Source organism: Melospiza melodia, chromosome 3 (genome assembly GCF_035770615.1).
Source record: "Melospiza melodia melodia isolate bMelMel2 chromosome 3, bMelMel2.pri, whole genome shotgun sequence".
Classification (NCBI taxonomy): Eukaryota; Metazoa; Chordata; class Aves; order Passeriformes; family Passerellidae; genus Melospiza; species Melospiza melodia.
The window spans coordinates 13,682,133-13,826,311 of record NC_086196.1 but is presented as its reverse complement, the minus strand read 5'-3'; the positions used below and the strand labels follow the sequence as shown (position 1 = coordinate 13,826,311).

Sequence of the window (144,179 nt, the reverse complement as noted above, 5' to 3'; positions counted from 1 at the left end):
CTGACAAATAAAAAAGTGCCTGTCTCAATTTATCTACTGGAATAGATGCAGCTTACATAACCAGCTTGTATGATGTACTTATAATTGCAGCATGGCTCTAGACTAGGTGAGATGAATCCCATCCAGTGTGACTGAAATGTTCATAGCTGGCCAGTGACTGCAAACATCTACTTGGGACAAGAAAATTTCTCCTGCATTTCCAAATAGAGTCAAGGGTAACTACTTCAAAATCTTGTCTGACACTAAAACGACTATTAATAATGTTTTTCAATCTTATTTAGAATTTGCCCCATTGCACCAACTGCTGTACAAACAAGACCTAATAGAAAACATCTCAAATACTCTAAATGAGACAAAGAACTTGAAAAGGTAAGAGGAATAATAGAATGTAAACTGATATAATTTGATCAGCAGCAGTATGGTCATTTCAGTTAAGCAGTGTACATTTTATAGAATGGTGTGGGTTTGAAGGGACCTTTAATATTATCTAGTCAATTTTCCTGGGCAGGGACATCTTCCATTAGATCAAGTTGCTCAAATCCCCACCCAACTTGACCTCAAACACTTCCAGGGATGGAGCATCCACAGTTTCTCTGGGCAACCTGTTCCAGCGTCTCACCGCAGTAAAAAATGTCTTCCTTATCTTCAATTTAAATTTTCTCTCTTTCAATTTAAAACTATTCCCTTTTGTCCTAGTCTCAATATAAAGTCTTTCTTCATCTTTCTTTTAAGCTTTCTTTAATATTAAAAGGTCACAATAATGTCTCCACAGAGTCCTCTTTTCTCCAGACTGAACAATCCCAGCTCTCTCAGCCTTTCCTCACAGGAGAGGTACTCCAACCCTCTCACCATTTTCCTTGCCCTCCTCTGTACTCACTCTAAGAGGTTTGTGTCTTTCTTGTACTGGGGGTCACATTTTGAAATCTTTGTCTATTCATTTGTTCATGAAGTCCAGTACTGATATGCAATTTTACCCTAAAACAGATACGCCATGATACATACCAGACACAATACCATGATGCATAAACAGGCATGCTGTGATTAAGACATTTTCTTGAGGACTTCAGAGAGTCACTGGAATTTAGGCATGAAGAATGAAGGCTGCTGTGACTAAAGGAAGACTTTCATATTCATTCTTGCATTAAAGATTGTCATGCAGTGTGACAGACAGCATATAAAAGCAATGTAAGCAATATGTTTTTCTTTACAGTCTCTCACACTAGCCTAAAATACACAATTTCCTCCATGGTGCCTTCTCAAAGGCATTAGGCAATCTGGATGTAATTCATTTGACTTGTATTTTGCAGGGCTATACTCCCCCCTGTTACTGCTTTGCCATAAAGGGACTGCATAAAGAGCATCCCAGAACACAGGCAGACTTCAGAAGGAAATTTTTTCAAAGCAGTAAGCTGGCTGGTTATTATGGCCTATTTTGTGGATCATAGTCCAAAGGTACAAACATCCTGAGCGTCTAGTCTCAGTTAAGTGGGGAGTCGGACTAGTTTCATGGTCAAATACTTAGACTCCCTGGAACAATTTCTTTGATTCCTGGAAGAGCTGACTTGGATGCTGAGATTTCCAAGGTTCCACTGGATGTTGTGGAACTCACTGTGGGAGTGTGCTAGCCAAAGAAATTAAAACCTGAAGTCCTCTTACTTGTAGTAAACTTTGCACACTGTGGCAGGTTTCACATGACTCCAATGAGTGGCCAAAATAGTGCTTGTAGTCAGTGGTACAAAATATGTCATTGTGGTTATTTGGCTGCTTCTGTCACTCCAGCTGTAGCTATAGGTAAAGGGTCTTGGTGATTAGTTTAAAAATATGCCTTAAGATGGCCTGAGATTAAAAAAAAGTGATGCAGCATTCAAAAGTATCAGTACAGAGTGTCCCATAAACTTCACTTAGGTTTTAACTCAGGCCCTGCAGGAACATACTTTACTAAGTGGATAGGAAAAGTCAGCAGTCAGGAGGTGATTATCATCTTTACATAAGCCTCACATCTGACTGCTGGGAGTAGGAATTCCAGCTGGGAATGTTCAAGCCACTGTCTGTGTTGAAGTTATGTCATCAATAATGTAACTCTTGGCTGGAGTAATTTCAAATAATAAAAGTTTCTGTAGTTTGTAAAACTGGGTTTTGAATATATAGAAGGCAGTCCAATGTCTCGGCATTGCTCTCTAAACATCATCTTTCACTCTGAAACAGTGTTAAGGGCCAAATTTTCTGTGTGGCTTCAACCCAGACTCTAACATTGCAGTTGTAAGTTCAGCACAGGGTGAGTAGCTGTCTAAATACACTGGTCTTGAGTAGTGTACAGTTTAATTCACACACAACCCTGCAAGGAATGGCAATGGACCAGCACAGAGTGAATGATCATAAATAAGCCAGAACGTTTCATTTGTTTCTTTTTTTATAAATGTCAGGAGGGTTATTGGGGGATTTTATTTGAAAGGCAGCTGGAAGAAGAAATGCATCAGGTGAAACTAAAAAGAGCACAATGAGACTTCATAATGCCTCATAATTCATAGTAAAGTTTAAACCAAGCAGAGAAGCAACATGTGATAATTCTCAGAGTCACTTGTGGGAAAAATCAAGAGCCAAAGAAAGCATAAAAGTGTGGTCTTCCTGCCCTGTAGGAGCAGCAGCATCCTAAAACTGCCCCTTCCTTTGGGTTACTGTGCTCACCTACCAGTGCAGCTGCAGTATATACAATTTTCTGAAGCTTTAAGTTTCTGAAGTTACAAGCAATTGTAGCACATTGTAACTCATAATCTATTGCATGGTGACTCTGGAGAGGTGAGACTCATTGTATTAATCAGGTGGGATGTAGTCCTCCTAACTCAAGTTATGGTTATGAAGGAAACAGTGCTAGGGCATGGGTACAGACAAGGGAACACAGAAATACCTCCTTATTGTTTTTTGGCATGACTCTGGCACATTTTCAGACAGTTAGTGGTCTTTCAGCCTTGTTTATGGCACTGTGGCATGCACCTTAAACCTTTCCAGTAGCTGAGTTAGTATTTCAGTTGGGAGAGGAAAAGGAGAGTCTTTAATGGTGTGGGCATGGTTACCTTGTGCTCTGGCCTTGGAGCCAGAGAACAAGGTCTTGCTCAGCTCAGTTTATTATCTTGGGTCTTGTCTTAGATGCTTAGAGAGCACAGAGATTCTAGCTCCCTCTAGAAGCACTCGAAGTATCCACAACTGTAAATGTGGGAAGGTGCAGTGTTATGCTTGAAATTCAGCATTTGACTGGGCACCCATTGGGATAAGTCCACACCTTGGTGTGCTTGAGCTGAGGGGCACCACAGGGTGCCTGCAATTCCTTCCACCCTCTAGAAACACACAGTGTTTCCAGCAGAAACCCACGCATGGTGATCAGATAACATCAATGTGCTCTTAATAGCAGTGATAACATTTAATTACTTATTAAGTATTCCCAGCATAGAAGAAAATGTTCAACAAAATAATGTCTCTTCTTTGAATTAATTATTACAATAAAGCTGAAGATTTTCTTAACTCAGCACAAATTACTTGAACAAACTGTATCATGCAGACTAACATTTTAATTGATTAAGTAATTCAAGGCAGAGAAAAACAGCACTGCTTACATTTGGAGAACCATGGTGCCATTGTTTCTGAAGCCTTCAAACTCACTTTTAACATATTTTGTACTCTGCTTTTGACTGTTCAAAAAAATCTATCATAAGATTGAAGAATTTCTGTTTCTAATATAGGAGGCACATATGCAGACAACAGTCCTTTAAAAAAAAAATAATCCCTATGTTCTACCACCCACCATAAACTTGTCTTGGCAAAAAACACACCTCTGAGCTTGCTCAGCTTTAATCTCACTTATAACCATTACCATCACTTTCCATGGGTTTGCAGCCTTCATTTATTAGCAGCAGCAACTGAAATCATCTGGCTTAGACAGCTTTCCTAGGAACAACAGCCCTCAATCAAACCATTAGATGGTGAGGTGTTCCTCCCCACATGGAAACCATATAGCACCCACCTGTACAGGAGGCTTTCAATGATTTTACTGGAATCTGAGGAATGGTGTTGATCCTTATTTCTAAGGCAGTAAATAAAATATTTCAAATCTTACAGGAAAATATTTCCACTGAGCCATTCTGTGATCCAGTTCTTCCAGTGATATGCTCAAATTCACTCGTGGGAATCACTCACACCTTGTGGAACACTAAAGCCAAGGAAAGGTCTTATGCCACTTCTTAGGTATAAAGCAGCCATGGGAGCTTGAAAGAGGCAGAGACAGTGTTGAAGATCTCTGTTAGCACCTTGATGTTTCATTGTCACACTCCTTAACTGCTGTCCCTACACCTGCTGGAAAAGAGCAGTGTTTATCATTCCAAGACACAGCAGTGGCAGCCGTGGCAGGTAGGTATGCAGGATCCAGCATGCCAACAGCTCTCTGAAAAAAGAAAGCAGAACTTCTGAGGCTGTTTAGTTAATACAGTTTAGGCACTGATGAGTACAAAACAAATCAGACGGAGGAAATGAAATCTGTGCAACAGATATTTACTACTTAATATAGTGCTGGATGTTTCAGTGAAAAAGAGAAATTGATTTTAACTCACATATCCAAAGAAGTGTTCTTCATTCATGCTGTTTGGGGAGTGCTGCCAACCTTGCCCAGACTCCCAGGCTGACCTTGAGACTGCTTTGTGCAGTCTTTTCTGGCTCCTGCTTGAGCCCACAGGAAAAGCCATTGATTTACTTCTGTATCATCATTAGATCCTAAGATCATAATCAGGAGAGGACATTTCCTGTATTCAGACAAAAAATGGAAGGTAGCTGTAAGCAGGACAGTAACCAGAAATCTCTAACCTATTCTACATTTGGGTGAGATTAAAAGAGAATGTGCTGAGATGTCTTTTCATTGCCTCCTCAGGAAAAATACCCCCTCACATACTTAAAGCTATTAATTATATACAGATTGGCTAAAAGTTATGTCAATTACAATAATAGGACCTTTCATGTTCAAGCAGTTGTAACCAGGTTCCTAAATTAATAGGCTGTTGTACATGAAGAGAGTTCTCACTTTTCTGGGTCTTCTTATTTGAATCTAACTAGAGAGAGGGTAAAGCTATGAAATAACAGTCTGAGCTGTTGAGCTGGCATGAAAAATGTCTTTATAGGTCATTTTAGGAGAAAACCCCAGAATTCCAGCTCTGCCTTGCAGTCCTCTGTTGTGAGTCACAAACCCTACAATGGTTCAACTGCACAAGCTGGATCACAGGGGAGAGCAAGAAGAAACCTTGTCAGCTATTATCGATTATTAATTTATTATCATATTTTATTGTAGCCTTCCTGTTCTGTGACACATAAGCTGTGTCAAGGAATTTATAGGTCTTTTGAACTTCCAGGCTAAAGTGACAGTGGCTATTAAATAGTGAGCTGTTATAAGAGAAGCTGAGGCCCCATAAAAGAAGTAAAATGGGATGAAAGGTGTCTCCAGAGATCTTCATCTCATCTCCCACTGACTTATACTAGTGCACTGATTTCTGATTAATAGCTCATTAGTGGGTGGGGCAATTTCTGAGAGGAGAGAAAAATGTGTATTAAAGTGGCATGACTTGCCAAGAACAGCAGACAGAATCTTCTTCTAAGGATGGTAAACAAACATGTGGTGATGAATCTGTATGGTCATTAAACTTTGACCTTAACTATCTTTACACTGACAATCCACAATTATGAGAGGCAAAATCTGAGCAATCTTGAGCTTTCTGTTAAAAATTATCTGTCTTCCAAGAGACATTCTGTTCCAGGTTAAATAAATCACCTTTTTTTCCTTTGCACATGCAAGTCTCAGGGAAAAATATTAAAGTTGCTTTTCATGTTGCAGGTGCCTTTTATGTAACTCTAGATATTTAAGTTAACACTATTTAAGGATATTCAGCACCTGACATACCATCAGCTGTGTGGGTCCAAAGGAGATATTGGCAGAATGAGATTTTAGAGAAAAAAAATGTGGTGTTTTATTTCATTTTTTAAAGAGAGGGACATAAGGGATCTGGTAGAGTTGGGGTTTTTTTGATTGTTTTTTTTTTTCATGTTAAAATAAAAAGCTGGATATTTGTAGCATTTCTCTATTTTGTGCATATTCAAAAAAAAAAAAAAAAAAAAACAGTAAGATGTAACTGCTTTATCTCAATTAAAATTCAATAACAGTTTCAGTTCAAATGAACCTGCATCTTTGAAAAATCAATCACTTGTCCCTAAATCTTTCCACTTGTAATCAAATCTATCAGATCAAAAATACAGTGTTCAGCTCTCCTGTGTATTCACTTCTTAAAGACAGGGGATGTGTAATTAAGTTTATACAATTATAGCCTAAGAAAGGGAGGGAAAATCAGAGTCCTACTCTAAATCAGGCATCATGATACTTACCTATCATATGAATTCTACAGCAGATATGTAATCTAATTCTTCTTTATATGATCCACTAGTAAATTTAGGAGAATTCCCAAAGAAGTGTTAGTCAAAACCATACATACTCAAGGAGAAGCATGTGGGAGATGTGGAGAATGATTTTATGCACTCGCCAACTCCTGAGGCCATGTTTTAGACCTCTTTGCAACCACCATTTCCATAAACAATGCAGGTGTCCACAAGGACTATTGTGCTCACCTGAACAGAGGTCTTTGGATTCCCAGGCCCTCCCAGGGACCCATTTCATCCCCTCTCTCACTCATCAGATACACCTGACAACATCCTTCTGTTGCTCATGCAAATGCAAAACCAGTCACATTTTCTGCTTTCAATAAACATTTCCACGAGGGGCATTTATAAGTATTTTGAAGCAATTTCTCTTCTGTTAATTTTCTCAGCCCTTCCTTACACCTGTGCATATTTAAAATAACCAGTGCTTTCTCAAATACCTTAATAAACCATCTCCTTTTGCTTCTTCTGAACCTTTCTTTGTGTGGCTTCATTTGATGGCCCTGTTCTTGCATAGATAAGAGAACAGAGGTAGATGAAGTGCCACCCTACACTACTTCCCTAAGCTTGTTCAACAGATCAGCAGCAGTTCTGGAGAATAGAGCTCTCCTTCCACAAAACACTTTCCAGTTTCTGCAGAAAAGTATCTTACCTCTTTCTGACTCATTTCTTTCTAAGTTAGAAGAATTTTCCTTCCTGTTTCCCATTCAGAAAGATTTATTCACCCAAAGATGCTCTCCCATCAGTTAATGGCCATCAAGCTCTCTTGCTTGAACATGGTACTGCAGGAGAACAAATTGCCAACGTCATCTTTGCCAGAGTCACAGGCCTGAATTCAGCAACTTGCTAAAGCAGTAATTGCAGCAATTCCCAGGGCAGGTCTTGCTTTGCATCCTCCTTTAGGTTTTTTCCTCCAGTCACTCATGAGCAGGATCTGCCCTGGTCAGCACCAACACAAGGCCCATCAGAGCTCTTGCCCTTCATCTTGTACTTAATACAATGAGGGTCAGCAAAGGCATTGCCTTCCCACAGCAGTTTCTATCCAAACATCTGATATTTTAGCCCTGCTCTTCACATCTCTATGTGCTCATGTTTAAATGAAACCACTCTACATCTTCCTTGATGGTGTCCTAGCTCCATGCTGCTCACATCATTGTGACATATGTGCAGTATGGATGTGTTGTTCCTAGAGTAGCAGCTAAACCCCATATGTTTCAGCCTGTGGGAAAGAAAATATTATATACAGTCAACAGGCTATCTTTCATGGAAGCTTTTCTTCAATGCATTAAAATGGATTTCCCAGTAATAGTCAATATTCACCATTCTTGACTTATTCAAGTAAATTCTGCAACCATGTTTGAAATTTATTTATTTATTTATTTATTTATTCCCTAAAAGTCAGAGGCAGAATGTGCCACCATGATATGATATCCACATAAATAGCAACCAGTGCACAAGAGGAAATTAGGAGAATATAGTGTCTACAGTCAGCATATGTCATGTTTTTTTAAAGTGTTACCTATGCACACCCTCCTTCTGAAGGAGGTGGATACTCTGATATTGTATATTGTGGCATTTAGTGCATTCAAATAGTAGATTATATAAATTAATTCTGCAGTTCTTTACAGCTGAAATAGAGTTATTCTGGAATAATAGTGTTTATTACTCCAGAATCAAGCACTACATAGTGGAGACCTTGACTAGCACTTTCTTTTTATGAAAATAATATTGATAATGAGAGAACACTACATTAGGAAACTGGTTGACATACACAATAAGTTGACTGTGCTCTGCTCAGGTCACTTCATAATGAATTACCTTTTAGAGAGGTGATATGCTTAAATAACAGTTTAGGAATTGCAGAAATCCAGTTTTATTCCAGGGTGAGACCTTGACTGCTGAGAGATTTTACAATAAAGTTGTCATTCCACTGTGTCTAGAACAACTAGTATTTCTTGTATACCCTGGGAGGACCCACACTAATATAAATTATTTAAATTATACAGAAAAGAATATTTGAGAATTTAAACTGTGACATGATGGTTCTGAGTAGAACCATGACATGTTTGTTTTGCAAAAGTACTATTGATTTACAGAATTTTAGAGGCTACCATAGAATATTATTATTAAAATTTCTACAGTCAGGTGCTTTTTGAAGGTGCCTGCTAGCTGCTCAAAGATACCAATGTCTATTGTAGTCTTTGGAACAACCAAGTTTCTCTCATCTCCTTTGATGTGGTCCTCTTTGCTATTTTCCTAGCATATATCAAATATTTAAACTCAGTCCAAGTCATAAAAAACATTCAGACAAAGCCAAAAAGAGATACAATTATCTCAAGCCTGTATCTTGTAAACACTGGTATAACACAGTCTTAATGGAAACCACCACTTCTTTTAGCACATCACTTTTGATCATTAATAACTCATGGATGATGGAACAATAAAATCCATACCAAGTCCAATTTAATAGCCAAGGTATTTAACAGCCCGAGATGATGAACATCTATTCAGACTCCAAACTGGTCAAATTCACAAGACAAGCCTATTGGCTTTTTAGCTAGAAAACAGGTCCTGGCACAGTTTAGTTTGCATGTCTGAAATGCTCTTTAATTCACCTCTGAGCCACTTGGAAATTCTGATACACAGTGATAAGAAGAGAATACAGTGAACAGACATGATGTGCAGGTGTCTGTGTAAATTCACCCATCATTCCCAGGAAGAGGAGGAAAGGTAAGGGAACAAGATAAGAGCACAGTCTTGGGCAGAGTGACACTGAAGGGACAGCATAAGGACAACTTGCACAGAATGACATTAGAGCCACCTCCATCACTTATTCATTTTCCTACAGCTCAAAAGACCTGTGTGACTCTCAGCATCTCTTTAGGCACATGAGGCAACATTTGCTCCAAGCACTTTGTGGTAAGGAGAGGAAGAATGGCTGTTGAAAATAGCTGAATAGAAAGTAAGGTAACCCCTCCTTGACTCCTAAGTTTTCCACCAGAAATTATAGCAAGAGAAAGGCTGAACTTCAAAATGTACTTTTGTTTGGGTCAGTCAGTCTGATGAACTGCTGCATAGCTGAGGACGTGGTTTTACTTTTCCAATCACTGAAAACACAGTACAGATATATTTGTCATGTTTTGTTTTTACTATTGGTGATCAAAAAACTCAGCTAACGATGCAGCACATTCTGGAGTTCTTTGGTACTTAGCAAGTGCAGAACTAGTGAATTGTCACAGCAAAAACATTACACTGTCAAAGCAGTTCTGGTTGGGCTGGTCATTCTGAGATCATTGCTCTGCAGTTAATGAAGGGCCTGGATCTCTTTGGAGGACAAGGCCAAATGGAGACCATGTGATCCTGTCTTGGCAGGGTCTCTGGCCCAGATTCTGAAATTTACTTGTATATTAGATAATTCTCCAATGCCAAAGAACAGATTTAAACCTTCAGCTTGAAATATGCAGATTTATCTGTTACTTTCACCAAACTTCTTGATTCCCAAATTCTTTTCAATCTGGTCCCTCAGGTAGAAGACCTTATGCTAACAGGAACAGTGAGGGAGCAAGTGAGAGCATACTCAGATGCATGCACAAAGCCTTCAAAAGGCACATTAACAGAAGACAGCATTTCAAGCTGTATGATAATACAGTGCATTAAAATGCACTCCTAATACATTATTTGATGTGTGACTGAGTAGAAACAGCATATGCAAATTGATTCTAAGCATGCAGTGTAATTCCCATGTATATGAGCTGTGCAAATGGGAATTCGAGTTTGTTATGAGCACTGACTGAGACATGATCTTTGGTTGTTTCATTTTCTCTAACTATGAGTCATCAGTCTCACTGTCTGATAATGAATTTGAATGTGTGTTTGTATAATACCTTCTCATTCTCCATCACATACCCTCCTGTCATCATGTCATTTCCAGGGAAATACAGTTGGAATCACATCCCACAGTGATGAGGTGAAAGATTGCTTTTTCTGGAGGAGGAGGAAATATTTGTCACCTCAATAATTAAAAATTTATGCTTTTGAGACCTGTCCACATTACTGTCTTGTTGAGTTTGGGAGCACTGTGTCATTTGGCTAGATTTTGTCTTCATGGCAACTGAGAACGTGTCCATAAGGCTCTGAGAAGGCAGCACTACATGAGCAAGTGGGGACATTTGGTGGTATGCAGCCATAAAAAGCAAATGCAAGATGAGTCATCCATTTGCAGGACAATGGTGTTCATTGATGCAATTTTCAGCATGATCTTAAAAAATTATGGTGGCTTAGAGGCATGTCTTTCCCCACCCCTCTCATTTCTCTTTTTCTTTTTCCCCTCATACATTCTTTCAAGTGGCTTTACAAAGTTATGAGGATGGAGACAGTATCTAGCCTGGAGTCACCTGTGGGGGATTTGTGGCATGTCTGTTTCTAGAGAAAGAGTGTTGCATGCTGGCTGACAGCTCTATAGACAGACTGCCTCTTCCCTGGAATAATCCTGAATCTTCTGTAAAGAGAAAAGGGTTCTCAAGTAACAAATCCAGGATGTTTTTCCAAGTCATTAGAGTGCTAGGTTAGAGAAGCCATGGGAGGATAATAAAAACTGTATGGACTGAAGCAGATGACTGAGTGACAGCTCTCTTTTTGCCTATATGCATCACAAGAAATTTTCCTTGAGAGCAGCCTAACCCACAACTAATCCCGCATGCCCTAATCAGCACAGTTTACAGCATTTCTCATGGGATGTGTTGCTTTCAAAACCAGGAAAGCTGGCAGCCTCAAAAGGAGAGAGCTGCTAGCACCAGAGCTCTGCACGCAGAGCCAGGGGCACAGCTTCCCATTGCCAGTCACAGGCACAAACCACTCCTGCCTGCCAAGCACCAGAGCACCTCTGGCAGCTGCCTGCAGACAGCAGAGAAAACAATTTCCTCCATCCCATCTGCCCTTGACACATGACAGTGAACACTGTGGGAACACAGAGCAGCCCTGAGCTGATAGAGGGGGAAAGTCCATGCAGGGTATTCTGACATCTTCCCTAGAGTTCAGGACCCTCAGTTCCCTGCTGGTTCAGGAGCTGCCAGGCTTATCCTATGACCCCATCCAATTTCATACCACAACCTCAGCAGCTAGGCAGTGAACAGTCCAGCCTTCAGCCTCCCTCAGACAGAGGCCAAGCTGTTTTTACCTGCTCCTCAGATCATCACTGGACCAGTTAAGGACACTCCATTCCTCCTGAAGGAGCTTTGCTACATGACACTGGAGTTTAGTATTGCAACACTTACCCAGGTTAGAGGAAAGCCTGACTATGGTACCTATTCATGAATTATTTGTGTACTGCGCCATGGATGGATACCTTACGCACAAAGATCGGGATCCAGCCTCTTCTTTCCTCTGTCTTAATCAATAGCAGATATGATGACATACCTCCTACTGTTATTTGCTCATCCTTATGGCTTTTGCATTTTTTTAGTGCGGGCTGGGGCAGGATGTACAATGGGAATGATTCCTTTAGAGACAGGATGGACGAGACAGAAAATGGATGAAGAATTAATAAGATCAGGGAAAGTCCAAAGCAAAAGAACAGACCGGAAAAGAGAAGGAAGGCTCCTGAGAAGAGTAGTGTTGTTTAGGAGTTGGACACACATGTTTCAGATCACTTGAAGGCTGAAGGGCAAAACGTGATAATCACAAAAGGGGGGAATATGGAGAACTACCGCAGGACCTAGGGTACAAAAATTAAACAAGCAGAATCCAGAGAGAAGGTATAAGAACAGAAGGCAAGGGATAACAGAGCAGTAGCAAACCCGTCTTTCAAGAACTTTCTAATTAATCTGCTACTCCTCTCGGTTTGCTTTCTAACAAATGGAGAGACAAATGCTGACCAAAGTGTGTGTCTGCATCGCCCTCTAGTGCCACGTCCCCTCTGGAGACCTGCGGCGGCTCCGAGCCCTGTGGCCTCGCCAGAAAGCAGGGCTGAAGAGCTCAAGCATCTTGAAAATCTGCATAAAGACATCAAGAGCAGGGAGAGTTTTCTCATCTGTTATTAAAAATAAACACAGTAAATTGCATCTAAAAGTCTAAACTAAAAGATAATTGAGCTCAAAGAGCCACGCACGTGACCACTTAACTAAGAAATGTCAACAAGTAATTGTCCTTCAGTGTTGGCCTTGCCTGACTTTGTACTTGCTAATATTCATATTCATTTAGCATTAGCTGTTTAGACATTTAACAAGATGTATATGAGTGCTGAACTCAAATAACAAGAAAAAAACTTTCCCACTTTGTTTATTCATTTATTTATATTAGATTTGCAAGTTTATTCTTCTGGGCTTAAAGGCCAAATGAAGAAATAGGAGCATGGGTACTGGTCAGTGAATGGAAGAAATTTATAGACTGTTTAAAATCCTTTTGATCTTCATTTGTCCATGCTTTATTGATTTATTTTTTATTATTTATTTTTTCTTGTATGAACTTGGTGCTGACTGGCAGAACACAGTGCATTCATGTAAACTAATGTTTATGCATTTTAGGTAGTGATGTGTAAACTTTAAGGAAGGTTCTCTCTATATGGGATTTATTTCAATGGGTGGAAATTCCTGCTATGAAACCTTTGCTGAGGTGTGAGTTCAGTCTAATTTTGCCAAACCTTAGCTAAATCACATTAATTCTCAAAATTCCTTTAAAACTTGCAGCACAACATATTCCATGAAGCTGCCTCCTCTCACCCAGCTGTCTCACTCTGATTTCTTAATCCATTGCAGAGTTTCTCCACTTTTGCCCTGAACCAGCTTAAAGTCAGACCTGAAAGTCCTTGCCTCTGAAGGAAGTGGTACAATAATTTCTGCTCTTTGCAATCAAGAAGTGATTCAAAAATGTGTATCAGCTTGCAGTTTTGACCTACTACATTGGAGGGACTCATCTGAAAACAGGAATTTTATGTGACCACTCTGCAGGACCAGAGCTGGGACCCACTGGAGGCAGAGACCCAATTCTAGAGCACAGACAGTGGTAGAAATGGGCCTTTGTTCAGCCCCTTGACTCCTGCACTCGAAACAGGAATGAAAAGACATTAGTTTCTCATGGCCCAAATACCCTTCAAACCTCCCTGGCTGGCCACACACTTTGGTGTTTGTTAATCATCATTAGTGCAGAGGAAAGCATGGAATTGACAGCTGAATGCATGACATCTCTGGGACATTTCTAGTGCCCAGGACTCTCAGTTCCTGCTGATAAGTTGTAGATTAACTAGATACTATTAATTTCTGATCCCTCCTGGCTCCCCTGAGATACTGACATTCTTTGTAGTTCTGAAGCCATAATCCAAGCTGAAATAAAACCATTCCTAAAGCCAATATTCTTTCCTCCTTTTAACATCACAAAACAGATTAGTTGAGGTGGAAAGACACCTATGATAATAATAACAACTTAGTGCTCCTTTTGCATAAGAGTAGCGATGTTTTTTACAAATATTAAGGTGTCATCCAAGCCTGTTACACTATGAAAAAAAAAGAAAAAAACTCAAGAAAAATATTTACAGAGATCTGCCTCTTAAATCAAAAGATAGACAGGACTTAACAGTCAGAATGGCTGATGCACTCTCTGAAAAATGTGCATGGTCCCAGTATGTGTTTTATAAAACTATGTTTTACACTTTATAGAGCTTGAACTGGCCGTGCACACTTTATTAAGTGTGTGGAAACAGCTGTTCACAATTAAGTTCTTTATTCTTCAAATACCTACTACTGGGCACTGAATTGACTGCCATATGTTAATCCAAGTCACTGATCTATATCTCCATATAGACATACTCCACAGTGTCCTTAAACTGTTTCTCTTTACAATAATGTTAGTTTTCCTGCATAGTAAAATGGAACTCAGAGCCTAATTCTTTTCTCATTCACGCCAGCACGAATCAAGGTCATGGAGCTACGCTGATGAAAGCAGATGTAAAATAGAATGATGGTCAAATCCCTACAGCCCATTTTAATTTTTGTAAGTCACATGTCTAAAAATTAAAACAAACACCTGCCAAGCTAGCTGTAAAAGAGGTCAATCTTTCAGAGAGCCACAGAACTTCTTTTTGTGACAGAGATCCTTTCCCTGGGAAGGAAGAATTGTGTGTCACTACTGTTACACATAAACCACGGGAACAGGAAGAAACAGGCTGGGCAGAAAGCTGCTTTCCTTAACTCCACATACACCTTTTCCCTTGGCATTATTAAAATATGCAGGAATGGAATATTCTGTTACTTCTGCAGAACAAGATACGCAAAGGAAATGGTCTGGCAAACTTGTTTCCAAGTGTAAAGGGCTTTTTTAGTTCCCAGTAGCCTTGCCAACAAAATTAAAGCACTTCAAATAACACTCAAGTTGGTCTTTCCTTAGGATGCATTTAAATGTTCCTAAGTCTACTAAGGTACTTCCTTTCCTTAGAATTCTTTGTGTCCAAATGTCAAGTAATTATCAAGGATGAATGTGTTCCAACAGATGCTTTAAAAAAACTCAGGAAAGTTACTTCTCATGTGTTGGGAGCCTCAGACATTTGAGGCTGTCTGACAGAGCAAGATATTTGAATAGGTGTTCAGTTTGAACAAACACCCGGTTCTACAGGAGGCAAAACCAGAGAGAAAAGCTGAACCCACTATTTAGAGAGGACAGGTGAGCTAACACCCACATTAGTAAGGGAAGGTTCAGTCCCATGTCTGCTTGTTAACTGTGTCCAGCCCAAGACAGCAGTCACACAGAACACCAGAAAAGCAGGTTTTGTGACATACCTTTCTTCCTGGGACATGAAATCAGCCCTGCACGCAGCTCCTTTGGGACTTAATCTCAGCAGGACAGGATAAACACAGCAAACAGTGTTCAAAGGAGAGCCAGTTTCACTATGAGATATGTGAGTTCTAATGGCATGTGACACATCACAAAAAGTCATCAGCCAAGATCATTTGGGAGTTCCCATTGCAGCCTGAATGTTACACTGTAAGAATGAAGGTACTTGACATAATACTGAGCCTGGTTAGTAGAAATCTAACTTAGGCAAGATGTGCAATGGCCATATGGTTACTATAATATTTCACAGTAACCTAGACTTGAATATGTGATAATAGTTTCATAGGCAGTGGTTTAATACTAGCCATGTGTTAGCTGTATAGATATAGCTGCTAGGAGAAAAGTCTGGGCACAATCAAAGGGATTGAGTCAGTCAGTGTTTGCCAAACTCAGAGGATTTAGCCACAGAAATAACTAGACTTTACCTTGTGTTTTTCATATTAATTTCCCTGATGAAACTATGGTTTATAATGGTCAGAGTAATATTTCTTTGTTTGCTCCAGCAGGCTGAAGTCATGTGAAAACTGGTGTTTCTTTGAAAGCTGGGAGGAAATCAAAGATTAGCTTCAAGGTTCTTGGGAAAGCAACACAAATCTTCATTAGGGCAGTAATAGGCATTAATGCACTGTAACTAAAATGGTCTGTTACCTCTTCTTGTTAGAAACTGGATGATAGATGGAGACCATTTCCTCTTTCTGATTACCATTGCAGTTCTAATGGCTTTGGTGAATACATACATGATTGAACCGATCACAGAAAAAAACAAGAGCATAAGGCAGTGATTTGGTCACGCAGCTATCTTCCTTCCTCTGGAGACAAAGCTATTTAATGTTAATCATTAAGGACATCTATGGTACAAAATAACAAATAAGTTCTTGTCTTCCTTTGAATTTTGGAGGGAAGGTTTCTGTTGTTTTCTCTCTAACATTACAGTACCTGTTCTAAACTATGGACCTTAAAGAAATAACTTTCCATGGTTTTCCTCTTACTATTTCTCATTTTCTACCATCCTCATGATTCTACCACAAAACAGATTTCTAGTTGCCTCTAAAGAGGATATCAGTTTATGTCCCAGACCTGATACCATGCTCCACCAGTGTGCACTGCTTTTTAGTGCTTGAGAAAATGATGGTGTTTGGACACAGGACAGCAGTCTTCAAATAATTGTTCCTTTACCATAAATTTTAATAATAATCAGAAGAGTTATAAATTTGTATATAATAGCATACACATATTATCAAGCCAAAAATCTACATTTGGACTACATAAAATCACTTAAGATTGAAAAGTGTTCCCCATATGTTGCAATTATCCCATTGCTGAGTCATCAAAAAATAAGGAAGTCAGAAATTCTCCTGGAAAACAATCCAGATTTGAAGACATAAATTGTATTTTAAAGACACAAAACAATACACCCACTACCCACACCCTATAATAATACTACAAAGTAATAACCAAATATCATTATTATACAGGATTTTTAATGTTTATGATGCTTCTTTAAACCATTTCAAAGATTCAATTTTTTGAAAATATTTTTGTTCTTCGGTACAATAGTAATATCTTAATACCGTAAATATTTTAATACTTTAAATTTTTAATATTTAAAATATTTGTAATATTTTAATACTTTAAATTTTTTTTGCTTTTAGATTTTAGAGGCAGAAAACAAAAACAGAAACATGTCTTGATTCATTTGTGGACTTTTTTCTAAATTGTTTTCTAAATTATCTTCCAAAATATGTCATGAAAATAATGTACTTAAGGTTTCATCAGAACATTTTATCGAGATTCTTACATGAACAGCAGGAAAGCCCATGCATCCTATGCACATAAGCAAAAGAACATAACCCAAATATGTAACAAGATTAGATGTACTAGATTCTTTCTGGTAGAATCCCTTCAGTCACTTTCAACCAAAACACATCACAAATGGCCATGATTTCTGGTTCAGAGGCAAAGAAGATGAGAGGGAAAGTACAAATTAAGTTCTAATGTACAAATTAGGAAACTCCCATCTCCTGTCTTGCTTCATGCTCTATCATCCTTACTAAACTCGAGCCGGAGTGTGCCCAGGTGGTCAAGAAGGCCCTGTGGTTTCCCATCCTATATCAAAAATAGCAGGGCCAGCAGGAGCAGGGCAGTGCTTGTGTCCCTGTACTTGGCTCTGGTGAAGCCACACCTCAGATCCTGTGTCCAGGTCTGTGTTCCTCACAACGAGACACTGAGGGGCTGGAGAGCGTCCAGGGAAGGCTGTGAAGGCTCTGGAGCACAAGTCAAAGGAGGGGTGGCTCAGGGAGCAGGGAGTGTTTAGCCTGGAGAAAGCAAGGCTCAGGGGAGACCTTATCACGCTCTACAACTGCCTGGAAGGAGGCTGTAGGCAGGTGGGGATCAGGTATTTCTCCCAGGTAATAGAGAGGACAAGAGGAGAGAGAGGATAGGACAAGAGGAGATTATCTCCAATTGCACCAGGGGTGGTTAATATTAGATATTAGCAAACATTTCTTCACTGAAAGGGCTGTCAAGCATTGGAGCAGGTTGCCCAGGGAAGCAGTGGAACCACCACCATCCCTGAAGACGTGAAGATGTGGCACTTGGGATGTGGTTTAGTGGTGGGCTTGGCAGGGTTAGTTTGACTGTTGGAGTTGATCGTAGAGGCCTTTTCCGGGCCTGAATGATTATACTGTGCTCTTTTTCTGTTTTCTTATATATAGTAACATTCCCATGCACTTATAGACCTAGCTAACTACCCAGTATATTCTCTTACTTTCCAATTCTCAGTCCCATAGCAGAGTTGCCAGGGGTAGGAATAACAAGAGTGGAAAAAATCCCTCACCCAAGAAGACATCAGGATTTGCCACATGCCCAGTAATCTCTATATGCCTAACTGCATTTAGTTATTATGTCCTGGCAATGTCCTTTTAGGCCAGGTAGCAGAATTCTGGCATTGCCCTTGAGGAACCCTGCTGAAGCCACAATGAAGAAAGCTGGTAACTTCCCATATCTGTATGCAAATACAGTTTAGAGTACTTTTTTACAAAAAAAAAAAAAAAAAATAAAATAAAAAAAGCCCTGGCCAAAGAAGGAAAATAGGAGCGGCCTTTACACCTTGATTTTTTTGTCTCAGAAAGGATATTAAATATTGATAGATTTTTTACTAATAAATGTATCTTGGTGTATTTCATGTCCCAACATCTCAGGCAGAATGTTTAATGGAAAAATCCTTCTGTAGGTAAGTACCAGTTCAGTCATGGAAAATTACATCTCTACAAACACCCACTGTTGTGGAGTTAGTTCTTGCAGTGATCAAGGAAAGTGTGATCCAAGTGGGACTAATTTGGCCCCTCACATATGGTATATAAAGCTATGCATAGGAGACCACTAATCTGGGGAAGAGGCCAGCCTAGCATTAATTGTGTCTCTAGGCTACACATTCTTCACCTGATGCTAGTGAAAAAGTACAGATGTCATTTTGGCCCATGGACAGATACCACATTTTTTTTACTGATGCCACAGAAAAACTGATCATGAACAAAGTGGCTAATAAAAGAGCATATGTTAAAAAAGGTCTCAAGTTTAAATAATTCACTGTTTCACACCAAAATATCCATGCAAATAAAAAAAATGAAATCATCAAATTTAACTTTCTTACAGCAAAGAAGTTGCCATATTTTGGCTATAAATTTCTTCATAAAAATGGCACCTATTAATATGAATTTTATACCATATTAAAGTACAAAAAGCTCATAAAGAATTATTCCACGCAATACAATTTTTCTTTGTGTTCTGTCTTTCCTTTAAACTATGTCTCCAAATCGTTTGCAGAATGAAATCATAGTATTTAATTTTATGATTCATATTATTAGTTCGTATAACTCTTAGGCCATGTACCTGAGGTTCTCTGTAGACCTTGTTGGAATGGGCCATGCAGTCACTTTGTCTAGTTTCAGCAGGATAAGCAGACAGAAGCCAGGCCAGAGAGAGTGCTCAAGAAAACCCTTTTTGCCCTTTATGCCTTCCTTCTCTCTTCCTTCCAGCTGCAGCCAAGAATTAGTCACAGCTGCATTTCTTCAGGTTTTATAAGCTTGTCTTAAGCTCTGCTTCCAAAAAGGAGGAGAAGCCAAGCTTGGGCCCTGCAACCCATTTAAATTCCACCAGCACTTAATAGTAAGTGCAGAGTTTAATCATTTATTAAGGCCAGAGCTGTGGAAAGAGGCAGAACCTTGAAATCCTTCTGCTGCTATTGCTGCTAGGTAGGGCACTAACAGGGACACATGCTCAGTCTTTAGGACATTTTGCAAATCGCTCTGTTGCTCTGCTGTGGCTGATTAAAATCCTGCTGTGACTCGTGCACTGGCAGAGCCTCCTGGTGGCACCTGTACATCGAGCTCTGGGACAGTCCATGCTCTGGAAATACATTCCCTTGCCGTGACTCCTGCCCTGCAAACATCACAGGAGACAGGAAAAGAGATGCCACTACAATTTCATTTTCTCTTGTTTGTCTGAGAAAGCCATTGTCTGTCTGCAGCCCACAGTAAATGTGTCTCTGTATGGGCAGTGCAGGACATGTAATGCATAAAACATCCTTCACCATGAGACAGAGTCAAGCAAACTGCAAACTGAGACACTAATTTGGAGAATCCCATGTCTGTTCAGCCTCTCAGCTTACTGGCACAGAAGACAAAAGCAAAATTCCCACTCTATTCAATGCCATAAGGCATCATGAACAACCCTGAAGGATGTTCCTCTGGCCAGCTGACCTGGTGATATTTGGGAAGAGAAGATCTTTTATTTCCTAGCTCTGTGCTGCAGAGACAGCTGATGAATTATTTACTTCCTCTCCTCAGCCACCCTCGAGCTCTGCTGTGCACAGATGCAGCTTTGGCCCCAAAGGCAGGGCAGAGGAGAGCTGGCCCTTGGCCAGCAGCAGGGCTCACACCAGGGTCAGGGGCAGTGCAGCAGCACACACAGGCACACAGCTCTCCTGATCTGACCCACACCACGGGAGAACAAGGGATTTGCAGTGGAAGAATGGCAAAGTGGAGCTGGGGGAAATGTTCTAGGGGCTGAAATTTTGAGTTATCGTCAAAGTTGTGACTAGAATAAAATCCATTGAGTTGCGCTGATTCCTTCCTTTTTACAGCATCTCTGCTTCAGTGGAGTGGCGTCTGAAAACTGTCTCTGCCAAGCAGAGAGAATATAGACATGAGATGGTAATGCCACTGCTGAAAAGTTGCTGCCTTATGTAAAAGAGAATTATTTTTTAAATCCTCTGGAATCCTGAGCTGTTACAATCACATGTTATATAAATGTGAACATTGTGATTTAGCCAACTGTGCCTCTTTCCCTTTTGCTCCTCATTTGCCTGTCACATGGAAGATTTCAGTACAAAATTTTGCAGACATGTTTGTGATTCGCAAGCTATAACTTAATTTTTTTTTCCTTTTTTTTTTAAACTCACAGCTCTGGGTCACACAATGATCTGAGTAAGGCTTGGCCTCCGTGGTGATGTGCAGATCTGCCTGAAGCCTTTGCCACTGGAATTAACAAATATTCCAGTGGTGGTACAGAGATCATCTCTCAGAAACCACAGCTTGATTTAAATTCACTCACTGCAGCTCCTCATCTCAGCTGGTGCCCTGCTGTGTTTAATTGGCCTCTAAAAGTACATCTTCCTTGGATCTTGATTATTTTGAGTAGGAGGTGAGAGCAGAGGAGGGAAGTCAGGGGAGACCTGCAAGGGGTGGAAGAGGACAGAGGAGAGGCAAATGTTGCTGCAGTGGAGTGAGCTATCATAACATGGTCCTCAGAAATGCCTTAGGGCATATCTTCACACAGGGTGAAGAAATGTAGCCAGGAATCTGGATAATTGCAGTTCTTCCTATGAGAAATGGATTTTAAAATTCGAGGATAATTTATTTAGTAAAGTTCATCAGAACTAATAAATGAAAAGGTGCCAAGGTGTGTCCTGAGAATACAAACTTCATTGTAAATGCTGACAAATTTTTAAAATGCCTTGGCATAATTTTATCCTGAGCTGGGCAGAATTCATCCAAACAATTCCCAGTTGTGCACTGGCACAGTTCTGGAGGTAGCAAAGGCCAAGGCCCATGGCTGGCTGGCAGTGTGGATGCAGCCATCTGTTTTAGCCTGTGTCTGAGTTCAGGGGGATGAACTCAGCTAAACCAGACCAGCACCTTACTCTCAGAAAAGAGGCATTTTATAAATTAAAGTGTGCAAATAGTAAATCCTATCTTGAATGGTTGAAAAAGGGGGGGAGAATGTATACTGTGCTATCTAGGACTAAAGATGACTTTATAGCTCATCAAGTTCACAGACAATTTTCAAAACCACCAAATTTACAGTCATAAGCAGTTTAAATCTTCTCCAGATTGACAAATAGCACAAATGTCACAGCACCATTTCCTGGGTAAGTGCTGCTGCCAGGAGATTATTATGAGGATGATGGGCAGAAATTCCTGCCCCAGAGACAGCTGAGGAGAGGTGACCCCCCCCTGTAAGTCAGTGCCTGCATTCACAGCCCTCGGGGTGCTGTGCTGCTTGGACAGCTCTGCACGGGGTCACCTCTCTGCTCTGCTTGGACTCTTCACCAAAACTCTCCCTGAAATCAAGGACTTGATCCACAAAAGGTACAAATAATATGTCTTCCATGGGCTTCAGTGGGTTGACTCACATGCTTCTTCATAGGTGTTTAGGTGATCTGCAGAGATTTGTTGGACTCTTCATCAAAATATAGAAAAAAACCCCCACATATTTCTATCTACAAAGCTGTGTACTGGCACTGTATCCTCATGCTGCAGGGAAAATCACTAGTGTAATTAATTTAAGAATGTGTCCTTTTTAAGCCACACTTCAATCGGGTTGTATTTTTGAATAATTAAGATTAAAAAGGAAGTCTAATGAGACTAATGGCTATCAAATTACTAGATTTTGAAAATCATTGATTTTCTCATTTACACTCATACATGGCTGCTAAAATTAATTGATTTCATTTGCATATAGAGATTGCATTTGCTTTGACTTCCAGAATGTTTCTCTCCCAAGTTTCTCATCAAACTTTCAATATTCATTTTCATAAAAAGGCAAGTGATCCTTTAACTATGCTCATTTGCATTGGAACTGAGACATTATCCCTCCTCTAAATAAGCACTATTTTAATTATCCTTTTTGTTTGAATATATTCTATCCCAGAGTGCTTAGATATTTCAGCTGTACTCATCACCATGGCATCTGAATACCTCACTGAAATTACAATAGAAAACTGTGACATTAAATTATTTCAAACCTTATGTTTTGTCTCTTTTCTTTGAGAAACCCTTTTCTTTCTCTTTTTTACCACATCCGTTAAGCTAAGTCATTTTTTCCACCCCTTACCAACTTTCCACTTTCTGCCTCAAAACTTTCCCTTCTCTTGCCCCTTCTCACTCCCTGGTTGAATGGGAAGGCTGAGCTGTTCGTGTAATTGGAAAAGGTTAAGGTGCCAAATGACTCGTCTTTCCCCTACTGTAATAAGTAGCACTAAGAAAAATAGAAATTCTTTCCAAGAGGACCCACCCCTAACAGCAAGGGAATATAAAAAGAAGCCTAGATAATGATATGTCAATTAAGTACTAGTGAAATATGTTGATGCTAACCATTTATCCAGACATATGTCTACTTGGTATCACTAGCCAGCTTCTATCAACAAGAAAGATGCTTCATGAGCAGTACATTTCTCTCTATCATCTCTCCCTCATACCATGCTCTTGTTCTGCTAAACTGCCCACATGGTTTACTCTCTATTTTTAAAGTATGAAACTATGCCCATCGCTTCACAAGTATTTTGGCACTTTATAAAATAATTTAAAAGCTAATATCTTTCTTATGGCTGCTGGGCTCTTGTTCTTGAAAGAATTGTTTTGTCAAATTATGGACCGGAAGCTAGGTTAAATAAGTAGAGCTAAAATTATGTACTGATTTTGATGCATTTGGGGTCATTTGGTCTCCACTCAATGAAGAAGCCTCCAAAGAAAAGCCCGGGGAGAGGAGTTGTGTGACCAAACTGGCTGTGCCCCAAGGCTGCAGGCTGCAGGTGCCACGGGAGGCTGTGGCACCCTGGCTGTAAGGGCTCTCTCTCCCAGAGGGGCTTTTGAAAATGATTCCTGCACTCAGACATCAGATCAAGCTACTCTGCACAAGAGGAACATTTCTTGAATGTTGGTTCTGTGACATCTTGAATTAGCTGGTCTTCTTCACCACACAGTTTTAGTCAAAAATGTAATTTATCAGAGGAAGAGACAGGGATGCCCTGACAATCTTATTCTCTTCTGACTTCTGTAACTCTACTGAAAGGAGGCCTTATTGAATGGCAAGCCAGTATCAACAAGGAGCAATTCAAGCCAACATCCCTCCAGCCCTTTGCCTGTCTGCTAGGAAGGGTGGCACTTTCACTGGAATAATAATTGTGATGTGAATACGTTTTCCTGAGATCTCAGTGAGCCATGACATTTTATGAGGTTTGATAACAAGTAATTTGGACTTCAGTCAGGTCATAAGCATATTTTGGTTTTCCTGTGTGCTGGATGGCACTACTGAGGTTGGTGCAAGTCATATGGATAGCTTCAAAGGAGCAGCAGCACTGCAAAGAGCCCAGGTCCCAGCTTCTGGAACCCTAACACACCTCTGATGTTTAGGGTTTGTATTGTTACTGCTAGAAGTTACTCCTCCCAAGCAATGGGTTAATAGCATGTATATTCTAGCCAGGAAATTAGAAGAATCTATATATTAAAATGGAAATTAGAAGGATCTATATACTAAAAATGGAAATTAGAAGGATCTTTCAAACAATTACAAAATTTCAGTTCTTAAAAATTCTATCTACCTGGAGAAACAGAGGTGGGAAACTGAAGCTGAAGTTGGTGATTTTCTGCAGTTTGAATCTTCCAGAGATTCAAAAATCCAAATGATTGAACCACTAAGAATTATTTAATCCCATAGATTATGTGCTGCAGGCTCTGGTCAGAAAAGTAAATCAGTAGTATGAAAGCTTGAGCATGATTTAAAATGTGCTGAATCATGGAATCCTGGCAATTTTGACTGTCCAAGAGTTCATGTGACTTTTCTTTTTCTAAACCTTTGTTTGGAATATTCTCTTGACTTTCATATTATTTTACCTCTAGCTATGTCAGATTGAATGCACCCAGTCTGATCACACCACAACAACTGAATAATTTTGTGCTTCCCTGAGAGTCTGGCTGGGAATCCCTCTCTGCAGGAGTTAGCCAGGGAGTCATGGCCAAATATTAGACCACAGAAATCAAATGAGTAGGAATATTTGTTTTGCTGAATCATCTCTACTGAGATGACAGATGTGTACAGAATAAAAAAATAAAACAAAAATGTTTCTGCCTTTCCAAAGGAGAACAATTTGAAAATGCCTCTCTGTCACTATCTGCAGTGGTTTTTTATCATCTGTACTTAAAGCAATGGAATTGGAGTGAGATCACCTCAGCTAAACTGAACTAAAATTAATATTAGATGGTCCTCTCATTTTGATTCAAAGAGCCTAGTTCTTATAAAATCATCCATGTAAATGATATGTCACAAAGGCAGACTGCATGGACCATAACAACACAATCTGTTAGGTGTCTGACCACTGGTAGTTTCACTGGTATTTGGTTTGTGCATCATTTAGGAGTTGGGTGACTTCTTAATATTCATAATTTTTCTGTAATCTGCAAGAAAAATGTTGTGACATTTACATGGAGACTGGAGAGAATATCAGTTTGAGTGGCTATTTAAAAGATGGGAAAAAATAACTGAAATTCAGTCCTATAAATATAAACCCAAAGTCCTGATTCAACCAGACACATGAACATATGTGTAACCTTAGGCTTAGAATTTTTACTACTGACATTTAGCTTAAGAATTTTCCTTAATTCAGGCTTTTAACTATTGGAATTTTCTTTGCCATGACTCTCATATATACTTACTGTGGTCTGATATGCCCTAACCCAGATTTCCACTAAATAATTTTGAATAAAGTCACTGAAGACCTATTTGCATTTCTTTATCAGAAGTTTTGGCTATACTCTTACTCAAAATTCATATGACAACCTAGCCATAGAAATTTTTAGATGTACATTTGAAGAAGAAAAGGGAGGAAGGCCATGTTTAGCCATTTTTTTGCCATTTCATTTCAAATATTCTTCCCTGAAAGCACACTCAATTAGGCTTCTCCATGAAAAGTCCATGATGATAGTTACAGTAAAGAAGCATTTCTTATTGTTGATTATGAACCTAAACACTTCCTTTATGTGACTGCTATTAGAGGGAGAGGATTGATTTTTATTTGGTTCGTGAGGACATTCTGAATGAATGAGAACTCCCAACACTCACTGTTCATTTTTTGAGCATTACTGTTATAGGTAATAAAAAATATTCTAGATTTTGTGTATGCACAGTGTGCTACAGGACAATGTATACAACTTTACCATTTCTAAGCAATAATGCCTCAGATGGGTTTAATGGAATAAATCACTGGTCAGTACAGTCTCTACAGGCAAAGAAAGGAATGCAGAACAATGCAAACCCCCTGCTTTTTCAGACAAGCATCCTCATCATGATTTCATAATTACAGCTTTCAGTTGTGATAATATGCTGCTATCTTAGAACAGATATGGGAAACAAAGACATTTTTATCCAACTTACAGTCAAAATTTAAATATTTTAAATTGATCACTTAAATCAAGATTAGCAGTATTGTCATGAAAGCTACATGAGGCTTACTTAAAGAGGCCAGCCTGGACATTGTTTTTTTGTGAGTATTAACATTTTCTTATTTTGACATCACTCCTTCCTGGAAAGGAAACTGTTAAATCCTGATTATGTTCATTAGAAATCTTGGAGAGCAAAATGCAGAGCTAAATGAAGCATGAATACCATCCCAAAATTGCTCTGAGGATGCACTGTGAGCCATAGATTTTAAACAGGCTTTGCTGGTTTGGGTGCAACCCTGGTTTAGGATTTGTCTGGGGTTTTTTGGAGTGGAATTACATGAAGGTATGTAGTGGAGTAATGAAGCAAGGCATTTTAATGAATAGCTCACTGTACAGCTATTGGTCATCATTTTTTTACAGACAATGATTCTGGGATGCAGAAATCACCCAAAAAGCATGATCTGTCACTGTAGAATGAAGAGGGTGTTTTCTGAGTTTATTCATGTGGTCGTGCTCTACAGTAATAATAATAATATTTAATGTGTCTGGGTCATTCCATTACCAAAGTGCAGGCATTATGGGCTGTAAATTGTGTCTCCAGGGCAGTGGGTGAGCTAAGAGAAGAGGTAATGATCCAGTGTTCCTGCAGGAACTCACAGGGGCCGTGTACCTACAGGCATCACCAGGACAAAGGCACAAACCATAGCTGAAGCATTCTGCCAACTGCAGCTTGTGCTCCCCGTGGCTGCTCTGTGCTCTGACATTACCCAGCGCACAAAGGAAGGAGATTTCTACCAAGGGCAGCATCCTTAACAACCCTGGCCCAGGCTCAGTGCTGCTCAGAGGCTCAAAGTCTTTCACTGCAACCAAAGGGAAAAGGAAGTGCTGACATCTTGAAAACACTAAGAGAGAGCCAGGGAAAATCTGGATTTTTATTTTCCTTAGGACCTGGAGGAAGAGTGTAAATTATTTCAAGATTTTTCTATATCTGCCAGATTTTTTTTCTTTTATTTGATTTTAATTTTTAATGTGAAAACTGAAATCTGTTTTGGATCATTTATAATGTTTGAATTTTCCTAAATAAAAATATTTTGCTGCAATTGCAACCAAAATCCAATTGCATTGTTTCAAATATTTTTAGGTGAGGAAAAATTGGTTTTAGCTGCAAGACAAAACTCATATTCTGAAGGTGTTGAACCAGATCTAAAAAATATGGGACGATGGGACAAGTACATCTCTGCCATCTTAGTTGAGAAAAATATTTATGAACCTTCCTGTACCCTGTAGTCACTGTTACTCCGGTCTTGACTAATGAACTAATTGCTAATTAATATTTTGTATCAATTAAAAAATACCCAGGATTCTGGGAACAGGTCTTTCTAATAACAAAATATTAACCAAAGTCATATATTTAATTTACTGTAAATTAAATCAGCACCATCTCTGGTATGGACTCAAAAATTGGGTTTGATCTCCTGATCCTAGAAGTGTGCTCTGTTCCATGTACAAGCTCATTGTGGCTCATGTACCATGGTTTCCCCTATTCATAATAATTAACTGTGGCTGTGTTCAGTAATTCTGTGCCTGTGGTTGGGACACCAGAAAGATGAAGATACATCCTAAGCAGTACATAAATAAGCAAATGAACAAAAAAGCCTCACTTTTCTTGAATCTCAGAGTAAAAAGAGCACCAAGTTTGGAGGCCTCTGTGTGCTCCACAGAGCAGATGATGACAAATCATGCTTAAGGAAAGGCTCCACAGGGAGCTGGCCCTCGATGGGAGCCTTTGCAAACAGTTCTGTAGGATGTGCTGAGAGGGATGTGTGTTAAACCCTTCTTCCTAGGACTGAAGAACTACATTCTGGGTGGGGACCTTGGAAACCTGGCTATAGTTCTCCCTTCTCCAGATGGGAATTAGACTGGGATTAACCTACCTAAATCAGCTCTCAGACTAGGACTTGATTCCCTGGACATCAGCACCTAGTAACATTTCATGAGTTCTACCCATATCTCCAGAAGGATGTATGCCTCCCACAAGTGTTTCATCTCATCTGTGATCCCTGCAATGGCAAAAGATGTCTCAAAAAGTGGTGGGTAGTTACACCTCAGTGATGAAATCCCATCCTTCTTGCTCAGCTCATGTGCCCAAACATGGACATATAGTGCTACCTACCTAGCCTGCTGCCACTGCTGCTGTTCCTCCTAAAAGATGGAGTTCTCTCCTATGGCCTGCATCATGTCTTCTAAGTCCATATGGATGTTGTGCATACATATTCTAGAGGATTTCCAGTTGTAGTGAGTGTCTTGTCCAAAATACAGACTGGAGCCTTCCAGGTAGTGTTCTACTCAAGCATAGGACACCTAAATGAAAGTAGATGTCTGCTAGAGGTGCCCAAGTTCCCTTTGTAGTCACTGGAGGGCTAGTTAGTACACCCAGCAGAGTTACTCAGTGCACCCTATAGCAGGCAGGTACTAGCTGGGCATCTAAATTTCTCTGTAGGCCTCTCTTACAGCCCTGTCCTTCCACAGACTATCATTGAAGTTAGACTCTTCCAGCACAAGTAGACACATTGGTGTAGACACTTAAGATATCTTAAGATGAAGGCAAAATCTTCTGCTGACAGCTAAAATCTCTAAAAATTAGGCCATCAACTGCTCTGGTTATTGGGGTAAACCAGGACTGGGACAAGAGGTTTTAATCCCCCCTTTAGAAGTAAACTTATTTTACAGGGGATCAATTATAAATATATCATTGTACAATGGAGAGATAAATAGAGATTTGTACTCAAGCTCAAAAAGTGGTTCAGGAGGCTCTTGAGGTAAAAAAAAATTATCATATATTTCTGCCTAAAAGGAAAAAACATTGCCAAGGTCCTTAGCTTCAGGAACTGTAGATCATTCTGGCACAGTTAAACAGAATTGTCAAGCAAGAATAATAGAATAGAGGGAACAGAAATATTAAAATTAATCAAGCAATTCAAAATATCTAAGGACTCACTTCTTCAAATTATCAGGACAAGTTAATTGCCCCTGCTGAGTTTTTAAATTATATTTTTATACAAAGAAAGAAGTAAGTCAGTTTTAATTGGACCACTTTAGTGGTGGTGGTTTTGTTTGTTTATTTGTTTTAAGTTAGGCTACAGATTCTTGTCAGCTGCTCCTAGGAGCAAAAGAGAAATGTTGCCTGCTTAACATCTGCTGTCAGATTATGTTGCCTCTGCTATCAGAAATGAATGCAGAAGACCAATTCAAGTTCCTGTCAGCTGTGATGTCTTTTGGACATGTTTCAATCAAGCAGCAGGCTTTTCTTTACACTTAAAGAATCATTAGAACAGCTAAAGTCTTAGGGAAAACACATTTTGATTGCAATTATAAACTAATGTCTAATTCATTTAAATTATCATGTATTAAGTAAATATTTGAGCTACTTTGAGATCTATCACACATAATTGTAGCTCTGTCTTGAGTATTTCTCCCTCCTCTAAACTCTAATCAATAGCAAGCAAAACATCTTTTTAAGTTAGTGCAGCAGCAATCTGATATGCCAGTGCACATGCCCACAAATACTCACTAATGGTTATCTGATATTTCTCATGTTAACTATTGATGGTTCTGGCATCTCACAGTGAACTTGGTGGAAGTTAATGATAGGCTGGAACATCCCTCAGAGGATTCATTTCCATCTGATGTTTCAGCTCAGCTTAGATTCTGCTGATTCTATGCCTAGACAAATCTTCAGATGCCCCTGGGCCTGCTGTGTATGGCACAGTGTTGCAATGTGAATTGGCTTCGTGTCAGACAATTGTTTCAACAACCTGAAATACATCAAAGCAATGAGTAGGGATGATTCAGCCTTGATGTTTGAGAAAAGACTGTTCAGGCTTCTGGGTGAATCACCTTTTTCCTATCCAAGAACTCATCAACAACTGCAAATTTCTCAATTTCCGCCCAGAAAGACACAAAATGTTATGACACCTATGCTAGTAATGTAATTACAACATTTGGTGTTCTCCCAAGGACTCTATTTCTAGAGCCAAGTGATTAGACAAGTATCTCAGTTTTCTGTCTCTTTCACAGAGGCTTCCAGGAGATATCTTAGAAATGTTATTCCTGCAGGCTCACTAACCAAAGGCAAGGAAGAGTAGTTAATAATGCTTCCTCATTTCTAAAGCTCACTACTTTAAGACATGCCTTGAATTGGTCTATCTTTTGATATTGTTCAGCTACACTACTTTCAACTCTAATATTGATGTTAGTGTCCATTTTTCACTTCTGCAAAGGGAATCTTCCTACTGTAGGATAACACTTTCTGGGCTAAAAATCTGTAGTGCTGCCTCATTTGATATCAATTAATCTATTACATCTGAAGTACTCCACTGAAGTTGTTTTCTGCTTGAGCAGTGTCCAGCTGACCCCATCACAATGGTGGTGCCATGTTATTTTCTTTTTAACCAATGTCCAAGATTTTTGATCTACTTCAAGCAGAAGATGTGTGTCAGACCTTCCCTACCAGGCTTACCAGGACAGAATGAAAAAAAGTAGGTGCATAGACTGGAAAGGAGGGTGAATGGTCTCAGAACAACTGTGTTCAAACAAAGAAAAGCAGCTGCAAAGAGGAAGGAGTATTCTTTTCTCTATGTCCAGGGGCAAGAAAGAAAACAGCATCATGAGCTTAAATGACAGAGCAAAGGAGAAGCAAGACAAAAATTATGAGCCTGGTGTGATGGACTGCCTGGGAATGCTGTGAGGCATCTTTAGAAACAGGTCACCTTAATAACTCACAAGAGTCAAACGTGTGGGTGATCTAGGGCCGGGAGGCTGGAAGATACAGTTTCCTGAAATACTTTCTGCCCTAATTCCCTATGACTTTATGCAAAAGCTGCCTATGAACTGCACCTGTTAAGTGGGGCACGTCCCAGGTATGTCAGTAGAAGTGTTAGGGGTGCATGTGAAGGTTGTGCTGATTGAGCAACCCTCAGACATGAAAACTCTACTCTTTGCAAGCCTAGACTGAGATCTCTGCAGCTTGTGATAATAACATACTAAACTAAACTGAAATATTTAAACATTAAACTGAATTTGGATGCTCTCCATGATGTTCAGGGAAACCAATCCAGTAAAAAGCTACTTATGTGTCATCTACCACAATGGCCTATTTTATGTACATGACAAATAGGATGTATGTGTATTAAGCTCCCACAATTTCTACCAGGTTTTTGTATAAATACTGGTACATCAGAAAATAATTGCCCTCTCAAATTGCCTGTTACAGGCAGTGCTATGTGAAAGGAAATACAACAACAACAAAAGAGAGAGATTTAAAGTTTTTTTTTTATTTCAGACCTGTCTCAGCACTGAGGAGGCACTTCAGTCTTAGACATGAGAAGTTTCTGATTCCATGTGGGAAGGATGAGTAGAGGAAGGCCATGTGCTATCCTCACACTTGACAGTCTGTTTCAGTAGAGGAAGCAGAAGGATGCTGCTATGGGTGTGTGTCAGGAGCAGGCAGGTGCTCTCAGGGTGTTAGGGGTCCCTGACTGGCACACATGGACCCTGCAGGACCTGGCTGCTGCTCTGGCCTGCTCCTCCTCCAGCTCCCAGCTGCTCCCAGCAGGAACCAGAGCTGCACAACACATACAGAGCCACACTGCCTCAACAGAGGAGTCTGCAACTTCAGTGGCCTCGGGTTAAAGCTTTTGTTTAGTTAGTCCCATTTTTTTTATTAGGCTTATCATCTTCTTCACACAAATCTTAAAAATTGTGGATCTATATCTACATCACTGCCCTGCAGGCTTTAAGAGCTCAAATCCAGAGTCTGTTCAGTTCATCCATTACAAAGAGCTAACACTGACACTTTTTTTTATTAGTTTGCTTTTGGTTTTTCTTTTCTTATTCTAGCCAATGTCTGTCTTTAAATTGTGATGAGTAAAACAGGAGATCTCTTTTTCAGGATGATGGGGAGACCTCCAGAATTTCCCGCAGAGAAATAAAGCAAGTCTCTGCTAATTCCTTGAAGATGGACAAAGCAGCAAAACAAAGAGGACTTCTCTTTCTGGTGTGGGAGAACTTTCATTTTCTGAGAAATGGAATCCAGCAAGCCTTCCATTTGCTTCACATTTTTAAAAGATGGATTATCTTGTTCTCAGTTGGGATTATGGTCTCCAAGGTCCTGTCGCATTGGAGTGGCAGGGTAGGTTGTAGGAAGAAGCCAAAACAAACTTTTAAGACAAACTCATTTGTAACCTTAGCTATGAAGAATCACTCCTTAATAATGTTAAAAACAAAATCAGCGCCAGTGAGTGGAAAAGGAGAGGATAAATACTGTACATGCTGGAGATCTATGTCTTTCTGCTCTACTGACTCATAGCTTAAACATCGAACTGGTCAGGTGACGTTACCGCAGTGATAAATCTGATCTGTATCTCCAGGAGAAGGCTCCTGAGCCAACCCTTTGTTGAATTCTGAGGAAATCATTGCCATATGTGAATATTTTTAGTGGTGCCTTCTGACAAAATACATATTTTCCATTCTTTATTGAGCTGTTTATCTAGACTAGAATTATTATAAACTTCTTGAATGGTTCATTTTCCCAAGATTCGTATGGAACAAATTAAAAATAGGTTTCCATAACAAAAATTACTTAGTGGTAGAGCTATGAGATCTCCCTCTCCTCTTCCTCTCAGATGAGCTTCACAGCCAGATAGATGTGAACAGCCCCATTTGTGGCTTCCCAGAACTCAGCTGCACATGCCAAAGAGGTGGTGCCACCCCTCCAGAGGCTGCACATAGCCAGGCTCTGCCATTGAGAGGCTCTAAACCACCACTGCAGTTTGGTGAATGCAGCAGGATACCATATATTTGCTTTTTCCATTCCTGTTAAGGTGTTTTACTTCTCAGTGAACAAGGGAATAAGGATCTGACTCCTAAAAGAGACACTGAAGAATGGGGATGGCATTTGGTTTGTATCTGCATGCCTATAGAGTCTTAGTCAGATTGCTGACCACAAGCATTAGAGAGAGTCTAATTGACTTTTAAGACAATTTTTTGGCTCAATAATGGACACGAACCTACATAACAGGTCCATTTGTGCTTCAGCAATATATCTATCCTTTCATCCCAGCTAAGATTGCCTAACATTTTATTCTGTATAACCAGGTTTTTATATGAAGTTTGGAGAAACCTTTTGAGATTTCACACTTGTCATCTCTCATGCTACCTTATTTTTTTAAAAATTGCTAAGACTTAAAAAAAAAAAAAAAAAAAAAAAAAAACAACAAAAAAAAAAAAACCAAAACAAAACCCCAAAAAACTGCTAAACATTTTAAAAAATGTTGCTGAAAATCTTTGGAATTCTGTGTTTTGCAGAAATCCTGTGTGATGGAAGACTGTGGCTTTTGTTAAGGATAAACCTCATTTACTCATTTTTATTCTCTGTGAAATACATGCACACCCTAAAAATGTACAGGTCTTTGACAAGTAGCAGTTTGCACATACTTCATAAAGACTTGCCAGAATTTAACAGCCAGAATCCCCAGGCAGTCTGTCTTCACTGAGCATGTCCCAGCTCCTTACAGTTTCTGTATATGCTGAATCATATGTGCTTCACAGTCATTGGAAAAAGAATTTTTTTATTTAAATAATATTGCGCAGAATTGGTTATAGGAATGAAATCAGTTTTCCTCTGTAATGGCTGCCCCCATATGTCTGGAGCTGGAGCAGTCCTGGGCACTGGATGTGGCCCCAGGGAGCTGATATCTCTTGTACTCTCAGTCCCCCACTGCTGAAACAGAGCATTGCAGAGAAGGGAGATATCTACCTCCTGTTGGACAAGAGGAGAACAAAAGCTGTCAGGAAAAGAAAGTATGTGGAAAAATGTGACTTCTGAAGGACCACTCTAGGTCTAGGTGTTGTCAAGGAATAGAGACTGGGGATAATCCATGGAAATACAGAATCATAGAATAGTTTGGGTTGGACAGGACCTTTATAGGCCATCCAGTCCATACCCCCTGCAATAAGCAGGGACATCTTCAACTAGGTTGGGTTGCTCAGAGCCCTGTCCAGCCTGACCTTGAATGTTTCCAAGGATGAGCCATCTACAGAGAAGTTTCTCTGGGTATCTCTCTCAAAAAATCACTCCCATCTGAATCTATCTGAATCTGCCTTCATTTAGTTTAAAATCATTACCCCTTGTCCTATTGCTGCATGCCCCACTAAAAATTCTGTCCTCAACTCTGTTTTGGGAAGAATCCAGCACACTGGCAAGCCTGGAAGAGGAATAGGGGCTAGAGCCTAGGAACTATAAGGTGAGCCATAGGTCCAAGCAGTGGCCACAGTCATGCTGAGGAAAGAGATGGGATTGTTTGTGCGCAAAGAAACTGCTCAGGGGTCCACAGGGTGGGAGGAACAGCCCATTTCATCCAAAACTGGATACCAATGCAGAGGAGTGAAGGTCAGGGAAAGAAGTCTGAGGGCTGACCAACACTGACTGAATATTTGGTGAGGAAAATCTTTTGGGAAAGGGAAAGATACGAATCCCCACATGGGGCACACCTGAATTTTCGGAGATTTTCTTGTTGTTAAGTGAGGAGCTGGGCATGGGACTGTAACAGGACTGGAGTAGGACTAAAACAAGTCACAACAAGAGTTCTGTTTAAAGAACAGAAATATAAACACAACCATCCTCAGATCTGCAAACTAAGCTCAAAATCTTTCCGTTCAGCCCCTTCCCTGACTATGTCCCATCCCCTGCTAGTACACATGTGTGACATCTGCAGCATCCACATTACATCTAGCAGCCAAGTTCATTCTCATGCAGGTAAGCATTGAGCTACCCCCATGGAATAGAACAAATGCACTGCTGGGTAGAGGACATCAGCTCCAGCCTCTTGAATATTAACAGAATCTGATCTTCTTTACTTCCCAAAACTGGAGGAAAAAATCATGAGACTGGTCCTCCATTGGTTGCGGTGTACAGTCTGTATGCTCACCTCTCCAGGAAACATCTGCCCTGTCCTGAGCTTTGGAAGTGCCAAAGTCCCTGTAAGGTAAATTCCATGCCACACTTTTACAAGGTGCTGGCATGGAATTCAGGGGACTCAACTCCCTAATATGCCCTCTAGAGCAAGGAAAAAGCAGGACAGCCAGAAAAAGCTTGGTTGGTTGTAACAGGGAAGTCTACGAAGGAACTGAAATCCATATCTTTGCAATGGGAAGATCAATCTTCTTCTTTGTGGCTGAAAATAACAATTAAAAGATTTTGCAGTTTAAAGGATTTGCAGTTCCTCATATGATCTTTGTGTCAGAGGCAGGGATGAAATCCAGTTCCCCTGAGTGACATCCACCTACCTCAGCCACCAGACAATCCTCTTTCTCCCTGCTCTCCCTCGCCTCATTCATCTCACATCTTCCAACTTGTGCAACAAATGAGTCAGGGGATTTAACAGACAACAGATGCCTTCACAGCACAAGTCTGATTCACCCCCTGGCAAAGTGGGAAAAATCATATGTAACTATTTAATTCAATATTGTAACCTAAGAAAGTGAATGGAAAACCACAGATGACATTAATTCTGGTATGTTGTTATTTTTTAAATCTCTGCATCTGCAACCCTAGAAATGTTCTTTTAAGGGTTGTTAGATATTGGGTGGGATATTTGGTTTCATTTTGTTTTCTGGTACAATCTATCTTAGGCTGCACCACATGAAATCAGTTTTATATTCCCAGGGTAACAAGAGCACTAAGATTCACTTGGATTTATCTTTTCTGATTCACTGCAGTAAAAATATGAAAGTAATAATTTATTGTAGCTCTATCCAAAAAGATAGTCATATCCAAATGAAAATATATCAAAAATACCTAGATTCATTTGTACTTCTACATGAGCTTGGTGTGCTTGTACTCTTTCTGTATAAAAATTTTATCTTTTTCTGATACATGGTTTTACAGGAGTCCTAATCCTCGAGGCCTTTGGAAAGCTGTAGTCTGATCTGATGGCAAATGCAATGCACAACACATGGAACAGTTCTGAAAGTACACAGACACACACACAGACACACAGACATACAGAAACACACACACAAGGAGGATGAAATGCTCCAAATGAGTCACTGATTTTCACTATTCATTCCATGGGCTGCAAACCATTTGCCATGGAATATAATAATGCATTAGATTCCCAGCAGAAATTTGTCAGCAAAGGAAGAAAAACAAAGTCCTCTGCAGAGTACATCGCACCAAAGCTGTCAGCCGTACAAGGGTTCATAGAACTGGCACATTCAGATCAGATGAGTGTTCATTTTCATACACCCCTAATCCTCTTTTGTTCTAGTGTGCTATTATTTGACAGGGAATCTTCATTCTCATTATCTTCTCTTTCACACTCCTGACACAATCCAGAGAAATGAAGAGGGTCTGCATAGCACTAGAAAATCTCAGCTGACATTTCCTTCCTGACTACAGATATACTTGCTCGATTTGATGATGAGCTATGAAGATTTTTTCAAGTATGAGTGACAAGACTATGATTTCTAAGCAAACTCTTAAAACATCTCTAATTTACAGATATCTCCCAATACTCCCCATACTTCAATTGTTTGGCAATACAGAATTTTCCATAAAATAAACATGAAGAAAATTTAAATATTGTGCCCTACATTATATGCTTAGTCTTCTTAAAGCTTCTTCAACTGCTAGTTGTTGAAGAAAGGAGACAGAGAAAGGTCTATATTGACAAAATTAGCCTCAGCTTTAGCTAGTGGCTCCCACACTGTGCTGACCCACTGAAACAAGAGCTGATTTGGATCCGAAGTGCCATCAACCAGTTTCCAAAGACATCCAAGATCACAGCACAATAAGCACGTCTTCTCACCGTCTAAGATCTTGTCCGCTCTTCGATTATGAGGGGCACAGAGGAGTCAATTCTATCAATTCCATTTTTAAACCCGATCTTCCAGTTTTATGTGTCCCTGTTAGTAATCTAGGAGACCACTCAAAGCCAAAAGCTGACTCACTCAGTTCACTCCCCCATAGCAATGCTTGAGTCCTAAGCGCCTGATCCAATAGTACGGCCAGAAGGCTCTGAGCTTGGAGAGGGCTCGTGAACACTCCTGCCTGACTTTCCCTGCCTGGAGGACCTGCCAGCTCTCCCAGACAAGCCAGCTCAGAGGCATGTGCAGGCTGGACTGAGGAGTCCTCTCACACCCCGAGCTCACCCAACAATACTAAACATTGAGTGTGAGCACCTGAGATAGGCTTCACCTCTGAATTACCTTCTGGAGAGCTTTTCTTACCGGAGAACAAAGAGAGATTGAGACATTTCCCAAGTAATTCACACTTGACTTTGTGAATACCACATCCTTTCCACTCACTGTTATTTACAAGTCAGGAAAGCTTTTAGCACAGAAACCAAGGCAGATTCAGACGCAGTCAAGGACTCTAAACAAAGGTTGGAAATTCAACGTCTCCTTAAGTATCACTTTGTGGTTCTTCAGACTCAAACAGATCTTTTGGTCTATTGTGGAGCATTTTATTAGGTCCAACAAAAACTGTTGTTTAGTTCTGATGGAAATATGAATAAACTCCCATAAATACAGTGCTGCTAAAAATGGCCCACTTTTTCATACATATTCCCCTCATTACAGAAAATGAAATATCAAGAAAACATTGAGTCAAGAGCAGAAAAGGAATAAGATACAATTTCTAGCAAATTTCTACAATTTCTAGTATGTCTTTCACTGACTTATAATTTTACTTTTAGGCACACAGGGTGTAGTACACCAAGTGCAAATGTCATCAGTCTACTGTTTACACTCTTTCTAAACTGAATGGTTAATAAGTTTAACACATTCATTTTTCAGTACAAATTAGGTCTGTCAGAATGACTCACACTTCTATATAAAGGAAGTTCTAAACATATTTAAAGGGAAATTTAGCTGTCAAAGTCAGTTAGTTTGTTGGGGTAAGAGGAATCCCATGTTCCTTTGTAACCTTTCAGAGAACATGGTATTTGGCAGATTGCAGACCTGTTCAAGATAAGTGGTTTTAAAACTTGTTTGTGTATGTTTGTGTGTGTGAAAGAGAGCAATTAGAGACTCTGGAGAGCAATTCTGGAGAAGTTGAAGGCATACTTCTTTGCACTTTATTGCCAGCTAGGACCTTTCTGTAAGTTAGTGAGGTCTGAGGAGGGGTTTATATCCCCATATTTTCCCCCCAATTATATAAGATGGTATACTGAAAAACTTTATTTTCCCTACAAATCTTCTCTTGCTTGTGCTTCCAGTTATAACACTACTGCTTCTTGCATTTCAAGATCATTTTTCATTGCTAGTTTCTGAAATGTCTTATATAAATATTGGTGCTCAGAATGATCTTTTCCTGAAAAAAGATCTAGCAAAGCAAAAATCTTGTAAGCTAAACATGGCTGAAAGCCAAACAATTCTGCTTTAGAATTTTTCCATCCGAAAGGGGAAAATTTACAGCAATGCAGAAGTTCTTCATCAAAGTCTTTCAGCTAAGGACCTAATTTTCCATTCAGGCATTGTTTCAGTGGACATATTCTGAGCAGTAGTTAATAAGACCCCTTTTGGCCTTTTGGTGTTTCTGGAAGAGACTTTGGAAAGGTGAAATGATGTGCCAAGAACACAGAGCAAGTTACTTGCTTCCCAACATTGGCATACACCATATCCCAAAAAGAGACCTGGGGACACTTCCTGTGTTTCTTTGAGCTCACTGTGCTGCATTCAGACCCTCATGTCCTTGTTCAGACCTGGAGGCCCACACACTGGATTAATTGATTCCTAAAAGGCACGCCAGTAAATGCCAGTAAGTCTGTCTCCAAAGCACAGGGTAAAATTCACAGTTTGAAATCCTGTCAGAAAGTAAGAACATCATTTCCACCAGACCTGCAAAAGCCCTGACCCAAAAAGGAAAAGTAAGACAAAATCTAAGTCTGGAACATGATGGTAAAAGCACTAAGTCAGAAGTAGGAGGATGCTAGTGTGGGAAGGATGACCTATGAGAGGTGACTGGAGAGGTGAGGAAAAAGACGCCCAATATCCTTTTACAGTGGGCAGTGCTGCTTCATTCTGAAGCAGCTGGCAAGAAAGGTCCCAAGATCCTTTTCCCAAACTCCACTCCCAGACTGCAGCTGATATCCCTGAATAGAAGTTACTAAATATTTAATAATATTTAATAACTGAGGTTATTAAAAATATAAATTCAGAAATACAGGAAGTCTGAGGTACCTGTCTGGTCGACATTCTAAAGACACACTGCCCTCACCTCCAGGTTATTTACATAAACTTCCTCAAGCTACTGCCCTTAGCAACCCCAGGTACGTCCCTTAGGCAAGCTGGAAAACACTAAACAATTGGAGCCTTTCCCTAGGTACCTAGAAAACTTAACCAGAGAAGTCATAGCTGGTGCTGATTATGGGCCCTGTGATTTTCATTCTTGGCCTTTAAAAATTGTTAAGACATTCTTTCTCAGTGTGGCCTTTTGTGGATTTCAGCCCTTGTTTTGCCATTAATGCAGCATGTCCCAGCTGCTACTGGAGCAGCAGAAGGATGCCACTCCTGGCTTTTCTGCCTTCTTGGCATCCCTTTCAAAGAAAAGAAAATTTTCAGAAAAAAATTTCTTAACTTGAGGGTCATGCAAAGGTCAATTTTTAGTCCAGTAGAGGATTAAAGTAAGATGCATGCTGATGATGGGGCAAATTAACTAAGTTACTAAGGATCAAAGGTAACATTTAGTATGCCACTGTCCACTTTATCTGTGGGCAGGTAATGCTGAATTCGCCCAGAACTGGAATTTTTGGATTATAATGTCACATTTTAACTTTCCATTTTCATTCAGAAGAAGCTAAATTAGATGGTGACCTGAGATGGGTGGGTACAGCATCCTTTTACAAGGATAATTTCCAGTTAAAACTGTAGCCTGCTTTCAAGCTCGCTTTTCTTTAAATTCTCTATTTGCTCTAACCGAGAGTGTTAATAAGCCAATGTGGCACAAACAACAGGTCGAGAGATATTGCCATTAACTAATCAAAAGAAAAATTGCCTTTCCAAAAGATTATATTTAGCTCCTTTTTTTGGGGAAGGGAAAGGAAGCTCAGCATCAACTGAACTGTTTCAGGTCAGACCAGTCACCATGGCAACAAATTTTTCTGATATTAGAAAGTATCACTCGGGAAGTGTGGTTGGGATAATAGCATCATGGATCATTTTCATATACCCACTTTAGAATCAGGCCTTAAAGGAACTACCTCCTTTTCTTTGGAAAAGAACTGCAACATAATGTGCAAGATACAGATATGCAAATAAGTGTGTCAGAGAAAACAGGTGATCTCAGTCAAATATAGGTCCCAAAAGTTTGGGCTGGCAGAAACCCAGATTTATCTACCCAGTAACCTGATTGACATTAGCTGTCCTAGCCCCTCTTTTCCCAGCTGACTACAGTATAACAGCATTTTTCTGTTATTTAGTTATAATTAGATGCACTGATGCAGTTTTTCTAAGCATCAGAATACTACCTAGAATTGTGACTACACTTGAATTTTTATTAAGTTTTATTTCTTGTCACATTAGATTTAGCTGTATTTAAAATATGCTAGTTTTGCTTTTAGGAGGAAGGATAAATATGTAATCTAACTACAATTAAGGATTTTCAGTGTGTAATGTCATTCTTTTCCTCTGGAGGTAGGCACAGAGCTTCTGAAAGTGCTTGAAAATAGCTGCTTTGTGATATGGTAGATTCTTAAATTAAGTCTTTTGCAGGTTTTTCTCTGATTACATGAGAAGTGATGGATTCAGTATTCAATATTAGTGATGAATTGTACAAGGCAGAAGGTCAGACACATCTATAAACTGCAATAAAAATATAGAAGATTCTTCCTTGTCATCTAAACAGCACCAAAATCTGTGACTGGACCAAGGGGGCACTTACCTCAAAATCCATGATTCCATCAAAACGTTGCACTTCAGAATAAGGCAATGTACACAATATCTAAATATGTATCTTACACTTTTTGTTCAGAAGAATAAAGAACAGTTTTCACTGGGTACCATATTGTGAGGAAGGGTGAACCAAATTCTGATTTCTCTTTCATTCATGTAATCCCTGGGCTGCCAAGTGAAACTTCTCAGGACTTACCAGGAGGTAAATTGAACTGAGGATACAGCCCCATATATTGCATGAGGTAATGCTCACCCATATAGCTGGTTGGAGGGTTTCCCTATGGCCCAGGGAAGAACTGTGCAGGAACCACCTGGTAAAGCCTCTGTTCCACATGAGGTCAGACTAGACAATCAGAGTGCCTTGGAATCTCTGAAGCTATTAAATGAAAAAAAAAAGTTACAATTAGCTAAGCTGCTTTTCCTCAGCTCTGGCCCACCAGATTATGAACAACTAGTATCTCCAGGCATAGCTGTTCCAGCTTTTGTTTGCTGCAACACTGCCACGAGTTAAAGGCACAGGAAGTGCCAACTTTTCAGCTTCATTTTTTCATAAGTTACCTGCTGCAGCTGAAATTCTATGTCAATTCTGGCTTAGCTACAGTCCAAATTGAGTTAGATGTTTGGAAGATTAAGTAATTTCAAGGACTGGATGCAGTAGGTGCTGTTAGACCAGTAACCTGCAGCTGTAGTGGAGACATGTAAATGTCAGCTGCAGCCAGCAACAAAGTTAGGTCACCCATGTGCACAGAGTGTAACCTCCTAAAATGAAAACTTAATGCATCAATGTTTTGTAGAGGATTGAACTATTATAATTATATAAGTGTAAAAAGGATACATGTAATATATTTTTACATGGATTCTGATTTCCTTATAAATTTGCTCTTTGTGGTCATAAGCCATGTCCAATGTGTGCTGCAAAACCTGAGACCTATCTGTGGGATCACAAAGTATCCCAAAATAAAGATGCTCTACACACAAAAAAAAGATGCTCTACAGAGTAAAAATACATATTAATGATCCTACACAATGATTAAGCTATCCTGAAAATAAGTATTCTCAGTCATATTGTTTGATGTAATTTTTCAACTTCCTTCTGTGAATGCAAAATTAGAAATTGTTAAATCTGTCTATCTTAAATGTATTGTTGTATTATGCTGAAACCAAACAAAATGTATATTATACAAGATATACACATTTTGGTTATAGAATTTGATCTTTGTTATCACAAAAAGTGTTGGAAAATGGGATTTATGGAACTGAAGTTTTGCTGCATGTAATCTAAGTTTTTTATTGTGCTTGATACAATGATTGGAGTAAAGATATTTCCAGTGAAGATAATCTTCTCAAAGATATTTCAGTGCTTATTTTCCAGACAAGATATAAAGTAAGAATGCTTTCTTCCACTTTTTACCCTCTCATATATCTACCAGCCTGTACTATTTTGAATCAGTAGGAGAAATGAAGAGGAAGAAACTTTCAGTTATTCTGAAAAAAAAAAATAGAAAGCAGCAGTCATAAAACTATGAAAAGTCTGAGAATGTGAAAAAATATGCACTATTTCATGTTTAAATGTATTACAGTTAACCTCTACTGTCATTTTTGAGGCCTAGGTATGTGAGTAAGATTTGCTGAGTAAGATTGAAATGGCAACATCTCTTACGATTTATCAAAATCGGGGATGGCTGATACAAGGTTTTCGACCAGGTCAAATAAAACCTTCCAATATGACTGTCATATAAATGAATGTATTATTATACAGATGACTCAGAGAGTTTTAACATTTGTATTGAAATTACTTTGACACTGCATCCTGCACTGTGTGACAAAAGGCAGCACTTTGGTGCCCATATACAGCCATTTTGCAATTTTTTAGGTGCCATAGAATGTCTGAGATGTCCTCGCTGGGCTGGCAGAGACAGCATGCCTGTATCTGAAGAAAGAGCTGGAGGCCAGCCAGGACAGTGTAGGGCATCTACCATGGCACGAGGCATCTAATTTCAGTCAGCAGAACTGAGCCTGAGGCACCCAGATCCACAGTGTTAGAGAGATGTGCTCCATGCAGTCACCAGAGTCTGGAGGGTGACTCAACGGGTCTGACTGCTCAGAGAGAGTGGCTGAGCAGCCAAGTGATGAGCTGGGTGCCAGTGACTGCCTTGACTAGATCTCCAGCGACTGTGACAGTCTAGATACCTGGTTAATGTATAAATGGAGTCCTAATCTCAGATGGATTCACAGCTGTAGAGCTCAATGAAGCAGCCCAAAAGATTTAGTGTTGTTTCAGGTCACTCATGGCGTCTAACTGCTTGTCAGGGAAGGCAAAGGTCTATTCTACATCCTATCCTACACCTGCCATCAGATGGGTGCTCCAGGTATTTGGGTGCACCAGCTGGCACTAAAATATAAATTCAGGCAGGTCCTAAGTGCATAACTCTTTGCCTTCCTTCCATAATACCTTCAGAACTGCCGATGTGTGGGAGACTGCACAGGCTACAGCCCCTAGTAAAGACTAAGCTCACTTAAAGAAACACTGGGTGGAATTGGGCAATTAATTAGCCAATTGCTCATCCAGTCTGGGTGTTGGGAAAAAACTCAGCTCATCGCAACCTTTAGTCAATGGCAATCAACACCCTTCCTGTCTCATCATCCATCATCACATTAATTACGTACTATTTTAAATCTTTCTTGTCCATGACTGCATTGACAAAATAGATTATCCGGGGCAACCAACCTCAGAGTGCCCAGAAGAGTGTCAAATTATAACTGGGAGAAGGTGCTTCAAAATTGTCAAGGGCAATCAGAATTAATGCTTGAGAGGAAATAAAACCAAGCAGATGAAATCCAGGATACTGAGACTTCCCTGAGGGATGACGAAAACACTTTAGAATAATGGCCCAATTATTTAATTCTGAATTTCAGTGAAAATCCTATAAAAGTACTTAAAACACCCCTATTAGCACTAAATGAGCTCATCTTGATTAATGTTATTAAAACAATTGCCAAAGGGTTTAGTAATGATTAAGTCTTTTATCTCAGGTGATAAATTTTTAACATTCTAGCTACATTAGAATAAAGCATAAAAATAAAACTGTATTTCCATTTTAATTTTTCTAATTTATTATATTCCTTCTTTGTCCCTCAGTCAGACCCAACAACACATGCACATTTCTACCCTCATCTTTGTAAATTTGGCGTGGGAAAATTATGTAATAATTTTCCCATTGCTTCAGTTGGGTACTGAGATACCTGTTCTTCCCACTTAGTTTGGGCACTGTTCAAGGCACCAAATTAGAAGATTAAGCTCTTTTATTGACTCTTCACAGTTAACAGCATGGGATGGGTTCAATCAAAGAGTCTGACCCGCTGCATGACTACATCTGTCTCTTTGTACCCTTCTACCTCAGACATCTTCTTCAAATACCTACATTTAGGTGAATGAATCCTAGTCTTCAAACCCTGCATAGGCACACCATTAGAGGAAGAACCCAAGCCCAGCTGAAGCCATTAAAAAGACTCCTGTTGACTTCAATGGTGGATTTGCTTGGACTTACTCTACTGGTAATTGAAAATCTTGTTTGATATCTTTCACATCCATCCTGCACTGTCCTGGCCTTTCCATCATTGGGCCTCAGAAGAACAAAACTGAAACCAAGTGTGGGTTTTACCTATGACAAACACATGAAGAAGTCAGGACATAGGAGTCCCACACCACCCAAGAGCAAGACATAGCACATGTGGAGAATGTTTGTGCTTGCCCACCTGCATTCTCTCAGCAAGAGAAGCTGAGGAAACAACTTCCCAGCTGCCTTCCTCTGCCAGTGCTGGTTATGACCATAGCAGAGAAAGCCTTGTTGTCTTCCTTGCTGCCTTCCTGTGCCAGTGCTGGTTATGGACCATAGCAGAGAAAGTCTTGTTGTCTTTCCAACAAGCCACTTTGTATGGAAGTGGCTTTTGCAAAAGCCAAAATAGACAGGAAGTTTTTATTTGCATGGGTCAAACACCAGCATGCAGAACAAGCCACCTACTTTGAAGAACTCCAGAAGTTCTAACCCTTTCTCCTCATACATGTGTGGGCATGTAATAAATCCTTCCTTCCCTCATCCCAGTGATGAGTGCATTTGGGTGTCACCCTGTAGATGTTGATAACAATTTTGCTGTCATTCAAATGATGTGGTGTGCACGTCAAAATACCTTGAGAAGACCCTTAGAGCCCTTACTTTTCTCAAGTTCCTAAATATCAGGAGGCATTTCCCTTCAGTCAGGGGTGAGAGCAAACAGTGACTCATGAGTACTCAAGCCCTGTTGCACTGAGAATGACAGCAGACTACTTTTCCTTATCTTCTCTGCTACAGGCTCCTCTGGCTGCATCAGGGCACACTGAGGTTTGCTCTTGGACAGATGGAAAAGGCAGATTTGGCAGGCTTTCTTCTCATGTGCAGTCGGATGAGCTGTAGTCCTTATCACTGAGTAATTATACTCATATCTCTGTGAGAGCTCTGGAAGACAGGTGCAGACAGCACCACTGCCCTTCTCACAGCTTTTTGTATACTTGGCATCGTACACATATACATTTGCCCAGGAAGTTTCACCTGAATACAAGGAAGAACAACTTTACTGTGCAAGTGATTGAGATTGCCCAGAGAGACTGTGGAGTCTCCCTCACTGCAGATATTTAGGACTCTTTTGGATACATTTCTGTGCCATGTGCTCTGGGATAACCCTGCTAGACCAAGCAGGCTGGATTAGATGACCCACTGTGGTCCCTTCCAACCTTATCCATTCTGTCACTCTGTGATCTCCCCCTCAGAGGATCTGGGTGTACAGTTCCTGTGTGGCAAGGAGCCCTGAGGATCTCCCACCCTCAGGAAGACACAATGGAGAGAGCTATATCCAACCCATGAAAAGCAGACACAGCGGACTTACAGCCACCAGCTGCAAACCCAGCACTCTGCATGAGCATGTACAGCCTCTGGTGGAGCTGGGCCGTTCCAGCTGGTTATGTCATGTCTGCATGGACCTCTGCCACACCTCTGGAACACACTGCAGATGTGGTTTCACACCATTAGGTGCTTCCAGCCCTTTATCCAAAGCCCTGCAGACATCAGTACTTCCTTGTGCTTTTCACAAGTGGCACACAGGGCAGCTCCCCATGGCTTGATAGAGCAATGCAGGGATAAGGATCTGGCTAGCAATGCCCTTTAGTGACACCAAGAAATGCTGAAGAGGAAACAAAAAGGTGGTTGCAATCCTGTTTTGTTTCTTGGCCAACCTGCTTCCACTTGTTATTGTCAGGTTGCTAGAGATGCTGACAGAGCTCACTGGATCTGAAGGGACCCTTGCCCAGAGGATTTGATGATATTTGTGTGCCTGTATATGGAACAATTCTTGGTCTGCACAAAGGGAAGTGATGTAGAAACCTGATCCTATAAATGCAGACCTGGGAAATAATAACCAAGGGATTTCATGAAACAAAAATCAACCCAGACAAGTTCTGATTTCGTTTTCAGACTGAAGTACTATTTTGGTTTTTTAAATTACTCATAGGTTTTGCAAAACCTCTGCTTCACTATTTCCTGATATTTCTTCAACAACTTGAAAGTTCTGATGAATTCTCTGGAAATATATAAAGTATGAAACATCCTCAGGATTCTTTTCCTTTCATCCCACATTTTGCACTATGCAGCCATTACATTTTGCAATTTGATTGTCTTCACCAAAGCTTTTGCAAAATGTCCTTATTTGTTGCTGCTGAAAAAGCCCCTTGATGTTTTGATTAGTTTGTCCCTACATGCCAATGAAATTGCAGCAACATGTGGGGTTTTTTGAAGTTTTCTGGGAAAAAAAACTGCCCTAATTCAAAAACTTTGACTCCCAAAAGCTCATTTGGTCCCTGTTTGGTTTTTTGGTTTTTGTTTTTTGGAGTGTTTTGTTTTGGTTTTTTGTCTTGTTTTTAATCTCTGGCTTGATTTAGTTTTTTACTGAAGTCCAGACACTTTTCCTCACCCAGAACTGACTTTCCATTTTGGCCCTATCTAGTTTCTCCTGCTCCAGGATGTTTTTCTTATTTCCAAAATGAAGGTTTCCAGTTCTACAGGTGAACTCTGTACAGCCCAGAGGAACCTGTCCAACCTGCCAGTTCAGTAGAGCAAGGACACAAGGACAGATCTCCATCATCTGCACCAGAGAATGGGCACAGCAGTGCCAGGACCACTTCTGAACGTGGCCTGCCTGCATCCTCCAACCCCTTCCTAGGCACAGCCAAGGCATGAGACCAGGGACTGTTTACTGGCCAGGCTGGATGCAGGCACCCTGTTTTGAAGGCCAGGGAGAGAGTTTAAGAGTACAGACATTGCCAGATGGCTTCAGACAATGAGTCCTCAACAGATATACTCTTGGAGAACCAGTGGTGCCTTCTCAGAACCTGCTGCATTCATTAAAACAAGAGCAGGGGTACCTGAGGCTGTTAAAAATCTACACCACTGAATGCATCTTCATCCATCAGAAGAATGTGTGCCCACATGAGCCTGTGAACAGGCCTGTGAGCACCGTTTGCAGGTGTTCCTCATTCAATTTCCCTTTGGCATTTCAGACCCCTCCTCCCCATCCAGACACTCCCCATGCCAACAAAATCCCCCTCCGTGGGGTTGGCATGGGCCAAGTGAGCACTGCTACTCAGGTGCTGGTCAATTCCCATTGAGAAGTAATGCTGAATTTAGCTGTAGGTGTTTTTCCCCAATTAAAACTAGCAGGTCTGTGTGCTTTCTGCATGGGGGAAGGGGGTGTGAAAAAATAGAGGAGCCCCATTCAATTGCACAAGCTTCATGAGCAATTAGCAACTCAGAGTGGAAAGAAATCATGAACCAAATCATAGGAAATGGCAACAGAGCTACAAAGATGACATCATAGTTTATTGGAATTATTTAAACATCTTAGACATATGTGCAAAGCTCAATGGAGAACTCCAATACTACACGCCAGTTAAAATTAGCTTTTCATTCAGGATCAAGTCAAATATCCTTCTGACTTCACACTGGAGTACTATACACATCCTTTTATACATGGCATCTAAATAAAGCCTCTGTCACAATTAGCTGTGCTGAAACAACCTTGGATATCACATGATGATGCATATGCCTTAGCTGATGTGCATCCGGAGAGAAAGCTAACCAGAACCACAGGATATTTCAGCCCTCGGGGGGAGGGAAGTGAGCAACTCTGCTGTGGAAAGTGGCTGGAAGTCATCCAGCTTCTCCAGGGCAGTCAGTCATGAATATCCTGCTTTGGCCACAGAGGGGTTGTGGAGGAAGCAGGCTCACAACAATTGGGAAAGGTTTGTAACCACAGGAGTCAAATGAATGAAGCCAAGAGACTGCCAAGTGATGCAATTCATGGGGAAAAGGGAAAACAAAAAAAAAGAAAAAAAAAAAGAAAAAAAAAAAAAAAGAGAGGGAAAAAAAAAAAATACCCAAACCCTCCTCAGCTCCTACACAGGAGCATTCATCATTCACTGTGACCTTCCAGGAATGTGCTGACAGACACAAAGCGTTCTGTGTGACATTGTGCCAGTGAACTGGAATGACTGAGCTCGCAGCATTGTTCCTAACAGCAGGGCACCATCTTCTGGAGGCTGCACAGGCTGTCCCGCCGCTCCCGCGGCACTGCGGGCCGGGCTCGGGGGGAATGATGCACCATCCCATTGAAAGCAATTCAGGACCTAAAAAAAACCCCAAAACAGAGTCCCGAGCTCATATTAAAACCAGCCGCTGCCTCAATTAGGCACAGGCGCCTGCGTGCCTGAGAGGGATGTTGGAAGCGGGGGTGGTGCTGTCTAGGATGGGATGGAGCTGGGGGGGACGTCCCAAAAACGTTGTGTTGTCAGAGCTGGCAGGCAGACACCTTTGTGCTGTTTGTCAGCACAGCACAGCCACGGATGGACAGACAGAAAAGACAGTGTTATCATGGAACCATAGAAAGGTTTGTTTTGGAAGGGACCTACAAAACCATCCAGCTAGCTACCAAAATCACTCTGGCAGCAGAAGTGGAACAAGGTGGGATGTGGTTGGGGTGTCAGAGGTTTTTCCTGCAGCTGTGACTCTACTGGGACCTCACTGCCCTGGGTACTGCCAGTGGGGCTGCAGCAACACGGGGCTCACCATTGCACTTCTGCTTCCTCAGCAGCTGCACACGTGGCCTGGGAGGTTTAGAGGTCATATCCAGCCATGCTTGGTGCAGACCACAGGGTCACATTCCTCTGGAATAGCTCCAGGGTCCTGTTCCCTTCCTTGTAAGTGAGGCAAACCTTATTCCCCAATGATGAGCCAGGCAATAGGTTGCTGGTTTGGTTACACCTCCAGCGTTATCTCTCAGACCCTCCTTGCAGAGTCCACTTTCTACCCAGTCTGGATGCTAACTCTGTGCAATGTAGCTTTGCTTGAGTACAAGTAGAGTCTGTTTTACTCTCCCCTGTGCAATGCTGTTGTCCAAACTGTTAGACTAATTTAATTTTAAAAATAAAAATATCGGCTTCATTTTACACCTGTAAATCTCTCAGGTCCCAAAATTCATGATGTCTGACATACATACCTTGCTAGTCTGCTCTTATTAAAACAGACATCACATATTTTAGCTGAAGGACAAGTACCATGAACAGAAGGTTCTGGACATCTGGGTATCTCTAGGAGCACAAGCTGCTCACCCTCAGCTGAAGGGTAGCTGGGAAGCCCGAAGGTTTCACAAACCCTCCTTCTCTCTTATGTTTCCTGCAACCATTCCAGCACATCCCATCATGAGAAGGGAGGGAGAGAAAGGGGAATAATGCAGGGACATGTGGCATTAGGCTGCCCTTGGCGTTGTTGTGTCTGCCTCATTGAGGACTGGTAATTCAGAGGATGCAGAACAGGAGGAAAGGAAAAAAAAAATCACTCATGATCCTTGGGACAGAAGAAAAAAGCCAAAAACATAATGGTATGACTCTTGGGACTGTCCTGTGCAGGGTCAGGGGCTGAACTTTGATGTGGGTCCCTTCCAGCTCAGGATATTCTGTGATTCTATAACTGTGTGCTGCCACTATAGATGGTGTAGCCTCAGCTGCACAACAGGCCTGGCTGCTCAGACCTTGTAGCTGAGAGGATCTGGCACAGTCAGGAAGAGTGGAGCCCACCCAACAAGAGGAACTGATGAGGGCAGCAAGGTCCTGAAGGTCCTGGCCGCAGCTGGGGTTGCACGCTGGGAGATTCCCATGTGACTTGCTGCATTTCAATATAACAGACTGGAGTAGGGTCATCTGAATGAGGAGAAATAAAACAAACTGTTACAAAAAAAGCCACAAGAAGCTCTCTCCAGTGTGTCCTCCACAAAGGCAGAGGGTCACCTGGCTGAAAGTGGAGAGAGAACTCGCTCAAATTATAAGAAAACAGAGACTGGAAAGGGAATGAGCCAGTGCAGGAATAAGTGTAGGATTACAGGCCAGGGGCAGAGAAGTAGGATGTGGAAAAGCATTTGGAGGAAATTATAGTTGCTACAACCTATAAAAATAAAGTAGAAGATGCCAAGAACTTACTCTTCTGTCCTTGCCTGGAGCTAAATTCTCAGGACCAGGTAATGAAAAGTCAGTCAGAGATAAAGGATTTGCAGCACCTCTGTGCAGCACTGTCACTGTAAGTCTGGGTGCTCAGGGATGTCCAGTATGCTTTAGACATGCATTTGGGCTTCTCACTTCATGGCCAAACATGCTGCTTCATTTCTCGCTGTCGAGCTGTAGCTCTCAGTCTCCCACTGCTGCCATGGGCTGCAGTCACAAGGTTATTCCCATGTCCCTCACTAGTTTGCTTCTTGGCATCCACTTCTGGGAACAGCCATCCATGTGCCCTGTGTGTCTGGGAGCATGTGATCCTGGGCAAGTCCTGTAGACTGTGCATGCCACGGATCAGACGTGCTGGGAAAAGTTCCCAGGGACTCCCTCAGTAATTGCCCAGTGGTCTCTGAGAGTGTTTATTGGAAAATGGGGGGACAATCAGAGCAAACCTGTAGGGAAGCCTAAAAAGATAAGATCTAATCTAAGCAGTGGGTAACAGCCTGGCTAAACAGAGTAAAAGCTTACAGTTCCAATTCCTTTAAGAGATTCACTTCCTTCTATTCTATGCCTGATGCAATAGCTGGTTTTTATGAGATGATCAGCCAGAGTTCTCCAGTTACCTGAGGGAAGGCTTCACCTCCCAGTGAGCAATGAAATGCTAAGACCACCTGGTGTCAGATGCCATAGTTTAACTGGTGGTAATTTGCACCAGTGGATATCAAAGACACATCTGACTTGGTATCTGCAAAGGTGATGTTAATAAAGGTAATTTGTGCCCACTATAGAACTGTGGGTTATGTGGGTTTCTGGCAGCACAGCACCAGAAAGTCTGTGAAATAATGAGTGTTGTCATCCTGTCTGTGATGTTCATTCCTGGGTATCCCAAGCCTGTTGTGCTCACTATGTTCCATGACTAATTCCTCCCAGTAAAAAGACAACAAAGTTGTGTCCAGCTTTGCAAAAAAAGGCTGAATTCCCTCAACCACTTCACTGATTTATGCTGAAGATCTAGAGAACTGACACAACGCTCTTTAAGAACAAGGTTATGGTTATCACAATTTATCAGAAAAGCAGGGCTACCACACTGTGGTAAGGAAATGAACACAATGTTTTCTCTATCATAAACTCAAGGCATATTGCATTCAATAATTGCCAATTTCTTTCTTCTAATTCCACACATATTGGGACATGGAAAATTTGGTGTGGGAAGGCTTTTAAGGAGGAAATTGCATCTTAAATTTTTTAATATATTTCCATAACTTCTAAGCTTTTCAAGAGCTCCTGATGAATTAGAGGATCTCAGTCCTGAGAGCTGCATTTAAACGACCATAAAAGGACTTAAATTTCAGATGATGGGTGCTCAGCCATTCTGAAATTCAGGCTTTATTACAATGTTTCCAGTTAAGCACCCAAAGTCATTAGTCACTTCTGAAAACCTTGGCATAGAGTAAAAGAAAAAATCTCCAACTGAGCTAACATCCTTCATGTACAGACCCATAAAACAAAAACTAGAAAAAATGTCCTAAAGCCCATGAGTGAGTCAATCTCATTCATTTTGACTGTGGTAAGCTGTAAATTATTTTTATTTAATAACAGCTAATACCTGGCTTTTATACAGCTGCTTGCTTCTATTTTTTTTTATTTTTTTATCAGTGGGCTATAAATGTATTATAATCTTGAAATGCAGCATCATGGAGCCATTAGCACAAGAACTTAGTCAGTGTAGACAGACCATCATAGCAAAAGAATCCAGCTAAACAAAATATACACCAAAGTATTTGCTCCTTAGAAGACAATAGGAGATTTTAAACAGGCAAAAATTCCGATGCGTTTCTCACATGTTATTCTTGAGAACACATTTTTCAGTCAGATCAAAAGACAGTTGTGTTAATATTTCTTTCTCTGGTTTCTTTTGGCTACTCCTACGAATGAGGCTTTATCACAGATCCTAGCTTCAAGTTTTCTGTCCTGACCAGACAAACAGGAGGTGCACCAGAAGTGTTTGCAGAGCAGTTGTTTAGGCATTAGCCCAAAGCTGTACCTGAAACAGTCCCCTGGCCCCTAAGCCCCAGCAACTGATTCAAAAGCCGAGGAGCCAAAATCATCCTCAGCACTGCCTGGAGCATTTAAATATCCCAAAGTATTTCCTGGGGCACCAGCAGTTTGACTGCAGGAGCCCATTCAGGATGCGACAGCTTCACATCCCTGCTGGCCGGACTTTTCCTACCATGGAGCAACCACTGCCAGCCCAGTTATCACCTGCCCACAGGACCTGACCAAGCAGAGGAGCTGCTTGGCAGGTGAGCCTTGCTCTGTCAAATGTGCAAGGTTCAGCCTTGCACCATCAGAACGGTGCTGGGCAGTGACAAGAGAAGCCAAAGAGGTGGTGGTTGCCCAAGCATCCACATTTCATCCAGCACAACAGGTCTGTGCCAGACCCATCACCCTGCAGCTTAGATAAGACTGAAGCCAAGCCTAAGCTGGATTGGGCTCCACTTCTCTTACCAGGACATTTTTGCTGTCTGCGGCCAAATTTTCTGAATGCTCTTGCACAGGGTTGAAAGTACGTGTGAAGCCAGGCTGGAGCTGCAAATGGAGCCAGTCCCCTGGCTCCTGTGTGAGGGCCTAACAAAGGTCACTTTATGTGTGCTGTTGCAAAGTGATGCTATGCCATGTTTCTGCACAAACACAGTGCATCATTGCTCAGCCAAGACTGGTTGTTGGACAGGCTGAGGGTTGATTTAGGTGGAGCAGCCCTATCAGTTTTCAAGGGATTAGTAAAGTCCTCGTGAAATCCTTGCAGTCGGCCTTGGGGCCAGGAGCAGCTGTTTGGTTCCTGTCACAGCCCCACAGCACAGGCTCCTGACAACAGGGATGGGCATATGGGACGGATCAGGCCCAACACATCCCCATCCCATGTCCTTCTGAAATAGAAACAGGTCCTGAGACTCGCATGGAAAACAGGCAGCTCATAAGGAAGGTAAAGATAAAATACAGAGGAAGAGAGTGGAATTTGAAATGCTAAAGAGATGGATGCATCTCATTAAAGAGAACAGAGAAACATATAATAGGCACCTAGCCACACAAAACACTCAAAGAAAGTGTCCTGGATAGATGCAGCCAATACATTCCTCTGGATATTTTGCTTTCTAGCCCAATCTTAGAAACCTGTGGTTGTGTGTTAATTTTATACATTCATTTAACAGTCAAACCAACTCTCTGTCTCATCTTCACCTAGTTTTAGAAGTTAGCATTTTATTTGATTTGCAAATAAGATTTCCTTTTAAAGTAAAATTATTGTCAAGTCAACGACTGACAGATTGTCACGTAAAAAATTATAAAGCATTTTAAAGAGTTAAGGACTAAAATATGTATTTGTAGCGCACAACATTAAAATAAATATTACTTTTTTACTCCTAAATGCAAAATATTAAATAGTCACATACAAAAAAATGTTTCACCAAAGAAAGGAACACAAAAATTACTACTCTGCTCCTGAAAATAGGCAGGTCTTATGTGACTTATGTGCTTACACCTCTTGAATTTAATAAGTCTTTTCTTACCCATATGGAAGGTCATGCATGAGGTTATTACTCATACATACCAATTACTTTCACAGGTAAATCAGTAGGAAGCTACTTTGACCAGACATCTGAAATTTTCCATAATTTTTAAAGTACAAATTTCAATCAAAGCATTATTTTCAGGAATGGTTATTGCTGTTATCTGCAGCATTGCCCACCAAATGCCCTCTTTGAAGGCGATGCTTAGAAATTTTCACTAGCCAAAATTCTACCTCCCTGTTTGTCACAAGGACATTTTGGAAATGTTATCTCTAGGTCAACACTCATCTCGTTGCATTTTAATGAACAGTGTGAGCCCTCCTGATTTGCATAATAGCCGATGGTTTCAAATCCTGCCGGAGCTAACACCTTATTATCCCCTTTCATGAGAGTGCCTGGGTACCAATGACCTGCACACCTCACTGTTGCCATTATTCAGGGGATGGCATAAGTGCTCAAAGCTTCTGAAAACCAGCCTGCATTTAATAGGTAGCTAAAAATACACAGGCCAAGGCTGCTTACAAGCCAGAGCCCTTTAGCCTCCTACCCTGCCTGTGTGCTGCTGTCTCCAGCTATTTCATTTTCTCCTCAGCAATAGGGGTTTGGAAGTGCTCTGATACAGAATGCATCACTGTCACTTAGCAACCTTTGCCATGGTCCCTAAATGAAGTGTTTTATCAAGGAATTCATGTAAGTTTAGTATTTATAACCAAATCAGAGGGGTTTTCTCTCTGTCCCTCTGATAATTAAAGTATAATAATTAAAGTTTAAAATAAACCTGTTAGGACTTTGTCTCTGTGACAGAAATAGAAATCAGGAAAAACTGATCTAAAGTTCTGCTGTGAGTTACTAAGATTGCATTTACCTGGATTTTAACCTTTTGCTTGCTTGTTGTGAGAGGACATTGCTGAGTTGGCATTCCTCCTGGGAACAATTGCCTTGGACATTGCCTCTTGCCAGAGCCTCCACCAAGTATTCACTATGCTTGAAGTTTAGTACAGTAAGTACAACTTTAGTCGGAGATTGCTTGCTTCCTGATATTTATGTAACTTTTAAGTTGGATGAATTTTAGCATTATGGTTTATTCTCCCTTTTAATATAAATAATAATATTATCAAGTATACATGAGAAAATTTGGAGCAGTACAACAACCACATGAGAAACTCCTTCAGGTTTCACGACACACACTTGGACTATGCAGCAATATTGTTTGCATATACCAAGCATATACTGACTATAGTATATGCTTATATGCTATAAGCTTATACAGTATAAGCATAGTATATAAGCTTATACTTATATACTATGTAAGTATATACGTAGTATATACTTGAAACTACAGGCCAGTAGCCCTGACAGCTGGAAATGGCTCATGTGCTGAGCAGATTGTGGGTGACAGCCATCTCTTTGCACCTCTTGGCACTCCACCAGCAATCAGCCCACCCTTGGCTGCTGGGGACAGTTCAGGGCGGCGAGGGACACCGGGGCAGGGATGCACGTGGGTGGAGATACCTTGTACTGTGGGTTTGGCAGCAGGGAGGGCCTGAGGAGACCATGGATCCTGGATACACAAACCAGGACTTCAGCGCTCAGCTTCCTCAGCAAGGGTCACACTGCAGCTGTGACTGAAAGCCAGGAGCTGGCAAACCCCAAAGCTGTGAGGGTCCCACTCCTGCTCTGCCCTCCTCAGAGGAGGGGTCCCCACCCCGGGCTGGGAATTGCCTGGAGCAGCCTGAGAGGCACCGAGCAGGAGACACAGGTGTGTCAGGCTCTGGGAGTGATTTTTTCCCACAAGACAGCACTAAAGAAGGAAATGAGAAGCGGCCTCTTTTGTGGCTGAGATTCACTCTGGAGGGCTGCTTCTTGCCTGCCGCTCCTATGTTGCAACACAGGAAATTTGCTTCTGCTAACACCTGGTGTTGTTTCAAACAGCCAGATGGTCCTAACCTCAGTCTCCGGTAATTGATGGCCTACTTGTCTAACCCTGTAAGTATCTCTCGCTTTAGACACAGATGCTGCATCTCTCTAAATACTGTTCCACATTAAAACATCCTACCTTCCTGTTTCACGTATCAATCAATGCAGTAATTCTTACAGAAACCAGCAGTGGCCTGTATAAACCAGGAGACAGTGGGTGTAAGCAAGGAGAGATAAAATTATGCAGGCTTAAATTACAAACTGGATGTGCGGTTTGAAGGATTTAGACTCACATTGCAAAATTAGCTGGGACATAACCAGCAAGCAAACAGACATCAGGCAGTGACCCCAAGAGCAAATGTTAGCTCACACAAGCCAGGATGCCCTGGTATGTACTGCTCTCTGTTACAGGACTAATGCTAATTTGATTGCTAATTCTCTGCACCAGCCTAACCCACTGCTCATTTCCAGCAAATCCAAATAGCCTTATACTTGCAATACCTTTTTTTTCTGGGTTTTTCTGGTAGATGGTTCTCTTCTTCTAGTTGAGCTCTGCTTGTAGGTGGTCTGTTACCACATGATGATGATGAGGCATCCTACAGGCTACCACAGTATCAGAAGGCATTAGCCTTCATGAGTTTGAAGGCCAGAAGCTTTTACTTGATGAATTAGGATCTGCCCCGAGCTCCCTGCTTCCTCTCAATCCTTGTTCTGAGCAAACTGAAGGCTGACACCTGGGACCCTGACAACAGACTCAGGAAATGAAAGCTGATGTTACTGAGGCTACCAAGATGTTCTGTTTCCTGACATTAAATGGAGACAGTATTCTTCCATCTCTCGTGCTCAGCAAGGATATAACTTGACTGTCAGGTTTTTAGAAGCTGAGCCTTTGCTGTTGGTTCAAATACCTTTCTTGCATGACCCTTCAGTTTCACATAGCAACCTCTCTAGGCATTAGAGCCTTGCTTTCAGGGCGTGCCATCATCCCCTCCTTCTGCGTGGAGACATAAGGCACAAAGCACAGTGAAGGATTCACTCAGTCAACACAAGATTTCTGTGCCAGGGCATAGGCTGCATCCAGTTCCTTACTTGCCTCCAGGTTTTTGCATTTGTATTTGTCCCTCCCTTTTAGGCAGGTGGTTTTGATCCCACAGTTTCTTTACATGTGGTATGTTACCATTCAGGTCCTCATCTGAATGCAGTTATCCCATGCTCTCAAGTTCCCTGATGGACACCAGGAATGTCACTTTATAAGGTCTGCCCACAATTATATGATGATTACTGTAAGAATAAAGAGGTCAAGTATGGAATTGGGATGGCCATAGTAAAACTGAGCTTAGAGTTCCATAAGATTTAGAAGCATAAGGTTCTTCTTCCCTCTGAGACCCTGTAACTTCCTAATGTAGAGCAAAATACCAGGAGTACAGGGAGGGGTTGGGGCTGGAGAATCAGGAGGAAAAAACAGGGAAAGTGTCTTTTTGTTTAGGCAGTAAAAAACCCAGTAGATCAGATCAGCCACCCTTAAAACCACAGCCCTAATTTACAAGAATTTACTAGGTCAAAATAAATGGAAGTGATCCCATGCCAATGATGTGCAGAAATGCAGCGTAGAGCAAGAGAAGAAATGAGCTTTGCAGAGAAGTGCAATACCTATGGAGGCTGTCAGGTTGTGCAGAGTGCATGAGAAAGCAAAGTGTGTCTGAACAGCTGAACTGCTCCCTAAGTCACTGTAACTCCAAACAATCTGTTACTGACACAAAACAATGTTTCCAAAACCCACCCCACCCCTCTATTTCTATACTTTGAGAAATAGAAATGTGTTCATTTCCATTCACACAATACATGGATCAGAAAAAAGTTCACAATACAGGGCACTGTATTTTTACACAATATCTGGATCCCTACAGGAAAGGTGCAGGATAATATGGAGCCTTTTTCTTTCCTCTCAGTACACTCCCAATAAAATTGCTTCATTTTCTGAGCCTCACATTTTTGCTCCCAGCTGTTGTCTCTGCCAGCTTGAACTTGACAATTGAGAGGGGTAACTGGAAGGTCACATTTTAAGCATGATCAGTTGAATTTCTGCTTTCCCAATGTACATATTTGCTCTGGGGTTTTTTTGGTTTTTTTGGGGTTTTTTTTCCTAAGTTCATTTTCCACACTCCATCTCTAAGAAGCCTTTGCTAACAAATGTTTTAGATTTTTCTGGCCTTGTTGCAGAACTGCATCTTCTCTAACATGTTAATATTGCACAGGCTCCCAGCAGAGACAGAGTCTCAAAGCAGTTCAGGACCAGAGAGTGCCTCCTCTTGAGACTGAACTGAGCTACAGATGAACTGAAGCACCTCCTGAAGCCATAGGAAGAGCTCAGCTCGTCTCAAAGCCTCTGGAAAGAGAGGTCCCAATATGTGATTGCCAGTCAGCTGGGACATGCATGGGGAAAGGAGCCACTGCCAGGCCCAAGCCCCAGGCCTGGCTCTTCCCAGGTACAGCACAGACATGCCAAAGAAGCGTCAGGGCATCCCAGCCCTGGCACACAGTTGCCAGTCCAGTCTCCTGTGGCCTCAGCCAGGGCCCCCAGCGCTGACCCAGGCAAGGTGTGGGCACAGTGTGAGGGTCAGCAGGGCCAGCAGTGCCCTGTGAGCAGGCAGGCAGCTGGACAGCGGCCAAGCCAGCCCGTTGGTGCGGGTGCCTAAAACGATCCCTACCCTTCACTGGGCAGCAATTTATCTGCACAGACAGCCACGAGCTTGAAATATAAATAGTTGTATCTAGCAATGGGGAATGGAAACTGTCCTGGTCATTGGTTTTGATGAATTTATGGCTGGTTTTAACGTAAATCTGAGTTTTCGCTGCCAACGGTCTAAGCCTGCTGAGGATTCTCTCCTTCCGCCACCATATTTTGGCAAAAGTCAAAAACAAATGCATTCACATCTCCTACCTCTTTGCCTCCAGTATTCTGAAGGGATGAAAGGGATTGTGAATTGGATGGAAATCTGTAGCACTCCCTATTCAGACTTCAGACTGCAATCATAGCTGTGCATATCTGAGCAGCCATCCAGATGCTAATGGAGCTGATCCTGCGTCAGTAAGATTAGAGAAAGACCTCCATCGTTTAATTTTTAAATATTTATTGCCTATAAATCGAAGGGCCAACACATACTGAGATAGCAGGGGAAATATATCTTTTCTTGCCTGTGTTAACAGTAATGTTCTAAGATAAAGCTGTTATTTTAAAACTTATTTTCACTTTTCACTAGTGTTTTTAACTGTCCTGAAAAGAAGGATGTTTATACAATTTTGCAAAGAAACATGAACTGTTCTACTCCATTTACATTTCTTTGTTCCAAAATGTATTCCTCTTGTTGAGATTCCAGCAGACAAGGAAAGCAGACACAGCGGTTACTTTCCAATGTGAAACTTAAAACCACAATCTCCTGCTCAGAAAACACAGAATGAGTCACAGGAAGGGGCCACTTGCTTGCAAAACTCATTAAAAGCAAGGCAAGGCAAAATGGATTTCCTGTATCAATAAATAGATTGCTGGCAGTAGGCAGAACACCTGACAGTGCTGGAGGCTAAAAACCAGTCCAAGGGTAACCATTAGTAAAGCCAGATCAATTCTTCAGCTCAGAAACTCTATCTCCCCAATACACAGTTTTCTTGGAATTAGTTGGCTTAATCCAGCAAAGTGTTTAAGAATATGCGTAAATTTCAGCACAGGGAGGGATGAGTTAAACACTTGCTAAAATAGGCTGAAAAATGGTGATGTCTGTATTTATTCACTGAAGCAAGCTGCATTGAAAGGATACATGCATGGTACCACTGAGGTGCAGACAGTGCAGGTGAAAGCTTTGTTTCCCAAGTTCATGAAAAAATAATAAAGAAGACCTAGTCCTTACATAAGCTTAAAATTTAGCTGTAATTGCAACTTTGTTTTGCTGTTAGCAGTACTCCTTGGACACCTGAGCATAGAATTCCTTTTGTTCAATGTTATTCTCTTCTGTCTGGCAAATGAAGCCAAAAGGGCCTTCTGATGTCTTCTGTGCAGCACAGACACATGGAGATCACAGGCTGTGCACTTAGGGGGCACAAGGCTGAGCTCAGTGCCTGACCCAGCACCACCCAGGGTCAGCACAAGGGTAGGAACAAGAAGGTGCTTTTTGGCCACTTGTTCTGGTTTTGTTCCCCTTCTCTAGTTCCCCTTAGAAAAAAAACTTAATTCTCATTTTACCTTTATTTTTCTCCCTCACTTCCCAATGGCTGGAAAGGTCTCAATGAAGGTCTCTTCCCACAGCATCCAACAGCTCTAATTCCTTAGCACCGTCTCCTGGCTCCCATTTACAAGTAGCCCTTTGATTGCATATTTCCAAAATGCTACTGAACACAATGAGAGGCTGTATTTTACTGCAAGCACAAGAGTGAGACTACCTGAGGTCATGACACAGTGAGTATATTCCCTTCACCAGTGTACTTTGCTGGAGTTTTATGAAAAGAAAGAAAAAAAAATAAACATAAAACAAAGAATACTAAGAACAACCCTCAGACTTCACCTTTTCATGCATACATAAAGGGCTGCAAGTTACACTAGTGATATTTTTAGGCACTAGCTCTTAGCATCAACCATCTTCTGACTCTGGCAATGAACTATCCTGAGGTACTTGATGGCGCATGCAATGCATATTGAATTAAAGTTATTTATAAGGATGAAAATGTAGCATTCAGGAAATATTCCCTACCTTTCTCATGGCATAAAAAGATGCCCCCCCCAACAACTTTATGTTCTTTGCTCCTCAGGAGCTTCCTCCCTCAGACTGCTGTATCTTTAGTGTCAATGGGATCTTCCAGGAGCAATGAGTGTCCTTATAAAGTTTGTTTTGCTGATGCAAAAGCACAATTTCTCTGACTTTTAATTAAAAGGGTACCTTCATTTCAAAGTCTGTCTCCAGAGCTCCAGGGTAAATGTTTATACAAGGCAGAGACATACAGAAGATAGAGAACACTGAAGAAGCAGTGACTGCAGGCTGCCCAAATACGGCTGCTCTCGTATTTTTAACAGAGAACCTCATTGAGATGCCGCAGAGCCTTATCAACCCCAAACATCTTTGTTTCCATACCAGCACTCACAGGCCTGGCAGTATCACTGCACTGCAGTGAGGCTGCTCAGCAAACCTGGCAGGGCAGCAAAAGGCACCACTGTGTTCTCAGGGACAGGAGGAAAAAAGGTTATTGGCTTTTCCCCAGCAGGATGGCCTATGTCAAAGAGAAACCCACAAAACAGGCTATCTGGTCTCACTGCCATGGATGGATGACAGCATCCCCACTCAAAACAGATGGGCAGCTTTTGCTTAGGTCACACTAGGAATTAGACAAAAGGAAGATTCAAAAAATTCTGGGCTGGGGTAGATTCCTGACTGCTCCAATTTGCTCCAGTTCCCGTCTGGTTGCTCTTGGCTCCAAGGTGCTGTTCCCATGTCCCAAAACAGCCATAGCCCAGATCCTGGCCCCATCTCCCTCAGTAAACTCTTTCAGATTTAAAAGGCTCTCAGCAAAACACTGCAGCTGAACAGCAAAAATAATATAAGATACACTGGATAGCCCCAGTAAAAAACAGGCAGTGGAGACCGGAGATACAAAAGCCATGCTTTACACATTCAGCAGTTATGCAAAAGCACTCTGCCATTATCAAAGAACACAGAAAAATAGGAAAGTCAGGAAAAAATTTATTTTTGCCTTTATTACAATATATATTTCTACTCTTGTTGCATTCAGCAGATCAAAATGAAGTGTTAAAACTATTTTCATCACTGCAGTAGCACATACATTTACAGAGTAAACACTGTATATAAATAGTCTTTCAAATAATAACAAACCATATCTACAAATAAAAAATATCCAATACCTCTTTCTCCTCCTTCCCCAAATTACAGCAGTAACAGTTTATGTTCAGCATAACTAATGTCACAAGTACAACATTCTTTCCCTCCCATGACCCAGCTAGAGTGGTGTGGTCATCAGCATCAAGAAAATAAACATTAGTCACTCCTCACTGCTGCATATTCTAGTTTCTGTGTATTGTATGAATAGAATATACTGTGATCTAATGTGTCTGCATACTTATGTTAACATATTCTTTCTGTAACAAAAACCAGCATTACACTGCAAGCAAGGTTGATTTTTTTCTTTCACAGAAAGAGTAGCATTTTTTAAATATATTTTTCTGCTACATGAATTAACAAAGCAGTTTAAATATTACCCTAAAATTATTCAGCTACCAAATCAAAATGTCTTATACGTTCTGGAAAAGCATGGTGATGTTTCTAGCAGGTCAAACCCTTGATTTTCATGTAAGTGGTTTTTTTGTCAGTAAATTTGATAAAAGTTACAGCAACACACGCTCCTGACAGCATTCAGCTATATTTCAATTTCAGATACAAAGGGGGATGCAGCAACTCAGAAGCGAAGCTTTGAACGTCACAGAATCACAGAAAAGTTGGTCAGAAGGGACCCCTGGAGGTCATGCAGTCCAACTTCAGCCTTAAAGCAGATGGATACCAACACTAGATCAAGTCAGCCATAACCCTGTTTAATCAAATCTTGAAAAACTCTGGGACAGATTCTGCAGCACCTCAGGGTCACCTGTACCAGCAATGCACTCTGGCCACAATCTGACAATTAAAACAGTTCCTTATTCACATTATCATTTTGTTTTAAATACTAAAGGCAAGAAACAACCCTAGATTGCCTATTTATTAAGTTATAAATAAATATATCACAGGCTTTAATTGTGGAGAACTTTCAGGGACCATCTTTTCTGGTGGGAATTGCTGCATGTACCATCTTGGAAAAATAGATTTTAACTACTGTTAAGGATAAAAACCACAAAACTGACAGCCTCTCACTGAAGAGAACAGTTAGCTTTATTTTATATATTTTATATAATAAATGCATTGAAATAGGCCTTTACCAAAACAGAATTTAAATAGGATGCAGCTAGTACATCTGTCCATTTATTCAATGATTAATGACAAGTATTAATAGATAATTAAAGGAAAGTGTGGCTATATTTAGAGATGCAACCATCTCAGTTTGGCAATCTGCAATCCCCACTGATTGTCTTTCAGAAAATCTACCCCATATTTCTTACACCTTGAAGTAAAAAGATATTTGCATTTTCTTTAAACTTTCAAGAGAACATAATCAGTTCTGGGTTGTCAAACACTTGTCAAACAAATATCAAACACACATTTCTTCCTCTTTGTGTCTAATCCTGATACGTCCAAAGCAGATATTTACCTTTCCTGAAGTAGCAATGTTCATATGAAAGGAAGACTTAGGGAGGGCTCTCCACTGCACACTGCAGCTATGTAAAGCATTGCACATGTTCTCATTACTATTGAAGGCACAGAGAAATCATAAATTGGCCCACTTAGAACCCAGATAAAGTCTTCAGCAGTAAAACTTAGAAAATCCCTACCAGAGTGTTCCCATCCTATCTACATTGCGATCACTCTTGACACGCAAAACCAGAATTTGTTGTTAAGAAAGAAATGTGATACAGAGCAGCCATTTCCAAATTTCTGGGTGATGAACAACCATAATCACATCTTAAAATGTCTCCTGGACCACTCTTCCTTCCTGTTATTAAACTCTTAAGTGAAAACACTACAAAGCAGCTGCAAAACACTTACCATAGCCTTAGATCACAAGCTGGCAGAGACCACAGCTTGGGAACCACCAGTGTAGTCATACTGAAATACAATATACATAGAAGCCCATGATGCCATTTTCAGCATTTCAGAGAACAGTTAGACTTTTCAGTATAATCCAAAAGGAAAAAAAAAAATTTCTTTCCTATCTACAACGTATTTGAAATCATTTGGCATGTGGGCACTTGGAGTCCATATTTTAAGTACCACATTGTGTAAAGGCAGACCATTTGGAAAATGTTATCAACTGATCCACAGTATTGCTTTTAGTGCACACAGTTCAGTCTTAAGGCTGTCAAAAGCAATATCTACAGCTTGTGTCTGGATAAATATGGAAAAAAAAAAAAAAGAGATTTCATTATCTTAAAGGAGAGTAAATTGCACTAAAAGTATCCATTCTTTATGATACAAAACAAAGCAAAAACATCCATACAGTAAAAACCTGAGATGCGTCATTCACCAGCATCAAAATTCACATTTTAACCAAAATAATATTTCAAACAAAACTATTCCATTTTGATAAAATCCTTACTATTTTTGGCTCAGTAAAAAATCTTCAACCTCCGCACACTGCATGTGGGAAAGATGTGTTTACTGAAAATCACCCACTTCAGTAAGGTGGGCACTATCCGCAGCGGCCTGTATCTTCCACCTGAACACGGACCTTGATCCAAAAAGCTACTCCTGAAGTATGATAGTTCTCAAACTGAGAAAGATTGGAAGAATCTGGCCATCCTATTTCATTTACTTTCAATTTAGAATACATATAATTTATTTCCTCAGAAATGTCCCATGTCAAAACAGGCTGGAATCAATCAAACACGTCTCAATTGGTTTTGACAGCTACACTGATTTACATCTGCTGAGGACCTAGCCCAGTAATTAACTCTTAAACAAACAGTTGTTGCAAAGGAAGAGAGGAGGAATCATTTGCTCCTTCAGAGAGAAGGATTTTGCTATATAGATTGTAATCCCTGTTTGTGTCACCAGATAATGTCAGGAATGGTGAGCACTTTCAGCTCCGTTACTGGCAAGGGGTTCTGACAGGATGGAAGATGGCTTCAGTGATGCAGAACAGAAGTGGAATCACTTTACAACCTTATGGCATGATTACCTGCAACCCCAACATCACTGCACTTTTAATTGACCTTATATAATGAAAGTGCATGGCAAAATTTGAGGAACTGGGAAAGGACCTAGAAAAGCAACTCCTATTCCTAACAAGACTTCCCTTGTCTGGAAACCTAAGTAAGTATGAAAAAGCATTGCTAAGTTTGCTCACAGCAGAAGAATACAATGCTCACAACTTCACAGATCCCAACTGAACTGTCAACAGCAAAAGCCAAGTGGTGTCCTTTCAACACAAGCCAACCCAGTCTTCGAGGTGAGACCAACAATTTAGAGATGTGATTAAGATGAGGCTGGATGTACATCCTGAGTTTCAAATGGTGGCAGAGGTTCTCTCCAGTAGGTGAACTGGCTGTAGGTGTCAGAACAAGGGAAGTCTGAAGAATTACTTCTTTTCAGCAAAGGGAAAATGTGATCTACCACTTCACAGAGTCTGACATAGCTGGAAAACAAAAAAAAAAAGAATGCTGAACCATTTCAGACCATCTTTATTTTGAATTTTTTACATGTCCCAACCACTAAGGCATGACTACATTTACAAACAGACAAAGTGCACAAGTCACCCTCCTCAAAGCAATAAAACTAAATTTAATTTTGGTGCCCAGCTGCCAGAAAGGATTCAGAGTTAGGATAAGAAATTCATTCTAATCTGTTCATTCTAACAAATGATACTTACCTAGTGAGAAACAGATGCCATTTTACACATAGATCATCTGCTAAAATATTCAAACACCACATTCTGCCTCTCCATTTCTGTCCAGCTTGGCTCAAGCAGTTCCCTGCACAACTGATTATTCATATTTTATGCACATATGGCTGCCCTTCAATTAAAGACACCAACACTTAATATTACTAAAAGCCATTCCAGTGCTAGGGGTTACCAGTGCCTAAGCATCTTTCTGGAAGCACCTGACCCTCTCTTCAGATTTTGTTTTCTGGCTCTTCTAGATAGGAGATCCAGGAAAAGGAAATTTTGAAAAGGCAGATGGTATCAGCAAACTAGTGAGTCTCATTCTTATGCAGACTAAATCATCCACTTTTAAATATTTTACATTAATAAAGTAGATGGAATTTATTATACTAAATAAAAAAAAAATCTTTTTGTCAGTTTAGCTGAAGGGAAGTGGAAAGTCTGTATTTTAATCTAAATCTTTTTTGTTTTGTTTGAAGAATTATAAAGAATCTTTAATTACTAAAATTGAATGGATCTTTGGGCAACTTGAGTCATAAATTAGAGTAAATGAATTTAGTCCATGAAGTGTTAGGGATAAGAGATTACTTACGATGAGATGTTTGTCTTTGCATGCTCTTGTATAAGTTCTCCTTTGGGGTTAACTGTAAATATCCTGTTTAAAGAAACCCCTACTTGTTTGTATGAATAAACATCCTAAAAGAATAAAAAAGAAGAAAAATCATGATTCCGCCTTTGCAAAATCATGTGTAATCTTGCTGCAATATATTACACAAAAGAACATATTTACACAGAACTGGTACTAAATTCACCTAGTTATTGTGTGCCTGAAATTCTCCATTATGTTACAAACGAGGTCAATCTAATGAAATGTTCAAGAAACAGACAATTTCCTGCTAGATAAGCAGCTTTCCACTTCAGTTTAAACTGTTAATCAAAATCATGTTCATTTTTTTCAGTAACTCCCCTTGACACAATAATAACGTTCAGTAAAGAACTAATGACATTTGGTGTAAGAGCACATTAACACCTTCATTTTTCCTTCAGAGAATATTTAATGCCCTTTGTGCATTGTACCAAGTATGTTACAACAGTGTACAGAGGTTAAAATGTAACTGACACATAAAACAGGAATTATTTTTTAAGGGCAAGGTCTTACAAAATTCGTAAGAAATATGTCTATACTAAAGCCATCACTTAGCTCTTGAGTTCAGATTTGTGGCATACTCATATGGCATACTCCATGTCAGAACAAGGGAAAAAGAAGGGAAAACAAGAAATATATGCTAAAACAGCAGCAGTGAGCCACAGCAGGTAATGCAGATACAACTATGGGAAGTACAATTAGAAGTCAGAATTAAGAATGTCTTCTACAAAATTCAGATTGTTAAAGAAAACAATAAATAAGTTTTGATCTGCTCTGAAGAAAAGCTCAACAAAATCAAAGTTGAAAATATCTCCCAAAAGATCAAAGCAAAACCAATTTCCATTTTGCTAACATAAATCATGGTTTCAAAAGCCAAAATGGTGAAAAACTGGAACATTAATGAAACCACAAAGTTTATTATTATTTCTATATTGTAAAGACTGTTCAAAAAGTTAGGTAATTGAACAAAAGAGAAGAGCAGTCATTTCAAGAATTCAGCATCATGGCAGTCCACACACTGTCTACACCTGTAACACCCATGTGTACAGAAATTTCTCTGAGTTTGTTCTTGGAAAAAACAATCAAAACCAAAAACATAAGACAACAACAACAAAAAACCAACTTCCAAAAACCCCAAAACAGAAAAACAACAGAAAACCCAGAGCAGAAAACTGAGAAAGCTGTGATCCTGAGCTATACAAAACCTGTGGCACATTGCACACCTGAAGCCTGCACTCTGGCAGCAAGCATAGGAGTGAGCTACCAGTAATAACTTCAGAAACAATAACTTACTGTTTTACTTGAAATAGTATTGAAATAAAATCATTATTTTAATGCATGTTTCCCTGAGGTTCAAATAAAAATGGAACTAGAGGTAGTTACTATCTGTAATACAACATTACAGAAGTTTTTAAAATATTATTTCATAATCCTATGTTTAAAGGTGCCTTGATAATGGAAACTAAGCTGCCTATATATAACAGCTCAGTACAGCAATGGGATAGTGAGGAGCTCTGTAAGCTCTGACATAATGCTTTTAAAGAAGGAGTAATTACATGCCAGGGTTCCCCCTCAGCCCAAGCCCATGAGACTGTTTCCTCCTCTAGATGCTTAACAGCATTCTTTGGTCCAGGGCAGGAGCCTTCTATAGCCCAAATATCCAGTCTGCCAACAGGTGACAGATCTGTCTTTCCTTTCCTATGTCTAATATGTCATTTTCTATCCTTTTCTATGTCCAATATATCATATTGGACATATCCTTTTCTCTGTCCAATATATCACTTTCCATACAAAGTGGAACCTTTTGACTTCAATGGGACATTCAAGGTTATTTGAGTGTACTGAGAGAGGTGTAAGTCCCACCAATATTAATCTGGAATATTTTCTGTCTGCCCACAGTTACCTCACTGCCACTGTATCTGTGTGGATTAAAATGAGATCATTGTTTCTACACAAGCTTAACTGCTAATTTATGCAGATATAACCTAGTTACTTTGCTGCTCTTCCATCTCTAAATCCTACATCATGGTATTTTTGAGGAAGAACCTTAATACTTTCTTTTGTACAGGGCCTAATAAAATGTGCTTAATTCTCATTTAAAGCTTCTAGGTTCTAATACAACAGAACCATGAAATAACAGCAACATTTCTGTTCTCTGCAATAGAAATAAATTCAGCTATTACTTACAGCAGGTCTGTTTCCAAAAGCAGCATAAAAGGGCTCTGTGTTAGGATAAAACAAATTCTTGATGTCTGTCAAACACTGAACTTTAAATTTTTCTGGCTTCTTTTCTATGACCTCCCTGAAAAGATAAAAAAGGGAAGCTGAATAAGTACACATGAAATACACCACAAACCATGTTATCTTCTTTATTCAACATTTTCTAGATACTGCTGCATAGCATCCACTCTTCTCCAATAAATCTTTTAGAAGTCAGATTGCCCATGAAGACAAAACAATATTCCCAAGCTTACACAATGGGCACAGAAAATAAATCCTCTGAAACAAGGTAACCTCTATTGAAGCCTACATTACAATGATGACCACTGAGCAAGGATACTGGATTACAGGGAGCATCTGCTAAATCAATCCTTATGAGACATAAACTCTCACCAAGTAAACTGCCTCTTGAGAACTGCAGAATGGCTCATAGATTATATCAGCCCTCACTGTTTATGGTGCTTTTTTTTAAATTTTATTTTTAAAAGGATTGCAATCACCATATGTGCTAGAAGCACCTCAAACTGTTAAGACAGAATTAGAGTCAGGTTCTCCACCACTGCTGATTAGCAAAAGTTAAGGAATAAAGGAATCTTCTATTTCTCTTCAGCTACTTCTTGCAGAACAGAGAATTCATTAATGAACACAGGAGTTATCTCATCTCTGGGCAAAAGCCCTTTCACAACAACTTCTCTTGGCAAGAGGACTAAACAGGTGGCAGAGTCTGGAATTCCCATAACATAGGAAGATGCCAGCATGACACAAAAACACTTAAGAAGCTCAGAATCCAAGATCCAAGTACCAACACAAATGTCAAGGCAGATGTGAATAGTACAGAAGCTTCATGGGAGTAAAGCAACCCTTTGGAACAGCAGATCCATGCATAAATCAATGCCTGAGAATGTGCAAAAGATGAATAAAACCACCTTTCCTCAGCCTCACATACAGCTGATCTCAAACCTACAAGGATTAAATTTATGGATAAAACAGTGAAGTAATTTATTGCCCACACACCTCAGCAGTTACAATAGTGTACACTGAAAGATGGGCATTCCTTAGTCTAAACAAGGTACCAAAAGGAGTATCATTTTAAAGGCATTTCTAGATACAAGGAGTATAAGATAGCAGTAACTACTTTTCACTGCATTTATTACTTAATCAGTATGAGAAGTGCACTCTAATACCTCCATGGTTTCTTATATTTAGAATGTGACTGGTAAGACAGCCTGTAGCATGTCACTCAATCAGGAGAACATCTGAACAACCTTCCATTAAAAATTCTAATGAAATACATCTTGTCACAGCAGCTTTTAACAGCTTAAAATATTTTCAGTAATCACTTGACATGCTTCACTGAATTAGGCAGAAGGTACAATATTCATAATCTGTGCTGTTATTATTCACTCCCCACAGTTCAACACCTAGGAAAGATAACATTGTCCTCATAGAATCCCACAGTGCAGTCAGGCATATAAAAAGTTAATTTCATTTTCACATTAATTTCTTCAAAATCCATCAAGAAATAACCTTCCAGAAAAATATACTTATGCCAACTGGAACACCTTACAGGTAAAGACAAGAATGATTGCTATTAAAATGTTCACAGAAATATGCCAAAAATGTGGACATTTCTCTCTAAATATGAACACACAATGTTAAACACATGAAGTCACCAAGTTGTACCTACTGGTAAACAGTGAACACAGCTGTGCCTTAATATACATCTAAGATATAAACTAGGCAAAAATAGATATTGAGCAACTACTGAATTTTGGTCTTTCTCTAACAAAATTTCTTAATTAAATTTTGCACCAATATGTAAAAAAAATTAAATTATTAATTATTTCAAGCACTCCGACTCAAAAAAGCTGATAATCCAGACTCCACTTCCGTCTCTGTAAAAGCAAAATTGCGTTACCTGTGAAGAGCTGAGAATAGGCTGCTTGGACTCAGCAAAACTGGCCCCTGAGGCAGCACAGTTCCTCTTTCATTGACCCAGTGCAAGTATCCTCTGGTCATGCCTGCCATTCCAATAGCTCGTGCTGAGCAGTACAAAAATTTATATCCATTTCTGTGAGCAGATATAAAAGAAACTACTTTAAAAATAAAGCAGGTGTCTAGATAGTAATAATTTCGAGGGTTTACTTTTACATGAATCAAATCGTGGCTGTTAAATAGTATGTTTAACCCAGACTTAATTTAAAAGAAGTAAAAACATTTATGCCAAAACACTCGGTAATTAAAACCCATCAAGCTCCACTGCATTTAGTGATTACACCTGAAGAGGGCTCATTTATCTCTGCTCCTCTCAGGACTTGCGACTCCTTATGGTTATCTTTCCATCCCTGTGTGGTGGAACCATTGTCCTTAGAATTAAATGGAAAGACATCTGCAAAGAGGAAAACACTTGGCATGAAGCAGACAATGGTCTATTGGCCTTTGCTGTATTAACAGTGTTGCATTTCTGCCTCTCAGGCCTCTGCAAAAAAAGATGTCCAGCAATAACACATCTTCTCAAGCTGGAACAACTTGAGCTTCAAAACACAGTATGAGAAGTAATCTTTAACCTGACACTGAAATGAAAGTTTTGGCGTAAGTCACAGGTTGCCTTTGATTCTGCTCATGTTAGAACAGAATCCTATCTTATAGTAGCTCAACTTAGCAGCTTACTTTCCAATTTCTATTGAAAAATAATTTTCATAAAACAGACTGTATTCAGTACACGCATGGTCATTAGATCAAACTATTAAGCATTTATATGGAGTTCCACTGTAATATAGCCATGACATAATTAACTCAGTAATTTGAAAACCAACATGACTCAAATCTATTTTTTTCCCCTATGCTTACGATCATCAAAGCCCTAACAACTGATAATGCTGGTAGGCACAGAAATAACAACTGCAATTAAAAAAATTAATTAACATTTCCACCAAATGTAATGCAGAGGTATTACATAAAACTCAGCATGTGAATGCCCAGACTGTCCTGTGTTTTCTGCGAACACGTTTGTCTAACATGCAGAGAAGTGTCTCTGGCATAATTTAGATTCCAACATCCATAATTTATAATTCATCATCCATGTAAAATAAAAAGCAATAAACGAGCCTTAGCAGAACTCTAGTACACAGAACAAATCAGATTAACTAAGAGGAGAGTTGTGATGTGTACCAGAGGCTCGTCACACGTTCATGGTAATTTATAAGAAAAGCTGACATTCTTGCAATAAAAGAAAAACTCACAGATAGAGGGATTTTGCTTTTGTTGTCATAAAGCAGGTTTTGCTCTGCATATCATGCAGGAGACATTTACACTGTGTAAGCATCACTAAAGCAAGAAGATACTGATGAAATTGACACCCTTATAGGTTAAGAGAAGCGCAGAGAAATTTAAATTTTTACACACAAATGAATAAACACTAGCCATAGATGCATGCAGATTTACTGAATACTCACTGGCTCACTTTATGGTACAACTTTGCAATCCCTTGGTGTGTCCAGTCTTTGCCAAGAGTTGGCAAAATATGACCTAAAGTATCTGACCTAAATAAAGGAAAAACAATATACGTGAGCTGAAAAAACCCCATACTTATAATAACAGTCAAGTCTAATACAAATCCCACTAACTTACTTGGAAGCTGCAAATGGAAAAAGGTATTCTGTAAGGAACTGATTGTCATCAGAAGAGAATTAGTTTATTTCCTTTTTTTTTTTTTTTAGATAGACTGACATGCTCATCCTGGGCCATGTTGCTTAAATTGCTGCTGTGCCCCAAGATGGATAAGCTTGTGCCCCAAAAGGTAATACAGAAGTCACAGCACACAAGCATCACTCAGACCTCTAGGAGGCCACCAATGCTAAACATAATTTTTGAGGTTTATGTTGTTTTCTAAATAAACCAAACCTTCTCATAATGGACATTTATGAGAAATTTAAAGTATAAGGTAAGTCACATTTTAGCTTACTTCAAACTAACTTCTCCACATTAAGCCAGGAGTTGGTCAGGCGTAAACTATTTTCAAATATTCTTTCTGGCTTCAATGTATTTCTGGCTTCATATGATAGAAAAATATTTACACTATAACAACAAATAGTGTAAATGAGCATCTTGCTTGACAAAGTACTGTACAGATACACAGTAAGAAGTCTACATCCTGAATAACTTGCATCTTAGAGGAAGAAACATTGGGCAGTGGCTTAGGAAGGATTTGCACCAGCACTGTAAGGTGAAGTGATTCAATAACTCTGGGCAGATCAACAGCAGAGAGAATAGATCCCACTCACTTTATTGAAGCTTAAGAAAGCTAAATGGGGAGAGATGTTAATTTACATTGGCATCAAACGAGAAGTTTGACATACAACGGATAAATCACAAGAAAGAAGAGAAATTCAGTCTAAATCAAGTATTTTAATTTCCCACAGACTGCTCTTGAAAATTATTTTTCCTTTTTTTTTCCTAATTAGATATAGCTAAGTTTGATTTTGAAATAAATTAATTTCAAAACAATTAAACATCTCACTACAAAAGACAATGCTTGTATTTTTATTTCATGCTTTCCCTGTTACACAGACAATTGTCTTCCCTAGTGTTAAATACAATAAATAAATAGAAACCAGCAAGTCAGTAAATCCTTTTGGTCACTCCAAAATTATGAGTTTTACCCCAAGTACTAATCTGAAACCTTCCATCAGATTCTAGCTCTGACATTGATTTTGGAGTCTAGTATTCTCAGTAATATGCCTAACACTGGAATGCCCCAGGAGTGCCATTTAAAACAAAATTAATGTTTCTTATTTTTAATTACTCCTTCATATTTAATTACTCCTTTTAATTACTACCTACATCATGAGTGTGATGCAACAAAAAGGTCAAGATTTTGCAGAAGGTCCTCCAATACTATCATGAAACACCAACAGGTAACAAATAATGGGTACATATGGCATGTGTCTATTAAATTAGGAATTCAACTAAAGATTGTTGTACTGTTTGAAAGCCAAATGTAAAAATTAAAAATATTAAAAAAAAAACAACAACAACCCAAAACCAAGAAACAAAACATCCCAAAACACTTGTATATGAAAATTTTGTGATTAACACTCCTTGGTAATTATATTTTCCTTTAAACTAAAGAGGAAAATCCTTGTATATAAAGTCTCTCTCTGTTCATGCACTCACCGTGTGATTGTCCCATCAATATCAGAAATAACAACTTTATCATCCCAATTCCATAGGTAAATGGTGCCTTCACAGCGGCAAGTGCCTTGATACTGGGTTGTAACACTAAAGGTCACATCATTGGGGCCATTCTTGAGCTTTAAGCTTTTCTGCAAGACATTAGCAGCAAGGTGATCAACAAACTAAGCATGTGAAATGGACACAGTGTAAAAGCTGCACATGAGCATTGCCTTGGTGTTTTTGGCTGGGGAAGCTGGTGTGGATTTCTCCTCCCATCAAGTCAAATCCATTTGTGGGATTTTTTTGCCCAAAGATCAGGGTGTACTTGGGGGGTAATTTAGAAGGATAGGGAGAACCAGGATGTGCCCCAGGGAGATTTAACACTGGGGAAAAGTAATCTGTGGTGTAAATTGTAGGCTGCAGGAAGCAAAGTAAAAGCAACAACATGAACTGATGAAGAATGACTTTTGCAAGGAGCAAGGGAAATGATATGATGACCCGAGCTGGACCAGTGTTGGTGCCAACAATCAGGTATGCTGCTCTCCTCTCCTGACCATCCATCCTGATGCAATGGAGCCCAAGTCATGGATCTGGAGGGATGGAGGAAGCCCATGGAATGGGAAAGTAGTATGTATCTATGAAAGGATAGGATAGGATAGGATAGGATAGTAGTCAATGAAATGTATGTTTGGTATAGAGATGGTTTAAGAATGTAGTTAAGTTGAATCTGTGGGTAAGGAGGGATTTCAATAAAGAGAAATAAAACAATGGAACAATTAGAAGATATATCAATTATGTGGGACCTGAGTGCGATATAAATAGTAAGGAATGGGGTGGAAATTGTAATAGGTCTGGCTGAGCTGCAGCTCATTTCCCCACAGCTGCCATCACAGTGCTGTGCTTTGCACTGGCAGCTGGAAAGGTGTTTTGGGCACTACTGAGCAGCACTGGCACAGCAGCAGCACTGTCTCTCCAACATTCCTCCCCCATCAAGGGGCTGGGGGTGGCCAGGATCCTGGGAGGCCAGATAATTCAAATTAACCAAAGGGGCATTCCCTACCATACAACATCAGCTTAGATATAAAAGTTAAGGAAAGGAGGAGCAACGAGAGGCATTTGCTATTTTACAATGTTTGCCTCCCGCAGCTGAAGCCCTGCTTTCTAGGAAGTGGCTGAGCATCCCTCACTGGTGGGAAGCAGAGAATATACTTGTTTTTCTCTTTGTTTATCCACCTTATGTTCTCTCCCCTGTCCCATTGAGGAGTGACAGAGTGGCTTGGCTGGGCACCTGCCATCCGAACAGTCAACCCAATTTGGTCACACTGAATTTTATTGCTTTCAGTAGAGGTAATCTAAAAGACAGCACCAGAGGCTTACCATGTGTGGTGTATATTAGGCATTGATTTAAAGAACAAAACAAAACAAATAAACAAAAAAATTCTGTTTCACAGTCATGTAAATTTCAAAAAAATCCCCTAATGTTCACAAACAGTAACAAATGCTGGAATAGGGACCATAAATGGGCAGTTCCCACTCCTAAAGAAAGATACATATGCAGAGAGAAATGTAACAAAAAGTTCCATAAACTCTAATTAAGACCTCTGCTAGGGGGATTTGTGTTCTTCATTATTTTATCTTTTTTGTAAAATAATACATCTCTCACACCAAATGAACTATTACCCTTCAGCCTACACTAACTATCCTTAACTCTCCTACTTTGCTACTCTTCACTGTTTCCTGTGCCACTTATTGACGTGTGGGGCAGGAGGCTACTGATTTAATTCTATTTGAGAAGCTACATGTTCATTTTCCCAAGACCTGTAGGAATTTAACACTCTTTGTGTATCTTTTTCTTCATTATCTTTTTTGCAACTTCTCAATTAGCTAAAAAGTGAAAAGGAGGTGAGAATGCAGAACTCATGGGTAACTGGTGAATCTCTCCCACTTTTAAATCAATTTAAGAGCAGTTTTAACTTCAGCTAATTTCTGCAAGGTTTCTGAAACTGCAAGTCCCACTTTATTTGTGTAACCCCTGGTCTCTCTTTCCAACAGAAAATACCCAACACATCTCATCTGTCTCTTGGGAAAAACTGCATTTCTTACAAATTATCCAGGCAGTGAGTGATGGGCTGTTAAATGCTGTACGCCTCATGTGGGTTTCCTTCAGAAAATTAATTATCTGTACCTAAGATGACAAGAAGTATTTCCCTATAGTAGCCTATTTTTCCAGATCAAATTGAAATGTACAGAACACAAAATTGCAACAGTTTTGTCATCATTAGCCAAAACGCCTCTGTCACAGAGGAAGAGAATTGGCTTCAAAGAAATTAATAAGCTACAAAGAAATCAATAGCCTGGACTCATTATATATTCACAAGTAGCTCTTTCAGAAGTTACTGACAGAAAACTGTACTCATGCAAAATATGACTATCTGCCTATAAATGAGAGAAAAGGAAAAGAGAGGAAGGAGAAAGAAGAGAGGTCCATCAACATATACACATTTCACTACAAGGATACTACAAGGAAGGATGTGGTTCCAATACACTTACTCAAGTGATAAATACAACTTTGGAATTTGATTTTTTTCTAAATGAGATCCCATCTCCAAACCCCAGCACGTGCTGCAAGGAACAACATTCATGTTTAATACAGAAAAGAGAAGGGAAAAGGCTTTTTTGAAAAATATAATGAGAGAGAATTAAACGCAAGATGTAAGAGCTAATTAAGCTTTGAAGCCTGAAAAACAGTAAAGATTTATGTTGTGTTAGAAATGCCATTTCAGGACAAGGATGTAAAATTAACTCACAAGTTGGTCAGAAGTGAGTCGAAGTGATTTTTTGTAACTGATTCCAGACAATAATGAGAGATGACTGGAGTTGGCTTGCAATGACCCGAGGTTTTGTTTGGCAGCTCTTGGGTCTTCGTCACTTGAAGAAGATTCATCCTTTATTCTGGAACATTGCACACACAGAAAATGATGTTATCATGCCTGGAAACGCACCTCAGTAGCCATTAAAAATGCATTAACAGTGAGTCACCAAATAAGTCATTGATTCTCTGCTACCAATACTGTCTCACGGCAGGTCATTCATATCATGGGCTTTAATATATCAGTGAAGTACCAAACTTTCATTCACACATTGTCCATTATTCAAACTTGGATTGTTACAGGCAAGTGAATGGCTATAACAGTTTTCATTACTTAAATTTAATGAATAAAAATTAATGTATTATATTAACTCAAAAATCTTATATGATGAAAAAATAATACCCATTAGATATTATAACTTTAAAAATCCTCTGTTCTCAAAAGAAGAGGCACTTGCTATGCTGAATTTCTCTGTCCCTCTTCTCTCCTCCCCCAAAAAATCTAAAAATTAATTTAAAAAAAATGCAGGTTATGGAAGTTTTATTAAACAAAATAATTCCTCATGTTCTTTCAATGAGCAGCTTCAAATAACAGGATTATTCATTTCCGGGATTTGCAGGATTACCCTGTTCAGAATACAATGATGAAAAGTCATAAAACCTGAGCTCCCTCACAGTATTCTGTTTAAATACACATTGGAGTAATTACTTTTGTTCTCCTACAACCATTTTTTAGAAACTTCTTAAGGGTATTCTATCTCAGAAAGAATGTTTTCCTACAGTAAAAAATCCTATCACTGTAGGTGTAACTTAAAACTCTTTCAGATCCTACAAATCTGGTCTTTAAAACAATCAGTATTTGGCCTTTTATTGCAATCACACCTGGAGGTATATTTGGTAGTCTTGACCCAATATCAAGGTACTGCATGTCATGACTAGCAATGTTTAAAAGCCTATCTTATCCTTTGTGATATGTGATCTCAAAAGCTTTACTCAACATCCCACTTGTGATATTTTTCTTGCAAACAATAAATTTTTAATGAGAGATTTCTAAGGTCAGGTAAAATTTAAACAAAGAATACCAATTTCAGAGTCCAGTCTGCTTGAACTCTTAATCCCACTTTAAACCTTGTTTTTAAACAATCATGTAAGAAACAGACCTATATGTCACTTGTCATCCTTAGAAGGAAAATCAGCCTTTCCAATTAACTCTGGTTCTCAGTCTCAGAGAGGCAACAGAGACAACAGCTCATCTCCTACAGAATGAGGAATCGTCCTTCCAGCACATCTGCCTGGACTGCAACTGCTGACCACCAGAAAGAATGAGAGCTTTTTGTTTCAGAAGGGCGACCCCTGAACCTCCCTTAATGAGCATAAAGCATATTGGAATCTGGTCCTTTTCAGCTGTAACTGCAGCCAGCACAAACAAGATGTGTTTACATTAAGATGCATATGCACAGAAAAGGGACAAGGTAGGAGTGCTGTCCCTGGCTAACTCATCCCTCTAAAGCAAGCTAAAACTCATGCCATGGAACCCTCCAAGGTGAGATTCTGGCTGTACAGTGTGATTGTTAGGAGCACAAGAAGGAAGAGACGTCTGCAATCCTGGAAAGAGGCAATAGAAATACATGACTATTGCCTGTGAAAAACACTCTGGAAAGTCCCTTAACTTTCCAAAATATGCAGGAACCAATTAATTTGTCAGGCCATAAATCTAAATAAATAAAAAAAATTTAAGCAACTGGGATCTGACAACAGCTTGGGCTCATCTATGATGTTCCCTTAAAAACTCTAGAGAAATACATGTAGCTTTGGAGAACTGCTCCAATTAGAGTGTGTTTCCAAGGGGCTGGAATGTGAGTCCCAGAGCTGCCAGCCAAACCACAGAAATGCCAGAATGCACCCACAAGGTCTGCAGCCCTGCCATGGGTAAGGGCCTCCTATTTGCACTTCTGTGGTGCAATGAGTAACAAATTTAAAGTATTTCACTGACACAGTATTTCTTTGTTTGAATAGCTGAAGTAACTTGCTTTCATTTTTAAATGATCACTCTTGCTTGTTTCAGGTACAGATGATTTTGGGGGTACCTGTTTGCCCTGCTCATCTGTGAAGACTCTTCTGTAAGTCCACTCTCACTCATGCCTTGCTCTGGTTTTGTTTCCTGTAAAAATACAAGTATGAGTAGCTGTGCATCTCCTGTTGAGCAGAAAGTAGATGCCTTTAGAAAAATAGTTGAAAATCAAATTCTGCCTTGTACTGACTTGGTAAAAATCAACCATGTGTTTGTCTCCTTTTTTTGTAGGCAAATTAAAACCCTTAAAGAATAAAGGCAGTACAAAGAACTAAAAACTGCAACTATAGAACTCAGAACAATAAGTTTTGCAGGGAAGAAGTAGAGAAATATCAGGTTTAACATCTAGTACTGTTGAAGTTCTGAGATTGACTCCATAGCTATGCAATTCATGCACCTCAAATAGCTAGATTTCACCTGAGAAAGTGAAGTATGACTTGGGAGAAGGAAAAAAAACCATAAATTACCTTTCAGAGAATCATTTAAATCTTAAATCCAGTAAAACTTGCTAAAGTGCTTTTATCTTGAGTAGATGCTGAACACTACCAAAGTCATTCCACAAGATTTTTAAATAGTGCTTTACATAGTTCCATTTAGTCACCACAGCTCAAGAGATAATCAAATACTTCCAGAGAAAATCCTGAAAAGTTCAAACAACTAGAATCTCATGCTCTGAAATCCACACCCACAGATCAGTACAAAGGTTAGCTCATGCAAGGTTAAAGGAGTTCTTGACAGAGGCACAACCATAAAATTGTATTAAAAGTTATTTTCTCCCCTCAAGTACTAATGCTTCAGTAGTATAAATTAATATGAAGAGGTTTTACTAGCCAACAATATTTCACATAAAGCTTTGGATTTTTTAGTTTTCCAATGTTCATCCATGACTAAGATTATGATCACAAACTTCTAATGCTCTGAAAAGAAACTCAAAAAGATTTTCAAGCCAATATATATAGTCAGTTTGGCATCTTAGGTTTTGCTGAGTTTTACAGCTCACTCTACTCATAAATATGCCTGCTCTTCAACCTTCGAAAGAAAGATGCTGAGAGGTAGGTAATCTGAGTGCAAACTTTAAATTAGTGGCACAACTCTGATTCTAGGTTTCCAAACAGAGATTTAATACATTAGATACTACTGCCTCAGATCTGTGTAATGAAAATAAATCAAAACTCTTCAGGCAAATGTTTCAGGTAGGGTCTGATCCAAAGCTTTTTGAAGTCAAAACAAACCAGACCTCAGAACACGTTTAATGTGTCAAACTGAGTACCAAGTTACCCTCTGAAGTTCTGAGGGATGAGTATGCAGATCCCAGGCCTCCCACTGCAAGCAGAAGGAAACTCAGCTTGCTTCTTAAACTTACCTCTTTAATAGTGCTGTTCCTCCCTCGCCATGAAAACCACCATCTTCCACCTTTCTTTGGCATCTTGTCCCTCATTATAGATTCCACAGTTGCCTGTGATAAATGGATGGTAACATAAAAAAGACCCAAAATAAAGGACAACCTGACATACATAAATAAAAAGTGCCAAACACACAGTTTTAACTGATAATAAATAGAATAAAAGTAAACATACTGTCTGTGGACCATAAATTCTACTAAAGCAAAATCTAATGGTATCCAGAGCTGCTCTGAAGTAACTTAAGCATGAATACTTATGGTATTTTTAAAAGGAAAATGAAAAAGAAATCAAATCAAAGAAGAAAAAAAGCATAAAGAGATGTTAGTATAACGTCTAGAATGGAGAATCTCCTATTTCTAAGTTTAGTACAAATTATACATCAAAAAAAAGAAATCACTTCCTAAAGGAGGCATCATGCAAAACAGTAACAAACTGACATGCAAGACAGCTATTTACAAAGTTTGTATTCAATCACCAACTTAGCAAAACGTAAAGAATTTACTAACTTCTATGAGTTTATGAATTATCATGCTATGAACTTGACTGAAAATGTTAGAATAGTTTCTTTTATAAACCTTTTCTACTTTACATTGGTTCTACATACTAGACACCAGTAGAAAAGCTCCTTCAATCTATAATGACTGGAGCCTTATGCATTGTAACAAGGGGAGCTGAATTCTTTCACTCAGAGAGAAGCAACAGATGGATGGGAAAATATTAAGGTAAAAGTGGCCACAGGGTTTGTTACACCCTAGAACAGCTTGGACACTTGTATTTCTGAGATGACAGCTTCCATTGCAAGTGAGGTCACCAAAAGAAAGCTGTGATGTTGATTAATCATTTTTTAAAAAATTTTAAAAACTAAGAACTCTTAGCAATTAGAGAGGACTGTGTTCAGATAATGTGCGGCACAATGGATCCCTTTTCTCAGTTTTTCCATAGGTTTTCTTCACTATATTATCTAAAGTATATTAGAAAAAAAGATATGACAGAAAAATAAAGTTGAGTTTTTCAAACAAAATTAAAAAAAACAGGGAGCAGATAGAGCTATGGAGAATGGAGTGCCACAACTGAGAACAACAGCAACAATTGAAGGGGATTCTCAAACACGTCAAGAACTTCAAGTAGATATCCTATAAACTTTTAGTGGCTTAAAATTGTAAAACAAGCTTACAATTAGATGTGCATATAAGCGTATTTTACAGAACATCAGTAAAATTTTTTTGCAAAAGCATCCATTTTCAAATACTTCATAAACTGTTTATTATTAAAGTATCTTAGTATTTCAATTCCTTAACCTCATTACTACAGCAAATCAAAACTCAAAGTAACAAGTCATGAAGAAAACCAGTAGGATGACTGGTAACATAAATGAGTCATTTTAGTTTCAGAGGTACAGTAAACCAAACAAATCTTTCCAAACATACATATGTTCAAACTATAAATATTGGCTTCTCCACTAAATTAAAACTGCACTCTCAAGAAAGTTATCAGCATTCAGAATATAAATTAACCATTAAAAAAATCCAAGCACATTGAATTACACACTCATGAAAGATTTTTCTCAACTGATAACCTATACGAATAATGACATAAGTATAAAACTGTTGAAAAAATTGCCATCTGCTGTAACATTATGGAAAAATATTTTATAGCACTTCTTTCCATTTACACATCCTAGGCAAAATCCAAGACATCTGGCTCAGGCTTTGAAGTGTTTAATTTAAAATGTAGTTACCTTACATTATTTTTATTGCCAATGAAGACCCAAGAGGCACCTATCAAGATCTGAATCACATTGTGTGAGCACCCAACAAATATAGAGTAGGGTAACTATGTACCTTCTGTGGGCATTGGAGTTCCATGGGATGAATCCCACTTTTGATGATTACCAGAACGTTTGCAGTAATGCACAAAACATCTGGCTCTGTGCCATCTTTGAAATTCAAGCAATGTTTACCAGATATTTAAGATTTTTAGGCTCAATTTATTTTATACTGGGATGGTACCCCACAGCTGTACATGACTGCATATAGAGGTAACGTGGCACCAAGAAAGAAACACTGGCAGAGAGTATTCTGGGCTTCGGAGGAATTTTTAGTCCACAGTGATAGCAACAGAGATAGCATTTGAATTCACACATATCCCAAAGATATGTGAAGTGCTGCAAATGGCAGGAGGAAAGTTTAGGTTCAAAAATTTATTAAATCCATGTCTAACCAGGACACAAAATAGGGGTAGTGGTGATACTACTTCTTAATATACATTTACAGTATTTCTGGCACGAGCACCTACGTGGCACCAGGTCATATGGCACTGAACTAACTTCTTCAGCACATTTATATAGGCCAAAACACAGAGTCATACAGCTGTCTGGCACTACCTACCTGGGTTATGAACAACCAACTGAGAAACAAAAAGTTAGCAAGCTGCAGGCCTTCCCCATCTCATATTTAAACCTTATTCACTGAGCTTATTTGTATTTATTTAATAATATATGCAGTATAGATATAAAACAGAAAGCAAACAAAAGTATGCAGCTATAGAAAACACTAACATGGGTCAACGTAATTTATGTTTAAAATCCATATTAATTAAATAAAAAAGAAGTTTTCCTACTTCAAAATAGTTGTAATAACATTAGCCTAGCAAACAAACACTATTCACAGACCAAACTTAGTCCTTATTTAGGCCATAACGTAAGATAAATGAATGGCTATATGTGGGTAGATTTTACTGATGTGCAGATTCTCTTGTACAACCCATTTCCCTCCCTTAATCAGTGGTACCTTTTAAAACTCCTCCTCTTACCAGCCTTCATGTTCAATCTCACCTTTGGCAAAGGTTTCTGGAATGCCTGCATTGCCAGCAGAAGGGGACCAGCTGTCGTCCAGTTGTAGTACCTGGGCATGCAAGGGAGACAATTACAGCATTTTGTAATCCCAAAGCCCCAATTCACAGTCTACCTGGTATTCACCACCTGGCAGGTTAAAGCCATGAAGCATAGATCAAACTCTGACCTGCACTAGTAATAACAGACCCATCTTATTCCACAGAATGCTCACAGGTATTTACCACATACATTTTTCAGGGTATGCAATAGAAGCTAGGCCTTGAGCAGAAAGGGTGTTTGTCATACCTTACTCAAGTCATCATAAACTCACAGAATGGTTGGGTTGGAAGGGACCTTAAAGATCATCTAATTCCAACTCACCTGCCTTGGGCAGTGACACCTTCCACTAAATCAGGCTGCTCAGGGACCCATTCAATCCGGCCTTAAGCACTTCCAGGGACATCCACCACTTCCCTGGACAATCTGTTTCAGTAACTCACCATCCTTATAGTAATAAAGAATTTTTCATCTAAAACTGTTCCCCAGTATCGGATCACTATTACCATGTAAAAGGCTGCTCTCCCTCTTTTTTCTAAGCCCCTTTAAGTGAAGTCTCCCCAGAGCCTTCTCTTTTCCAGGCTGAACCCCAACTCTCTCAGCCTGTCCTCACAGGAGAGGCACTCCAGCGCTCCGATCACCTTTATGTCCCTCCTCTGAACTTGCTCCAACAGGTCCATGTCCATCCTGTGCTGGAGACCCCAGGGTTGGATGCAGCACTGCAGGTGGGGTCTCAACAGAGCAGAGGGGCAGAATCCCCTCCCTTGACCTGCCCCTGCTGCTTTGGGTGCAGCCCAGGACATGTTTGCCTTTCTGGGCTGCACACACACTCTTGGCCCATGTGCAGATTTTCATTCACCAGAACCCCCAAGTTCTTCTGTACAGAGCTGCTCTCAATGAGTTATCTCCCAGCCTGTACTCATATCTGGGACTGCTCGAAACCAGCTGCAGCACTTTGCATTTTAACTTCTTGAATTTCATGAGTTTCTTGTGGGCCCTTTCCTCAAGTTTGTCCAGGTCCCTCTGGATAGTTTCACTTCCTTCTGTTGATTCCACTGCACCACTCAGCTTTGTGTCACCTGCAAATGTGCTGAGGGTGCACTCAGTCCCACTGTCTATGTCATTGACAAAGATATTGAACATCATCAGTCCCCAGGACAGAGCCCTCAGGGACATCAGCTTCCATCTGGACAGAGCTGTTGACCACAGCTCTCTGGCTGCATCCATCCAGCTACAGTCCTTATACTCCTCTGTATCACAGCATAAGCCATACTTCTGCAAGCTTTTTTCACTATTTTTCCATCAAGGAGCCACATAAAACTTAGGGGCTGCAGTCTGTAGGATGTCAAGCTCCTGTTATTACACACTGAACATGGCTCAACCCTTGTTGCAGACAGTAAGACAATTAGAGAATCCATTGTGTAGGGAAGATGAAGTTCACATGACATTAAGAGAAGATGATATTTAAGATCCTCACTAAGGTCACCTCTCTTCCCAATAAATTCAGCAGGCAGAGAAATACTACCAACAGATTCAGAGAACAGTGTCAGGGAAGCAATGAGTGACTCACTTCAGACCACAGAGAGCCGAGGTCAGGTATGAGGCTGACCACAGTATAAACTATCACCTGGTACATCAGCCTTGCATGAGCCATGGCTGTGACCAAGGGTAGCCAAACCTCTCTAAGAGCAGCACAAAGCCATGATCTCTCCTCTGTTTGCAAGGAACTCTCAAGTTAAAGAATCCCCCCAAAAGCTGCATCTGGCTTAGATCACAGCACTGCCCTGCTGCCAGCAATACAAACATACAAAATAATGCCTTGCAGAAATGGAAGCCTCGTACTCAGTGGGTGAAGTTTGACAAATTTTGAAAAGCAATGCCTCCACAGAGGCATATTAGCAAAATATTCAGTATATTTAAAAAAAAAAAAGTGCTTGGTACTGAGTGACTGGAAGCAGACTGATGTATCCCTGTAAATATTAATTATTCAAACTGGCTCAGGGCAAGCCTTAGCAAGTTCACATCGTATTTCATTTTTACTCTGTCAATTGAATGTGAATACTATTAGCATTTAATAACAGCTTCTTGAAATTTAAATTGTGTCAGTAAGAGGTCATCTGAAACTGCTCTTCACTTTCAATTCAAAGGAGGAAAGGTAACTAGAAGGACCTGAATTCACTAGGGAGTTGACTCTTTCTGGCAGACATTAAAAACATTAAAAACCTGGTTTTCAGCTATAGTTATACTGATGTAATGCACTGAAGTGACAAAGAAGTGTCTTTGTTATAACAGTAATATGAAGTATACTTACTTATTTCCAATCTTAACCACAAGGTTAGGGTCATCAATGATAGCAGGATTGTCCACAAACTGCTGATATGTTACTGCATGTTCTAAGAACTCTTCTGTGGGGGAAAGAAGTTACATTTGTAAAGCATGCATTTATAGATGCCTGGGATGGGCCAACCTAAACCTCTCAGCACCTCTCACACACATTGGTTTCACCTTCATTACAAGGGTACTGAGATTTAACTGCAATATGGAAGTTGTTCAGAGACTCTCAATCTCACAAGATGAGGGTTTCTTTGTTTCTGGGTGTTTTTCCTTTCAAAATACAAGCTAAAGTGAAAGCTCAGGGGTTGAACTGCGAGGGAGGAAAATCTCCTTTCAGAAAAATTATGTAATTTACAAGTAATTCAGATGAGAGTATGACTCAAATAAATCACAGGATATTTGAAACATTTTAATAAATAGCTTGTGAGCAGCAGTCTGTGGCTTCAGGCTCATATGATTTTGTGACACCACGTTACTGCAGAAAGTGCAAGTGTTAACACATTTATTTTCACTTTATGCCACTGGAAGTTTAAGGCACAAAGTATTGTGATTTATCTAAAAGTTACACCAGAAACTGGAGGGAGGGCAGGAATCAGGCTGAACTTTTCAACTCCTTCTCCTCATGTCCCTATTCATGGGCCACCTTTTTCACTCCTGACACTAACAGCTGTGAGTTTTCTAGCTACATACTGCATTAAGTGGCAAAAGTATTATTAACACTACTGTGATACAAAACACAGCACTATCAGGAAGTAAAAATACCAATAAAATACTTCCAAAACTTTTCATATATAGTGGATTGTTCAAATGTGTTAAAAATCATGAGAGGTTCTAGGAAGTTTATCATTACAGGGCCAGTATTTATTTTCTCACGCCAGTGCTGAGCACAGCCACAGGAGGGCTCTGCAGCCTCAGGCTGGGAAGCTCAAACCCATCCGCCAGCACATGCCTGCAATCCACACAGTCGTCCTGTACCTTTGGTTATCTCTTTGTTCTCAGTAAGGCCTCCGCAGAGAGAAATGGCAATGGAGGGCAAATCCCGGATTCCATCCGAGGTGCTCTCAGCCCCGCTGTCAACGCCCGAGCTCCCGGCAGACTGCGGAGAGTGGCTGGCCGGCCGCGGCCCCACGTCGGCCGTGCTCCTGCTTAGGGCATTATCCCCACTGGAACAGAAAAATCAGCAATTCAGTCTTCATGTGTTCATTCCCAAATTCACTCCATTTAACAAGTACAAGCTTAGGGAATAAAAAAGAAAAAAAAAGAAAAAAAGAAAAACCTTTGTTTAAGTTTTACAGCAAAACAAAACAAAGTAATATAGGCCTCGTGTGCCCTCCAGTATTAGATTGCTTCTACTTACTTGTCTAAACTAGGCATGTATAATTATAGCTTCACTTATTTGTATGAGCTAGGAAAATAAGACAATAAAATGTATAATCTTAATAGACAAAATAATTATACAATAAGCAGAGTTTATACTAGTAGAACTATTCCCACACAGGAACAAGAACAAGCATGTAAGTTTATTATTATATTTATATTAACTATATAAACTGATAGTTAAACCCAAACATATAATAATGTGTATGTTTGTGTATTTATGTGTCATGTATATATAAATAAAATACTCTACATGTAAACTACTAGGATTAAAATTTTTAGAACCAATAAATTATTATACCTACTTAAAATCCGATGAGATCAATATTACAAAGTTCAAGCTCATCAAACTCTGCTTTCCACTTCAGTATTATATGAATGCATTTGAGAAAGAAATTTTCAATCCAACATTTTCCCCATATAACTAATCCTTCTCAGCTTTATTGAAATGCTAATATTACAGCAGCTGAGTTTAAGCAAGTGAAAAAAGAAAAATAAAGTACACAAGCTACTTTAGTTGTTGCTCAATGACTTTCATCAAGTGACTAGAGCATACGTTGAAAGAGAACTATAAATGTTGCAAGAGGCTCCAATAAAGATCAGAACAAGTTGGAAGTTGTCTGTTCAGAGTGCAGTATTTTCATATGTAACTCTGTCATTCATCTTCCAAAACTTATTTTCTCACATTCATATTTATAGGTGAATCAACCACAGTAAATCCATTAGAGCAATAATTAGAACAATAATTTTCTGCTAATACTGTTAACAGTAAGAGATGTTCTTTATGGTAGTAAGTCAGGACAGGGGATAAATATATCCCAAGGCCAACTGCTCTCTCAGGACATGTGAGTAACGCTCACAAACATCAGTGTATATTAGATAACCATCCACAATCAATATATGATGATTAATTGACCAAAACAGAAAACCAGCTGCAAGCACTTTTCTCAGGCTAAAATGCAGCACCTTCCAAAAGTTTTAATATTCCTCTCTAGAAAATTTTACTGCCTTCATCTCTGCTTGAACCCTGAAAAAAGGCATCTTATCTGGCTGGCAATGAAGAGTTTGATCTAAATATGGAAGATTAAAAGAGCTCTTTAAAAAGTAAAAATGTAAGAAAAAGAGTAATACTTTTTGGGGAAATAAAGTGCAGCAACTTCTGGATCCATGTCAGTGAGGTCATCTAAATAGACACCATCAGCACCAAGATGCCGGCTCCGTTTGTCTGTAACAACAGAAGAAATAAGCCTATTAATTCATATTTTCTGAGTAACAACACAGAGCTGTTATTACTGTTCAGCTATTCATTTTAAGACTGAGAAACCAGAAAGTTATAACAGTTTGTGAACTGTATTTGTACAAAATGATACTGCCAAAAATACCAAAAAAAGTAGTTTATATACATTGTTCAAACTATGAATTAACAAAATGGGATGGCAGAGGACTAGTTTTGAGACATGCCAAAGACTCCCTATCCCAGACAAAACCACTGTGAATCAGAATTCAGTGGTCACCAGAGGAAAACAGCAAAAGGAAAACCTTCTAAGTATTTCCATAGGCCTATTATCACAGTATGGCAGTCAGAACATTTAATCTTTGATTAACTAATCTTACACCTCTCCTTGAAAAAGTGAAACAACAGACTAAAATATAGTCACTAACACACTATAACTGGTTCGTTATGGAGACAACTCACTTTAAAGCACATGCAGCTGATGTGTTGTGTGTGCACATGCACCACTGTAGGGCACAACACACCCCTTTTAGGCCTGCCACTAGGACCAACTACTGTCCTCTTGTTGCCAGTAGAGAGATAAGTAACCACTGTAAGGTCAAAAACTAATTTGGATTCATTCTCAAACCCACAACTTCTCACTGTCTCAATTTCCAACACTAAGCATCACAAAAGCAATCAGAAAATCTACACAAGCACTGAATAGTAAGCAGAGAAACACATCATTTTTTGTTTTCAAAGACAGTGGAATGCATGGGGAAGAGGCCAAGAAATTTGTATTTGATTAAAAAGCAGCTGCAAAACTAGGCTTATATAGAGCTTACATAATTATGGAATAATTATAATCAGTGCTCTAAAACAGAACATTTGTAAGCAAATAAATTTCATGTGAAGACTAACACTTGTTCACTTGTTATAAAATACCATGGAAATAGAGCCCAGAAATTAGGATAGATGAACTTATATTTCACATATTCAGGACAGGATATGTACCACATAAAACTGAAAAGCATGTAAAACAAAAGCACCTTATTTTATGGCAAATCTGCTCATTGTGCAAAAGACATACTACAACTCTGCAGTAAAGCAGAGTTTCCACAATTACCAGCCACACACCACTTGGGTGAACCAGCACATCTATAGGCTGCTAATACACAAAAGTGAAATCCCAGAAGCTGTCAAATGGAGCAAGTTTTGTAGTCTTGCTCATATGCACGGAGCTGCAAACAACTTCAGACCTTCAGAATCTTTTAATACATATCTCATGTGAACAGCTTGATGGATAACTTGGGTTTTGAAGGCTTACTCCTTTTCTGATCTGAAAGTGCCTTCAGGCCATGGATTAATTTATATGGCAATAAGATGCTTTATCACCAGGAAATTTGAAGATAAAGTCATGCATATAAAAGTGCAGGATCAACACCTTTACCTTTCTTTCTGGAAGGGGAATCCATCTTGCCAGTCGGCTGGGCTGAGCAAGCTGCAGCTTGCTTTATTTCTTCATTTGCAGGCAATGGCGGTTCAGCTGCTCCTGGCAGCTCTGTCTCTGGCTTATTTGTCTCAGCTGGTAAGGGCTCACTTTCACCAGCAATTGCTGCATCTGCTTGTCCAAGGGCAGGCAGAGGAGACACTGTGTTAAACTCCTCAACAGGAGAACTTTGGATGACCCGAAAGTGAGTGCTTTCAGAAGGATTTACATCTGCCATGCTGAGTTCCTTTGGTTTGAGTAGAGAACTGGCCTGTGAGGAAAAATTAACAGATCACTACAAAGAAAAGCCCTTAAAAAACACAACAGCCAGAGTTTAACCTGTTCTGTTCACTCCAATGAGATCAGACTGCCAGGATGACCAACCAAAGCAGAAAGCCACCACTGAGATAGAGACTACACAAAAGACCTCTCTGCTGTGTTTGTGCAAAATTCATTTGCATCTCGAGGCCAGGAATAATTTGTTCTGCAATGTGCTCTACAGTCTTAATTTTCCATTTACCTGCAAATCCTACCTCTCACCCTGCCTTCCTCTCTTCCTGTGAAAATCCTGGCTTCTTTCCCTTAGAAGGCAAACGTGACAAACAAGAGAAGGTGGTGCAGACTGGAGTCCTTGCAAAATCAAAATGGTCTCAGGCACCAGGACACTGTCTAATCCCCAGATTTCAAATTTAAATCACTTTATAGGATCAATTCCAGATTTCCTCTGAGTGTGGGACAGCAAGTGTTCTTACAGAGGGAAAGAGAGGAGCCGAACTACAGCAGCAGCAGCAGCACAGCTGCTATAACCTTCATGTCATAGCAAACAAACAAACATGAAGTTCAAAGCCAAAGTATGACTCCCAGTTCAGGTATGACAAGATCAGAATAGCTTGGGACATAGACAAGGGACCGCAGAGAGAAAAGCCTCTGGGAGTAAGATTTGCAATACACACCAGGGTGTGTGACTGCTATATGAAAGATCCACCTAAATTTCCTAGCAGGAAACCCTCCATTCTAGACTGCAACTGCCAATTTGGAACTCCTGCATGGACCCAGGCACTTTTATCAGTTCTCTTTGAGAAGACAATCCTGAGATTGATCCTGGTGGGCTGTTCAGGTCCAATACAGCTAGCTATGTACCTTACCCCTTACAATCCTACACAGGACAAAAGCAGAAGATGAAAGTGCTCTTTTCCTCTTAGGAACAAAGTCCTATTTTATTTCCTAAACAGGAGACACCAGGTGGTCCCGGTGACTTCCCAAGTGAAAAGCAGGCAGGGATCTCCTCCCTGGGGATATTAAGCTCAGGAGCAGGGGAGAGGAGGAAGGGGGCCACAGCCAATGGGATACAAGTGAGGAGGGGGTGAGGGGAGAAGTAAATCTGGGGCCATCCATTTCCACAGGGGCTTTTTGGGGGGAGGGAAACACCATGTGATATCAGAGGAGAATCCCATGAGGATTCAAACATACTTATCAGTGCATTAATACAGAACCCAGTGCAAAACAACTAAATAAACTACTTAGTGCAATGCAACAGAAAATAGCTCCCAAATTTCTTGTAATGTACACAGGGAAGAGACTAGTGCAGAGGAGATGAGACACCTGATATATTAAAAGAAGAGGCCAGAGCCCCTCTAAAGAAATTACAAATTCTGGATTCCCACTCTCTTTTTCACTAATTACTAACAGAGAATTAATTACAACAAATTACAATAGTGCCACTATAATTCTGGTGCCATTGCCAGAACATAGAAGTCTTTCTGAACAGGATGTCCACTTCCCTGGCCTGCAAAGCAGCAATTTTTCCTCTTAATGCTGTGTGTAAGCCCATCTCTCCTGCAGCTCTCTGCAGAGAAGCCAGCCTTCAGCAGGAGGTGCCAAACTCTGCACTATCCCAGCCCCCATAGTTGCAGTATTCCACTGAAACCTGACCTCTACCTCTCACACCCTGGAGCACATGCACACTCTAATGTGAATGCTGTGACTCCTCAGGAGCTGTCACAAGGAGCCATCCAGCACCTGACCAGCCTGCAGTGTGGGCAGCTGCCCACAGTTTCTGTGCAGCACTGGAAATAAGGCTGCTGGCTACAGATCCCTCACCTAACTGGGACAAATGGCTCCAGGAGGAGACAGGCACCAAGCCAGTCCTATCAGCCAAGAGAACAGCAAGTCTGCACATCCACAGATACAGAACTGCAGGTGTCTCTGGATACTTTTGTACTGAAGCAGCCCATTTTCATTTCTGTGAATCTGACTGCTAATACCAGGCACATAATTTCCATTTAAGATAATTTATGGATTTCAGTGATTTACCAAAGGACATTGGGTTTGATTTTTTCTGTTTTTTAAGCTACTAATATTTAAAAGACTGGGTCTCAGTTACTTCTTCATTTTCTACTGTATATCATCAGTATTGAGAATATCCATGCCATAAGGTACTTTCCTATACCTCCTATGGAGTAAGATTCAATTACCTTACATAAAACACTCTAATTTTAGGTAAAACCAGGATCCATTTCCTCTTCATCAGTCTGCAGTAGATTAAGCATACAAGCCCTATTAAAGCACAAGAGATCCTAGCAGGAATTCAATAACTTATGTTGGATACCTTTGCAGCCTGGGGTAGCTCTCCCCATGCCCAGTGCATGTGGGGATTATCCTTCAGTCCACTTCTGTCTGTAGGTTTACTGACTAATTCTGAGTCACTTTGAGGAGTAGGAGGACGTGAATCTGATGGGCTAAAGAAAAAACAAACAAAGAATGTTACAAAAGCAAAAGTAACCACAAAGCACTGAGTGCTTTCCAAATTGATGCCCACCAATATAAGGAATTGAAGACTGAAATAATCAAGAGCCAACTGAAGGTATGAAAGCATAGAAAAAATAGTTTAAAAGTTCAAGATCCTCTTACACTGACATTCAGAGGTCTCATCCCCTTTTCAGTAAGTGCTGTCAGAGAAGTAGTATTTGAGAGGCTGAAAGAGATAAATCAAGAACACTGGACCTGATTTCAGGAGGTTTTTCATTTTCTGCATGGTAAAAAGAATGGAGGTAGTGCCAGCAGCAGCAATGAATAATGTATGCAAAGTGCAGAAATTACTCACATCCACAAGACATCTTATCCTGACTAAGTAATACTTTAATCTCAGAAATCCAGTTGACTCCTTTCTAACTCGTTCGGCTCAATCATTGGATGGATGTTTATAAGGAAATAAGCAGGAGAGCTACAGAAAGAATTTGAGCCCTTTCAGCTGAAACATATTCAACAGTTTGTTTTGATAATTACTTGATAATAAATATTTATAAATTAATTAGTGAATTATCAGCTTATAGCACATTTTTAATGTGGTCAAGTCAAGAATGTGATGTCAAGTCAGTCATTAATAAATAATGAATCACTGATTTCAAGGACAGAAGGAAAAATTCAGATTATCTGCTCTGCCTTTCTGCATAACACAGGTCATAGAATCTCCCCCAGAACCTCCGGAACAAAGCTTGCATTTTTTATCTGAGCCGTAACCTGTCTCAGTATACTCATCCAATCCTGATTTAAAAACTAAAAGCAATAAAAGAATCCACACCATTCCTAAATCAAAGGTGTAGATTGAGTTACTTTCATTCTTAAAAACAAAAGGCTTCCATCTCATGAAGTGCCTAACTCCATGCAGTTCAACAAGGCCAAGTGCCTGGCGCTATGCCTGAGACAAGGCAATCCCAATACAGGCTGGGCAGAGAAGGGACTGAGAGCAGCCCTGGGAAGAATTACTTGAGGGTTTTTGTGGACAAAAATCTGAGAGGGTGGTGAGGAACTAGAACAGGTTGCCCAGAGAAGCTATAAACTTCCCATCCCTGAAGACCAGACTGAATGGGGCTCTGAACAACCTGGCCTAGTGGAAGATGTCCCTGCCCATAGCAGGAGGGTTGGAACGAGATAATCTTTAAGGTCCCTTCCAACCTAAATCATTCTGTGATTCTACAGTTCTATGAAAGAGCCAAACTGGAGTGGATATGCAGTATATTCAGAAAATGATAAAGAATAAATCAAACATGAGGAATTTATGTAAAGGTAAAATCACAGAATGGTTTGTAATGTCTTCATTATATCTAGTCCAATCACCCTGCCATGAAACCAGGTTGCTCAAAGCCCCATCCAGCCTGGCCTTGAACACTTCCAGGGATGGGGTATCCACAAATTTTCATGGCAACTTGTTCCAGCGCCTCAACATCTTCACAGTGATGAATTTCTTGCCAGAAGTCCAAGCTTTCAGCTCAAAGCCATTGCTCCTTGTCCTGTCCCTACATGCCTGAGTGAAAAGTTCCTCTCCTTCTTAGCTACTGGAAGGTGTTATGAAGTTTCCCTTTTTCAATGTTCTGTAGAGCCAGCTGGTAGGGAATTCACTGTTCACACCAAAATTACTTCATTCACATCTGAAATAACAGCAACTTAATTATCTACAGTATTCTCTGTTTTCAACTATGCAGTAAAATACACTTTGAATATGGACAGACAATAGGACATTTTAGCTACAGATATTTATGTTACCTAATTAAATTATAAAATTTATACGCCATCTTTTTAGGGCCTAAGAATTTTGATTTCTTATCCGTCCTCAGGGTATAACCTATAATTTGACAGACGAAGGAATCAATACAATGTAATTTTAGAAGTATTTTCAAGCCCTAAGGATTAAAAAATTGCCTAGTGGGTTTTTAAACAATTTCTAAATCTTCCACTTAAAAGTTTGTAGGATTTGCAGTATGTTCCATATTTAGAGGCCATGGAAACCTGGGAAATCAGTAGCCTGAGTACTTCAGAAAATCTCAGTAGGCAATAATGCTCCTACTGCTGCTTTAAGCCAAAAATACCTAGATTTAAGGAAGCCTTGTCACTTCATGTCTTTCTTAACCTGTGCACTACAAACATTTTAACCTCCAAGATACCTATTATTTATCTAGAAAACACTCCAATCTGTCTTTGTTCAGCCCAAGCTCACTTACTCAGACACCCTGAGAGAACAGAGCTATTGCTTCAGCTTGGGTAGAACCTCTGCACTTTGCAGTAAGAAAACAGATTTGGGGTGGAAGAAAACATGGTCTTCTCCATAATTTTCCCTGAAAATACAGTTCCCTTATACACAGCTGAGTGGAGAAGAGCCCAAGCTGTTACTCAGCACTGTGACTTCTAATCTCAGAGACACAATGAAAGTACCAGAAATGCAGCACTCACACATGTGGGTATGTTAAAGCAGCAGAGCTCTGCTCTGTGAAGGTTCTTGCTGCAACTGCTGCCCAATGGTCTGGGTTTGCCTTGGGCTGAACTGTGTCTTGCAGTTCCTGTGTCCTTAAATTAAGCACTGACTCAGCCCAGCTGAAATTGCCTTGCCTTGCCTCAGCACAGATTGCTGAGATACTGCAGATCAAACCAGAGCCACCCATCCTGTCAACAGTACACAAAAAGGAAGGGAAACTTCAGGTATTTAGATCAGCATCTCTGATTCACATCCCACAGATGCTGAATATTTGTATCACAGTCCTATATATTCTTTAACAGCTGTGATTGCACTTAATCTAATCTAATGACAAAGAACAAGGAACATGGCCTGTAGTTGGCAGTTCTGCAGTAACAGACTACAATGATCTTTGTAGTGTTTTGCACTGGAAGCAAAGAGATACCTGAAAAAGCAGCAATATGATCTGAGAAAAAGCCCAGTCTTGTGTGACAAATGGTACCTGTGATAAAAGATGATCAGAAGGAAAGAGGCCTACATCATGCACATGTCACAGCAATGACTGAGAGCCTGTGAAGCACCTCTTAGGTGGCCATAATAGCATTCCTTACTTCACAAAGGGAAAAAAAAATGCTGAAAAACCCACCAAGTATTTCTTATTTCAACAGCTGCAAACACAGAGCCTCAATCAGACAAGTTGCTACAGCACTTGAAATGTCTCTCTAGTCTGTGAGACAGTTGAATTCCAGAACAAAGTTCATGAAGCCATCCAGAGCACAGCACTGCTCCATCCAAACCTGTGCTCCTGCCCTTCCTTGCCATGAGAACATGCTAAGGAGAACAGTTTTGAACATCCCAGGATCTCACTTTGACTTGGTGCTGCAACATGGTCAGGTTAAAGAAGGCAGACCTAGAAGCTGGGAAAACCTCAAGATTATCAATTTTGATACAGCTTTAGGCACCTAGTATGGCAACTATGTTGATATAAGCAATGAGTAATTTAGCCTGATGTATTACTCAAAGCTTTCCCAGCATTAATGGAGAATTGCAGAAGTCATTCTACTACTTTAAATTTTTAACGTTGCTGTGACCTCTCTCCACTGACTTAATGGAGTGAAAGAGCTTGACTGCAGAATCTTGAGACTTCTTGAATTTAACACAGAAAGTCTCTGTATCCACTTTTAGCTCTGTGGAAAAGAGGAATCCTACACTACTGCAAAGGCCTAGAGAGGGTTTTCTTTTGGCACGGGGCTCCTCCCATTACAAGGTTTGCATTTTTTATTGCTCACTTATTCTCTGAGGTTTTTGTTTTGCTTTCAGGAATCTATGCACAAGCAAACAACTCAGGAAAACCATAGGATAAAAATGTCATCAAAATATACACTGATTGTAAAAAGATATGTGGAAATGCCAGTCTTCAGAGGAATGAATTCACTAAGTTCTTCCTTTTGGGGGGTTTTATCATCTTAATAAACTTGATTTTTAACCCAGGCTTTCACTGACATAATTTTGCTTCAGCCATTCTCTTTGAATGGATGGTTCATCAAGGTACTACATGGTTCATCATTACTGCTACTCAATGCACACAAAGAAGCAAGCAGAGAAAGTGGTTTCCAATGTCACTTTCAAATGCCCGGGTTAGCAATAAGTACAGCTATAAATACAACAGCAGTTCACATAGTCTTAATGTGGTAAAAATGCAATAAAGTGTTAAAAGGATTAAAAAGCAGTCCAGAAAAGAGGGAGGACAACTGTTCTACCTGTCCGGAACAGAAAAGTGAGAAGATTGTTGAGGACAAGAGTTAGATAGGCCTCCATCTGCTGGAACAGTGAGGAGAGTGGTTTGCCCTTTACAATCTATAGCCTTACTGGGCAGCAGAGCACGTGGGGGGAAAGACAGACAGGGTGTCATTATATTCACAAGGGCCAATTAACAAACTCTTTGTGTATTAGTTACACAAACGCTGACTTTACATTGAGAGTTTTCAAAACCCAGGGTACTGCAATCAAGAAACAAACAGAACACACAGTTGCAAAAGCCATTGAAAGGGCAGGGTACTGACAAATGCTATCAGCAGCCTGGTGATGCCAATCACATTGAGCTTAACAGGCACTGGACAATGTTTCTTCCAGAATGCAATTCATAGCAGTTCCATTTAGCCATTGCCCTGAAATAATCTCCTCACACTCCCTTCCTCTGCCCCTCAACTACAGAGGCAGGATATTGAGGTAAGACTTGTTAGGACAAGGTCTTGTGAATATTGCTGCACTCCAGCAGTCTGCATGGGGGATGTGGAGCACATGTGCATGGGGCACACACACACACAGACCTAACTGGAACTATAGTGCAATGCATTGAGCAAAAACTTGTCCCTTTTTGACAGACACAAAAAGGGAGGTCCAAACTGCTCTGTTTTGATATGAAAGGTATATGCATGCATACAAATACACACACAGGAAAAAGTGAGCAAATTACTGTATGTGTTCTTTTCACACAGTAAAAATATCATATCTATGTTAAAAGCAACATGAAAAGCTCATTTTCACTTTAAAAAGTCTTATTTTTATATATTAATTCCTATCTGGGAAATTTTTAACAGGATTGCGCTTGGAATACTGAAGACTTATAAACCTACATTCATTGAAGCCCTTACAGGGTGTGTGCATCAGGCAAATATTCAGATTGCACAAAACATTCCTCCTCTCTAGAGTATTTATATGCCAACAGAGACATTAACAGAAAAATATCCTTCAGAATTTATGGACCTGCATTTTTATGTATGCGTTTGCTGTATCCAGGAGAAAGCCAACCCAATGTTTTGGTAGGCTAACTTATTGAAAATATAGAAGTATTCATCTATTAATGGTCACTGACCATGTTTGATATCAAAATCTTTAGTGAGACTTCATATAGTACTTGCACAGAAGACACCAATGGAAAAATTAGAATAAGGGTAATATCTAGAACTGTACTATCAGAAAAAAGTACCTTTTTAGAGGTGACCATTCTCCATCTGAATGAGCGTAAGGTGCAGACTGAGAAAGCACAGAAACTGCAGGAGCCTTTGTGTCAGATACATCATCAACAAACACATCTGGAACAGGGATCCTAAACAGGGAGAAAGAAGTGACATTTAAAAAACATTTGGTTAGTGAATTTTCATATACCTCAGCTAACAAACCCTATGGCAGAGAAAAATTAGTACAACCTGAACTAAAAGGAGATAAAGAAATGTTATCTGATTCAAACCATCTAGTTCACAACACCATAGAGAATTCTTATGTTTTTAATGTCATTTTCATTACTTTAATTACTAACATTCCCAATATCTTTCAAGCCTAAAGCTTTATTTTTCAAGTAACACCTTCATCAGCCATATGTTCTGACTTAGAAATTACTGCTAGAAGGCATGGACTGGAACATTAACCCAGGTTTTCATTACATATCTCAATTCCACTATGATACCTTGAATTGTCCAATGGCTCTTTTTCTTCCTCAGAGCTAATCTCTATGGGAAACATGTCTTCATCTTCTGACGTGTCTCCATGTGTGTCTTCTCTTTTTAAGCTGTCTATTTTATGAGTTGACTTCCTCCTCTTCTTCCTCCTTTTTTTCACAGAGCTACAGACTGGAGATGTTTCAGTAGAAGGCTGGGATCCATGGGCTTGGGGTGGGACTTGTGAGGATGCATTGGTGTCCAGGTTTCGTATCCTGTCTATGGAATTCCTCTTCAGCTGGGATTCCATTAAGGCAGTCCCCTCAGACAGAATGGGAGACGTGGAGAGATGATAAGGAATCACCTCCTGAAAAAGAAAAAATTCAAATCATAAAACATGTTAGCTCTTTCACCACTCATACCAGCAACCTATGCACAAATTACCAAAATTTTAGTCATTTACTCCTCGGAAAAATGACAATGATGTGACATGGATGCTCATTATGCTCCTATGGCATATGGAAATTTTTCCATAGCTGCATCTCCTTAGACAAACCAGAGACAATACTGTTAATACAGCATCCTCTGAGCATCTAATATTGGCATACATAGCATCTAATATTGGTTATGGCATACATTTCTATCCACCTTATGTAAGGTACAGAGCAGAAACAAAATCTTAGTTTAGAACCTAAACATTATGTAAAATACAATTCCCCTTCACAACACAGATGACAGATAGCAGTCAGAAAGGTCAATGGTTTGTAATTAGGTCACACAAACACCCTACTATTCAATCATATATATACATCTCTAGACATTGATGGAAGTATTTCCAGCAGTTTTCAGTCACCAAATAACTTAACACACAAAAATTTTAAAGGTACAGAGATGCACATTCACAAAATCTCACCTGATACTGGTAATATCATACTCAGCACAGAAATTTGAACACTCACCTACTCCAGACAGTGAAAAAAATTATTTGGGATATATGAAGAAAAATGCCTGCAAAAGTTTTTTTACATTACATTACATGTGGACTACTCAAAGTTACTGTGACCATAATTTTTTTGGACCAGTATTTAACCACAGCTCAAGAGCAGACATTCTCATTTAAATATAGCCCCCCATGAATGATAGTTGTGAGATCATGTTTATGAGAAGCACCAGAATTAATGTGGGCACAGATGTTTACAGAGCATGTGCACTTTTACTGGCAGTCTGGGGCATATGTTCAAATTAAAGATTTCTGAAAAAAAAACAGGTCCCTGGACATTAATCTCTTGCAAACAATTTTGAAGCATGTGAACTCTTGTCATTGCCATTTCTGTTCACACATTGGCATACAAATGATTTACTTTTCACTCATGTGAATACCTTCAGCTTTTTCAAATCTCAGAAATTAAAAAAAGCCCTAAAGTAACAGCAAAGCATTAAATTTCCATAGGAGAATATTGTCCAGAAACTTTCAAAACTATTAAATGGATAAAAGCATATTTTTCAACAAGACTGTTAAATCAAAACTGACTCTGAAGAGCCAGCATCAGATTTTTAATGAATTAAAAGTAATTTTCACTCTTACCTGATCATTATCTGTCTCCTGTACAAAAAAGGCCTCCCCATTGTCTCCCAGTTTCATGTGCAAATCTACAGCCTCTCCATTAATTTCTATATCAACCTGGAAAGAAATAAATACATTCCTATATGAAAAGAAAGTTAGTCCTACTGCTGGCACTGGGCAAATGCTTCTCAGGGAAGTGTAGGAAACATTACACTAAACAGGAAATATTGACCTACTCTTTTTCTTTCAGTACTCCTTCACAAAGCAATCAATTACAAAAATGTTTTTCCAACTTGTTCAGCTCATTGATACCTTGCTCCTCTACTCGGAAAGGTTTATAGTCAATACATAAAGTTCTGAATCTTTTTAAATGCAATTCTGAATACTTCATTTGCCAAACAAATCTATTTGCTCCTTAAATTCATAGCTATTTTTTAATTGTGCTAGAAGTACTTATAAATGCAAATTAATATCTTAATATGTTGTCTTAATATGTTGTCTTTCTAATTAATTAAAGAGACTTCTCTTTACAGTATGAGAAACACAAATGAGAAAAATAACTCTATATTCAATTCCTGAATGTAAAATTCCTTCCACACATTTATCACATCACTGTACAGCCCTAACTATCTCTATTTCTTCTCAGGAAGATCTCTCTCTTGACTATAATCATGCTTGCCACTAACTCCATTTTCACTGTAAATTTTTTGGAGACTTGCACAAGTCTACAAGTCTATTTCAGGACACAGCACATCACTGGCACATTAATATCTTTCAGCATTTACCAATTCTAAATATTGGAATTTCTTTCTGATCTAAGTAAGAATTGAACAATGTCCATGTTGACTTTAGGATCTTTCTGCAGAAAATTCTAGCTGCATTAGAACCTAGACTCTACTGAGTGAAAAATTACTTTCTAAAATAATCTGTCACACTGGTAACTTCACATCTGATACACTAGCAGGTCACTCAGATGAGTTACTTTTATTTCAAGATCCTCACTGTTTTTTTTCCAGCTTCAATTAACCTCAAGGTTCTATTATCTGAAAATACTACTTCACTAATATCTCCCTTTTTGGAACTATCATTGAACATGTCATTGAACAAAGAAAGGGGATTTAGTGAGTCACTAATGAAATCTAGTATAGTTTCAAATTAGCACATTTGAAATTTTGCTTTATTAAACATAAATATTACAAATTTCATGGCTAGTTCTAGTTTTTATTATAGTCAAGGTCTTACAAATTATGCTCTGAACTGCAAGAATCAGTAACAACCATTTTAATTGGAGCTTGTCTTAATTCAGGCTCTTTATAAAGGGTGTCTAAAGAAAACCTCAACTAGCAGACCAAAGAACTTCAGTAACTTCCATGCTCTTACAGCTAACTCACAGACAGGACATATAAAAACTGTCACATTTTCTTACCACTTTCTCCCTGGAACGCAGAACTCCCATTTTCCCGAAGCGAACGTGGAAAGGGGAACACTGCAGATTTCCGTCTGGCTGACGTACCACAATTATGTCTATACATCCTGACAGTGTGGCTGGGTTTAGACCCTTATAGAGCTCCTTCACAGTCACAAACACTTGTCCTGCTAACTGCCCAACGTAATTCATGGTTTGGACCTGAAAGGCAAAAGGTGCAACAAATTGGATTTTGATCCCTGCTTTGTATAGTGGAGACATTTAAGAGAGAGAATCCTGCAGTGGGTATTCCCCTGTTTCACAAATTAACAATTTTGCACAGAATGAGAATTTCCCACCTAATTTATTCACAGCATGTTTGTAGAGAGCTATTGAAACACAAAAGGGATTTCTCAAGCCAGAAAATAGTAACAACTTTCAAAAGTTCATTAAAATCAGTTCAATTCAAAACCACTGTCAAACTTTGAGACTCTGAAGCTCAAATGCCTCCAATTATTTCTGAGGAGAAAAACATTACTTCCAGAATAACATCTCCTCCTAACATTTATTGTGGCCTCAACACCAGAAATATTTTTTTTTTGAGTATTTCTACAGGCTTTTAAAGGAAGGGCAAGTGAATAGCTTTGAGCATATCTAATTTTGCACCACACTAAAGGCAAAGTCTGTTTTCTCATCTTACAGCAATTTCTCCCATTAAAAGGTTATTATAATGCATTCAGACATAAGTTATGTATTAAGGTTGAACACTGTTTCCTAATTCAACTTTACTTTTCTTGTTTCAAACAAGCCTTTTCAAACAGTATCTGCAGTTTTATTAAAAATTACACTTATGTTGATGGCTGAAGTGCTTTGCTTTACTTCCCCTGCTCCTACATTTATTTAGCATTTAGTTTGCTGCTTCCACATTATTAATACATGTCCTGTTCAATATATTTAGTTCCCCAGAAATTACTAACATGCATATTTAGACATGTTTAAAAGATAAAAAGTCTTTCAGCGGCTCTCAAAATATGGGTGAATTTAAGCAGATACCTTCCTGAGCAGCATAGGTTTTAAACACTTCCAGTGTCTATTGTTTTCAATATTTTTCCAGCCCCTCTTGCAGATTCCAAGACACTAGTTTCATCCAAGTCATTGTGCACACAGGATAGAGCATAAGACTCACACACAATTCTTTGCTAGGCTGTACTACAGCACCTGGACATCAACAAAAGTAATAGTTGCAGGGCAGGCAATGCAGAAACTCCCTCCCATTGAGGGTGATGAGAACAGAACTGAGCTCAGAGCCTGAGACAGTCACTGCACAGCAGCAGCATCTGCTACAATAGAGACTCTTTCAGCTGTGTCCCTTATAAACAACAAAAAAGATGCATGAGATGCAGTAAAATGGCTCCAAATGTAACTGTGATTTACAGTGATAAACAAAAGACCATTTAAAGAATACCATGAAAGCACTAGAGTAAAAAAATCAGAAATTTAGGAAATGCTACAATTAAGGCAGTTTTCTTCCATGCATTGCTGTTCTAATTAACTAATGTACACCTCTGGTTTTTTTCAAAAGTCCCTCTACTTTGTGTGGACTGAGGCTTTGCTTTCTTCTCTGCTTCTGTTGCAATACACGGGTCAGGACACAAACTGTGCTCCGAAGGAAGAATTATTTATGGTAGTCATCACTGCATTGTCCCTGAAAAGCAACCACGGTTTCCCCATCTGACAATTGTTGAATGAAACCACAAAAAGATGAAGACTAAAACTAGGCACTACCTTTAAAAAAATCTGGTTTTTTTTAATTCTTTTTGTTCCTGATTTTCTAAGTATTCAGTGTACAAGATGCTGTCGTGGTTTAACCCCAGGCAGCAACAAAGCACTGCACAGCTACTCTCTCACAACAATTCCCCATCCTGAGCAGGATGGGTGAGGGAACCAGAAAAGTGAAAGTGATAAACTTCATGGGCTGAAATAAAGACAGTTTAATGGGACAGAAAGGGGAGAAAGTAATAGAAATTGTAATAATAAATTATAATAAAAAGAACAAAGGAATTTCAACATACAGAGCAAGTGATGTCCAGTGCAATTGCTCACCACCCACTGATCAGCTCCCAGCCATTCCACAAGCAGCAGCCCATGGCCAGTTTCCTCCAGTTTATTCTGGGCATGATGGTCTACAGTATGGAATATCACTTTGGCCAGCTGGGATCACCTGCCCTGGCTGTGTCCCCTCACAATTTCTCAAGCTGGCTCCTCCAGCCCTGTCACTGGCAAGGCACAAGCCACCAGAAATCCTTGACACAGTGTAAGCACTGCTCAGCAACACCTAAACCAGCAGTGTGTTACCAACGTTATTCTCATCCTAAATCCCAAACAGCACTATACCAGCTACTAGAAAGAAACCTCTACCTCAGCCAAAACCAGGACAGATGTTTATTAATGGAAGAATAATACCTACATAGTGTTTGGAGAAGTGAGGGCTGTTTCTGCACAGCCCTCAATTCAGGCATCCAGAAAGTGCCACCTACTGAAAAACCAATACACAAAAACTTCATGGCAATTATATTCCTTTCTCCAGCACTGAACTGGAATCAGCACTTCTGGGCTCCTGTTATACACTAGAAACATCACCTTCCTGAATGCAAATCTAGTGACAAGCTGTTTCACAGGGAACAGCACTTGAAACTCACACCACATCCTATGCTGTGTCACAGAACAACAGGCTGGAACAGACCTCTAAAGGTCACCTGGTCCAAACATCTGTCCAAGGCTACCCACAACCTTGGTCCTGCAGAGTCCTCAGTGTCTTCAGGATGGAGACTTCTCAGCCTTTCTGCTCTCCTGATCCTATGTATCCCTTTTCTTCATGATACCTAACCTGAATTTCCCTTGTAGCAGCTTGCGCCACTGCCTCTTGTCCTACCACTGTCCACTTCCTAATATCCCAGCTGTTTCCTCTATACCCCCCCAAAAAGTAACTGAGTGTTCTGAAGAATAAACAAAACTAGTTCTCTTGGCCTCTGCTTCTAAGTCATAAGGTCTTAGCCCCCTAACTGCCTTGGCTCTTAAAAAGTTACTCTTAAAAAAGTTGGTATGACACAGGTACAAATCAAGGTTCAGCCTCCAGGGTGACAGACATAAGCAAACTTTTTAAATTACCCCTTTACTGTGGAAAAATACTTTAGTTTTTACTGGTGATTTTTTCAACATAAAGCACAAAAACAAACACATTTCTTATGGAGCTAAATTAAATGCAAATACATCTACAGCTGGGGTCAAAATTCCACAGCACAGTTCACCCCAGTTAATGCCTGGTCTGCTGAAGTAACAAAACTTCTAGGTGCAAAACAGCCATGACTTCCTTGGCAGAGAAGGAGCTGCTGGGACAGTCTTTATTATAAACCCCTACTATCTGGCAGACAATCCAAACATGAGGACTCACACATCCTCTTCACAAGTTACACCAGCTGGGCTCCTAAAATCCTAAACAGATAATTTTGCAACTATTCTTGCTCATAAGAAGTCTTAGCTACTCTGCCTGCCCTGTCGTTGGACACAAAGATTATTTTAATACTCACAAATTAGAAAAGTTGGACACCATCCACAAGCTCTGAGGCCAAACAGCTCAGCACAGCTTGGTTCCATACACTGGCAATCTCTTATCCCTTACACTTCAAAAGAGTGTCACATTCCACCTGTAAGCTGGTAGTGGACATGCCTCTCAAGCTGGGCTGGACCTGGCATGTGCAACAAAGTCATTGTGGAATTCAAAGACAGACTGGGAGACTGATCACACAAACCCCAGTTCCCCAAGAAACCTACAAAAATGGGTTTATTTTTCAAATGTAGGGAATAGGGAATAAAAGATGCAGTAGTTAAAATGGGGAAGAGTTCAGAAATCAGACTCTGATGACTGCAGGCCCTCTATCCTACCTTTTATACATGCCAGCCAAAGCTGAGATTGCTTGGAGTCTGAGGTTTGTGAGTTTGTACTCTGAATATAAAGCTGATCTGTGCCATGTCAGCACTCCAGGAAACCAACACTCCTCAAACCCCAGAGGGACAGGATGTGGTTTTGGAGCAATACTTCACTCTGGCCACTCCAAGAAGTCTTTCACTTACTGACCAGGCAGCTGCAACTTCAGCAGTAAACAGGAGTTTACATCATGGGTTACACCCCCAGTGCCTCCTGTTCATTATACTCAGTTTAATAAAACTCTTGCTCTCATACCATGCTAGTGGACATGGCACAGAATATTTTTTTTGTGCTGGGAAAATTCAGAATCCTTTGATCTAAGCTTGCAAGTGAGAACAGTCTGTACACTGCTTCTGTCAGGATTCTCAAATGGTTTGAGTTTTGTTCTTTGCCAGAAGACATTTCACAGCTCTACATTTTGCATCTATTATAAAATTAAAGGTATTTTCTAGTATAATTTTAAATGTAAATCTAACTAGCATCACCTCCCAGAAAGCCTAGAAAATTTCCAACTCTTTTGATTGTTAAAGACGAGCAGCCATTTTTCAGAATTTATCATCATGTGGAAAAATACGTAAAAAGTAAATAGCTGGTGATCTCCCTTATTATTAACTGATTTATTAATTTAGCAAATATTGACCTAACAAAATAAATAATTCTTTAAAGTCCCAATCTGCTGGATGCCACAGTAAGATCAAACACACTGTCATCTAGATAATCCACTTCTTTCATACAGGTACACCAGACTATGTCCTCATTCCACTGGAAAAGCCAGTAATAGCACCCCCTGTGGCATGGATTTGGTTGCTTGTTTTTCTGGGGATTTTTTCATAGCTCAGCTCCTCTCTTACAATTCCATCTTTCTTTACTGCCAATTTTCAAAATAAAACACTGAAAATTGTAGGAACTAAATGCCTTTCTCCTTTTTGCAATACCTGGTGTCTCATCAGGTGCCACAACATTAATGAATAATAGATTAGATATCCACACATATCCAAATTACTAAGGGATGCAAGTGCTATTCAACATGCTCTAAAAACAGACAGTTGATTTAGGTGGCATGCTGTAAGGGTAATTAAAAAGTAAACCACACTTCCTCTGGAAGATATGAAATTTCCAACGCAGAACATTTTGAAAACAGGACAAACATTTGCTGGGACTGGTTTAAGGACAAGCAACTGCAACCTTTGGGAAAGACATTTTTGCTCTGCCTGTGCCCAAAGCAGCAAATCAACCCATATCCCATCACAGACCTGACCATGACAATCTGGACATCTCTACTGAATCTATTTAAATTTCAAAATCTGCTTCTGGTAAATTTCAAAATCTGTTTCTTTTAGACACAGGCCAATAAGCACTCTCCCAGCAATTCCAAGGCACAGCTAAGGAGCTAAGATGGACTGGGCACTACTCCATGGCCAGTTGAGAAGCAGTCACCTTCTTTTAAAGTTTTACAGAGCTTTGTAGAATAGATGGTGCTAGCTGGTCTGGTCACCAAGAATGAGCTTTGGCAACATTTAAGTCTCTTTCTACAGGGGGGACAAAATATAAGAAAATAAAGGTAGTATATAAAGTAATATTACCCCTAGGAGTTGCAGGTGGGCAATTATCAAAGATTAGGAACAGGCCTGACTTTACCAGGCCACAGCTGCAGCCAAGGAGAAGAAGAGTGCTATAGAAGAGTGGGGTAGGTGATTGAGAAGGGAACTGGGGTCAGTTGGCTGCTTTGTGAAGAAGAAAGAGGCAGTGCTTGGGGACACTGCCCAGGAGAAACACCAAGAAGGAAACTTTTGTGATAAGGAGACAACAGTATGGAACCCCTGCAATAAGATGGCAACATCTTTTGGCCCATTCTCTAAGGCTCTATGTGTGATTGTGGACTGGCTTTGTAGGCCGGGAGAGGAAGGTTTACAGCAATGGTAAGCATAGCACCAACAAAAAAACCCCCACAAAAGATACAGAAAAATATTTTAGCTACACTTTTAATACCTGATGTGATGATGAGATCCTGGTCCATGGCTGAAGTGATGGGCATAAGCACAAAACAAATCAACTTTCCTCCTAAGAACTTCCATATGTGTTGTGAAATGGTGAAGGGAAGATAAAAATTGATGGGCCAGTGTTCAGTTAAAATACATCAGTGCACCTCTGCTGCAGACACCGAAACTATGGCAATTTTACAAACTGGTCCATCTGGTCCCCTCACCTGCCCTTGGTTTCTGTTTTGAAGATGTAAAGCTTGAGAGACTGTACTACCTGGGAATCAGACTATGGTCCCTTCAATAAAATTATTCATTTACAAAAAATAAGTAAATTATAATACTTCAAAGTTAGTGCTTATGAACACTCTTTTACTGCATATCAAGTATTTCTATTCTTGACTCTGAAACAATTCAGTTTTGTCTGCAGTACTGAACACTTAATCCCTCTACTGCAGCTAATGGAATTTTACTATTAACATATTCCTTACCATGAAAAACAGTTTCAGAGGTTATGTTCTAAAAAAGATTCATGAAAAAAAGGTAGGGAAGATAAGAAAATATTTCAGATGAAGTTTCTCTGGATGAATATTTTCAAAATTAAGCTTTGCCCTTCATGTCTGTGCAACAGCCATAGTAATGTTGACTTCTTAACTATAAAAGCTGTAAATAATTATCATTCTATTTTTTTAAACATGTACTTTTGTTTATTAGTAAGCTGTCAACACATGGTAAAGTCACTAGTGCTGTTTGATCATCACATTCAAATCCCTTAGTATTTTAAGCCATTTCAGGTAGGAAACTGAAAATCACTAAGAACTCTCAAAAGCCTTTTTCTTAACTATTTGTGAGTTCCTGTATCAATCCAACCTAAAGTCACTGCCACAAATTCCCACCCCACCTTTCTGAGTGAGTGCCCAGGCAGAACCCCAAAGTTGTACATTTTCCAGAGTAAAATCAGAGCCTGGATTTACTTTCTCTAGAGGAGCCATGAAGACATTGCATGGGACTTTGGGAGACTTTAGTTTAGAGCTTCACTTTCCTAAGATCCCCTCATAACTTTGGGCAAGTTACTGAGGCTTTGATCTCAGAGGGTGCAGCTCCCATTGGCTGCAAGCAGGGTTGACCACTGTTGCTATATCCCAACTGCAGCAGGCCAAGCTCACCCAAGTGAGACAAGGACAAACTCTCACTTTGCATATTCCTTTCTCCTGGGAAAGGAAACCTGGACACATGACCTGAAAGGGAGCCATCACCCCAGTTTGGACAAGTTGCTGAGGGAGAACTCTAGAGCACTCTGCTGAGCAGTGTGACTTTGGTTGTTCTGTAAATAGGAGGGCAAACTCTGTCCAAGTCCAATTATACTCACATTTGTTCCAAACTTCTCCATAGTCCCAGCTGATGGGACAGACCACATTCCTGCAGGTGATCTGACAGTACAACTGGTCAGTAGGGAGACAGGTGCAGCTCACTTGTATGTCCCACATCAGAAAGCAAAATTCAGTGTGTGGCTGGCTCTACTCCACAGTAAAGAGCATTATGCTTCCTGCCAGTCAAACCTCCAGAATATTTCAGGGTTGGGATTATTCTGGGCTTAATTCTATTAGGAACTATTTGACTTCTATTCCAAGTTACCAAAGGCCAGTGCCAAAAATTGTGACTTCTTACAACAGCCAGAGAGTCAAATGGATCAAATGTCAAACTTATCTTCCAAGCTGCCTGTCCCTCTAACCACTCACTCACAGACATGGACTTTGAAAATGACATGACTATTCCTCTGGTTCTAGTATTGCACTGTATTTCAAATAGTTAAAACTTTGCTTGGTGCAATTCTTCATTAAGTCCCTGTAAAGGACAGAATATTTTCTTGAGAGCAGCTAAAATCAAAAATTCAAACTGAAGACTCAAAACTTGTCTGCAATGAATCCCCACGTTCAAACAAACCCCAAAACCCCACAGTCAGGGTATCAAACTGGTACCCAAGAGTCCAGGAAAAATTCTTTCAAGGCCAGCTGAAGGGTACAACCACAGTCCCCACAGCAACCTCCCCACTCTCCTAAATCTCGCCCTTCTGTCAGCACTGAAAAGTAACACCACTAAAGCCAGAAAAATAATTTCTAGCTAGATCAGTGGGATGATCTGACTCACCACATACCCATACAATTGCTATTGCCAAACAAATAGAGAAACTAAGAATCAGCAGTGCACAGTACAAGGGACACCTCTTGAAATTCCAGGCAGTCCTGAAATTGTATCTCAAGACTTGTCTACTCCTTTCCCATAGACTTCTTGAGACCACATTTCCCTTGGTCTCACTGTACCTTAACTTCCCAACTGTACAGTGCTTCCCTCTTCATGGAAACACTTTGAGGGAACGTACAGAAGGACTGGACCCCTTTGGACTGACACTGCATAAAGGAGTTCAAACTTTACAACAGATTTAAAAGTACAAACTGATACTTGAAACCAAGAACTTTTGAGGTAGCTGAGAAAATATGGTAAGTCATGTATTGTGCTGTCCTGCGCTACTGTTCTGATGTCAGTGAGGGAACATAAATCAGCGTGAAAAAACAGCAGCAGTTCTACTCTATACAGACACTTCATGTGACTTGGCATGCTTTCTCTCAACAGGATTGGAAAACAAATTTGTTCATTTGACTCTATATCTAATCTATATTTTCTGCATTTTTAGAGTTTAAAGTAAGCTTTTACTGTATTTCAACTGTGTGTTCACAGATAAACAAATCTGTGCATCTGCACATGCTCAGGTATGGAAAAGAGTCAAAGACTAAAACTTGCCCAACTCCCTTACAAATAGGCCCCACTGCATCTGGTAAGCAGATATTATCAGGTAGTCTGTATCTGTGTTATTGACCTGGAGCTATAAGAAAAGCAGATATCATCTAAAACTATTAGAAGCTGTTTCCATGACTTTATGTCTAAAATCATAACATATTTATATAGAGTATTTTCCATCTGATTGCCTTCACTGTTTCCTCAGTTTTTCTCCAGTTCTCTTCATGGAAGCAGGTTCATTTTACTGTAATAGGAGTTCACCTATCTAACAGTGCGCTGATGACAACAAAACCTTATGTGTGTACACTAAGCATTTACCAGTGTTTCCTTCCTCAGACAGCAGAGGCAGGGACACAGATAAAGCTATCCAGAAAATAAACCATTTCTAAACACCCTCCAGACTAGGAGCCAAATAAGAGGTCAAAAGATGTATCAAGGCTTATGACTTTACGTGTGAAAAGACAAATGATCTGCTAGATGGTCTGCAATATCAAAACTGGGATTCTACCTCTACACAATTCCTTTATTTGACAGGGGTAACAATATTGCAGTGTTTTGTCTCCTCCCCGCCAGACACATTTGCTTTTAGTTTTGCTTCTTGAAGGTAGAGGAGATATTCTAATCAACAGAAAAATAAAAACTGTTGGGGGGGTTAACATAAAAAAAATACAAAATATCTGAAAGTTTAGTTTCCCGTGTAGCCATTGCATTGCTGCGAGCCGGGCTCTACTATGTCATTAAATCCCTCTGTCCTGTTACTGCTGTCGTTATTCAGGCTCAGGGAAAGTATTAGTGAGGCAGGGGCATAATGCAGCGATTTGCATCAGCAGCTGCCAGGCAAAGAGAAGCAAAATTCCTAGAGGCAAAGGGGAAGCAGCAGCACATAGAAGGGCACTGGCCACTACCAGCTCACACAGCTCGGCGGGGGACGGACCAAACCCGAGATCCCCACGCAGGGTGCCTCCCTCTGAGGGGACACCTGGAAAGCATCACACCTTCCCTCGAACCCCGCGCACAAAGCAGTGTCCAGCCGCGATGCGCCCAGCAAGCCGGGCGCAGCTGTCACTGCCCAGAGCCAGGCGGCTCCGCAGGGAAAGGCGGGCAGGGATACGGGCAGGGGATGCGGGCAGCCTCCCGGAGCCCCGCCGGGAAGCCCAGGCCGGACGAACCCGCAGCCTTCAGCGGCTCCCGGCCTTGCCTGCCCTGCCCGCGGGCAGCCGGAGGAGGAAGGGCCTCCCTCCTCCCGCAGAGGCCGCCAGAGCCCCGGCACCCACCTCTGCCTCGGGCCGGCTGCCGCAGCTCCGCTCGCCGCCGCCTCTGTGCGCGCCGCGGCCGCGGGACGCTGCGGGGCCGCTGGGGCCGGCCGGCGGTGCCGCCCCGGAGGAGGGGCCGGGAGGAGGCAGCGCGGGGCCCGGGGAAGGCGCGGCGGAGCGGGGGCACAGCGCGGCCCGGCCAGCCCCGCCCGCCCGCCGGGGCCGGAGATGCCGCAGCCGCCGCGGGCCGGGGCGGGGCCGTGGCGCGCTAGTGTGGGGTGATCCCGCGGCCGAGGTGCCGTGGTGTGGGGTGATGCCGGCGAGTCAGGTTCCTAGCTGGGGGAAACGGAGAGCGGGAAAGGGAATCGCTCGGCTCAGGCAAAGCAGAGGCACGGCCGCGATAGGCGTCGCTTGGGCTGCCAGAGCCTGGCATTCATCGCCATCGGGGACACGTCTGTCAGCGTCAGACGCTTTATCGCTTTAAATAAATGCGATGAAATAAAGCTTTTCCACCTGATAGTGATTTCCTTTTATGTAAACCGTATTGTAACCTCTCTTTGCACTGACCGCCTTACACAGCTAAAAAGGGAAGTGGATGTCCATGTTAAAAACAAACTGATGAAGGAATCTTCCAGGCCTTTTTGAAGTCTTGTTTACAGAACTCGGGAGAGGGTGGTGCTATGTCCATTACAAATAAACAGGAAACGGAGTAACACGGAGGAATAAAAGGTGACAAAGATTACACAGGAAAAAAAAAAAAAAAAAAAAAAAAAAAAGAAGCAAAAAAACAAACATACAAAAAAAAACCTGACCAAAAGGTCATTATTGAAGCACTCAGTTTTAGGCCTGAAAAAGAAAATTTGAGAGGTGGATTTCCAGCATCTCCATGTTGTAGTCCTCAAAATGTCCATGCAGCTGAAGCTTGAGAAGAATAATTAGTAATTAGAGTAATTAAGCCTTCCATTTCTGTTAAATTTTTGGTTACACTCCAAAGCAATCTTAGTAGAATCTTCTCTAGGTTATCACCAGATCATAATCCTTCAAATGATTTTTCTGTGACACATCTTCCTTCTATAGCTCTCTTAGTTCTCTCTCCACGTTGGCCAGTCTTTGTACAGCTAAGACAGAGCTATTGAGTTATAGAACCCAATGCAAACTCACAGACTCCAATCCTAACCTCTTGTTCTCTCCTCCATTCCTGGTTGCACAGCTTCACTAATGAGTACACTTCAGTTTAGAACAGAAAAGTCAGTGAAGACAGTTCCTGCCTAGGCATGACAAGGAAAGGTGTACACTTACTCCCAAAGAGAAAGTAATACACAAATGCAGTTTCATTTCCCAGGCATTTCATATCTAATCTCCTGCCAGTGGGCAGTCAGTGGGCAATGAGAAATGCTGGTAAATAATCCCATGCCTGTTAATAGAAGAAGCTTTATCTGTGTTGACTGTGGATCCTACTAGTGTTCTGCCCACCACATTTGTGCAGAATACAATCCCATATTGTGTTCCCTCTGAGGGAGTGGAAATCTCCAGCCATCACCATCCTTGTTAGGCGGGAGGACTCCTCTAACATATTGGTCCACTGTGGTCTTCTACTACTATGCTAAAGTCAAAATATGTTCATAACATACTGAATCAAAAACACCGTCTTTCCGCAGTCTCAACAACACCCACCCTTCCATGCTTCTTTCAGAAATCCAGAAGCTAGGTTCTCATTTTTGGAAGTACTGTATTGTGTTTAGCTACTTATCATGTCCAACCATGTGCTGCTTGATGTAATAGCCCACAGAATAATGCTCTACATTTAAAATGATTCCATGTGCAAGGTCATGTTTTCTCTTCCTACAGAGCAGAGTAAATACTGCCACAAAACACACAAGATGTGGGAAGTGCCAAATGCTTGCACAGCAACAGTGAGCTTCCTTTAACAACAGGGCACCCTCGTTCTGCGCTTTTTCACTCTATTCTTATTCATGGTGCGACCAGTGTACAGAGTGGTATTCCTCAGATTGCTTCCCTGGAACAACCTCTGCCAACTCATTCTGAAATCCTCACTTCAGCTCATAACTGTTCCCAATTATTTCTATCTAGAGGACCAAGCACTGGTACATAACCAGTACTTTGATATTGTCCAGGCCTTAGCGTGGTCATGACTCTGGATTTAACTCAGCCCAGTGCAGAGTTTGGAGGATAGTATAGGTCAGGGATGGTTCCTAAAAAATAATCTGGAGTTACCCACAGACTAGCTGGCAGAGGGAGTATAGCCCTAGAAAAGGCAAAGTCCCTGATAGTGTCATTTCCAGAACACACTCAGGAATGATGAAGTTCTTAAGTATTATTGTTTTCTTCCTGAAAGGTTTCACCTTTGACAGGTTTCTTTCTGGTGGCATTGTGTTGGTCAACAGATGTTTGTTTACCAAGGTTTGATCTAAAACTGTCCACAAAATTTTGAAGGACCTGCTCATGGACATTTTTCTTGCCATTCCTTTGATGGTCAATGTACATTAATTCATTATTACCTAACTCTGATTATTGTTTCAAAGACCTTATAACTTACATATTCACTCTGTGTTTGTATAGTTCTGGCACAGTGGAGTTCTAGCCTATGATCTGGGCTCATAGTTACGATGAAAAGACACTTATGAAGAAAGTTGAGTTGTGTAGTCTTCTAAATTAATAAAACTGGGTTTAAAAAGAGTTGAAGAGTTTAATAAAATCCAAGACCAGATTCCTATAAAAAATTATGCAAGTCCACGCAAGGGGGAAAAAAGCCTTCAATTCTATCTTAGGACGCTAGATTTTACTAGCAAAGATGGTGCCAGTGAGCAAAATAACCATTCAAACCATTGTGCATTAGCAGTAATGTCTGGCTTTTCCCCCAATAAAACTAGGGTTGATGTTCAGGCACACAGGACCTGGGTTATGAATGACTGCAACTGTTAATGAATGCCCAATGTGCATGTAAAAATTATTCAGTAAATAGAAAATATAAGCTTTTAGCTTTTCATTTATAATTAACTCATAAGCAAAGATGGCTCTGGAGTCGTGCTTTCTTTATATAAGTAATAAACTCAGAGTAGCTCACATAGTGTAAATTAAGAGTTGATCTAGTTTTATTCCAGTGTAAACATCAAAAAGCAGCTTGACTGGCTTTGTAATTACCTGATTAAACATCTCACCATCCTAACAAAGGAGTTTCTCTCCTAACACAAGTAGATATTATTATACAGTACCTACAGCTGCCTCTGGTAAGCTACTGAATTTTTCCCCCCCTTTCTTTTTCTCTTCCTTTTTCCTTCAAGTTCAGTTATCTACTACTTCAATTCATCCTTCATTTGAAGGCAAAGTAGTGCAGGCTGTTGCAGCTTGTAAATACTGGCATTTAATCTGCCTCTAAGTACTTGATTGGATACCAATTTTTAAAAGTATATCTAGATGTTACTTAGTTGCAGAGATTTCTAAAACACTCCCTCCCTCCCCCCTTTGACTTTGACGTGCTGCCAGATTTGATTGTTCTGCTGCTTTTGCTTTGTATCTGTCCCCCTGAGGTCCTTGCAGTTTGACAGCTTTAACTTTGGGATTTTGGTTTCTGTATCATCACAGTTCCTGAGTATTGTAATAATTTGCTGACAGTTGCACAACGAATACACTTCTGACATCATTTCTTACCCTTCTTCTTTGACCTCTTTGTTATGAGGTGAGATGATGACATCATCCTCAGGAGGACTGTGATGTCATCCGAAGTAGAATAATGTTTCAGTCATTATCAGGCATGGCAGTGACCAGTGAAAAGCAAAACTGAGAGGATTATTTTGACAAATGATCAAATGTGGGATTGCAATTGCCCAGGAATTGTTGCAGCTGGAATTAGAGGCAGGGCAGGAAGCATTGATCATGTACCAAAATGCTCATCTGTAATGATAACATCTCTCGTGCCATCAGCGTGTGCATTGCATAACCAAACTTGATTTTGAACCAAGTACTTTTGGACTTGGTTTTGTGACAGATACACCCTTTCCTCCCCCTCACTGAAAAAAAATGGGGGCTCTCTAGCAAATGAACCACTGACAAGTCATTTTTTGCTTCTCAGAATATAACAAGTCTTGATGGTGAAGGCTCTCAGAAAAGCCTATCTTTTTCCTCTAGATCCATATCCAACCATGCAAACCCACGAGAACCTCAATGCTTCCTTTATATCCTAGCAGCTCTTTCCCCAGTCAAAAGTCATTTCTCTGCTACAAAATACTTGGCTACTGAGAAACAGAAAGTTCTGTTGACTCCTATGATCCAAAATCATCAAAGCAGAAGAGTGTAGGAGTATTTAAATTAGGAACAAGAGAGGCTAAATATATCAACCCTGCTGGAGCTACACTTGTACCAGTCCAATCTCATCAGAAAGCAATTTAGCGCCAAATCTGTAAACAGCCACAGTTGAGCTCTCTAAATATAATCTTAAAAAGCTTAGAAAAGCTTGAGCCCTGATAAAGCAAAGCAATTGCAATGTGAGGTTAAAGACATAATGGTGAAATCATCAACATGTTCTTTCTTCAGCCAAAACCACAATTCCTGCATATGCTTGTTCAAACACAGACCTGTATCCTGCTCAGGTAAAATACATAACTGCTGTCTAAGTGCACATGCATACAAGAAATGAGAGATCATAACAAAGCTCATCCATCCTCTCATGGACAAAATTCTTTCCAGCCCAAAATCTAGCTTTTCATCAGTCCAATATATCTGTGCATGATCAGCAAAGCTTCTGCTCAGAATACTGTTTTCAAAGCACAGCAAACCAAAATCGTTGGTATTATGTGTTCAGAACAAAATAGTACAAAACATGCTTTGAGTACTTCAAACAAAGCTGGTCTGTTTCCCAGGGTGTAATCTTTTCTTCACAGTACCTGCTATGCTTAGAAACTAAAAAGGCAATCTTAATCCCAAAGAGGAGAAAGATATTTGGAAACCAACTCCTTCTGTTGAGAAGTTTGTTGCTTTTCTCTCAGCTTCATGTCTGAAATTTCCAGACCAGAGTGCCTATCAATATCAAATTATCCTTGCAAATAGGTTCTGAAAGCTATCACTTGGGGATTGCAAAACTGGACATCTTTATTAGTACACTGTGTTGTTTCCACCTTACTGGGAAACTGTAGGTAGCAAAGATGTAACAGCTGCACTTATGATAATAAGAGGATTAATAGATATTGTGTATAAAGCTTTTTCTTCTGGTAGGCTAAGAATTAAGTGCTAATAAAGGTCAGCTTGAAGCTCGTTCTATAACTCCATGGAGAAAGTGAAGTATCTAAAATGTGTTTTATAATACAAGTAGCCATATTAGCCATTTCTGTGTGAGAGAAAAATTCTTCACTTCTGTGCAGACCAGGGTAGAGGGGGGGCTGTGCTGTCTGTGGCTCCTGGTGAATGCAGGGGCTCTCTGTCCCTGCCTTGGCATTACAAGAAGCAGGTTTGCTTGGCTTTGAAGTGAGATAATTCTGTACTCTCCCAGGTACTGTAATTAGTTCTGGCTGTCATAAAAACTGGATGAAAAGGGTTTTACTCTCTCCTCAAGAAAGAGGCAGAAGGAGGATTTTGAGCAGCCTGTCAGGAGGAGAGGAAGACTATGGCTGTTGTCTCCCTCACCAGTGAACTGATGGGGAAGGCTTCTGCAGGTACTGCCCAAAAGTTCACATCTTCATCCCTTCATCCAAAGTAAAGAAAGGTTTATTACTTCTGCTGTAAAAAAAGTGAGAAAATGCAACCCTGTGCTACTTAGTGTTTTCCTCTCTCACCAATGCTCAATTTTCTTGAACATTTGAAGTGACAATATAACCAGGTTAGAGCAGTTTTTTGGGGTTTTAAAACAACTGTGTGTAACATTTAAAGAGGTACTTTTCCCAGGTCAGTCTCTGCAGCAGGTGTGAGTCCTGTGCCCCACCTGAAGGGCTCCTGCTTTCCCATCTCACGGCTTGCTGTAACAGTGAGGTATGAGGGAGCTCTGGCCCTAAGATCTTTCCACACTGTCCCCTCATTCCTTCTTCTGTGCCAAACTTGAAGACACCTTAATCTGGCAGCACAGATTTCAGAGCACAGATTTCAGATCTCTCTGATCTTTAACCTCAAGGCTCTGAATTGGGTGAATCGGGGGGAGAGGTGAGATACTGGATTGGGATAATCTGTTTTAGAAATGTTTTCCTTTAAATTCCATTATTGAGGACTTTAGTGGTTACAGTTTGAGCTGCTGTGCTTGTTTTGAATTAAAAGCATCCATCCATTGAATTCCTTTGATAAATTTTTATCAGGCAAAATTTGAGCTAAATGGAACAATTGCAATGTTTAAAAACATATTTTGCTTAAGCAAATAATCTTTTCAGTCTTGGTTGCTGTAAAGCTGGCAGTCTTATTGTTGTCATCTCTTTTGTTCTTAAAAATATATTATATATAAATTTAATAATCACAATAATTTATCACAATAATATATAAATGTAATAATCACACTTAATTAATAAAATTGTGTGAAAATCCAAGGAACAAGCTGAGGCACAGAATTAAATCCTGCACATCACAAGACAACAAATTCTCTTTAATTATTTGCATCAAGCCTAGGTAATTAATCAGTAAATATTGTATTCTTTATTTTATCTGAGCACATCATTCTCCTGACTTAGGCTGAAAACTTGTATAAAACTCCATCTGGAACCTGTAAGTCAGTTATGTTAAAGCAGGAACTTCGTAATTTATTTCTGGTCTTTAGCATGCAAAATCATCCAAATGGTACTTTATGTCAGTTTCATGTTCAAATTTCTATGAGCAGTAGAAGTGTACCAGGTAATTCAGTAAATCCTTCCCTCAAAATACTCACAGTGTCCACATGAGTGTAGTCTTTCCAGAAGTGTTATAGCACTAAAATTCCTGAACAGAGTAGTGAATGTTATTTTAGAACTATAATTAAACAGCACTTCATCTCCATCAGTCTAAAAGTAATTACTTGGAAAATTAAATTTAGATTTGCTGTGACAAAGGGTATATTAACCAATGGAGGAACTGTAGTCTGTGGTTTGAAAGAAAGTTTTTTTCTCTGATTTCTGCCAGTATGTTGAAAGCTGAGCAAAAATTAAAATTTTACTCTAATGAAAACTTCAGTATAGAAGAGTCTTGAAGTCTAAAATGCACAACAGTTTTTGCAAGTGAAACACACTTGTCTTAAAGGGGTGTTTATTATGTCTGTGTAATCTGGTCACAAAGGATGATGTGTTTTGAATGGCTCTCAAGAGACAATGATCCATCGGAAGGAAATGTAATTCACTGTTGAACTGAGAAAGTTGAACCAATTTTAATTATTCCAGTATAAAGATACTATAAATGAATGTATTATCAAGCCTGCCTGCTCTACATGTAGCTCTTTAGATCCTGCCCTTACATAAATGGGTCAATTATATCTCCATGTATTCCTCCTCACTGTTTGAATAAAGCTTACCAGCTCTTGTGCGTACATGCAAGAATTATTTAAAAACATTATGTTTCAGAGTTGTTTTGAGAAAATAGGTGCATTCAAGAATTAACACACTGTGAAAATAATTTAGCCTTGTTCCATAAAAACAGCAGAAGTGTGTGTTAAAACAAGGACTTTGTGTAATTCTATGGAAATAATATACTTTGGTGAAATTAGGGAAATCCATTTCATTAGGTACAGCACATCCTGGAACAGAAAACCTTTGTCCTGGTGGCCTGTATGCTTTCCATATTCCATTATGCAAATGTGAGAATTCATCAGGTACTTTGCCTCATTCCTGCTACCCTCATTTCATATCTACTTCAGACAAATCTACATACCATGAACAGTCTCTCAAAGCCAGCAGCTTCTGCCCACAAAAACAACATCAGCTTGTTTTATTACTCACACATCAGCCACATTGTGTTGGTCGTATCATGCACAAAGAGAATTCCCATCCCAGTGAGTTTAGAGTCTGAAAGTATCAGTCCTGGTGCTCAGTTCAGACAGAGCAATATAATCCCCTTCAAGCCAGTGAACTCTGTATTACACAAGCAAAGCGTTTGCTCATTGTTCCAAACAGGTGAAGATTTTTTTTTTTTTAAAGCAAGACTAGGAACAGGAAAGCAGTGGCTTTTATCAAGCTCTGCCATAGTACAAGAAGAGACAAAGGACTGGTCAGAAAACAAAGAAAATAATCCTATTTAATAGAATAAAAAACAAAGTCATACCCACAGGTAGGTCAGAGTCATGTCAAGGTACATGTCTGCTTCTGATGTGAACTCTTCAGAGACCGTTTTCCCCATTCCAACCCCCACACTGCAGTTGGGCACTAACAAAAAGCCTCGCTGTGCAGTCATCCCAATGATATCAGATGTCACTCCCCTGCAGCCCTAGATGACAGCCCAGTTCATTCACCCTGCATGTTTTTCATGTTGCTTGCGTGGGATCATGCTTATTGCTTATCTACCTTGTCCAGGTCAGTTGTTATTTGTTCTGTGTAATTCTGCTTCCTGTGACAAATTCAGCCTGATATGTTTTTCTCACTTTTTGTTTCATACTGCTGACTTCTCTCTGCAGATATTGGCACAGCTTAGTGCAAACACCTCTTTTATTTGCACAATCTCTAAGATTTTTTTTATCATTAGTGGTTAGAATTACAAAATTCTTCCTCCTCCTCTTTTTAATGTATTTATGTACTAGCTTATGAGAAATATAGGACAAAAACCATAGTACTGATAGATTTTTAAAAATTAAAAATTTTGCCCAAATAACCCATAACCTGATGCTTCTTAAAGTATAATCTTACTGCAGGTATGCATTATCCTCCATTCTTTCGAAGTTGCATCACAAGTTTGCATAGCATGTTTTGATTACCCAGCAGATGTTCTTGTAAATTTCAGAATCTCACCTGAATGCAGATCTGAATGTTCCCAAAGTTTGGAATGAAAAGATCACATCTGCAGTATCGCTTCACATGTGTTTAATTTTCACATTTTATGCTGTCCTTTGCTAACTGGAGTTCCTTCTCTGTTTATTTTACTGGCATTTTGAACTCCCAAATACCTTTCTGTCTGCAAAGCACAGCTACTGAATTGCATGTCCAAACCCAATTACTGCCAACAGCAATCCCTAATTTCAGACTGCCTGTTTGGCTTCTCTAGCTGTCCAGTTTACGTGACATTGCTAATATCAAGCTCAGCATGAAGGTTAGATCCTCAGTTTGTTGAAGCTGACATACCTTCCTACATGTGCCAGACCCCACTGAGAGGCTGCCCAGCTCTGCCAACCAGCTCCCACACCAACAAGCCACAAGCAAGTCTCCACAGGCTCCTGGATCAGGAAGATTCCTCTGGAAAGCATGGAGAATCTCCTACACTGCACTGTGTGGGTTGTCTGGAAGCCCCAGGTGGGATTTACATGACCTAGCAGTGTAGCTATGCTAACATCACACTCCACCCAGGCTAATACCTCAGTGAAGCCTACGCAGAGCTGGACAGTGGCTCCAATAGCTCACTAGGCGGATGTGATTGCACAGCTCTGCTTGGTGCTGGGTAGAAATGCTGTGGACTTACCTGTGATTTCATCAAGTCAGCCTCTAAATACTCTGCCCCACCATCACTTGTGAGAGTAGGTCACTCTGAGGAATAAAGTCCTGAGTCACTTAGACAAGCATCAGATTGTTCCCTGGGTCTGCCTCTTTTGCCTCCTCAGTCAATCATTCAGCAGTGGCAGTCCTATAACTGGGATGGGAAGTGCTGTTCTGCCCCTCTCATTCCTTCTCCTGAGTGGTTCTTCAGTCAATCCATGGCTGTGTCCCAAGACCACCACCTCACAGATGTGCTCTCTGCCTTCCAGGAAATTAGCAGCAGGGATGTCTGGGCATGTTTTCCCTGGCTTGGGACATGTCTTGCATCTCACATTTGCCACAGGTTTGATCACTCTGCACTTATTGTCCAGGTCAAGTGCCGAATTTCCAAATTGTTATGTTTTTTCCATCCTTATCCTGCTAGTACTGCCCACATATGAGGGCCACCAGTTTCACAGAGCTACCCAGCCTTTCACAGGAATAATATCGTCACATCATAGTGGTGACACAGTGTCCAAAGAGTGACACTTGGACACTCTGCACTGGGTACCAGGAAGTGGGCAAGAATTAACCACTCCTCATCCTGCTTTACCAAAGACAACTGGGCTTCAAGCTGGGCATGCTCTAAGGCACGGGAGTTAGAAAGCAAATGAACAATTAAATTCCTACATTTAGATTGCGTGTCCAGACATTTCGAATCCAACCAGGATCTTTCATCAATGGAATCTGAAAGAAACAAAACAAAATGAAAAATAATGTTAGTATATACAAAAGTTAATATATACAGGCCTCAGTCATGGTCCTTGAAACCCAGCTTCAATGAATATCTCTCCTAAGATTCCTTTGTAAGCCACATGGCGTTTGTGTCATCCTCACTTTTTATCTCAACTGAGAAATTTTCTCAAATTTTTTTTCCACCATCTCAGTTTTCAGGGGTTTTGCAGAAGGATTTAGTCCTCTGCTAGTGGGATCTGTATCATCAGCTGGAGAGAAGCTGAAAGCTGGCAAATTCTGCGAGCTCTGAAGAAGCACAGACCATAACAGTGTCTGTTTATTCTTTTGCAGGATGGGTATGCCAAAGATCTTTTCATATGGCATCATCCCTAGATGTGTTCATGGTACAGGAAGACCTCTAGTACCCAGTAGGACAGGAAAAGCAGTTCTGTAGAACAAGAGGAGCACACTTCAGCCCCTTTGAAGCAGCGTGGTGCTCAGGGTCTGCATAGCAGAGGCATGAGTATATTCCATGAGTAATTCCTCTGCAGACAGGCAGCACAGGGGCCTCAGCAGTGTGACTGCTGTGACTTTCAGAGACAGAGCCCACAGCTGAGGTGACAATTGCTGTGACAACCTCTTTATGAATGCACAGAAGTAGGAGGGAATGGTGATTTCATTTTTAAAGAAGCCACAGTTGCAAGACACATTGACATTAATTAATACCCACTAAGTAGGGTAAGCTTTCAGTGTTGCTGGAGATGAAGGGACGCATATAAATAAAAGGAAAAGTTATTCAGGAGAAATTCTGAAGTGCATTTTATAATACTAATTATTCCATAGTGAAATTTTGTACTGTAAGGACTAACACTACAGTATCAATAAATACAGTGATGATGATGATGATGATGATGATGATGATGATGATGATGATGATGATGATGATGATGATGATGATGATGATATGAACAAATAATTTGAAAGATTTCTTTTTCTTGCCTAGAAAAATTATGGCCAGATTTGCTGGTGGTGTATACTCAAAACACCCATATTCCTTCATATTCAAATCTCAACATTTTTCAAACAAAAATGCTTATCAGGAAAAAAGGAAAAACATTCTGCTTTCTATAATTCACAAGTTATATGACACTCAGAATACTCTGTGGAATTCTACTGAGCAAATAGAAAAGGTATAAAATGATACTTTTTCTGAATTTTCTTCCATTTGAAAAAAGACTATGAAACCATTACAAATAGGGAGCAATCAGAAATAGCAAAACAAGCACTACAGAAAGAAATTCACCTAGTTCTGGTACGTCCAGTTCTTAAGGGTGCCATTACTGTTAATTACACTGGTAATTACACTCACACACTCTGGTACATGTGTAATTAGGATATAATTTCATGTGGGGGATGTGACAAGTAAGTTTGAGGTGGCACAATCAGAGGAAGACAGAGGTCTGGCACACAGGCCTTCTCTGTTCATGACAATGTCTTGCACTTGGAACATTCCACTAAGGATTGCACCACAGTATTCAAACAAGTTTGAATTTACTCAAACAAGTTTGAGTTTACCAAGTCTCTCAACAACCTTATGGACCAGAAGATATTGTAAATTCCATTTATCAAATTAAGGAATTGAAATACACACTGATTAAATTACTTACTTGGCATCACAAAGGACTTCTAGCATCTCAATTAGGAACAGAGTTCTTTCCACATGGTCCATTATTTTAAAAAGTGGTCTATCTTTTCTATTCTCAGAAGCAGAATAAAAATACTGGCACTGTTGCCCTGGTAATTAAATGATCAGAAATACTCTTCCAGGCTAAATTAATAATTGAAATACAGATGCATGCTGTATGCAAATGCTGTATTCAATATAATTGCATTTTCCTGCTGCATGTGCCTGTTTGTGTTTAAGAGCTATCACAGAGTGGTTTGGGTTGGAAATAACCTGAAAGACCATCTGGTTCCAACCCCCCTGCCATGGGCAGGGACATCTTTAATGAGACTAAAGTGCTCAAAGCCCCATCCAGCCTGACCTTGAACACTTCCAGGCATGAAGCACCCACAACTTCTCTGGCCAACCTGTTCCAGTGCCTCACCATCCCCACAGTAAAGAATTTCTTCCTAGTATCTAATCTAAGCCTACCTTCTTTCAACTGAAACTGAAACTGCTTTTCAACTGAAAGATGTTCACTCTTGTCCTACAAGCCCTCATAAAAAGTCCCTCTCCAGCTCTCTTGTTGTCCCTTCTGGTACTGGAAGGTGCCATAAGCTCTCCCCAGAGCCTTCTCTTCTCCAAGCTGAACAACCCCAACTCTCCCAGCCTGTCTGCAGAGTATGGGTCCTTCAGCCTTCTTATCACCTTTGTGGCTTCCTCTGCACTTGCTCCAGAGTTCCACATCTTTCCTGTGCTGAAGGCCCCAGAGTTAGATACACCAGCCCCCATGAGGTCTCAAGAGAACAGAGCAGAGGGGCAGAATCCCCTCCCTCACCTGCTGCCCACACTGCTTTGGATGCAGCCCAGGACACAGTTGGCTTTCATGGCTGCAAACACACATTCTTTCTTTCTTTTTCTTTCTTTCTTAAAAACAATCAAAATTCCACGATCCAAAAAATAAATCTCAGAAACATCTGAGATAATAGGAACTGCCACAGGCAAACAGTACATTTCATTAGCAGAAAAGTCAACAGTGTGTTGCAACAGAGCTGGTAATTTTACAAGAGTGCTGCTGCCTGTGCATTCAGTTCCTCTTAAAAACAATGATCAGAGACAGTCCTGTAAAACATTCTTTGTGTACTGTGCAACAACCACGCGACTCTCCAGGATCTCTGCCAACATTTTGAAAGTACAGTTAATATTACAGTTAAGTATTTGATGTTTTTAGTTGTCTAATCTCTTTTTCTTTCTCACATTTGAAAAACAACCCCAAGGAACTTTCATTCAGACCCGCAATTAATGGAAAAATTCAGAATTTAATGAATTATATTTTGTCCATTCTTTTAAATGACTGTTGTAAATCGACTGCCTTTCCTATTTAGTCGTCTTGGAAAGGCAAACTGATATGAGCAACAACAATTTCAAAGCAGACACAATGCATTAAATCTTTCCTTTAGTTGTACCAGCCTCAGAAGGCACCCTGCTGACCTTAGAGAGCAAGCTAATGTGGGGAAAGGATGACCTTGCACTTAAGCTAGTGAAATAGGACACAAGTGCTATTCCTGTACAAGACAATCAGAGTGAAGGCGCAGGTGGAGGCACTGGGACACTCTGGCCTGTGCCCTGATGCTGGAAAAACAGCACTTGGCACAGGTGCTGCCACAGCCAGCTGGCAGCTCCCAGCTTGGGAACGAGCACAGAGCATTTCCAACAGGCCTCTCAAGGAGGCCAACTGGTCTTTAGCGTTGATGGAGCTTAATAACAATAATAGCAGGAGCTGACTGGATCACACCAGGTAGCATCAAAGCCAGAGAATGGGCACTGTCACTGTTTAGTTTACTATCACCAGTGTAGCCAAGAGATCCACATCTCCTGAGAAGCTACCTGAGATTTTTTGCTTCTGGGAGTGTGGACATTATTGAACAGCTCTTCTGATGTCTAAAATAAATAATATGCTCCTAAACTGTCAGGGGAAATTCAATAATATTTATAAGAAAACTTTAATTTGTGGTGCAAAGCAAAATTTGCCCTTTGACCTCTAAAGAGAGTCTTTATGACTCTATATTGCCCAGTCTGTTAGCATTAAGCCAAACTGTACTTTTCCCAACTAATTATGGAATGTTTAAGAGTGAAGATATTTCTTTTAGCTGATAGAAGGTGAAGTAAAACAGAAGACTCAGAGATAACAGATATGGCCTGATATTTGCAGAACAGATTAGTCTATATTTCATACTCTCACTTAGAGAGAAAATATATATCTTATATAAAAATATTGCAAGCAAATGATAGCACTAGTAACTGTAATCCATGCCCCCTTGGAAGAGATGTGGAAATGCAGTGAGCATGAAAAGAAACAGGAAATATTTAGGCATTAGGAAAACTTTATAATAGTAGGAGCACCCAAGCTCTGGTATGGCTTGGCGGAAGAGGCTGAGATCTTTCAGAGCAGGCTGAACACACATTTGACAGAAATGTTTTAATTATAGTTGAATTTGCCTCTAGGCATGGAGATGGACCGGATGATCTCTGAGTCTCTTGCAGCCTTGAATTCTGTTAGTCTATGATAAAGTGATGTGGCAGAATGAGAATCCATTTTCAGGAGTTCTTTCCTGGCAAGGAAATCTCACAGTGGGAAAAAATACAGAAATTGGTGATGAAAACCCTGTTACATGAAATGCTTTGAATTTAAAAAAGTAGTGCAGAAACAAGTTATAGGGAAGCACAGCAGAGTAGCAAAGGGATGGGCAGGGTGACCTAAGCAGCTCTTCTGTCTCAAACTTCTGACTCAGTCTCACGACATCACCTGACTGGTGTTTAGCTCATCACACTGATGCAACAGGTGTTGTAAACAAAGTTAGTAATTTGTGAATTACTCAAGTAATTTAAATCAGGTTCCTACAGTAATCACACCTCTAAATGTAGTTAAGTACACATTGAGTGCTTTATTTCTGCTAGTACCAGATAGAAACATCCTATTACTTCCCTTGAGGAGCATCTGATGCCCAAAGTGAGTTATATTTTCCCTGTGGTATGGGTGCCTTGTGCATCTGGTCTGTTCTTTCACTGAGAACCAGAGTAGGTACCTTTTGGGAGGAGACGCTATCTCCACTACAGAGTAATTTTAAGGAACAAAGAGGAAGGAGGGCCACCTTCTTTCAAGGTAAGATGACAATCCAATTGCCACATGATCATAATACCTTTCTAAGTGACCTAAAGTAAGAAAACCATTTCCTAGCTTCTCAAATAAGTCAGATTTGAAATAATGTGGAAAAAAAATGTAACTATCTAGAGTTCTGTCAGAAACTTCAGTAGTGAATTCCTAGTTAAATGGCTTGATGTTCTAACACTCCAAACAAAAACATCCTTGTCTATGTTTATCTTCTATTAGAAGGCTACCGAAATAAAGCCACTGGTCTGTAGGAGACAACGTGGGAGCTGCTGCCCATGGAGATGACCACCGAACAGTTTAAGAACTTTAAGAATATGGAAGCCCAAGTCAAGTTTTATCATGTGAAGCAGAGGAAGCACAACAAGGAACCAGTTCTGTTTAACTGCCTTGCTCAAACCTGGTCCAAAGTCAAAGGAGCCATTATGCTCAAGCACTCTAGCAGCTCCAGGGTCCCAAGGCATACATGGAGACTGAGGAACAGGTGTAGGGTGGGAAGATCACAGCAGTTTGGAGTCTTCTTGCTTGCCCAGCTCTCACAGCCTGTATTTCTCTGGAGACAGCGTGGGTGCCAGGGCAGCTCTTGCAGCATGAGCAGTGTTCTCCCTGTCCTTTCCTTGCTGAAAACATGGATACCTGCATTGTAATCATAGAAGGGCTTGGGTTGGAGGGGACCTTAAAGACCATCTAGTTCCAATCCCTCACCACCATGGGGAGGGATGTCACACACTACACCAGATTGCTCAAATTCCCATCCAACCTGGCCTTGTATGCTTCCAAGGACAGAGCATTAACAGCTTCTCTGGGAACCTGTGCCAGTGCCTCACTCCTCACAGTACAGATTTTTTTTTCCTAAAATATAATATAAATCTCTCCACTTTTAGTTTAAAACTGTTCCCCCTTATCTGATCACTGCCTGCTCATGCAAAAAGTTGTTCTTCCTCTTTTTTTATAGTTCCTTTCAAGTACTGTAAGGCAAATCTAATATTTCTTCAGAACCTCTTCTTCTCCAGGCTGAACAATCTCAACCCTCTCAGCCAGTCTTCATAGGAGATGTGTTCCAGCATTTTTATGTCCCTCCTCTAGACTTGCTGCAAAAATAGGTCCATTTCTTTCCTTCACTGAGGACCCCAGATCTGGATGCAGCACTGCAGGCAGGGTCTCACCAGAGCTCCTTTTGGCAGAGCCCAGGATACATTTGGCTTTCAGGGCTGTAAGTTCACAGTGCCAGTTCCTGTGCCAGTTCCTCCATCCACCAGATCCCCCAAGTCCTTCCCTGCAGGGCTGCTCTCAATGAGTTCATCTCCCAGTGTACTACACCAACTTCCTAAATGATTTTGAAATCCAGATGTAAGCTGAATGCTTTGTAATAATCCAGCCTATAAATTAAACTAAAAAAAAGAGAATATCCAGGGCATTTCTGTCCTGGAGCTGCTGCAAACTGCAGGAGAGCTCAAGCATTCTGGTTTGCTCACCACACTATGAAATGACTTTGAAATAAAGGTAGAACTAAGGACTGCAAGCAAGACACTATGAAGCTGCCCATTTAGCCAGAAACCTCACTGAGAACATCCCTGGGCTGGGTGAACACAGGGAACCCTGGTCTTTGAAATACACCCAGAAAGGGCCTCATGCCAGGTCTGTATTTTTCCTGCTGAGCTCCTCCCTTTTCTTAACCTCACCCTAGTCGCTCACAGAGAGAATTATCAGCTGTTTATCTAACATCTTGCAAGGCTTGCTGATAAAGGCTGTTTTGTCACCTCCCGCAGACCGCTCAGCAGGGCAGGGCCTGTTTGGCTGCCGCCACCATTGGCAGAGGGGGTGGCGCCACCACCACCACACGGGCACTTGCTTTTGTCGGGTATTTCAATGGCTGCTGTTAACACTGCACCTGGAAATGTGCCCCTTAGGAACCACCCTAGGCTACCAAAAGGTGTTTCATGAGGTGATGTGTCCACATCACCTGATGTTCACCCCACCCTCCCTCAGGGCATCAGCCTTTCCAGACCCAGAGGCCTCCCTGAGCAGCTTCTCCATCAGCCCTGGACGTGGCAGCTGCTGCCCACAGCTTTCCCCAGAGCACAGAGGAGGGCAATACATGCCCCTCACCAGAGCAGGGTGAAAATGGCTGCTCCCCCTTACAGCCAGGAGCAGAAAGCTGGTGGGTGGTCGAGCTCCGTGACAGCAGTATTGATGCTGCCCATGGCTTAGGCTTGGTGAGGCTTTGGGTCATCCAGACCCTGATTGTTAAGTGCAAGGCAAAGGAGTTCAGAGCTAGATCTGGCTGAATGTAGCATCTGCAACCACAAAGAATCTATGCATTTTGGGTTTTCATGATACAGAGCAAACAAAGCTCATCTAGCCCACTGATGTTCAGTCTGAGACACAGATACGTGCTCAGTCATGTAAACAGAGGACTCTCTGAAGAGAAAAAAAGGAAGGAACTATCAAGAAGTTCCTGATTTAGTTCAGAGGGATTCTGGTCAAACAGGTATGGCAGCAGAGCTGAACTGGCAGCAGGCTTGTTTAAAGACTTGAGGAACTGGGTTTGTGCCACACGCTGGACCCCCAGGCTCCCAGTACCCAGCAGTACACAGAGCAAAGCTGCTGCTGTGCTGTGCTGTGCCTGCTCTTCAAATAGTACCAGGCACAGACTGTGCTTCTGCTTGCTAGCAGAAGTCATGGGTCACATACAAACACCTTGTACAAATACCTTATGGAAACTTGTGGGGAGCCTTCAGAAAGGGGCATTTCCCTCATCCCATTTGTTTTCTGTGCAATCTTAGGCATGAATTTCAAGAGTGGTGATGGGGTTAGGAAGATGGCAGCAAAAAAACTGTGCTGTACACTGAAAAGCTGCATGAGCCTTTAATGTTATGATTGAACCCTTTATCCATTTGCCTACGGCAGCTGCATCCATAGGTATAAAAGTCATGGCAGGTGGGAGGTAATAGCCACATCTGGGCCTGGCGTGTAAAACCTAGCTGGGCTTTTTATTCTCTCTGTCTATTTACTTTGTTTGCTTGTAGACTTACTTAGAGGTCTTCCCTATGGGTATTATAGCTATTTTAGGCTGCCCGTGATGCTTCCCATCCCCCTGTCCATTGATTTGTGGGAAGCCTCCCATCAGAATGCAATTCATTCAAAGAATATTAAATTTTGCCACAGAGGGAAGTTCCATCAAGTCAGTACTGATATGTAAGTACTTGCACATTAGTCACTGTCCAGAGTCATCAAGGGCACCAACAGTGATGGGCAAAAGAGGTTTTAATGTATGGCTTCATGACAGGCTTGATAGAGTCATGACAAGCCTCCATTAAAGTGTGAGTGAATTAAAATATACATGGGGGTTTTTCCACTTTGTCCATCTAGGGGAAAAAAAAAACAGGTAGGCTTGCTGTTCTTTGAAACCCTTCAAGCATTCAAATATGAAAGCCTCACATGCAAATTCCTAACAGCAGAAAAAATTGTATTGTGTATAGTTTTTGTAGGGGTTTTAAAAGAGATTTGCTAGTCACAGCTTTTGAGGGAGAAAGTTTATGTCATTTTGTGGGACATAGGTATGTTTGTAATATGAAGAGACCTTGTGTCCCAAGATCAGATTTCTGGAGTGGAACAGAGGAGGAAAAACAATCCAGCGTCTGAGGGGTAGGTCAGGAAGTTTGGAAACTTCCATTGGGCCTGGCGCTATTGCAGGCTGTCTGTGCTCTGCTGCACAACCCTGCTAACCTCACTCTGCTTCTGGTTTTTTAATATAAAATAGAGAAACATTATCAACTCAGACTACTGTTACAAAAGCGAATTTCTCAATTTTCACAGTTCCTGACTTCATTGGTTCAGTACACAGGGCTCACATGTAGTAAAGACTGCGTGTATGCAAAAGTAAACACATATTCATAAATAGACTTTGGAAGCAGCTCCCTGCTGGCTCTTGTCCAGAAGGGAAGAAAATAAAGAGGAGGGGAGCGTGCCTCTTCATTGCAAGTGATTTGTTTTTCTCACTAATGCTACAAATTGTTCAGGACTGTTTCTAGGAAGAAGGCAGTCATAAAATCCAATCAATATATGCTGCAACATTGCTGACTAGAAGAAAAACAGCATGTGCAGAACAAGAGGAAGTGTTTGAATAAAATTCTTGGAAAGAAGCATCTCAGAACGCAGTGGGCCAGGAACATTTTTTCTGTGGTGTACATTTAGTACTTGTTCACACAGAAAGATTTAAAAGTATTTAGAAATGTTTTTTAAATGTTAATAATCCCTTGGGCTTGACTGGGCTTTAATTAATACTGAAATAACAGCATTGGCTTTGAAATTCTTTCGCCATGTCACTCGTTTAGAAGTTTTCTGCCTCTCCTCCTACTTTCTTCAGTATTTTGCCTAAACAAGGCTCAGTGGCCTGGCAGCCATCAGTCTCTTTGTTAAATGTCATACAGTTTTTCTCCAGGCAGGACAGCACTATGGGTGAAGCTTTACAGATCCCTGGCTGCAGAGAATGAAGTTTGTAATCAGTGGATGCTCCACAAAGGGCTGGCTGGCTCAAGAGTAGAGCAACCTTGAGTGTTTATTTTACATTCCTGAAGGTGCCACTGCAGCTATGCTGGTGGTGAAGCAGTGCTGGATTGATAAGAGCACAACCAGCTGCCCTCAGGAATGCTTTGGGACTGTCTTTTTTGCCTTTATTGTTTAAGGACAATATGGAGAGACAAGTTACCAGACCTCCACCTCCAAACCTCCCCCAGCATGTAGCAACACAGTCAAGGCCAGCAGAGGTTAATTCTCAGTCCAGAACATCCTCATAGTTCTGCATCCATTGCAGAAACTTCCTTTTCCTACCCAGCTGCCCAGAGCTGCCAAGAAAACTGAGGAAACTTGACCACTGCCTCTCCTGCTGCAAAAACCTGCCACCCCTCAGGCACAGGCTGCCTGCAGGAAATTAGACACCTGCTTTGGTCTTCTTCTTGCAGTCATGAAGTGTTGGTATAGTATGTCTGCCAAATCACTATTAATAAACCACCTTTTTGACTGTCACAGAGTTATGCCAAGATAAAATGCCATTCCTTCTACCATCCATCTTCTTTTTGTTTCACAGGTCCTGGCAGAGCTCTCTTTTCTGCACTGTTTCCTGATCTATTGAGATTTGTGGAGCGCTGACCAAAAGAGGAAGAAAAAAACTAGTGAGTTAGTCAAATAAGTAGGAGTTAAAGAAAACTACCTGGTTCTCAGTTTTACCATTGGGTCCTGACTATCTAAAACTTGCCATCCTAGGGGGAAAAAGGATAGAAACGGTATTAATTTTGAAGAAAACATGAACCTTCTAGCATGGGTTGTATACACAGGTGTTGCTATGGTCTGTGCCCATCTTCATGGGCTTGTCCTTTACAAGTCTAATACAGCTGCTGGAGGGAAGCAGGAGAGGAAATTGATGAAAAATAGGGCTAACATATTCTTTCATTTAAATTCCTTTCACTTAGTGTTACTTTTTCACTTAGAAAGGGGGAAAAGTATGATTGTGTTTATTTATAAACTGCATTACCCTGCTCACACACAGCACAGCCTGGTGAATGTTGCAATATATTGCAAAAGGTGTTATTAGCATAATCCCCTTGCAACAGATGGAGCAGCTGAGAAAGTTGCAGAAGGTTATTGAAACTCATCCAGCAGCACGAGGGAAAACAGCTTTGTCATCCTGTCTGGGGCCAGCCCTGCTCTGACCAGGGCAAGAGCCACAGCTCATTTCTCAGCCTTAGCTGGGAGTCAAGTCTGCCTTCACTTATATTCAAGTTCTGGCCTCTGTTGCACAGACAACATTAGATTTCCAGGAGAAGGGATTTGGGAGCACTCAAATTTTTTCTATCCAAGGTCATGTTTGTAACTGCTTTAAGTTAGCTCACTTGCAATGACTGATGCATTTCCACTGACCTTACAAAAGCACCAGGACTCATACAGTGAATCCAATAAGGAATTAATGGTGAATGACATTTAAATACCCATTGGGAAAACTCTCCTTCAAGTTTAGTCTGGCTTTTTGTTGGGTTTTTCATGTTTGGTTTTTTTTTTTTTTAATAAGGCTAAAACAGATTAAGGAAACTGTTGTTTTGCAAAAGAGTTTTCATATAAAATATTTATTGCAAATTATTTAATGAAAGAGTATTTTTCCATTGAATTTCCAAAGTGTCCCTCTGAAGGAATGCTGCCCCTCAGATGCTTTTGACTCATAAAAACCTCTAAGCAAAACTGGCAGAGTGGAGGGCCTCAGAAACTTATAATGAAAGAAAATCCTTGAACTCCAGGGATTTCTCAGAGATATTTACTGAGATGGAAATCCCACAAAGTCTCAGTTTGTACCTTTTCTGCGTTAAATCCTTTTCTGCGTTAAAATATCCAAGAAATAATGAGTTCATGGAATCTAAAATACTTAGAAAAAATAGGGTAATCCATCATAATTTCCATATTTTAAAGGAAAATTAATGATTTTATTAGCAAAGCTATGCTGAATTCCTTATTGCTTGTGTAAGTAAAAATTACCCTTGAGTTGCCTGATGATATATTGTTTGCTTTGCAAAGGTCACCTCTGTCCTGTAGCAGATTGCAGTATGGATGGTGTTAGAGTACCATGTGCAGAGGGTGAGCAGAGAGAAAACCCCCCATAATGCAGGAAAAAACACTCCTGAGATGAAAAAAATTAAAAGTGAGTAAGTTAAAAGCTTTCAAACTGGTTAGAAGGCATACAAAATATCTCAATATAAGGATACATCCAAATTATCTGACCTTTTTTTAAAGGGTACATCCAATTTAATTTGTTTTACTTGTTACAAGCTGTTAAATATCATATGGCCTCATTTCTAAGAAGGGGAAGATAAATATCAGGTGTCAGCCAAAAATAATATGTGGGACCACTGGAGGGCACTTTTGATTTAAAAATCCCTCACTTTAAAAGTCTTTTGGCAGCAACACAACTTCTGCAAATGCAGGAGAGAGCAGAACTGGAGCTTATCACTTGTTCATGAAAATTTATAGGAAGATATTTCTTTCATTTTAAGATATTTTGTAGTCCAGAAGAGCTTGAGGAAATTCTAACAAATAACCTTTATGAAACATCTATTCACACTAATTTTTTTTCCTTATTACAGATTTTTGCAATGTGACTGTTTTGGCCTAGATCACATAACATTAATGAGTCACTTAATTGAAACAACTACTATAGATTGGGTTAGAATAAAAAAGACTGTATTTTTTTGTCTGTGTTGCTATGCGGACACATTGCTAGCTCTGCATTTAAAAGAAGAATATGCTAAAACTATTCACCTGATCCGTGGATCAGATATCTGCCACTTGGTTCAAAGGCTCCAAGTTTACTGAAGGAGTAAAGAAGGAGCAAAGAAAAGTAGCAATTCTCTGTGTACTGGATTCATTTCTAGGCTAATCCTGCAAACTTTCTCCCCTCAGCAGTCTTTCTGAGATGATTGATATAGATCTCTTCAGAGGGAGAGTGGGCCTGAATAAAAAAAGATTTATCAGACCATCTGCCAGTGTTCAGTCTGTCTTTTTGCAGTTTTTTTTCCTTGTTGACTTTGACCTTCATGAAAGGGGGCTGCTTCCTGCCTGGCCTCCCGTGCTTGGAAGTAGCCATGCAATTCCTTGTTCCCCATTTTGGTTGGGCAAAGAACAATTTGCTTCCATTATAGCAGAGCATTTCTCTGCAAAGCCACAAAACCAGCATTTCTATAAGATCAGCCCAAAGCTTTTGTGAAATTCAGAAGACAGAAGGGCAAAAAGGAAAAGAGGGAAAAGAGAACAAGAAACAATGAAAAATGTATAAATGCCTCCATCAGGTTCTCTGTTCTTGGCTTTTCTGAATGGAGGATGAAGAATTTATTGTGAGCAGGCATGTCTCCATCGTCTGGTAACAGTGCCTGTAATATAGAGTAAATGATTGCCTGTTTGTGCTGTGGTTTGTGGTTCTGATGATGAACTTCCTGAGGGACTGTAAAGATAAAAATCACAGTTTGGTACTTGGTGAAGATTTAAAGAGCTGTAACTTCTAAATGTACTACTGAGGGATAAACAGGCTTTTGCCTCCTGCCCCTGAGCACCATGGCAGGGTCACAGGAAGCTGAAACTGAACAAAAACTCACACTGAAGCCGACAAAATTCGTCCCTACAGGACAGAACACAAAGAGGCTCTGCAAAGCTGAGTGAAGGCTCTCCTTTGCTGTCAGCTTTGCAGGGAAACCATCCCAGTACAGCACTGGCAGGCACCAGCACAGATGTAAAGAACTCAGGGATGGTGGTGAAGTCACAGCGGAAACTGCCAGCTTCATTTGGGACAATACAGATCACAAATCAAAGGGGAAACAGTTTCAGGGACTTATTTTTCTCTCTGCATTAATATATATGATATTATAGTGGTAAATTCTCATAAAATTAGTGGCTGATTTTCCTGTGAGTGTGGCTACTGGTACCAAAAGAGCGAAAATTGATTCTGAGGATGGTCTTGGGGTCACTTCATTCCTCATTTCAGGAAATGCAATCCCAGGTGGCATTTACCTCAGTTCTAATACACAGGGCATCTGAACTGGGAGCATGGGGCAGAGTGAGGCAGGGTGCCCTGACAGGATGGCCATGCATGAGGCTTTGAGTAAAACATCTCCTTCTCTTCTCATTGCTCCTTTGCTCCACAGGCAAGCACATCTTCACTTTCTGCTCCTGTCTCTTCAGGGCTTCACTATATGCAGCCCCATTTGCAATTTCTAAATTATTTCTAACTCTGTAAAAGTGATGAGATCCCCAAGCTCACTTGATCCCATTTCCTTAACATATTCCCCACCTCAAATATGTTATTTCTAGTGAAGTAGAAGACAGTTCTGTATTTTCTGAGCCATTTTGCCATGCAGGCTTTTCAATGATCTCCCCAGCTTGTGCACATTAAAAACAGAGGGGACACATTCTGAGGTGCCAGCACGATGGTCCCTTGTGGTGCAAACCCTGTTATGGCTCCCTGGGTGATGTCTGTGGGAAGTGCTCAGCTGATGACAGCCCAGCCTGTATCTGCTCATTTATTTGGAGCAGAAGCTCTTTGGGAAGATGCAGTGGAAGTGTCTTCTGCTGGCTTTCATGAAGCTTTTTTTTTAGCTCCCAGAGATAGGGGACTTGAAATTGAAAAGAGTTTTAACCTTTGCCATGACTGGCAACAGCTTGGTAATTTTTTAAATGCAGACATCTAAAAGCCCATAGCAAGAAACAAGTATCTATCATGATTTTCAAAAACCTCAGGGTTTAAGACAGCTCTGGTACTTGGAGATGTGTTTGTGCTTTCTGTCTGTTTGGATTGGGTTTTTCCTAATCTGCTCCATTATTCAAAGTGTTTTACATTTGCAGCCTAGACCTCAGTAGGTTTTATTTGGCTGCTCAGTTGGAGCTGCTGAAGCTCAACCCTGGGCTGACCAGTCCTTGGACTGTGGCCTTGACAAGGTGCAGACTCCTGTCCAGGAGAGATTGAGTTGTCACAGACCACTTTAAAGAGTAGGAGAGTCAGAAACAGAGAGGTTGACACTCTGTTTGCCTTTATGGCAGCATGAGATAAATAAGTGCTATTAAAACATTACTCATCATGCACATTGTTATGGTGCAAAGGCAGTGAGGTGACAGGAGCTGGGGGGTGAAGCAGCTGACAGCCACTCATGGCCCTCACTGCCCTTCATCCCCACGGACCAAGCTGAACTTTCAGATCTATATTAAGACAGGGCATGATCTGTGAGACATGATCTCCAGATACAGAATGACCTCCCACAACCTGCCCTAAATAAAATGCAAAAGGACTTGGCCTGCAGTCAGCTTGCCCAGAGTGAACCACACGGGAGGGTCCGGGTTCAACTTACTGTTTGTTTTTCAGTAGGTGGGAAGGCAGCACACGTGCTTGATGCTGGAGGAAAGCAGATCTGCAGTGAAGTTGAGACTTATTTACCCTTGCAAAAATACATCCTCTACTCTCTGAAGGGTCAGCCCTCCAAAATGGGAGCAAGGAGCTGCAATGAAGTGGCACCTGCTCCCCTGGCTGCTGCTGCCAACCTGCCAGGCATGGCAGGGAAAGGCCACTGTGGGGAAAGATGCTCCTGCCCCTGAAAAGTCTGGAGTCTATGCAGGAGATGGCTGCAAAAAGGCCACCAAAATAAAACAGAAGGAGAGCCAACACTGTGGCCCCTGTGCATAGAGTACATAGATACAGCTGATCCCTGTGCCCGAAGTGGTACAGATCAGCCACAGGGGAGGAATCAGGCCCCATGGGAAGAGATTCTTCCGCAGCAAAGGTCCATGGGATGGAGCAGTCCCAGAGGCCAGGGCATTGCCATCTGCAGGGACAGCTGGGAACAGCCCTGCTGTCGGAGTAGCCGTGAGTGTCCTGGCTGTAGAGGGCAGGACTGCAGCCCCTGGGCAAGTGGGCTCTGCCTCTGGCTGCTCTGGGACAGCACAGCTCTGGTGGGGTGAGGGCACCTCTGACCAGCCCTGCTCCTTCTGCCTTACCCAGGACAGCTGTTCAAGCTGTTCAGTGCAGTGAAAGCCTCACAGTGAGAAACATACAGTTCTTCCATTTCCAAAGAAATTGATGCTGCTTAAATTGCTACTGGAATTCTGGTAAATCTAGGACTGTCTGTAGCTCCAGAGAAATGCCAGTGCTTTGTCATGACCAGTGGTTTGTCACTGGGACTGGGAACTGGGAAGAGAATGATGGAAACTTGCCCTGAGGAGTCCCTCTCCCAAAGCAGCATCAACTGCAGCAGCAGCACTGGCAGCAGACAGTGACTGCAGCTAGTTGTTGCATTTCTGGAAGGCTTCTCCCAAAAGGTGTCTAAACACAACAAAAGATTCAGGTTAAACGAACCTAAAAAGTCTACGTGTAGGAAGAAAATGAAAGTTACAATTTTCTAGTGTGCCTGTTTAATTTGGGTACCCAGTGCAAGTGGCTCAGGGAGTATTTTTACAAATGCTCCTTGTGGTAGAGGTGAAAGTTGTAAAAATTCTTCTGAACATGAGGATCTCGAGCAGAGATCTTAGAGCACAGCTACCTAATAATTTGAAACACTAGCAAATAAAACGTGAATTTTGCTTTGGGCAGTATAGATAGTTTGTATTTGAGGCAGGAATTTGCAGAGTTCTCCTTGATTTCTGCTATGTTTTGATAGGCCCAGTTTTGATCACCATCTCCACATGTTATATCAGCTTCTCTCAGTGATGCTTAATTTATTTGTTATTTTTTACTTACTCCTCCTCTGGAAAGAACGAGAGTTCACAATATTTTTCCTAACGCCAGGGAAAGCAAATGCCTGTATGACATCATATTTGTTTGGTCCTCTTGCAACATCATGATAAATCAGAGGAAGTTTAAAGTCTAAATGCTTACAAAAACAAATTTTTGCTTCTGGAAGCAGGTAAGTTTTTAATCACATGCTGCATTTCAGAGCCTGGGGCCCATATTTTTTTATTTGCATACCTAGGGAATCCTTTTATCAAGGGGCTCTCTGTGATGAGCTTTTAATATTCTCTAATATATGTATTCTATATATATATATCGTCTTCAAGGACCAAAATTTTCTCTGTTCTCTGCAACACACTGATAGGCAGAACCACTTCAGTAAATCTACAGAGGTAAGTGGCTCTTCTTTTCTGATGTCCTCAGCAGAAGCCCAGAGTCAGCAGCTCCTAAAGGCCAATAGCAAGAGTTTCAAATGATATTTAGCACATCTATTTTGATCAGAAATCTGATATTCTTTATATGCTGAATAACATTGTTTATTGAACTTGTAATGAAAATTTCAAATTCACTGCAAAACAGATTGTTCAAAGGAGCAGTAGGATCCATGACTTTCCTTGGCAATTTAAGAGACTTATAGGTGAAGGAAATTTCTAGAAGGAAGCTAAAGCTAAAGTGCACATCATACAAATGCAATAGTTAAAGTGTTGTGTAGGATGTCTTAATTTTTAATACAGGTGAAATCCAGGAGTTTAATGACATTTGAAGTTTAAAGAAAAAAATAAAATCCCTGACTTCTTTGTTCCTTCTCAGTTTGGTTTATATTGAACATATTCTTGATGTTCCTTCAGTGCTCCAACCATCACTGAACTAATCAGTCCCATCTCTCCCACCCAGCCTCCATTCTGCTCAGTCTGTAGGGAATTTTCTGTGGAAATAGAAAGTTGCCACCTATGTTTAATTTAGAAATCAACACCTATAAACTATCTTCCTATCTGTCAAAAACAGGCATCTACCAACACACAAATACCAGGAAACCTGTGTGCTGATAGTGAGAACAACTGGTGCTCATTTTCACCCTCCCTACATGTTCCTCCAAATATGAAACTACTTTAAATGAATGTTTCTGTCATTAGCTTAACCAATTTATTCTATGTATTCTACCTTAAAAAGCAAAAGTCTCAGATAATCCTTGGGTACCTGCAGGACATATTAGTTCTGGACACACATTCATGCCTGGCCATATTTAGACACCATTTCAAATATTGTCATTCCCTGAAAAATCGCAGATGTGTGTGTCTATAAAAATATATGAAAACCATATATGAAACCATAAATATTAATTTCAAAGCATATAATTGTTTTTAAACCACTTTAATGCTTTTTTAAAAGTAATTTAAAGCCTTGGTTATAACCCATCCTGCTTTTTCCTGAAACTTTTAGTGAATTGCTAGGAGATTCAGTAGAGCTGTTCCTATTTCTACCCAAAGTCTCCTGAGAGGGAATTCATCCTCTGTCTTTCTGCCAGAAACCTCTACTGACCCACATCCTCTCCAGCAGCATTAGGCATCAGCCCAGACCTTAAAATACAGGACCATGAAGCCACTATTAGGGGGGCATCAGTGCAGATTGTATTTTATTAAGGCAGCTTCAGTCTTACTGAGAAAAAATTTGTATTTCACTGGCTCTTTTTTTAATGCAGACCTCCAGAGCAAACATTAACACTGTTCTTTATATCCCTTTCCCACTATTATACCTAAAAGCTACCTTTCAACAGTGTGGCTTTGCACAGCCAGTGAGACAGCAAAGCAGACAATACAGAATCAGTCAGGTTTTCTTGTAGAACCTGACATGCACAGGAGCACAGGAGAACCAAAATAAGGTTTTCCCCATTCAGTTCTTTTTTTTAAGTCCACAAGCTGAACTAGAAGAGATAACCAAACCATTGATCAAACACAGACTTTAACAGGAGACTAAAAATACTGATACTCAGTACTACTGAGGGTCACACAGCACAGCTTGTTACTTTTTTCTAAAGCTTTAAGTGTTATTTATGCCACCTTAGGGCAGAGTCTCTTACCCAAGACCAAGGGGAGCCAATGGGGGTCTCTGGATGTTCCTCCTCCTCAGACGACATCCTGAGCTGGTAGTTTTTCCCTGTTCTTCACATACACTCTAAAGGCACTGCTGGTTTCTGCCATATACAAAAAAGCTGCCTTCAGATTTTAGCTGCCGACAACAAAGCTCCAGAGAATATAATTTCGCAGTGATCATGTTCTTGCTAATTTTACCTGCCGAAGTTCTTGGAAGCACAGTCAGAGCAAGAAACCTGAGCTCAGTAAACCAGAGCACACTTTCCTTGCAACTGACTCCTCAAGTGCTCTTGCTTAGTCAAAAGGTTCAGGGAAAAATTAGAGCCTGACAAACACAAATTCACTTCAAGTCAGTGTCCTAACTTTCATATAAGATTTTATGGTCAGACAGTTTACTGAGTTATAAGTTCCAGAAAAAGAATACAAGGAATTTTTACTGCCAACATTTTGTTACTATCATTGATCATATTTTGTATGGATTTTCATAGCTTAATTTTTTTTCAGGACAGGTTCTTAATGCCACAGTCTAATTCTGCCTTTCTGCACAGCTGCACAACTCCACAACCGATACTGTGTGAGTGACAAGGCAGCACAGCTTTCCTGTTCCTCTGTGCAATAATATTCGAAAGAGGATAATTTTTGTTTCCACTTGTTCCTTTTGGTTTTCTGTTCGTGCCTAGATTGATACCAGTATGTAGAATCCACACAGATCCATACAGATCACACACTATTTATTTATCAGATAAACTTGTCCTGAATTTTGAGACTTCTGTCTCTGTCTGAGAGGACAGCTGGGTCCAGCATCTTGAAATCACTTCTGGCAGCTGGCAGAAATAGCAGCCTCGCCATCAATATACAGCCTGAGGTTTTGTGTTCAAACTGACCACTAAATCACAGCTATGATACATTTTCACACTCACAGCCTGTGGCTTGAATTTTGTTATTTATCATCCCTCTGCAGTAGCTGGTGAAATAAAGTTGCTATCCAAATCCCTGAACCCTTCTGTTACAGGTCTGGCTTTGGGCAAAGGCTTCTAAATCTTTCCACTCTTATGTAATGAAATGGGTTATTTATAGCACCCCACTGCAGGAGAGTCCTGGCATTAACTATGAACTGATAACAGTTATCAAATGAACAAATATGCCCAGCTATGCTTTACACTTAACCCTAGGCTATATACAAATTCAGTGAGTAGGAAAATAATCAGTCAATGGAAAAACACTGGAAATAAGGCACAGAATAGAGAAATAGCCTGTTGCCAGCATGTGGTCTCTCACCACTGTGAGTGTCACAAAGTAGGCAGCAGATAGAAAGGACTAAAAAGTGACAGCCCTCTGTGCAGCCCACCAGGCACTGTCAGCTGGAGGATTAGGGTATCACAGCCATGGCTGGACAGTGTGTTGGTTTCAACAGCAGCATCAGCATCAGCTGTTCTTGCCTCTGTCACCCTCCTTATCCCACAATACAACATGCAAGACTGTTTAAAGTCTGAAATACTTTCCTAAAACAATGCTGAGGTCTCAAGAAGAGCTGTGGTATTTAGCTGAGAGTTAAGTTCATTGCTGCATGGAGTTGCCTTTAAGCTTTGGGAGTATTGGGGATGAGTGTTATTCCTGTGTATCAACCAAAACTAACAGCTGCCAAACTGCTCTGAATGCCTGGCATGGCAAGGGAAGTGCCAGTTTATATCACAGGACAAGCACTAGATGCAGGCAACCCAGTCTCAGCTCACTCCAGTTGCTCCCTGGGCCTATTGGGTTGTGCTGGGCTCCCTCAGCATCCCTCCAGCACTGTCACACAGCTCCTGCTGCTGGCTCTGACCTGCTCCTGCTCCTGAAACCCTGGCACTGCCCCACTGCAGCCAGTCCCTGATGGAATGACTTTCCACCTGATGGGTGTCTTAGGATGACAAAACACTGATGTGAAAGGCATCTGGAAGAGATCTAACCATCAGAAAAAATGATGCTTACTTAGACTCTTCATCCTTCACATTAGAAACTCGGAATCTGAAGTGGCCCAATAGCCAAGTATCCGGTAGCAGAGGAACTCTTCCAAGAGAAAATAGCACAGCACTTGAGTTACCAAGATGCTCGAGTTACTCATTTCTGTTGTACACCAAACATTAAGACTGCAAGCACAGAAACTCATTTGTTAGCTATCTGACAAATCACATTTTCTTTCTGGAACAATTTTGGGGAAGGAAATTCAATACAATTCTTCTCATTTCAGATAAACAGGGAAATACCACGCCTAGTGAATTTCAATGGCATTCCTGCCCCTGCTGAAAGGTCTATTCACCAAATTTAAAAGATAGGAACCACTGTTTGTTGGAGTAATTTTCCACTGTTCCACCCATTTCTTCTGATAAATTTTCTTTCAAGCTGTGATGGGTAAGTATAACAATCTATCAGAAATACCATTTAAATAATTGTTATATGCTGCATAATGTTTATTTATCAAATTCTTCAAGAAGTGGGCGTGCATCTTTCCCAGAACACTGTATTCCTGAAGCCTTTGTCATTTTCTGTACCATCCGATTTCAGGAACTTCCTGCTTTCCCCAGGAAGCACTAACAAGTGTGGGCATTTCCCCTTGGCAACGTAGATGAATCCAGTGGCTGCTGTTCCTAGATCAGTGCATCTGGTACCCATGTCCAAGGGTGACCATCACCGAACATTTCTGATCAATACACCCACAAATGGAATAATGACTAGATGTAAAAGAACTTTTCTCCATAATTTGCATCAATGATGACAATGTTTCCCAGACTTTTCCCAAGGTTCTCATCCCCACTACCTGCTCCCCATCCCACCTTCTTGCTTGCACACCCACACAGCCAGGCCACAGTTTCTTTGCTTTCTTCACAGTGTTCCCCAATGACCTCAGCAGCTGCTTTTCCCTCACTCCCTTTCCATTTTTGCACTCTCAGGATTTCACAGCTTTGTTGCTACTTCCCCAGTTGGTGTTTTCAACCAAAGACAAAGGTGGAAGGACAGCTGACACAAAATTCACAGAAAATGTTCTCAAGACTCACAGTTCATGTAGGCTTCGCATCAGTTTTTTGATTCCTCCTCAGCCCATAGCCTCTGTGACACCCTCTAACAACAGGTTTCACTGGATAAACACTATAAACAGAAGTTTTGATGCCACTTTTAAGCAGTGTCCTGTGATTTCACTACATGACACAGGTTAAAGAGGAGCAAGTTGCTTTTTATAAACAGCATTTGCAAGTGCTGTATCATGAGAAAAAAAAAAATTGTAATCACTCCAGAATATTTAAAAATAGAAATATTAGCTCATGATAGCCTCTATGTGAACTTTCTTTTGCTGAACTGATAACTGTCATCTTATTTTTTAATAGAATAATTTTTCAACTTAAATAGTAATTTAAGATATTTTTAAATACAATCTCAACTCTACTGTACTGGAACAGCATCACTTTCCTAAAATAGTTGCTTTTCACATTACAGTAGTTTCCATGGACAAATCTTATGGAGCTTCTCTCTCTCTGTTTTCTTTCTGTAAAGGCTTTTGTCTCATAAATGCCTATGGAAATTTAAAGCATCATGTATATTAAGAAAGCTATATTGAGAAAGCAGAAAGAAAATCTACCTAACAGAAATACTGAGTCATAGCTCTCCCTTTTTGCATCTCCTGCAGAGGTAAAGTTCAAGATCCTACAAATTCAGACCAAACATTATTCCAGTGGGGGACTTAAGGGTACACAGGGCTGCCAGCTGCCCCACCACAGGTGCCAAACTTCAATATTTATGGTTGATAAATAAACAGTATTTACAAGTATAATTTAAGGCCTAGTAGAGAGAAATCACACCATCAGCATAAAAGAAATGTTCTATGTGTTTGCAAAAGCTCATTTATGAAAGTGTATCTTATGATGCAGAATCAGCCCTGTGATTACTGCAATAACCTCTGAGCCAATATCTGTCCTCCTAGCTGTTAATTATTCTGATAGGTAGCAACAAGTAAAAGCCCACTTTCCTGTCAGTCCTGTTGTCTCTAAGTATAAAGAATACTGTTTAATTATTGTTAATGATGCCAGTCATCATTTTCCACAGCATAACAGCTCACACTGACAGAATAATAATAGTTCATAATACTTCAGCATTTAAGTGCATAATCAATACATTGGTCATGTAACAAGTGAGGAGAAATTTCCTTCAGTTTATATTCCTATGTAAATCTAAATAAAAAACTTCAATTTCCTTGAGGATTTTAATCAAAACCACATTTATGTATGAAGCTGCTTTATGAGGTCTTTCTTTCTTTAAATCATGGCAGTTGATTCCCAATGCCTTCTTCTCACAGCACAGGAGTCTCACTGATATATCTGACACCCCAGCACTTCCTAGCCAAATAATGTCAGCAGTGGACAATGTCAGCGTGTGGACTATTGCCTCAGAACTGCCGGAGTTGTGTCCTTCACAATCATCAATGGTTATTTTGGGAGCTGTCAAAACAGGATTGGAAATGTTTTAAAAGCATTTGCAAACTACCAGAGCCACTGAGTATTTATTCAGGTGTAAACTGGAGCAAGGATAAGGGACAGAAGAGAGTCACCAGGCAGAGGATGGATGGGTCTAGTTTTAATTTTCACTGAAGAGCTGTACCCTTAAGGAAGTAAGAAAAAAGGGAAGAATATGGATTTTTTTTCACTCCAGTATATCCACAATATTTCAGTGGTAGCTGATGAATTATTAAGACTGGCTGCTGAGGGGATGATGTGGGAGAGGAGGACTGTGGCGGGAGGGTGGAAAGGCAGCATGGCAGCCTCGTGTGGTGTGGTGAGAGGCTGTGCCATGGGGCTGTGGGTGCCCACCAGGGCGCAGGGCTC

At 40.3% G+C, this 144,179-nt stretch overlaps 1 protein-coding gene across 6 annotated transcripts; it reads right to left on the bottom strand.

The window, feature by feature from the left end:
* Positions 1-61,706: 61,706 nt before the first annotated feature.
* Positions 61,707-142,475, bottom strand: LPIN1 (lipin 1). Of its 6 annotated transcripts, none has more exons than XM_063150849.1 (22): positions 139,314-139,442; positions 126,386-126,621; positions 120,426-121,165; positions 100,873-101,073; positions 99,468-99,563; positions 97,912-98,249; positions 97,435-97,554; positions 91,827-91,956; positions 89,180-89,489; positions 87,648-87,741; positions 86,115-86,302; positions 85,117-85,210; positions 82,749-82,818; positions 79,876-79,968; positions 78,529-78,602; positions 76,380-76,524; positions 73,573-73,721; positions 71,853-71,939; positions 70,316-70,468; positions 68,365-68,479; positions 66,124-66,227; positions 61,707-65,282 (listed from the first exon to the last, which is right to left on the bottom strand). In XM_063150849.1, the coding sequence occupies exons 3-22, from the start codon at positions 120,435-120,437 to the stop codon at positions 65,123-65,125; spliced, it is 2,733 nt and encodes a 910-aa protein (XP_063006919.1). In that variant the 5' UTR covers positions 120,438-121,165; positions 126,386-126,621; positions 139,314-139,442; the 3' UTR covers positions 61,707-65,122. The 6 variants fall into 6 exon arrangements, with proteins under 6 accessions (XP_063006919.1, XP_063006917.1, XP_063006921.1 ...); XM_063150847.1 differs by having other exon boundaries at positions 121,109-121,165; XM_063150851.1 differs by lacking the exons at positions 126,386-126,621; positions 139,314-139,442 and adding an exon at positions 142,362-142,475.
* Positions 142,476-144,179: the final 1,704 nt, after the last annotated feature.

Coding starts and splice junctions, on each gene's coding strand:
- LPIN1 (XM_063150847.1), bottom strand. CDS start 126,577: ATGCTGCAAGAGCTGCCCTGGCACCCACGCTGTCTCCAGAGAAATACA. Junction 85,211..86,114: donor GAACAAAGAGATAACCAAAG/GTACAGGACGAC, acceptor TTTCCCCCACAG/AAGAGTTCTTAGAACATGCA. Junction 73,722..76,379: donor GACTCACTTCTGACCAACTT/GTGAGTTAATTT, acceptor AATGTCTTGCAG/AAAAGCTTAAAGCTCAAGAA.